The sequence below is a fragment of the Buteo buteo genome, chromosome Z, assembly GCF_964188355.1.
Source record: "Buteo buteo chromosome Z, bButBut1.hap1.1, whole genome shotgun sequence".
NCBI lineage: Eukaryota > Metazoa > Chordata > Aves > Accipitriformes > Accipitridae > Buteo > Buteo buteo.
The window spans coordinates 76533566-76649336 of NC_134204.1; the positions used below are offsets into that span (position 1 = coordinate 76533566).

General features: G+C 41.8%; 1 protein-coding gene and 1 long non-coding RNA gene across 11 annotated transcripts; one reads left to right on the top strand and one right to left on the bottom strand.

Annotated features, from left to right (window-relative positions):
* The first annotated feature begins 35452 nt into the window (after positions 1 to 35452).
* On the top strand, positions 35453 to 41048 carry LOC142027103 (uncharacterized). 2 transcript variants are annotated; one of them, XR_012649018.1, is made up of 4 exons: positions 35453 to 35880; positions 36897 to 37138; positions 40045 to 40187; positions 40935 to 41048. It is a non-coding gene; the product is annotated as an uncharacterized LOC142027103 (long non-coding RNA). The 2 variants fall into 2 exon arrangements; XR_012649017.1 differs by lacking the exon at positions 40935 to 41048 and having other exon boundaries at positions 40045 to 40906.
* SUSD1 (sushi domain containing 1) lies at positions 40906 to 102312 on the bottom strand. 9 transcript variants are annotated; one of them, XR_012649015.1, is made up of 17 exons: positions 101904 to 102310; positions 99925 to 100056; positions 98526 to 98681; positions 97715 to 97867; positions 96215 to 96391; positions 93538 to 93717; positions 91336 to 91515; positions 77034 to 77179; positions 75299 to 75488; positions 74201 to 74295; positions 72901 to 73087; positions 60491 to 60584; positions 59147 to 59402; positions 54596 to 54635; positions 51642 to 51735; positions 48592 to 48795; positions 40906 to 48491 (listed from the first exon to the last, which is right to left on the bottom strand). XR_012649015.1 is itself a non-coding variant. In XM_075020758.1 (16 exons), the coding sequence occupies exons 1-16, from the start codon at positions 101983 to 101985 to the stop codon at positions 48657 to 48659; spliced, it is 2172 nt and encodes a 723-aa protein (XP_074876859.1). In that variant the 5' UTR covers positions 101986 to 102311; the 3' UTR covers positions 40906 to 48656. The 9 variants fall into 9 exon arrangements, 7 of the variants coding, with proteins under 7 accessions (XP_074876859.1, XP_074876857.1, XP_074876858.1 ...); XR_012649016.1 differs by lacking the exon at positions 40906 to 48491 and adding an exon at positions 58467 to 58550 and having other exon boundaries at positions 48775 to 48795; positions 101904 to 102311; XM_075020758.1 differs by lacking the exon at positions 72901 to 73087 and adding an exon at positions 61601 to 61658 and having other exon boundaries at positions 40906 to 48795; positions 101904 to 102311.
* Between the last annotated feature and the right edge of the window lie 13459 nt (positions 102313 to 115771).

Below are 115771 nucleotides of genomic sequence, written 5' to 3' on the forward strand. Positions count from 1 at the left end.
TCTCGGTTGAAGGAAGGGTTACGACAGCAGCTGTGCCGCAGTCACAGTGTTCAGTAGTTTCATGTTACCATTTACAGCTGCCAGACTCCATCCCATCTGGCCAGAATAGGGGCCAGGTTAAGAGCTTACTGCAGAGCCCCCGTTATCCTCAGCACAGGGCTGCCCCTGTGCCACAGTATCGCGAGCTCAGGTGTGCAGGGGCCAAAATCAGAGGACAGCAATCGAAAATACAGAAACACATGGAAAGAGCATAGAAACACATGGAATGAGCACAAAACCACAGAATAGCTATGCAACTTCTGGTGCCCAGAAGACATAGCAAGGTAATTTGTAATACTCTCCATCTGAATTATTTTTCATTTGGGTTAAGCAAAAGGAAGCAAATGAAAAAACAAAGAAGGTAGCAACTATCTCTCTGGCAAAAGCATAGAATACATTTTATTTCCCCAGTTTTAGTTAGTTAATCTTCCCTCAGAAATGGCTACAGTTAGCAGCCCCTTGAAATGGCATTGTGCACAGACAGTAAACCCCAAGCATTTCCCTAGCTACTACAGAGCAAAACACAACATTTCTTTGCAAAAGAAAAGGCATGACAGAACCTGAATGTCTATGTGCATTTGTACATTTATTTTGGGTAAAAACACTGGTTTAATATGTGCACACTGGCAAAAATGTGAATATTTATGTGCTTGTACATTAAGTTTTCTTTTCTAGGTATACTGTTGCTCTTGAGAACATTTGCAATTCAGCACCCTGTTGGTTGTGTATTGGACCAGGCTCTTGCAAAAGGAAACCATTTTCTAAATTGCATTAAAGAAACACTGACAATATAAGGAGTTAACTCCTTTCAGTTTCTGATGTACGTGCTTTCCATTCTTGATGTATGTTAGAAAGATCTTCACAGCTGGAACAGCAATTTAACAAAAAGAAACTTGCAAACAGTGCACAGAGGTGCATGGGAGTGATTAACAATCAAAATGAAGGTGGACTGATTTAGATCTATTAGGCCGGATCTACAGTAAGTAACGCCAGGATTGATTGGTGCACTATCCTTTCCTCTCTGGAAGCCAGAACCTCTTGAAGACCTCTATCTGAAGGCAAAACTGGGTGTCTTCTGCTGAGGATCTGAAGTCTGGGTCCTCAGGCTAGGTAGCTCAACGAGTTATTTACCAACTTCCTTATGCAGACTAGGAAAAAGTCCAGCCCAGTGGGAATCATCATTATCATATATGTTTAGTTACAGTCAGGGGTTAAGCAAAAACAGGATTTTGTTAAAATGTAAATGGATCTCAACCTGTACATATAATTTTTGAATATGAAACACACCAATCTGAATATATAAAATTATTTTTTGATGCATTAGCTCTGTGCCCTAAGGTAATTTTTAGTTTGGCTGGTTTTCACTTTATGGAAGGCCTGTCTTGCTCAGGTCCAGTGCAGATTCAGTGCTGCTGTTCCCAGTGCCTGCATTTACAGCAACACGCAAATGAAAAAAGAGGTTTCACCAGCATCTGGCAACCTAAGGATAAAGAAGCGTGGGTAGGCATGGGATGTATGGGCACAGATGGGCACTAGGTACTAAGACCAGGACAAGCAGAGGTCTTCTGGAGCACACCTGGAAGAAGCAGTCCAGCATCCACCTCCAAGGCTTTCTCATTTGCTCACACACCCACTCCCCACCCAAGGTGGTTTATGCCCAACCTCCCAGGCACAGTCACACAGTCACATCTTCCATCTCTGGTTTCCTGCCCTGGTTTGGTTCCTGCTCCCTCTGAGACCTTCTGTGAAATGCATGCTAGAAATGGATTTACTGCTGTCTTCAAAGAAGGAATGCCCCAAGAGAGGATACTGCATAATCTAGCATAGGGATGCATTAAAGCCAGCATAACAGCTTGTTTTAAGAGCATGCAATGCAAGGTGACAATGTGTCATCTACACTGGTCTGACCTCCAGAGCAGTTCTGCTGGCTTTGATGGGATATACTAACATGCTGGCAACCAGGATTAAGCTGCAGCATGTCTTGGGTTTGGGTTTGCAGCATGGATGAGGAATGTCTCTGAACTGATAAATAAAAAGGGCTTGAGAAATCCTCATTTTTCCTGGCCCTCTGTTCCAGGATGTGCTTTTTTCTCAAAGCTGCAGATGTTTTCTGCTGTGTGCTGCAAGATGTCTACTGTTTGCAGCATCCTTTCAGGAAAAAACAAGTCCTTACCTAGACTGACACTTAGGGGGATCATTTTCAGCCTGTTGTCAAAGAGACCAGCAGATTTCTGCAGTGGTGATTAGAGCTTCCCAAGACATGGGGAAAGCTCTGCTGTGCAAGGGGCTGCACAGCTGTGCAAATGCACACAAGGACTGGGACCATCCCTCTCAGATGCTGAAGGCAGAGCCCCACTGCACTGCACAGAGAAGGAAAATGCCTGCAGGCAACCGTTCCTCAAATGCTCCCTCACCCTGGGCAAGGCCCTTCTGCCTTTTTTTTTGTCCAAGCAAAATGCCTGTGATTAGGCACCAGGCTTCATAAGGATGCCCTCCTTCCATATTCAGCTAGGGCCCATGCAATCGTAGGAATATACGGCTGGAAAGGACTTATAGTAAATAAAACCATCAGCATTGAGCAGAAATGCAACAGCCCTAGACCACGTTAGACAGAAGTTGGTCTAAACACACCCAAAAGCTGTCAGGGAAGAAGAGTCCTCTGGTTTGGGCAGCTCTAGGCAATATTTTTTTTGCCCTTGCCCTTGCAGAAAGCATTTCTCCACTTGCCATCGCAGCTCACAGTTGCAGCAAATTGGGCTGATTACTTGTCTGACTTCTAATAGGCCCTGGAAAGAAAGGCTTTGTGTCGTCACACATGATTGAAAACCAAGTGAAGATGGTGCTCATCTTCTTTTCCCTTCGTAAATGAGGACTTCTTTCAGCTTTTCCCCAGTTACCTGTATGTTTCTAAGGCTACTGTATAGTGGTTTTTGCTTCCAGCTAGCTTTCTCCGAGTGCCACATGTCTCACATATGCATGTCACTGCAGCTGAGACCTACCCAGTGCTAAAATGAAAATTACCTTCCTTAGCTGGGGCATACTTCTATCATCCATCCCACAACACTCTGCCTTTTTGCAGCAGCATTATCCTCCCAATACATCTGGTGTCTGTTGCTTTCCTTCCACTCACTGCTCCTATTCTGCTATCTGAATACTCTTTGCACAGTCCCCATAGGTGTTTTTGATTTCTCTTCCAGATGCCGTGCCTTTTTGCTTCTCTTGCTTTTCCTCCTGCTGACTGTGGCTGTGGCCCAAGCATAACTGTCGGCGCAGACGGTTTGTCTGCTGAGATGAAGACAAGTTTGTCAATAAGACATTGACTGACTGATTGTGTTGGCCTTTCACAGCCTGTGCCCTTTTTATCCATTTCCAAGTCCCTGCAAGCCTCTCCAATTTTTTTTCTCCTCAGCCACCTTAGATTAATGGCTGGCATCTTCAGCAGGGTTTAAATAGTTTGAGGGAAACAGCTTTCTCCTTGTCTCTCCTCATGAGTTTAGAGGTTAGGAAATAACTTGCAGGGCTCAAGCAGGGTCAGCAACTAAATGCACTGGCTCTACAATGTTGTTGAACCATGCTGTGGTGATAGCTAGAGCCTCTACACAAGAAATAAAGCTGTGTAGCACCAAGCAGTGGTCAGCACCACCCAAGAGAGGCCACCAGCTCCCATACATGATGGGAGACAAGCAGAGCTGGGGGAAGGTTGGGGAAAGCAGAAACAGCAACCATTTGTTCAACATTCTCCTGCAGCGTTGGAAAGCAGTGTTCGTGGGATGAGAGAGGCTGGCTGCTGCTAGCCATGAGGCATTCCCATCGCTGTCCTGGGCACGTTGCCTCGAATGGTACATCCCAAAGGAGATGCTGAAGAAACCCAGCTGCAAACAGACTGAGGTCAGTGGCCTCCTGGGAAGCTCCAGGAGAGGGTGCTTAGCTCTCTGCCATGCCTAAGGCACAGTCCTCCTGTGGAGAAGAAACAGCTTCCAGAAAACTGGTCCTCTGTTCCCCAAACTCAGCTATTTATAGACCTGTGTTTTCACTCTGAATTCAGAGTTTCTCTTTTTGCTTCTGTAGCTGCTGGGAAAAAAAATAAAATTAGGTCAGCAGCCAAACACTGTTTACCATGGCATGGAGCAAATGGTTTGTTTGGAGGTGCACTTTCTTTGTTAAGTAATTACCAGTGAAGCAGAGAGGAAAGCGGAGGAGACTCCTGTGTGGGTAATTGACAGGCAAAGGCGGTCAGTATCACTGAAGGAGCAGTTGGACCATCCGTCCCCCACATTGCGCTCTGATGCCTGCCACAGTTTTGTGGTTTGCCAGGAGACACCAGTGGGAGCTACAGAAGCTCTGTAAAACCAGGCAGATGGCACAGAGCCCTTGGCAGGGATGGGGCTCAGGAAAGGGCTCTGGCACAGAGTGCCTTTTGGTACAAATTGTCTTTCAACCCTGCCTGCGTTGGAAACACAACTGATTTGTCGAAGGTGCCAGGAGGAGGAGGGTCTGCAGAGCAACAGCTTTCAGATCATTGCCCCAGGGTCATTATTTCTCCATGATTTAAACCTGTTTACTTTGTTCTGAAGGACCTTCTTTGTCTGTTTTCCTAGCAGGCTCTTGAATCCCAGAGCTTATTCCAGTCTGCCTTTTGGTTTGTGTGTGTTTCAAAACCCAGGAAAACCCCCAAAAAGGAGAAAGCATGCATTTTCTAAGAAAGCCTGATAGTCACCTACAAAAAAGGATTACCCAACCGGCTGGTAATTGCAGAACAGTCTTTTGCAAGCGTATCATCCTGACACCTTTGTTTCAGCAACTCATTAGAGGAGAGCCTGCTGTTACTTTGCTCTGCATCCACCCTCTCTGCAGTCGCAGCATTTGCAGAAGTATACAGAGCATGTGCTGCTGAACCTGCTTTACACAAACATGACCTGGCCACAAATGGGAACCAAACCCACCTCCTGACCAGCATTTCCCTTCCTGTCTGGTACGGGCTTGGGAAGGGACTCCCAAGAATTCAAATGTAGTTAATGTTACAGATATGCTGTGGATAAAAACATGCCAGAGGGACAGTCCCACTTCCCCTCTGCAAGTAGAACAAGGCAAACTTGTGCAGAAAATCCCACCTGAATGCCCCGGGGCAGGGGGGTTGCTAATGGCTCTAGGCACAGCTAGAGGCTCACATCAGGGAGTAAAACTGCAAATAAGACCATGAAAAGGAAAATAGTTCTATTAGCTCCCCATGTGCAGAAGGGGGAGGAAAAGGAGGATAGTTTTCATTTTACTGTCTACCATTGGATGAACATAATAGCAAAGATCCATTGATGTTTTCCCTTCTTGAACACATTTTGTCAGTGTTGACTGCATTTGACCAAGGGGCTGAGGTCCCAAGCAGTTCTTACCCTTTTCATGAAAATAAACACTTTAATAGGGTCCTTCTCCACACATTCCCCACTCAACAATGCGTTCAACCTATATTAGCCGTCATGGCATTCAGAGAGTAGCTCAACCACTAGACAGATTAACGAGGAAAACCAGGCTTCATTGATTCAACTTGCTAATTACTGTGAAGCCAGGGAGACATCTGTCCTGCTGCCGCCTGGGATCTGTTACTTGGGCCTTTTAGAAATCAAGTACAGGAAGCAGGGCAAAATTACAACCTAATTATAAATTGTCCCAGGCTGCTAATTAAGTTATAGCAGGGCTGTCCAAACACAATGCATGCTGTTGCAGTGGGCAAGACGATGGGTTCAAGGACAGTTACAGCAGAAGTCAGCAGCCATTGTTCAGCATCCGTCATTGACACAAGCTGACACTGAGACTCTCCAGTAAAGGAGGAGAGGTGAAAGATCCCAGAGGACACTGGAAGTGCATGTTGGCACCCCAGTGTGTTACCATCACAGCGAGCATATTCCCAGGGGTTGTCCTTCAATCTGCATCTCTTTGACCTTGCTTGTCCCAGAGAGAAGCATGTGCAGGGGACTCACTGTGCATGCATCACTCTTGTGTGTAACCTACAAAGAATCTATTCCCAAACCACATCATTCACTGTCCTATGGCTATTTTCCAAGTGTCCAATATGGGAGAAGGGGAACCCCAGGCCATTCCACCTTCCCTGAAAGCAACAGATCTAAACTTCATGTCAGCCATGGGGTTGGGCACCTCCCAAAATAAACAGAGACTCGAAGAACATATGCTTCCCATGACTCAAAACTGTTTTGTTCAAAAAGCAAGGGAGTAGTTAAGATGACCAGAATAAAAGTGAGAAAGCAGTTGTCTAAACAAATAAAAGCTTTAAGCTTCTGCCTGTTTCTAAAAAGGCATCCCTCCCACAGAGCTGGTCTTGTCAGGGAAGCTGTTTGATTTCTGCTTGCTGAGTACTCCTGAGGGACACAAAGCCAGAGGTGGGTAGTTTTCTGCAGTGTTACCAAGGCAAATGGGCTCTGGGCACGGGTGCTGGCACAGGGAGGTAGCGGGATCCCTGGGTTGGAAGTGTGGAGGGGAGGTGTCTGCCTAAAGCCCCTGCTTTCAGCTGCAGCCTGGAAGCAGCTGAGGGGTGTCGTGCAACTGAAGCCAGGCATTAGGGACAGGCAAGCTCCTCTTGAGTGGAAAATTCTTACCCCATTCTCCAACAGCCTTTGAGCCCTTACGCTGTTTATATGGACCTCGGCAGCTGGATTGCTGTCCATTGGTCATAATGTTAGTTAGACATCCCTTTGAACAGCATCTTCACCCCTGCTGCAAAATCCCTTTCCAGACACTGGGGTTTTTGCTCTCTGTTCTCTCACTGCAGTGTCTTCCTTGCTGCTGGTCCTGTTACTGGTGTGTTTTCTCACCTAGGCAGGTCCCAGCTTCTCATGCACAGCAATCCTTCCAGGGAAAAGTTTCTTGGCCCTCTTTGAATCTGTCCGCATTGCAATGTACCTGATCCAGTACCTATGTAGACACAGCACATACACCAGGCCTTCTACAGCTCAGCCCTGGGAAGTGGCTAACTCCCTGGGTGAAAAAGGAGCAAACAGCCTTCCAGCAGGGCCAGAGATGGGCTGGAAGAGAAAGGAAGGTTGTGTGTAATGGCTTTCAGAATCTGAGCTTTTGTGGTTGCCAACAGCAAGAAATACCTTTCAGCTCCACTGCAATTACCCAAGCGCAGAGGTGTTTGTGTGTGCCCCGGGAGCTGGAGGAGCTGAGCAGTCTGCAACTGCCCTGGTAGGGACAGGGAGAAAGGAGTGTGGAGCAGGTGAGAAGGGACCTTGGTGAACAGCTAGCAATCCCCCAGGAGATCCTTTTTAAACTTTGTTAGGTAAACAAAGCAAACGCTCCCCACCCCTCAAAAAAAGAAGAAACACAGCTCTTCTGTGTAGGGGTTTTAGTGCAACTTACAAGCACAAACCTCTGTGAAATGGGAGAATAATTATGCCATAGGATGAGGTTAAATGCTTCCCACTTCACCATAATTTTTAGTGTGGTGGTGTGAGACCACAGCTAGGGACAGAGAGCAGGAGTGAGTTGCAATGCCATGAAGCAAGCAACACCATTTCCTTTCAGGAGCATCAATGAGGCTTTGAACCTTCCCTGCCCACAGCATCATTTTCTCAGAGATTTCTTTCCGGTTCACACTGGGGCATTGCTGCACCACTGAACTGCAGTATTGGTGTCACCTCCGTAACTCAGTGGTACAGTAAGATCTGGTACTCTGAGCAAGGAAAAATAAATCTCTGAGGAGCTGAAACTGATTAAGCTGCGAAAATCAAGTTACCTATAGTCTTTTGCTCTTTCAGAATAATTTTCTTGTGTAAAGGAGTAGAGAAAACAAACAGGTGGTTATGAGAAAGGATGGTGGAAAGGGGATACTGACCAGCATTTGGGTAGTGGAATTGCATTAATACAGCAAGCAGAAGTCTGTTTATTCTCTTACTTGCTGTCAAAGGGGAAAAAAAAAAAAGAAAAAAAAAAAAGAAAAAAAAAAAAAGAGAGAGAGAAAAAGATGAAGAGAGAATATGTTCCTGACCCACTTAACAAGAACAATGTGGAAGTTAGTAAAAAGCTTTGATGTTTAAGAAGTGAGGTTTGTGGTAAGACTGGAAAATACCCAGAACGTAACCCCTTTCTTTTTGCCACAGAGTCCAAAAAAGGGTTTTGGTCCTAACATGGCAGTGAAAGCAGAATGAACCGCAGATATGATTTTGGTCCTCACCTGCCTGCTTTTAAGATTCAGTGATCCTACTCACATCTGAGCCAAAGGCAAGGTCTACCTTAGCTTCAAGAAGACCTGATTTTCATGGCTGGTTCTGATTGCCCACTGTCATATCTTGTATTACTGTTTTTATTACCTATTTATTAAGACCAGGCCTTTCCACACCAAACAGTGCCTCTGTGTTATGCCCCACTCTTTCTTCTTCCCAGCTCCAAAGGTACACGCACTGTCCCCAGCTCAGTGTCACCTCACCAGAGCCTGCCCTCGGGGACGCTGAGAGCAGAGAGGTGCAGATAGGCACAACCAAATCTGCAGCCTGCTTTGGATCTGCCTCAAAATTGGTCAGAACTGGGTGGTGTCCTTTACATCTTGGGCCAGCATTTCTGTTCTCCAATACATTTCCTGCTGCTGAGGCATCAACTGCAAGTGGCTAGGAAAATGATCTGGCTGTGACACATGGGTTCAGATGTCCCTGGGCATGCCACTTTGCTCCTTCCTCTCTACCAGCCCGGCTCTTTTGAGCAGGGGTCGTATGTACAGTAACTCGCCCAGGGTGGAGGCTGGGAAACAGTGCATCTCCAGTTTGCACTGGAGCTTGACCACTCCACTGTATAATACACCTGTAATGACTTACAAACAAAACATTTTACTGCGGCACGGCTGATAATTGCATTTTTGAAGGGAACATGCCTGAGGCAAAATCTGTTCAGAGGCCAAAGCACTCAAACAGCAAGAGACATTTCTTTTGCAGTTTTCCACATCTGGACCTCCCACTAGGAGATAGTTCAATATCTGAGAAGCTTTGAGCAACAGAAGGAAAGAAATAATACGTATTATTTAACGTGTTAAAAATAGAAACAAAGTAAGACTTGAATATTGCTTTGCATACATATTCTTTTTAAGGAGGTTTAATTCTCCATAAAACGGATCATATAAGCCTTAAAAAAATAACTCATATGCCTAGCACAGTTAGCATAGTGGGAAAATTGATCAAACTTGATAAAAGTATACACAGTTCTCATCCAGTGATTGCCTGATTGGTACCAAGGGTGACGTTGTGCAGCAAGCATGAACGATGTCCATCTGCCAACAAGTACTGTAATTTTCCTGGGGACATAACATCAAACATAGAAGACTTTTCCATTAAAGATAAGCACTGTCACTGATCTGTAAGCAGCACGTTTCTTTTTGTTAGCTAGGTCCCAGCACCAAGGGTTGGTATGACCATGTGCAAAACACCGATGGATCCCTTTGAAAAACAAGGTAGGGATAGAGCTGGGTGTCATTCCATAAAAGCTTTCAGAGGGCCAAACATCCTTACTGGTTACAAGGGAAAGTGCTGCAGTTCAACTGACAGATGTTTGGCAAGAAAGAGTGATGAAGGAAAAGAGAAAGATGAAGAGACGAGTGAAAAAAAAAGTTCCTCCTTATTTTCCAAATAACATAGCAAAGAAAGCAGTCGAACACAAAGGACAGCATGAACAGATGGAGCTGACAGCTAACAAGAATGCTGAAGAGTATGTATGGGACCTCCTGTGAATCCATTTTTGCAGGTGAAACATCAATATATCTAAAGGAAAACCACAGCAGGCACTGCCATTTGAACAAAAAATCAGGGAGCAGAAACACACTCATTTGCAACCACTTTCCAGTGAGGTGTTTGGTATGTTGCCTTTAGGAAGAACAGTCACCTACCTTGCGGGAAGCAAAACGTGCCGTGAATTGACACTTGAGGTGTCTTTGCCTCGAGTCTAATCTAATATGCCTTTACATTCACCCAGGTGTTGTGATCTGTGGGTACTTGTTCTGCATCCACATATTTTAATCCTGGCAGTCACTCAATGAGCTCCCAGCAAAGCGATCAGGGCCAGGGCTGCTCAGAAGACTGGAACATGCTGTCCCCTCTGGGGATGCACCCAAATGATACTAGTTTCCCTGCCCAACAGAACTACACAGAAATCTGCCCCACCTCCAGCCATCATAGCATTAGGAGTTTGCATTCATCTAGCTGTGCTTCTGGTAAGGTTTGCTTGGGGTGGGTGCCTGGTTTTCATTATGAAATCCTAAGGAAATAGTAGCCAAGGTCAAGTTCATCCCCAGTGACGTAAATTCTCCTAACTGAGAGGCATTGCCTTACTACTGAGACTGGCCCCACATTCCTCCACAGCCACGTTCACTTTGGTGTAGGTTCATAGCCAAGTTATATGGTGCAATAAGCAGAACACCCTCCCCCCAACCCAAACCTTCAAAGAGTTGTGTCTTTAAGGGAGTAAAAATAAGAAAATAGCCTCTGGGAAGGGTAGGTTTGTTTACAAGCATTAGTAAACACTTTTGGGAAAGACGGGATTTTTTTAGTACAGGCTTTTTATCGTAAAGATAAAAATAGGGATATTTTTTTGGAAGAGAATACCCTACAGACACAATGTGCATTTGGATCTCCCTCCAGAGATGTTCCTGGTCACACAGGTCATCCCATGAAGCTGAAACCAACCTCCAAAGCTTTGCACCAGCAACATAAATGGAAGCAGGGCAAATCTTTGCTGCCTGAGGCAGTTTTCAGCCCCACATATCTCATGGGTAAAGACATGCCTGTTTACCCTCACCTGGAACCTCAGCTAGTTGCGCTCCTGCACAGTGTGACCACTAGCCAATGGTTAATATCCATGGGGTTTCAAAGCCTTGTATGCAAACTGGGGCTAACACCAGTTCCTCATCTGTATAGCAATCTAGCAATTCACTGTGACAGGTCAGGAGCAAGACAGAAGTATCAACTGAGCTAAGGACCACTGCTTTCCAGAGCACCACATCCTACTGCCCTTGAAATAGGACAATTTCACCTGTAGCACCATGACAGCGGGTAGCTCCTTTAGTAATCCCCTCAGAAAACCTTTGGAAAACAGCTGTTCATCACAAGTGTGCACTTTCAGGAGATCTGTATGTCTGTGCGGGTGGTACCAGAGCAGTAAATTGGATGGTGTAGTGGCTGGGGTTTGTAAACTGGTAACCTGAGTTCTGTTCCCCAGTTATTCCAGTTGATCTGTGGCCTTGTTCAAACCGCACAGTTTCTGTATTTCCGTTTTTCCATCTGGCAAAGCTTACCCTCCTCTAGGAAGAAGCTACCCCAGGCTACCCATTGAAGTTAGAGGCAGCCAGGTCCAAAGCCAAGCAGGGGAGGTGGCTTCTCATAGGGTGGGTGAAAGCTTCCCCACAGGCTGTCACGGACACAACCAGTGCAAGGGAAATCCACGACCACTGCATGGCTTCTTCCTTTCTCTCACTGGTGCCTTCACCCGAGGGCCACCACCATGTCGGTGCAAGAGCCCTGCATGCCACAGGTAGCTGTAATGGCAACAGCTGCACAACAAGGTGATGGCTGCAGTGCCATGATTAGCTCATAAATTGAAATCACAGCTGGCTAAGGACAAATATACATGGATAAGGTATGTAACCAGGTGAACCAAAGTACCTGAAAATGAAAGAAAATAAGAACACCTTTATCAACCTAACACCACCTTCCTTGATGACATTGCATGTTTGAAAGTGGACCACTGTGGCAGAGACTTTGGCTAGTCCTCAGCAAAGCATACCAGCCTTATTTGTCACACATCTGTTGCAGAGCTGGTGGAGCTGAGCTGCTGTAATGTTTCCTCAAAAGACCCAACAAAAATCATACTAAAATACTGGGAGACTGGTCAAGACCAGAAAATAAATTCTTTCGCGGTTACAAAAGAGTCAGAAATCACATCCATTACAGGAAATGCCTCAAGCTAAGAAGTGTGACCCTGGGAGAAAACTCAGGGGAGATGCAGCATAACCTATTGCAATAAAACTGCTGCTGGTTCCTGGACATCCATTTATGGCCCCAGATGGAGACAGGATACTATGCTAGTGGGACACGTGGTCCACACTAATGCTTTTGGACAGCTTCAAGCCTTAAACTGCCAAGTACCATCATGAGAGTGACATTATTGCCTTTCCATCGCTGACTCTAATGCAGAAGATGGAGAGGGATGAATCTATGTGTGTGAAGCCTCTGCAGAGCCATTTGCTTGTGTGAAGGTGTGAGTCACCCAGCTGTGGAGGAAAGAGCAGCTTTCTGGTGTTTGATCTTAAAGCCATGTGTATGGCTCCTTTTTGGCATCTCTTAGCAAAAGCACAGGCTCCATGTCTACCCTATATGCCAGAAAGTCATATCTGAGAGGGGGACAGCCTCTTTTAAAGCTGGTGGTTTGGGATGGTGGAGTTTTCCTGCTGGAAGCAAGCTGAAAAGCAGCCAGCTAAGCCAGTGCTTGTGCTGTTCCTGCTATGGCAAATGGTTGGGAAACCCTCTGCATACCCTTGTCCTATTCCAGTTTGGACATGTAGAGGTTGTTCAGTGCTCCTCCTGTGACCTTGAGGAAAAAGGGGCTCTTCCTTTTGCTCTGCTGAACCTGTGGGCTGCTCAGGACCTTCAGGCTTAGGTCACAGCAGTAGCTACACAGCAAAAACTGGAATGGCAAAAGCTGCCATGAGTACAGGATACCTTTATGCCTGAACAAAGTACAAGCTACTCTTGAAAGTAGCTTTGCCAGGGAACAATATGCAATGTGTATTGCTGCATAAAAATACAAATCCTCAACAACCTACTGAAGTATGCTTCATGGTACCTGAGGAGTGCATAAATTCTGTGCCAGATTGTCAACAGCCAACTTTGTGACACAGGACCACTACCCCACTGCAGGGCATCCTGCTTCCTCAGCTGGATGAGAACTGGCTTTCTCTGGAGGTGTGAGCACTCACAGCTGTGCTGATACCAACTGGGTATCATTTGTGTATGTAACATGGTTCCTAGGGCATGTGCAAGGGCACAGAGCCTCTCTGCCTGCATCATTGCCCATGTTTTCACAGTGCAAGCTAACAGTCTCCAGTTGTTTTTCTCTGACTTGCTACATCTGCGTGCTGCTGCTGCTGGCAGGACCAGAATGGCTGAGGCACTGAGCAGGGCCAAACCCTGCTGCCTCCAGCTCCAGCTCTGCATGTGGTGAAATCGCACCTTTCAACAGGAGAGAGGAGTACTTCAGCACCTGAATTCCAGCTTTTGCTGCAACCCTCGCCTCTCCTCTCTCTGCTCTGGCGGTAGATGTCTCCAATGAGCAGCACACCATTGGTGACGTCTTATTTTAAAATCAGTCTGAGGGCTTTCCATGAACCAGGGATCAGGCATCATTGGAGCAGCGTAGTATCAAAGGTTGGGGTACCTTGACAGCACTGCAGCAGTCACCGTGCACAGGAAGATCTCCAGAGCACCAAGAGGTTCACTCTCATGGGGATCTGGGGTCCCCGGGTGGCACCAGAGCTATGCTGCACAGCAAGAAGAGCCAGAACAGGACACAGGTGGGAACAGGGCTAGCACACATGGCTTTGCTATTTAGGAGGAATGAACTGAAATGAGGCTGCATCTTCACCTAAGTAGCCTGATGCTCACATCCAGCAGCCTTGCCAACCCAGCCTTTTGCTTACCTGTTAAACATCTGCTGAGTGGAAAGAAGAGATTGTCCCACCATGCCACCATCCCTTCAGACCTCAGAGGTCTCTTGGAAGAAGTGTTGGTCACTCTTCCCACTCTGTACTGCAAAGAAGCAGCAAAGGGCCCAGCACGCTACCAAACGCTTTCCAAAACTGCATGCAAAACAGAGCTCTGCTGCCTGTAACAGGAACTCAGAGGAGTCACTGCCACCCATCTGGGCTGTGTGGAAGAGCTCGACCAGGTAATAACTTGAGACCCAACTCTAAATTTTCCACCAGCTCATCAGAGACATCACTTCAGAATCACACCAGCCTTCTTCTTTTTTTCCAGTTCATTAAACCAGCATGATCTCAGAAACCCTTCACAAGCCTGCACTGTGGCACATGTGCATGAAAACAGTCTGCTCCATTGCACCAAGTTGGGAGGTACTGAGGGCTAATCCTCAAGTGCCTGCCAGAGAAGCAAAGCCTTTGAGCACATTTAGACTGGAGGGACTGGTCTTTCTCTGTGTGCAAACAGCCTCCCCTGAGATGCCTGCCAACCTCTGAACACACCAAGATCTAAATGCTAAGGTCTAAAAGGAAAGCAACTCCTTCCAGCTGCTTTCCCAGAAAAGAAAATATTTCAGAGGGAAAAGAAGTGCAGAGAGCTGGCAGAGAGAAAAGGAGATAAACTGAAATAACTGGTCCTAAAAGAATTTTCTTTTAATTATTTTTGTTAAAAGGGAATAATATCATAGAATGGAGAAAAGTTTGCAGTTGTAGCAGGTGCAGAAGTCCAAGCCAGCTAATCATTTGACTGTGCTTGAGCATCACCTTCACTTCCAGCAACAGCCTCCAGCACTGCAGTAGAAAGGCTCACCCCAGAAAAAGTGAAAAAATGAACCAACCAAAAGAAAATGGGGAAAAAAGGGTAGGAAAACTTGGTGAAGAGCTACTTGAGAGAGAGCGGAAGCAGTCTGAGAGCCTCTTAAAACTTGAGAGGTTGTGTTTAGGTTATAGCACTACATGCCTTCTGCTGAGTGCTCAGATAGCAGAATCCATTTGGTGGTTGGCAAGGTTTGCTTGTGCAGATATTGGGGTAGTGCAAAGGTTGGGTAAGAGCTGGGGGCATGGCATGTGGTGGGAGGGGTTGGTAAGAAAGGAACAAGTAGAGAAAGAGGTTGCTCTGCTACATCCATCCAGCACCACCAAGCCTTGATACCCAGCGTGAGTTTTACAGTCTGAAAATGTGTGAAGGTTATGTTGGAAGGGTGAAAGCCTCCCAGCTGCCACCTCAGAGGAAGCCTGTGACTTTAGGAGAAGGATTTAGATTTATTTTTAAAGTTTATATTGAAACAGTTTTATTTTCTCCGTTAACTAGTTGGAGAAAACAAGTTTTTCTTGTTTTATTCATGTTTGCAAGTGGGGAAAACTACCTCTGCAAACATCAGAAAGTTTATATTAAACATCACAGATTTTGGGATAGGTGTTCAAGCTCAGGGTTTTTGCAGTGAGCCCTATGTATACCAAGGCAGTCACTAAACCCACACAGTCATCTCCACATCAGTGGGAAACAGAAGGAGATGGCAGCTGAGGACAAAGGGAGAGGAACCATGAATCAGTTCCCCAAAGAAACAGCAAATATTTTTTCCAGTTTTATCATTCTTTATAGAAGCTTTTTCAAATCTGTTTCAGTCTTGTCAATTCATATTGCCATCCTGCTGCAGTCAAGCCAGGCAATCAGATGTCTGATGCTCCTGTGCAAAATATCAATATAGTCTAAAAAAGCAATAGCAAAGCCAGGTAAATACACAGTTTTTGTCTGGTGCTCTGAAATCACTGAAATCTTTGAAAAACATTGAAACAACCACTTGCATAAGAACAATGTTTTTAGGAGTGTTGCTCCCTGCCCTCCACTTTTACCCTGGTTGTAGTGGGAAGATGTAAATACTCAGTCAGATCAGGATGACACTTCCATTATATATATTTTTTTATCACAAACCTAGGAGAACAATGAATTATAACCATGCCCAGTGGCTTCATATTCTTTCAGTGTGACCAAATGCATTCAGAGGTTATCTGTGCTCTGAAAAGAAAAACACAAGCTTTCTGTTTTCATTGTTTCTTCCTTTAGAGTTCAAGGTCCTTCTTCTCCAAAGTTGTTGCGACCAAGTTACGGCAAGCAATGCCAGGCTTGATTTTGCACTGGCATAATATCAGCTACTTTAAAAGTGGATGTGTCCATTCCCATGGGTGCCAGTAAGAAATGTGCTCAAGCCTCATGCTTCTTTTCAAAGTTGTCAGCTGAATATGAAGGTCTCCTTAAGCCATAGAGGCTTTCCTTGAGACTTTACAGGAATGTGTGCTGAAGGACATCTTAAAATGGAGACTGTCTTCCCGGTTGGTATCAGTCAGCCCAGTCATAGTGACTTCAAATACAGATAACTCAATTACTATTAGCTGGGCTATTGCAGACTGTGTGGGGCTCCCCTTTTACCCAAACTTAATGCTCCTTGAATTACAGGCAGTGGAGAACTTGAGCTAAACTGGCACTGTAGAAACTGCTTGGCTTAACCCTCTGTACGTAGCTATGTACATTGCAGTTTTAAATAACAACAATGGCAAAAAATAAAGCCCAAGGGTGTGGCTTTGCATGTGGGGAGGCAAAACGGCTTTGTTTTCCTTCTATATCTAGATTGGTTTGGATAATGGTGATTGCAAACTGAAACTTAAGAATGACCATTGCAAGCTCCAACTAGTGCAAGTCACAGTTTTTCCTGTCTTGTTTCAAGTGAGTTAATAACTGTTTAATTTTTGGTCCCTCCATTTTTACAAGTTTATGAAGTTCATTCCTGCAAGCAAGTCAGTTTGGAAGCATAAGGGCAAGGTTGTTTCTTCTATTTCCCCTAAAGCTTAAAGAAATTATTCTCTGATCCATAAAGCAAAACAAAGCCCCTTTTGGAACCTCTGACACAAACTAACATGTGATCAGCCCAGCAATAATCTTATCAGGCTGCCATTGTAGTTTGCACAAGCTCCAGCAAAGAGGGGCAGCTGGCATTTATTTTTAAACTTAAAAACGATCATGAGAGATGGAAGTGCTTTGGGAGGAATTAGTCATGATTCACAATAATAATCTTTGTTAATGAAGCTCCAAGCAGGCTTCTATCCAGAAGCGGCAAATAATGAGGTTCAGAAATGTTTACAAGCCCATAGAGAATTCATTAATGAAGATCCCTAGTAAAAGAGCTGAAGGAATCTGCAGGATTTGAAGAGCAATATTTATACCAGGGACAATGTTAAAATGCCAGGCTGCGAGTACACACGCAGACAGAAGCTCAGCTTGTTAGGGGATTGCTGTCTATGCTTGTAAGAGTCTTGCATTCCGCCAAGGGCCCTCCTTCTCTGCCTGTTGAGGAAGAAGTAAGGCAAGCTTGTGGTCAAAGTTACCTATGATTTGGAAATCTCTGCAATTTCCACTGTGACTATCACTTGTGGTCTCCACGGGCATCCCCCAGTGCCAACACAAATGCACAAATTTACATGCAATTGCAAGCCTGCGGTGCAAGGTTTCTCCCTGAGAGCTGCCTCCTGCCACCCCCATTGCTCAGTCACCCTGAAATCAAACCATCCGTGAGACCCCAGCGGCCACCACAGAGAAGTTATGGAGAAGTGCCATCTGCAAGCAGATTGCCACCCGGGTCAACTGATCACAGCTGTGTGTCAGTGGTTGTTTCTGAATAGCAGAGGGCTACCCACCTTACACAGGCATCACAGAGGCCAAGTGGATGTTCATACCTGGAAGGTTAAAGCTATAAAAAAGCGCTATTTGATCTCATGCCCTGGGCTAACAATGACAGACGGGAGATCTTCCCAGAGGGCTCATGGCATGTGAGGGATGGCACATTGCAGAAGCAAGACATAGTAGATCTTGGACACCCAGTTGCTGCTAAATCACATAGCTACAGACTGCCAAGCTTGCCACAACTATGAAGGATCACGGAAACAGAGATCCGTTGATGTTGCCTCTGTGTGCGGCTTTGAGGAAAACTCAAAAGCTGTGTGAAATGCAAGGGAATGCAAGGATTTCTGTGCTTCTTGCTACTCAAAAATTGGAGGTACTGAGCCTTGTTTCGCTGGCACAGACACACAGCACTAACACATGCCCCGTGCTGCATTCCTTCCCCAGGAACAAACCCTTCTTGAAGACTAAAGGAGTTTTGTCCAAGGGCCAGCCATATGACTGAACCCTAACTTCCAGTAATTGCAAAGTGCTGTGGCCAGTTCTCAAACCCACTCTAGCAGGAGCAGAGTGACTTAAGAAGCCAGTCATAGCTCTGCCCTGTGCAGGTGTGGGATGCTGGGCAGGGGAGGTAGGGGATCATTGGATTCTCTGCAGCTCCTGGCCAAGGAAATGCCTCACAAGCAACATTCGTCCTTCCTCTCTCACTCTTGCAAAGGATCTGCCAGCACCTGAGCTGAGGTGAGACTGCCAAGGGTTTGAGGTTTTATTCCTCCTGTTCTCTGTGAAGCCTCTCTCATTTTCTGGTCAGGAATGATTACTATACGCAGGTGACTGCTTGGTCTTGCAGTGTGGGTACAGGGCCAGCAGCGTCATCCCCTGCCATGCCCTGGCACCTGCAGCTCTCCCTGCTCGGAGGGATGCTCACTCTCATGCACGGTGTGATGCTGACACAGGAGATCAAGGAGGTGTGATCTGCCCTTGCTCACAGCAAGGAACAGCATTCAGCATTGCTTTGACATATGAGCACTTTCCCTACTCTCTGAAGGGATGGTACTAAGCAAGGGTGTAGACAGGCTAGAAGCCAAGGTTGCATAACGTTGCTATCTGGATTTTCAGCTGAGTTTTCCCTTTAATATCTTCAACAGTTTTATGACTGCATGAGCGCTGTACAGGCAGGAACACAGCCAGAGGGTCAAGGGCGGTGATTGCTGCCTTCTCTGCTAAGCCTAAGGAAGGATTATCAAGGAGATGGAGCCATACTCTTTTCAGCAGTGCACAGCAAAGGCAACTGTAAAAAGTTGCAGTAAAGGAAATTCTGGCTACACACAAAGGAAAAATAATTTGCCATGAGGATGGTGAAGCAGTGGAGCACAATGCCAAGAGAGGCAGTGCAATTTCTCTCCTTAGGCGCTTTCAAAACTGGGCTGAATAAAGCCCTGATCAACCTGACCTGCCATTGAAGGTAACCTAGCCTTGTATAGGAGGCTGGATGCGATGTGTCTAGTGATCCCTTTCTGCCAAGACTAGTCTGCATTTTTTGTCCCTCCTGAAATTCTGAGTAGCTGGAATAATTCCTTTCATGAGATCTCTTGGACTGGGAGAGAGGCTTGCTAGGAATGTTGATTTTAAACGAGAAATGCCAGCTTGCAGCAGATTTGCTTGTTTGGGAGAAGGAAGAAAATTTCCAAAATCTCACAAAATTCTTCGGGCCATTTCCAAAGCATATACAAATTCAACATAGCCCAGCTGCCTTTAGTTTACTGTGGGTAGAGGTCTGGTCCCCCACATTTTTTTGCATGATTGCTTGCCTACATTCTGTCTAAAACACACAAGGTTTCAGAAGTCCACCACCACAGTTGTCGATAGGCAACTGGTCCTGAATGAAGTATTTCAGAGTGTTATTTGCTTTGCCTTCTTTTTTTTCTTATTTCCTTTTTCTTCTTTCCTTTCAGATTTCCAAAGAAGTTTCTTAGGCTTGATTGTATTTCAAGAAACACTTCAAAAAACCCCCCAAAACCTGTCCTTGCAAATATTGGATAATTGCAGATGACACCAAATGGGAATGGACCAGTCAATATGCACAAGGGCAGGGCTGCCGTACGGAGGGTCTGGGACAGGGCGAGGAAGGGGCCAGTGGGGCCCCATGCACTTGTGCAGGAGCGCAGGGCAGCCCTGCCTCAGGCAGGCAGACCCCCCCGCAGCGATGCCAGTGGGGCCAGGGACAGCTCTGTGCCCTGGCACGCAGCAAGCTGAGCTGGGACGGAGAGGCTGGAGGTAAGTGAAAGCTTTTTCCCCTACACGGACAGCACAGGGAGGTGATACCACCTCTGTCCTTTGAGATTTCCAAACCTTAGCCGGATAAAGCCCTGAGCAACCTCATCTGATCTCACATCTGGTCCTGCTTGGAGCAGGAGGTTGGTCTAAAGATGTCCCAAGGTCCCTTCCCCTCCCTGCTACTTTTGTTTTATTTTGTTCGGTCTCTTCTTTGCAAGTGTCTGGAGAGTATCATTACATAGATACAGAAGATATGTAAGCCTTATCTTCAGGCTGGGGTGGACGTTTATCTTTTCCAAAGACCTTGCTCCTCCAATGCTTTGTCAGATGCTCACAAAGAACAATAAATTGAGAAAAGAAGCCTCCAAACTGTGGTGTCCTTTCCCATTGAGGTCTGGTTTGCTTTTGAATATTATTGTATTCCAGTACTCCTAGTTCACCCAACATCTGGAAGCTGATAGAAGCAATGGGCTACACAGATTGAATTCTACCCTTTTTCCAGAAATATGCAAAAAGTTCCACATATAAGAAAAAAAAATCCATTTGCTTCTTTGTACAGAAGATCTTTAAAAGCTGCATCTGGACTTCTGTAGCATTTATGAATAGTTCTTTTCTCCAAGAGAATACTGTTACCTTCACCTTTCTATTTAAAATTAAAATTCCCTTTGCATTGTCTCCCCTAGGATTTTCTGCCTCCCTGTAAGTGTTCAAGGCCAGGTTGGATGAGGCTTTGAGCAACCTGGTCTAGTGGAAGGTGTCCCTGCCCATGGCAGGGGAGTTGGAACAAGATGATCTTTAAGGTCCCTTCCAACCCAATCCATGATGCTATGATGATTTTATGCAGAAAATCTATCTTGCTGTAAACCCACTCCTATACACAAAATTTTTTGCACAACTGCTAAAGACACAGCAGCAAGTTACTGGAGTTCTGCAAGTATTGTAAGATTATTTTCAGGACGTGATCACATTATTATCATGGCTTCTGTCAGAGGGGTCTTTGGGGGGGTTTCAGAGCTTTATTCAAAGAGGGAGAATATCCCAACCTTCTGTTACCCTGGCAGCTGCTCTTCCCATCTGAAAAGTAATAAGTAGTTCTTTTTCTGTTCTGATTTGGTTTGGTTGGGGTTTTTTCGTTCGTTTGTTTTTGTTTTAAGGAGTTTGTTTTGCATAGCTCAGAGGCTGAATCAGAGAAGAGTAAAAGACCAGGGTGTGTTTCTGTCTGGCCCTGAGGAGTATCTCCAGTGCTACATCAGTTTCCAAGTGTATCTTTCTCCTGCCTGGATGGCAGGGACAAAGACATGGTTATCTTCCAGGAACGTAGATACTTTGCAGTCACCAAGACACAGTGACTTTGATCCTGACCTGGGTGCTCAGAGCTGCCAGTGCTCTCTCTAGAAATATTTAGCAACATTACCATGAGTGCACTCACCAGTGCGCTGCCCGGGTTCAGTCCTCCTTAGTAGCTTCTACAAGTCACAGCATTTACTCCTGAGATGAGTGCATGCCAGTCCCCAAACAGCAAAACGTGATCAAGCTAAAAATGTATATGCAGTTTGTGTGAGAAGGAGGGAAAAATTGAAGTGACAGACCAAAGCTAGAAATCTGGAAAAAATCAGCTGGGAACTAGCTGAGTTAGCCAACATCTTCTGTGCTGCCAGGCACTGGAAATAACACTGCTGAAATAAATCCATCCATTGGATCAGCTGGTGTAAGATGGAAACAGACAACGACTACAATAACAGGATGCACCACTGGCAGGCAAGCTGTTGAGCCAACACTTTTCAAAGGTGCAGCAATCGCAATCTTGTCTTCGTGTCAGGAAATTAAAAAGAAAAGGCCCTTTAAAGTCAAAGCATCAAAAATGCTGAGCCAGCTCACTCCCCTGCCTGCAGGAAGCAACAGCAGCAGTGCTGAGACGCTGGTGGAACACAGGAATGTAGGAAGTCACGGGAAAGCCAGAGAGAGGCAAAACCAAAATCCTCTCTCCAAACCTAGGCTCTTCCTAGGTTAACAGCTCTCATGCCGTGACTGCACACTGCTGCTGAACTGGCACTGAATAGTTATTATATTAAATATATGCTTTGGGACACCATCCTGCCAGCAACACGGGAGTATCTGTAGCCAACGAGCTGGGTGTTGACGGCACACAGCTGTTGTTCAAGGGCTGCTAAGCCACTGCCAACATTGCTGCCTGGCCATACGTACAACTCATTTTGTTCTTACACAGTGTAATACTAAGAAATGAAGGTTAAACAGCAGATCTGCTGACTCTCCCCTTCAGCCAGTTCAACAAAATAGGAAACCACGGATGTTTCTCAGCTATTTACAAAGCTGAAATCTCACAGTCTTCATAGATGCTCTACAAGGTAAATTAGACACATCACATATTTTATGCTAATGCGTGGTCTGCTGACAGCTATCAAGTGATAATTTGTTAGCCTTTTAATACAAACAGCACTGAAAAGCCATCACAAGGAGTATTACAACTACCTCAGCAATTATTTGTGCTTTAAATCTCCATTATTTCTGCAGAGGGGAAGGGGTTTTTTAACCTTGATTACTCAGTGGGTGCTTTAAGTTTTGCCTGATCTCCCTATTAATCCCAATTCTTGTAAAAGAAGATTAAGATTTTTTTATTCTAAATCTAATGTAGGGACAGCAGCTCTGAGGGTTGGAGCAGCTTGTTTGATTTTTGCTGGGAGTTCTGATTCTCTACATGAGATACACGAGTTCAGGTGCTAACACTCTGGTTTAAGGCAAAAATTTATTATGGGACTCTTAACAGCTTGTTCTAGCATAAGCAGTTACTTTCTGGTTAGCAGCCACAGACTTCAAGATGTCCTGAACCTAAGCAACTTTCTCAGTGTATTTCTCTCTTTATCCTCACAAGACATGTGGTTGAATCACTTGACTGTCTGCAGAAAGCAAAGGCTGTCCAAAATACTGTATGATGCATTGCAAGGATGCCCCTCCTGGGAGCAAACTGCTGATCCTTAGTTTGTTCTATGCTGGATGTTGTTTGGAAACCTGCCAGCAAAGGCAGGCCAGTTTTGGAGCAGGGACTGCTGCCTCTTACATGACCAGTGGATTGTATAGCTCATGAATTTATAAGCACTGCAATGCCTAGCTTGAGCCTGAGCTCAAGCTATGCTGTGTGACCCAGAGCTGCCTGGAAATCTGCTGGGTTTTGATTGAGGCTACTCCCTAAACTGACACTGAGCAAATTTTGCCCAGTGTTTTCTAGAATTTACGTCCACAGAGAGTGTAAATCAAGATGTTGGTTTATTTTATGCTGATTATCATTAAATTATTTAGCAAATAGTTGGATATTAAATACAGAAACATTTTTCTTGAGCTATTATTTCTACTCCTGAATTTATGAGATTTTCTATTTTGTTAATATCTCCTTGTTGATCAGGAAATTTGTGCTTTTCAGTTTTACATGATATACACATTCTTGAGCTGCACCACCAGCAAGAGTTCCAGTTCTGCATGGCGTTTTTCCAATGTCCTCTTCACTTGCCTTTCATTTCTGCATTTTCTGTCAAAAGAAAATATCTGAATAACCTTGGGACTGAACAAAACAAATCCATCTTGACATCCTTACAATAAGGAAAAATATCCATGGTCTAGCAAATGTGAATTTAGAATCACAGGAAAACTTTAACATCATTTATTAAAACTCCAGAAAAGGGAGTGAAAATGAAAGCTGGTTTGTTTGTTAGGTCTTGCAAATATTTATTTATTTCTAGGCACGGGTGACATATGCCTTCATTTGGCAAATCTTGTATTTAACTCAAGGCCTAGATACAGGCTTTTAGAAATGGAAATGGGATTTGGTGCAGGTTTCATATCTCTCTGTACTTAGTAATCAAAAATAATAAAATTGTAAATAAACACTATCTAATGTATAAAAGGGATTATATTTTTTCTGACACAATTGTCTAAGAAATCATTTAAAGCTATGCTTTTTTCTACGAGTTCCATGTCTTCCTGTAAGAGTAACAGAGGCAAGGCTTGGTCCTTTCTAATATGACATCTTAATAACTAATATTTAGCTTCAGTAAGAAGCAATGCAAAATAACATTTTCTATTACCATTCCAGGAACTAATCAAGTTTGTACTTGGGCTGCACGTATTTCCTTACAATTAAGCCCTTTCACTCCAAGCAGGAATATGTTTAACAGAAGATGTAGGAAAATTACAATACTGATCTTCCAAGGAACACTAATCCACTGTTACTATTTGCCTGGTGAATAAAGTAAAATTCTTTCTCTTTTAAAGTCTCTAGCAAATCTCCCTTATAAATCTCTCCAGAAAGAGTAGTAGCCATAGCATTAGACCAGCTAATAATTGATATCCCACCTGCAGACTTTCTACCCCTCTGCTTCAATTAGTCCATCATGTGGTTGATGTACAGCTGGAATATTTATTCCTCCCCTGACAAATGTTCTCAGGGTTTTTTTAACTTCAATATTTTTGAAGTCTTCAAAGGACTAGTGAAGTCATGTTTAGCACAGGTTTGGACTTCATCAACTGTCTTATGTTGAATGAGAAAATCTAAAAGATGATTTCCAGAGGATCAAAGCTCCTTTAGATGTTCCTCTGGCTAGCACAGGCAGAGGTTACAGCACACTGTTAAATAGAAGCATTTTTTGGGTATCGCTATGGATGACTTGTGCAATAAACGTAATTACTTTTTTTCAGGTGGGCATATAAAATTTATTGGCAGCATTACACAATTTGTCCACAGTTTTACAGAAGAAGTTAACTCAGGCTGTGCAGTGGCTTTATCAGACAAACAGTTTTCCAAGTCCTGTCCCTTTCAATGCTTTTCAAATAATGATTTAGCTTTCTGAACGCCTCTGGTCTTTCAGGTACCAGACTTCTTAGAGATGGATAATTACCATTGAAAGATATCAACCATTTCCAGCCCACCGGTGGTCAAAATACTCTAGCCCCAAATGAACAACATGATCCAGAAGCAGCAGCTGAAGTCCAGTAAGGACCTCAAAACTAATTAACCCTAGGACTCAGCCTGCAGACAGGAGGTCCCAGTTCTCACCACTGTTTGTTTAAACCTTTTTTAAGGATCTAATTTGTTCTTTTTACTGTACCAGACCTTTGACAACAGGAAAGTATAGCTTTTCTTCAGTGGCTGGTAATTGTGTGTGAGCTGTAAAGACCTCTCTGCCAAAGGATGATCTTCCATCAGAGATAATTTTAAGGTCAAAGTGCCCCTTCACTATAAGTGAACTCTAGCAATGACTTCTGCAGCAATACTTTTCAAAAATAAAAGTTTCAGTCTATTTTTCAAGACTGTCAAGTACTGGTTCCCTTGGCTGGTTTTGGAAGTGACTCCAGAGACTTGATCTGAACTTCAGCATGAAACTGGAAATGCTTTGGGTTTCAAGGGTGCATTACACTTGGTTACTGCAGCATTATTTTATACACAAATCCCTGGTGACACTGGTTTACATTTAATTTTGTAATCAGCAGCTATCCTGCTATTTTCAGTAGTGGTTAAACTTGGGATTCACACTGTTGGACATTCCTGCAATTTATTGCTTATTGGAGGCTTTCCTATGATTTTTGCACTTGTCTTTTTCTTGGAAGTTCTGCTTCAGTATTGCCTTTTCCCCAGGTTTTTCAACACTTTTGGTATAACAAGCTCTCTGTTCTGTAGTTTAATGAGAGTGACAGGAACTGGGTTAGCTTTTGATATGGTCTGATTGCAATCTATACAAAAACTGTCTGGTTTCTCCAAACATCATGACAGACTGTATTTTGCCCTGTGATTGATTGTCTGTGTTTTGGTGGGTTTTTCTTCCCCACTTTGAATTAAAAATTATTCTCATTTACTGTTATCTCCTCCCATTTTTTAAAAACAGCCTAAGACAATTTTTAGCCAGTGTGATAGAAAGTATTTGCACATTTTATCACTATACAACCAGAGGAGGTGAAACTAATAAATATTACTGATTAGGCAGAAATGTAACGAGTGCTTTGCAAATCCAATTAAAAAGTGAAAATGGTACTGCTGTGTTTTGACATTTCACTGCATTGTTACAATACCCATGGATCAACTCAACATACAGAGGTGACTGCAACTTATATTATTTAAAATAGCAGTAGGTGCTCAACTTTCTAAATATATTTAATGTGCATATGATGCTTCAAATATTTTATTTCAGTGTTGTAATAACTCATGTTAACAACAGAAAATGTTTTAACATGGATGAAGATCCCTGAGTGGTGGGTAGGACAAAAAGAGTTTTTTTATTTTGGTAGATTAGTACTACTGGCGCCACGCTGGAGAGGGCGTGTATAGAAGTGTCCTTGGAAACAAAGATGTTTTAGGCTGGCTTCATTTGTCCATATATTAAAGATGCCATCCAGGAACACAATATGGTGCTGGACCCAATACATCTTTAACATTGCTTAAAAGTACGTATTTGATTGGACAACATTGAGTGTGTTAAATTAATTATTTAAAGAGATTAGACAAAACCAGCATGAAAGACCCATAAAAGAACAACTGTAACACTGCCATGTGTTAGCTCTGCACCAAACCAGAGCTGGAGGATTTAGCAAAACTCTGAAGGATCCTTCCTATTTCCATAGCACAGCAGACAGGAAACTAAACCTGGAGACTGGGGACACTGAGTGAATTCGTAACTAGATTGCTACTTCTAAAAGCATTTTCTAGTGCTAAGGCACTGCAGGTCTCAGCTTTAGGGTCTAATGATTTCTAGAAATCTGGAATGGCAGCTGCAGTCAGATCAAGGACACTACCACAGGGACTGACAAGTGACACCAACCCTTCATCTCCCATGAAACACTTTTGGTCCAGCAAAACAGTACCCATAAGGGGCAACCTATACCTTTCCATACTTTCATTGCTGAAACAGTAATCCAGTTGTTTAGCTCTAAGTCCTTTGAGAACCAGTGTATAGTTTTGGATATGCTGGCTATCTCACCATAAGCTATATATGTATTTTACCACACCTATGTATAAGTAGCAAAATAATTTTCATTTCCTAGTTGTGTAACAGCTCAATGATGTATTAAACATATCCCGAGCAATTTGGTATCTCCGCAGCTCCCCTCTGACCCTCTCTGGAATGGTAAGAATGATCACAAAATCCTTCAAAGACACTTTCCAAACTATTTTCTGGTAAACTCTAGGATCACTTTGAACTTACAGAGAAATACCACTATCTCATGTACTTTGATGTCCTGGTGAAAGTCGGGTGTGTTTATAAACTGCGTCTTCTCAAATACATACAACTTCATATAGCTGAATTACCACTTCTTCACGGTAAAGGTTTTTATCTTAGATCTACAGTCATGAAGCAATTTTTCATCTCGCAACACAGATCACAAAAGCAGAAGGTGTGGCCCCACTGGCTCTAAAAAACTAAAATCAGCCTCCTAAATATGTGCATTATTAGTTTACCATCTTTGCCCAATTTAACATAAGCTAACGTATTATGTGATGAGAGGCAGCTGGTGACACTGTGGCATTTGCTTAATTCCTGATGCAGGGAGAAAGCACATTGCTGTCCCAGCCAGGCACTGTGCTCACGGAACACAGGAACCACATACTGGTCTTTCTTCCAGTGGTTTCATCTCCATGTGCTCATCAGGTAATATCATCTGCCTTTCAGCCCCTGCAGTGACAGAGCAAACTGGAGCAGATGGAAGGCTGTAAACTGGAGGAAACGAGGGGAAGAAAAATGCAGAAGCAATAACAGTGTGAGAATTAAGTGAAAAGTGCTCCTGAGCTAGGGCTTGAACTTCGTAGCTTGGTCAAACCATGTGAGATGTCACTAGTGCCAGCATAATAATAGAAATGAAGAACAGGATCTGAAAGTCAAAAGGCGTGTGACTTGTTTGTGAGATGCCATGGTAGCTGTCCCCACCTAGGGCCACGTTGCTTTATCCCCTAAAGGGACATTTTATGTTTTCTGATTGCACAGTATCTTTAGGATCAACCTCCCACCTTTTATGAGGATGGCTCCACGCCCTTGTTTTTTGATAATCTTCTAGAGAGCGTAACTCTGAGGTGAAAATTGCATAATTTCTATTTATATCTTTTTGCTATCCTTGAAAGAAGCCTATATTATTCTAGAGGGAAAAAAAAGTGCACGCTTCACTTTGCTAGCAGCATCCATGGTACAGGTTTCCTAACATTAAGGCAAATTTCATTGGCAGAAAAAGGCTAAGTATTTTGAAGAAAATTGCTAGAAGAGTCTTAAGACTTTGACTTTTAGTTGAATCTTCTTGCTTTCAGAAATATTCTAGTGTATCTAAACATTCAAGATTTGACTCCAGTGCCTATTACATATTTTAATTTCAGAAGTGTTAAGGGTCTTTTATAACTGTTTAAATGGGAAGTTAATTTGTCTATAACTGCTTCTAAACTTTCCCCATAGTTCCTGTATACAGCTTAACTGGCAGTTAAAATGGTAACTCTTGGATATTGTTTTTTGCAAGGACATGATGTCACAGCTATCAAATGTAAAGCATTACTTCTTTTTCTAATGCATAAAGATGCTGGCATAAACTTGCAATGTTTATAAAATCTAGGTTTTAGTATTAGCCACAAGGACCTGATAAGAAGTTTTTCTTCCAGCAGTGCTGAGCTATATACTAGCAATTGCTGTTCAGATTAAATCTATGAAATCATGCAAGTCTGGGAATGGTGGGATTGGTGCACATACCAAATTGGCTATTGTCACCCTTTGGGGTTTTTTTATTTGATATTTGAGCATCTGGGGACTGGGAAAGTTTCCTCTCTGCAGTTAGAAGGCACAAGGTCTACTGTAGCAATTAACTGTGAAGTATTACTAACCTCCTTTCTATAGACAAGACTGCTTTCTTTAAGAAATTGGGATGGGGAGGGGAGACAGCCAGGAATTTAATTTGCCTGATTTAACTGGGACTGGTTAAGAAATCAAGGAAGCAGAAATGGTTCTTTCTTTTCTACAGTATTTCTTCTCCTGAGCTGAAAATGTGACCCACACTTCTAATGAATCTCAATCTCGTTGGATCTCCTGAGGTCTGGCCACCTGCCCCGCAGCAGCAGGAACGAGGCAAATCCTTGCAGAAACGGGCTGGCTGGTACCTCCCGCACGGTGGCCTCTGACCCCCAGTACTTCCCACCCCCACACGGCACCCAGTGTCCGGGGCAATATGGTGGGTCAGGGCTACTTGCATTAACTCCTTTCTGCACTGTTAGAGACCTGTGCAGGTCTCAGTGGAAAAGCAATTAACTGGGAACAGCCACTCACAGGGACCTCACGTAAGTCTTCATGTACCAGAGGCAAAAAGGAGGAAGTTTTTTTCTCTTGATTTGAAATAGGATTTTAAGAAATCTAACATTTTTTTGTCCTTGGAAAACACATAATTGTTTTGCTGTTCTCTTTCATTTAATGTTTTAATTGCTTCCAAAGTCAAGCGCCTTGACACAGCTGGAGCCTGGTCTGCTCACCCTATTTACCTGAATAGCTTCAGGACAAAGAAAGTCTACCACTGCAGCACACTCCTGATCTTCTGTCACTACACTCTGGCATAAATGAGGACTGATCATGGTCACGAACTAAGCATAACACAGTGTTTTATGGGCTGGAACTTGCTCAATCTCTCCATGGCATTCAAAGTTGTAATATTAACCTTTCTAAAACATTCATTGAGTTTCAACTCAGAAGTGTTAAGACATTTTAAAATGAGCCTTATCTAAAATTTGTGTACAAGCAGGGAGTGTAGAAAGTGACTTGAATTAGAGGAAAGAATTCCATCCCATAGCAAGTATACTATTCTAGACCCCGTCACTTCCGTGGTGGTACGTGAAAAACGTACTGATGCCGGGGGTTGCCCTGACCCACGAGCAGGACCTTGCCCTTGGCCTTGTTGCACCTCATGAGGTTCATGTGGTCCCACTTCTCCTGCTTGTCCAGGTCCCTCTGGATGGCCCCCCATCCCTCAGGCGTGCCAACCACACCGCTCAGCTTGGGGTCGTCAAGCTGGTGACCTACATCCAATCGTTTACTAAAGCTAAGTTGCTTACAGTTACACTTTCTGTTTTGCTAAGCTGCCGATAGTGCTGTCTTGCATAGTTTTTAATGTTACCTGTGTAATACAGCAAGGCTTATTAAAGCAGTTGAGAATGATAATACGTCTAAACAACACGTGTCCCCCCCTCCTTTGTGAGGAAGCGGGGAACCACGTTCTGTTTACACTCCGCCGTGCTCTAAAACCTGATATTCGCTCAGGAAGCTTTGGGATTTGTTGTTTCTCAGCTCAGAGGAGCAGAGACGGGATTTGACTCCTCGGCAGGGAAGGAGCAGACCAGCTGGGCAGTTGTGGCAATTCCCATGTCGCTAGACCATACCAGCCTGCTTGCCTCCATGTCCTGCCCACCCCATTGTGGAGCAGCGCACCGTGGTTTTTCCCTCCAGCAGCTTAGTCCCAGGTGCGCCCCTGGCTCCTTGCCCCAGGGTCGCTGTGCTGAGAGCTCCAGGTCTTGCGGCTCGTGCTGTGTGAAAATGCCAGTGCCAGCGAGTGCCTCTCTGTCAGCGTGAAAGCTGCAACCACCAAACTCTTCCAGGGCCTGCCACTGCAAGGGCTTAAATTGATTTCCTGCTTACTGCTACTGCTTACTTTGGGTGGATGTTGCACACAAGAGGAGAAAGAAAAAGAGAAGAAAAAGCGGTGTATTTCCTCGTGCCTCTTAGTTGGAAAAGTACCTTGCTGACTATTCCCTGACCAAAGTTTCCTCCTCTCCCCTGGCCGGGTACTGTGTCGGTGCCTTCATCTCGGTGCCTACGCACAGCTGCTAGTCCTCTGTGCCACGCGTCCCGTCGGGGAGCACAGGCAGGGGACGTAGGAAGCGGCTGCCCTTGCAAGGCTGGGTGCTCACCCTGCAACTCCAGCACAGTGCTGCATCCCTCTGCCTAGCCAGGCGAGGTCCTAGCATCGGCTTAGGAAGTGGGACGGGAGCAGTGGTGGCTGGTTGCAGGATCCCAGCACAGACCTCTTCAGCTGAGGTTAGGATGCTGTCACAGCAGGTCCTCCACGCTTGTGGCAACACCAGGCGTGCCCCTAAGCCGGACACCCTGGGCAAACAGCACCCAGCTCCCATTCTGCTGGCAGACCCTGGCACCTCTTGCTGCGTCTGCAGAACGGCAGGAATGAAAACGCAAGTCTTTCGTAGGCGGTCTCTTAAATGTGAGACTTTTGTTCCTAGAGATCGCAAGGGAGAGGTGCCCGAGGAAGAACCAGACGAGAAGACAGCAGGTGACAAGGCATCGAAGTGTTCAGGTAGAGATGAGCCAGGAGCTGTGGCTCAAGCCAGCTGGATTAAAAAATCGGGGGGAGAGTGAACGGAAAGGGCATGACAAACCAGCCACGCGCCTGCTTTCCAGTCCTGCGCTGGGGCTGCTCTGCCCCGTGCCTCTCTGCCAGGGACCCGGGGTTTCCGCCTGCTGGGCAGGGCACTCTGCGTTTTCCTTTTTTTTCTGTTTTGCAGCTGAGTATCAAAAACACGAGCAAGACTTCTTCCTGCCTGGCCATCTGTTAGTGTGTCTTATGGTCTCGGGGCAGTCGACGGCCGGTGCAGGCTGGCTCTGATCTCGCTCTGCTTTTCCTCGGCTTGCTGCGAGCTCCTTCCTCGCGGGTCAGCCCAGGGGCTCTGCCCTCGGAAACCTCAGAGCATGGCTCTGCCTGCTCCTCTGCCTCAGGGGCAATGCGGGACCGTAACGCAACCTAGAAATGGCCCGTACAAGAAAAAGCAAGATGTGGGCGGATTTACTTTTCAGGGGGGAGTCTCCGTCAGCCTAGGCAATGCTGGCGGGCTCCAGAGAGAGCTGTTCAAATTCTGACACGTCTGCAGTGGTACGGTGGCAGCTGAACGCTCTCTGGCTCATCTTCCTTCATGTGCTAGGCACGAGCTTTCAAGGCTTGCCGCAAGACAGGCCCTCAGCCTCGGTGCAGGACTTGGCTCAGACGAGGCACCCACGCGCTCAGCCGCGATCCTGTCCCGGACCCCGCATCTCGCCTAGCTGCCCCCTAAACATGCCCACCGTTTGAAACTTTCCCGCGGCTCCCCCATCAGAGAGTTGCCCGAAAAAAAATCCCTGTGTGGCCGGGGGGGCTCTTCCCCTCGAGGGAGGCTCTTGTTTTCAGTTTCCCTCTTTGGCAGTCCTGGGTGACCTCGCCCGGGCTGGTTGTGGTCCAGGACCTTGCTGCTGCGTGGTGTCAGCCCCCTGGGGAAAGCCTGGGAAGGCTCAGCAAGTCACACCACTTTTGAAAGAAACGGCTAAGGAAGTCTGGATTTATGTAATTACTGTGACATGAACAATTCAGCAGTTCCTTTATCTTCTCTGCCTTCTAATTTTTTCTCAGGAGCTCCTATGTTCTCCCTATTGAGTACTGTCAACTCTTCCTCTCACCGGAAAACTCATTAGCTTGCTGCCTGCTAGCAGCCACCGAGTATGTAGCTAAGGACCCAGAGACCTGGGGTTTAAAAGGCTCCCAGACAATGCCCGTTTAAAGGCTTGCTCCTGAGAGATGCTGACTGGCTCCATCTCTGAGCAAGTTTAGGCTACTCTTAACCTCCCGGGAGACAACGTCCGTCAGCCCGTGACCACCTGTGTTCATAGACCCCAAGTGATACGCACGATTTGGCAGGGCACTGATGCTGCCCCGGGATTTCCCTGGGACACAGCTGACCTGTAGCCATGCACCCGGAGAGGCTCCGTTCTGCTTTGCCTTACGAGAGCCACGCGTGGAAAGCTTGTCGGCACAGCTCCAGAAAACGGGACCTTTGGCAAATACCGCACAGCATCGCTGTGACAGGATTTCCAAGGAAAGTCCTCGCAGAGCCGATCCGAGTTGCTAAAGGGCAGAGAGTGAAAACGGAGCTGCTGGAGGGTGCTCAGATGGAAAGCAGCTGCGTGAAACTGAGGTGCCTGCAGGACGCTTTTGCTGTGGCTTATTTTTCTGCTTTGGAAGGTTTCTCGGTCCTCGCGGTCTGAGCAAGGGAGACAGTGCAGCCCTGAAATGAACCTCCTGTTTGTCTTACCCGTGACATTACACAGGAATCTCCACCCCTTGTCAGCCTCACTGCAGCCCCCGGGGCTTTGCAGAGGAAGGAGCCCGCAAAGCCGTTCTCGGAGCTCTTCCCTGTCCAGTATCCTTTCTTGTTTCTCGTTGGTGACCAGATGTGGTCTGCAGCTCGAGTCGGTACCGTTTCAGACCCTTGCTCTGACACAGAAAACACGCAATGGTGCACGAGCTGGCTCCGCGTCCGTTGCGTGGCTGTGATTTGCGCTAACTTGTGGGCATGGGGGCAGGTCACTCGGCGGTATGTTAAAGACTGAGAGTTCCCAGCCGAGATCCCCTAAACCACGTCTCCCTGCTTTCGTCTCTCCTTCCTTCCCTAGGACCGTTTTACTTCAAAGACGTCCTGGCCCGCGGAGTATTCCCCCTAAGAGAAGGGACTTTGTAAAGCAGAGTTCAGTCCCTCACAGCGCAGGAGCCAAACCTGCAGGAGGCAAAGCACACCGCTGCACGAAGAGCTGCGCCTGGCTGGTGGCACGGCGCCGGGCGCTAGTTCCCGTTCCATTTTTACTGCCTGCCTCATCGAATTCATACCTTTCCTGTGATGAACGGGATGGTGTGACATTCAGCCACAGATCAGGAGAACAAAGGCCGCAGTCAGCAGAGGGAATCACATGAGTGGGATTTCCAGAGATGACCAGTTCTGTTGCCAGATACAACTGAATGTGGGCTGAGCTCTAAATAAATTAAATAAAAAGGCCCAAACAAACCAAACCCATACTGAGTTTTGTTTTCAGATCAGTGAAAAAGAGTTAGCAACTTCCATGTGATGCTGGGCGAACTGACGAAGATACAGCAAGTGTGCTCTTAGCCTTGATGCAGTAGAAAGTCTGGCTGCAGTTTGAAGAGGACCAAGCCTCCTCCTCTCCTGATGGCTTTAGCTAAAACCCTTTCTCACCCACACTCAGGATTAAGCAGTCTGGCTTTCTGCGGAACTGTCAGATATGCTCAGATATGCAGTGGTATTTCCTGAACCAAATTAAATCAGACTTATCATAACAATTTAAAAAAAAAAAGGCAGGCAGAATAGAAATCTCAAAGACAGGGATTTTTAAGTTTATGGAAAAGTTGGTGCTGGCATAAAACTAAGGGCACTCTAAGGGAGAATGGGAATTCAGGTTCATATGGCTTCTAAAGAGCTTGGAATACATGTGCACGTTTGTTGGAAAACTGTTTCTGCTGGACCAAACCATAAAGACGTGCCTGGTCCCTGGTAGTTCAGGGGGAGCAGCTGGAGGGAGCAGGGAGACCTGGTACGAGACATAAAGTGTCGTGTGGAAGAACTGACCCTCTTCCAGCAGAGCTACTTTGCAGCAGAACTGAATGGGGTGATCAGGCTCTACTGGCCTTTGCAAGTATTTCCAGGCATTCTTACCATGTCAAGAAAATGTAAGACTCTCCTGTAAGTCTGCTGGGATGCATTTTTTGGACCTGAGCTTTCACTGGGGCAGCGCCTCTCAAGGAAAAATACAATTTCTGGCCATGGGGCCTGGGCAAGGATGTGTCTTAGAAGAAATGCTTCAGGAGTCCTAATATCTGCACAACATAGCTTGTGGCTACTAACAGAGTTTTCCTAAAAAATGTTCTCATTGCTGGATGCAGAAAATTCAATGACCTGTGTTTCTAAATAGCAAAACAGGTGCCTATGTGATGAGCCTGCGTGTCCTAATCCAGAGGGTCCGCAGTGCTGCTTTTGACAGAGTTTTGTGGCACGTACCCTACCTCAAGCCTGCTTCCTATTTTAGAGTTTGTCCATTGCAGCCAGTGGGCTCATCAGCCTGTTTGTATTGTTGCCAGACCTGCAGCACTGAAACAATAAAAATGATGTTAATGTTCCCAAGCTAGTATTTACTCTGTGAAGAAACCACATATATGGGAATGCCTTAACCCTGTGAGGGTCTCAGTGGAAGAACACTCATAATCACCCCTATTGCACAGAGGGGGAATGAAGACAGTGAGCATACAACACTTACCCTAAAGAGGTGAAAGCTGAAGGCTTATGGAACAGTTCTATAGTGACTGCTCTGCTGGCATAGGACTCACAAGTACCTCTTTCTATTATGTGCTTTAACAATACCTGTCCTCTTTAGTTCACCTTTTTTAGAAGTTACTTGTAAGACAACGGCTAAAAGTATCTCAGCAACTAAGCTGCCTGTATTCACTCTACCATCCTCCCTTTAGTAAGAGAGCATTATTAAATGTAGTTCCAATTGCAATTAAAAATAAACTACAGGTGCTGTGCAATCAAACACATGGCAAAGGAAGCCATATAAATACATTACATGCAAAGCTAGTGCAGGACACAGGTCTGCGGTTGTATTCACCATTCACCCCTTCTCATGTAGATGTATGTATATTAAAGGGACAATGGAAGGCTAATAATCAAGACATGAATTTAAAAAAAATTGCCCCTAAGCAAACATTTCTGCGGTTTGGGCCTCATTCCATCAGAGCTGAAGGGAATTGCTCTTTTTATGGATGTGCTTTGGCTCGCACACTCTGGGCTGTTCTTTGTTTGCTTGACCCTCTCCTGCTGGAGAGTAAGTAATAAGTCATTCTTCACTTGTAATGCCAAAACTTTCTAGACCTTTAATTTTCTGGCTTGGGTGCAGTAGCTGTAGCAGTTACTGTTGTTTTCAGTTCCTGTAAAACTTTCTCTTGTTTGTAGATACCATTGCAACTTTCAGTATTTCATCAAGAAAAGCAAAGATGGCAAAGTGTTCCAGAGATGATCACAGAAAAGCTGTGCCATGGCAAACTAGAGTGGAAAGATCTCATGTTTCTCGGCAAATGCTGTATCAAACAAGAGGCAGGCTTTGAATTTGCAGGGGGCACCTTCAGGGATTTTCTGGCAAGACACAAAGTTTCCCCTTGACAGTCCTGAGGGGCAGAACAAAACACGAACATCTCCCACCTCCCTGAGAAGTCTGCATGAAAAGACATCAGATCAGTTCATTTGGCAATGACCTGGAGGCACACTGGAACCTGGAGCTCTCCCAGCTACAAATGCACCTCGGCGGTGGCACAGGTAGGCATCCAGCCCTCTCAATGGGCTTTTGGCATTGCTATATTCTTAGTGGTGTGGTGATGTGCTGGTAAAAAACACTGATGGAGGAGTTAGAAAGCCAAATTGCCCCTTCTGCTACAATTTAGATGACTCTAGGGGTTGAAACTAATTTCATGTAGTCAAAAGCCTGTTTATGTAATGGGAAAAACTTTTGTCAGAGGCAAGGAAATGCAGCATCAATATACATACAAATGTATATTTATATAAGCAACTCAGACACTAGCAACACCCATTCTCTCCATGCTTGTGGCTATAAAGGATTACTCATCTGCCAGCACAAACACACATTAAACAAATATTCCTCAAGCACTTCCCTGCATCTCAGAGTTCGATGCTGGTGAAATCTGAGCTCTTGGTTGGTTTGGTCCAGCTTTTCACCAGCTTCACTTTCTAGGGAGAGCAATACTGGAGTGTCACTCCAGTCCAGAAGTGCCTCTCCAATTACTGTCATGTTCATCTTTACTGGTGGTGGGCTAGGAGACTTCTCCACAGCCCTGTGGGGCTCCAGCAGAGGCCCACTGATGCCATCGTGCTGTTTCCCGTCAGAACCACCACAGCTCACAGTAAGCAGGAGCAGCTATTGCCCTTGCCTTTCCTGTTCATCCAGAACAGCTCCAGACATCTCCATCCTCAGGAAAACTAATTTGTAAGGGTGTAGGTACTCAGTTAGATGTTTATGTGCATTTGCCTGCCCTTCCGGAGAAGAACTGCTAGTACCTAAATGCCTTAGAGAGTATCTCACAGATAAAAAGCCCAACAGAGCAGCTCAGGCTGAGGGCTTGCGAGCACAGAGGTGGAAAGGGTACTATGACATTCTAAAGGGATACTTTCCTCTCTCCAGCTGTTCCCTTACATGGGCAACACTGTGAGAAAATGTGATTTTAAATCACTGGACTTTCATAGAGTTAGTACTTGACAAAATGTCTCTTTATTTAATTATTTCAGCAACCTTTCTATAAAACTCTGTTCCCCCATAGGAAAAAGAATACTTTTGTTACAAAATTGTCATTGCACTAGACAAAAAAATCCGAAGCCAGCAGAAGCCCTTGGGTATGTAACTACCAACAACCACTTAAAAGCTGGGAAAAATAACATAAGTCTGCGAAACCCTGCTGTATCAGATTTTAATCATCTACATTTCTCACTTATGTCAGCGCTTGGATAAATCAAAGTCACAGTCTCACGGAGACCCTACGTGGTGCGAGCAAGGCTGCTACAGGTTAGTAGTGCCAAAGCAGGAGCTATTTTTTCAGTTCACTGGCATCTCTCAAACAAAACAAAACAAAAAAATGAAACAAAAGAGATAATTTATTTCAATTTACAATGTTTTAAAACTCTATTTTACTAAAAAATGTGAGTTGTGAAAGGGGAGGGCGCCTACAGTGCCAGACACAAAATGGATGAGGGATGGTGGAGTTCCACAGGGGGAACACAACAAGATACAGGTCCCATGAGCGTCAGAGGCTGAAGCTGGTCTTCCCGTGCTACGTAGCACAGACTCGACCCCGCAGCTGGTGTGCAATCCCTGCCCAAGTTCAGATCACGGCTCTGTTTATACCTGCAGATTGCTGAGGCACAAGCACTGGCTGTGTGCTTGGGTATAAAAATGGTACAAACATGCTACTTGTTTGAAAAAAAAAAAAAAAATACCAAACCCCCCAAAAAACCCAAAGCAGCAGAAAGTCTTGTTTCCTTAAAGGGACTGCAGGGAGCTTGGCACAGAAAGCATTGGAACATGATCTGCTAGGTGGATGGGGGTGCACTTACTACAGTTGCTATGGAAGTGTATAGGATTCAGGGCCTTCTGCAAGGGGAAAGATTCAAGTTGAAGCTCCTGCTCTCAATGGGACAAAGAGAAGATCTGACTTTTGATGGATACCCAAACAACTAGGCTAGAAAGGTGTCTGCTGGTGCCTGCTTCCCCATGAACTTTGCAAAATTTAAGTCAGGGGTAAACTTTCCATATTTCTGGGAGGCAGAAGAAAATCCCAATGTTTTCATGCAAAACCATGATCTGACCTCTAACCCAAAGGCTGCTTCAGCTGTCCCCACTCCTCCCACTGCATCATTTTTTTGTAGGTAAACGTTTTGCTGGGAAAATACATTTTCTCCTGCTCCCCTCACCAGCACACTCAGAGTGACCACGATGCTACAATTGCTCCACACATGCTGCTGACTTGCAAATGACCTGTCTGGCTACCCCCTCAAATTGACAACTAAACACGTCTGGCTGTGACGGACCACAACAAAGGTGGATATTACAAAAAACAGCACAAAAAGCCGAAGTGGTGCATTCATCTGTTCCCAGATTCTTTCTTTTCCTTTATCTCTTGTGCAAGTCACTCCCCTCCTTACTCATGTTCTTGTGATATAGTTTCTTTTCCCTGGCCTCTCTCCAAAGTTCCCTTCACCAGTAATTGACCCTTCCCCTAGAAAATGTCTATATTTTCCACCACTCACTTCACTGTGGACCAAAAAGATTACTCTCAACCACAGCTTAGCACTGTTTTGCACTTGTCTATGAGGTGTTTCTCAAAAAGCAGGAGAAAGGAAAAATTAAGTTTCACTAAATTTGGCTGCATTTATTGTCCTTACTCCTCCTCGGGCCCGAAGGAGTTTCAGACATTTGTCATGCAGTAGCCACAGTATTCAGATCACAACCGTACGCTCAAAGCCTAAGGCCCTGCTAGTAGATGCTTCTGACATTTCTAGTCTCTGCATCCGTTAGCTTGTACCACACGCTAGCAGACAGAGTATCAGTGAGAGCAGGTAACTCCACTGAAGTCCCACAGCAAGTACTGCCCTGTTCTGCCTTCCACTACCATTTTGGAGTTGTGGAAACCAGGGTAATGTGAGTTTAGCTGGTATCCAATTTAAAGCATCAGAAACTGCAAAGACCACGTCACGGCTGAGGGGAACTTACCAGCACTGCCTTGCTGCAAATCCTAATTTACTTCAGCAACATCTTAATATCTTGTCTACCTTATTGTTTTCCTTCTTAATCAAGTTTCCTGATTTTTTCAAGGGAAGTGAGGAGGGAAGGTTACAGACTTTCAAAAATAAATCTAAAGAAGTTAGGAGACAAAGACTCTCCCTGAGCCAGTCACAGCACTTTCAGAAACTGCAGCTTCAAAATAACAGCAGACCTCCAATCTTCTCTCAGAAGGAGACCTGCTTAGACAGAAATACCCAGTCTTGACATGAACACTGTTTTTTTTAAAAGGCTCAACATCTACTCAAAAGAACTCTAATGGGTGTCAGGCGACTTCCTCTTTATTCAGTTGGATCTCTAATTCTAACTGTGGTAATGCTTCCCTACTGACACAGAAGTTGCAGTCTGCAAAGCAGCCTATGGCAGCCTGAAATTGGAGTGAATAGGGTGGTTCTGCCATTTGCTCCATATTTCATTTGCTGATCCGTTGATTAAAAATCTATTGGTAAAGATTATCTCAAAAGCAAGTATCTGACAACTTTTTCTGCCAAACACACTAGAAAGATCAACAGCCATGAATACTGGTCGTGAGTCATAGACAGTCTGTTAAGAGTGCCACGGAGAAATGCAAAGGCTAGATAAGCAGTGGATCCCGTGATTCCAAAAAATACATTCTTAAATGCGATGGCAAGCATCCTAACAGTCTGCAGAGAACCATGATAAAGGCAGATCCAATGACTGGCAGCAGAGGAAGCAATTCCTTTGCAAAATTCCAACCACAAAGGAAGCAATTGGTTTTGGGATGGTGTTCCCAAGCAGCTTGGGACGGCTTGCCTCTTCACTGTACTTTTAAAATATGAACTCTCCCTAGGACTTTTTCTTAGATCAATCATTTATCATGAAGAATAAGCAAAGTTTTGTTGATGTCAGATTGCAAAAGAACGATTGAAATTATATTAACAGGCAGTTTTTTTCTCTCTCTCTGGTTTTCCTGCTGCTGGACAGAAAGTTCCAAATTTAAAGTGTATCCATTCACCTTTTCGGCCTTGATTTGGAATCTGAGACGAACAGTGCAAAAGAGCAAATGTTACAGCAAGCACATTTGAAATCCTCATCTCTACCTCAGGCTGTACCTTTGAGATACAGTGTATTTCCTAGGGGTTTAACTGAAGAATTTTTTTTTTTCCCAACAGAAACGAGCCATCACTCCCACTCCCTACAAAGAGGAAAAAAATGTGATCATATGCTCCCACAGGATGTTGACTCCATTGGGAAAAAGACAAAAGGAAGTAAATGTAACTTATAATGTAGGAGAAAATGAATACAAGATAAAAAGGTAACAAAGTGAAACTCAAAGAATGGTATGTTTATTTAAGGATGTCAAAGGCAGGAAGAGAAAGATTTGTAACGGTTTTGAAAGCTGCTTGTTTGCTTGGAAAAACAAGGACTGATTATAGTGATTTGCACTCGGGGATGGCTGAAAAGAAACCTGCAGCTTCTGCAGTTTCAAGACTTGCATCTGTAGCCTGTGATTTCCCAGCAGCTGGTAGCCAGATTTCAACAGCTGTGAGAAAGGTTAAGACTGAAGTGGAGAATTCTCCCAGCTTACTCATTTCTCATTAAAAAGCTGGAAATCTTTGCTAGGGCCAGGCAACAGCAAAATTAGCATATAAACCATAAGCTGCAAAAACAATAATAAATTGCAGCTAACACACACAAGGACCTGTAATCAGCAGCCTCTAATACGGAGCCTTAGAGATGTAGGTACCTGCAGACTCAGCACATTTCTTGGAAAGAACATAAATGTGTAAGAGCATGAATGTAGTGTGAAGAGAATGGTTTTAGAAGTCACCCTTAAAAGCTCACTGTAGAAGTCTGAGACTCAAAGGCTTTTGTTAACTTAATCTAATAATCATCTTGCTTCATATTTAAAATCTTCTACACTGCTCAGTTCATTACAGCATACCTGCATAAACCTATCTGCTTCTTCTATTCATATGAACACCAAGATTTGTCTTGTAATCCTTCTCCTATATACTGCATGTTCCCTGGCTATTGTTTGTGCTGTGTCTATCTTTTGCAGAACACCAGAGCACTAGGAAAACATGTTCCTTGAGGAAGCCTGAGTCTGCCTGTAATCTCCTGTTTACACGTCATCATTCTGGACCAGCAGCTATCAGATAAAACCTACTTGAGGGAAGTTTGCACTTGCATTGATTTTTTTTTCTTCAATTCAGAGAGATGAGTTCAGAGAATGTCACTGCTCTTTTCTAGTGAAAAACACTTCCGTGATTCTCTATGACAGCTGCCTTCAGCTGCACTGATTTTCTGATGCTCCTAACAGGTTTTAAGAATTAACAGACCGCAAATGAGTATTGAAAAAAACCATTGCTCTATAATTGTTTAAATCTGTCTGCAGAGAACAGCCTGCAGGCATACTGAGAGAGTTTAGATAACAAGCAGATCTGTGAACACTGGGCTCAACCAAGCCTGCTTTTTCTTGGATTTATATCTTGTGATTGATTTGAATTTCTAACACAACTTGAGCATTGTTGTTAAATGAGCTCAGCTCTTAGCAGGCACAGGAGACTAATCACATAATAAGCAGCTCAAGATTTTCATTGCTGTTTGCATGCAAGAGACTGAGAGAATTGACTGTGCAATGGATTATTCTTGTACTGCATGTTTCCTAAAGCATGGACAGAGCATTTGTAACATTATTTACTTGTGCAGTGGATTCTCTGGTGCCTGACAAGAAGAGAGGCTAGATTCTAGTCCCTCTCAACTGCCTGCTTTCACCAAACTCACAACACAACTGTTGCTCTTGAATGTGCCTATGGGCAAAGACATTGTTATGGGGAATTAAGAGAGATTTTGTAACAGGCTTGTTTCTTTAGAAAACAGTAAAACTGTGAAACAGTTACTTACAGTAAGTAAGGCAGAAGGAACATTCAACTAACACAAATGAACTTGGACAAACTGATCCCAAGCACACAAATGAGGGCAGCAAGGGGCAGTGGAGGGGCAGGTGCTGATGTCTCTCTGGTTACTAGCAATAGGACACAAGGAAATGGAATGAAGCTGCATCAGGGGAAGTTCAATTGGACATTAGGAAAAGATTCTTCACTGAGAGGGTGGTCAGTCATTGGAACAGACTTCCCAGGGAAGGCATCAAGCCTGTCAGAGTTTAAGGAGTATCTGGACATCTGCTTTTAGTCGTATGGCTTAGTTTTAGGTAGTCCTGCAAGGAGCAGGGAGTTGGACTCAATGATTCTTATGGGTCCCTTCCAACCTAAGCTGTCCTATGATTCTAAATCTTGATTTATATGCCACTCACAGTAAAGCATACCTTAACAATGGAAAGGGATATAAAAGTGAAGTTCAGGTTAAGTGCTCCAGGATCTTAGAGACTGCACACCTAAGATTTTCAAAAGGGACTGGAAATCTTAAAAAAAAAAAGAAAGAAAAAAAAAGCACATGATATCTAGAGAGCAAGGGGCCAGTGTTGTGAAATAATGTCTCTTTTAGGTATTGCAGTGTCTACCACTGTACCAAAGTACTTAAAACAATTTTCACCAGGCCATTATTCCTACAGAGAAGCATATCCTGACTGCAGAGACTTTACCCATACAGAAAGAGCATTTTAGGATGTGACTGAACACAGGAAGCAATTATTCAATACCCAAGGCAGACTTATGTGGAAAACACCTGAGAAGGGAAATTCCAGGTACCAGATGAAAAGCCCGGAGGAAAATGTATTTCACTATCATACTGATTTGCTATCATCTGCTGGGACATGTTTATGGATAAATGCAAAACAGAGTGACATACTATTAAGGTAGTATTCTTGCTTGCTGATTTTCATCACTCCTGTGATTACAAAATCACTGTCATTTAAGCCTTACTTTGTCACTCTAAATGCAATCCCTTTCCAATGCATGAACTCTGCCTTTTGTTTTGGAGGGTGAACCTGGGCAAAGCCAGAACTGGTGCTTGCATAAGTCATGTTATTGGATACAAAATACTTGCTATACCTTGTCAAAGATGGCATGGCTTTTCATTGCAAAACACCCAAAGCCAATACATGAAAATGCGTTCAAACAGTCTGGTCTGTTTGAAAAATATGAATCAGTAATTATCAGGATGCGGGATGAAAAAACAAACTCCCAGGAGTCCCAGCAGAAAGCAGAACAGATCAACAGCAACCTAAACTAACTCAAACAATCCTACTTAATCTCAAATGCTGTCAGACTGACCAACAGAAAAATCTTTTAAGAAGCAAAAAATAAATATGATGAAATTGCATCTTTGAACAAGAAAGAGAATTGCCACAAAGGCAATGTGCAGCTGGAAATTCCCATCTACCTTGCTTCACACTGACATCCTGTGTAGACAAACAGTGCTTAAATAATAGTACTGCTGAAGAGTCTTTGGATACTGCTGTGGCCATACTAGGAAACATCCTTAGAGCTACTGCTTTCAATCTCCTCACGAAAATGCACAATGTATTTATCTCTCTGTTCTCCTCTTTCTCTCGAGTTAAAACATAAGAGCAGATTCTAAACCAATATAAATATATACCACTGCACTAAATTTAGAAAGAACAATGTTAAGTGGCATGGGGTGCGAACCTGCATAATTCCCTAATTTCAAGGGAATTTCATGAAAATCTGGGGCAGAAAGTTGAATTCCTCAGAATATCTGGATGCACACCCAATTTTGAGCCTGTTTCATTGTAATAAAAATGAACATCTGGCAGATTAAAGCCAAGAAGAATAAAGGGAGTAAGGTAGTATTTAACAGAACTGGAAGGAGCCAGATTTCATTTAGCCACAAAACACTCAAATCACCATTCTGAAACATGCTGCAAAATCACATAATAATAATTTTATTCATCTGCCAGTAAGAGACTGGTATACTGCAAAAATGCAGAACTGCTGTTGAAACACTATTTCCCCGCCTCTCAGCAGATACTTACAATTGCTACTCATTTGACATTCCGCATTCACCTGGCTCTGTTTTTGTGTGCCTCAGTGAATACTCCAGGTTATAGAAAAGGACTGGCCAATTGTACTCATGGAAATAAAATTTCTAGAATGGGTCAGAATTCACAGAAATGCAAAACAAAGTGGAACTTCCTAACATCTTCATTAGCCAAGAGCCAAACTGAGTAGGTAATTTTACACAGCTAAAAGGGAAAGCTGAGAACTGGCTTATTCCAACCCTAACGTTCTGGTTATGTTAGGCTTTATCCAATGTATTGGCATGGCCGATTTGTGCCCATTAACCTGAAACATCTTCACCGGACTACTCCAATCCATTTTGCTTCCTTTTCACTTCTTCCAAGATGGCTGCAGGAGAGACTTTTATATGAACTGTCGTCAAAGTCAAGCTAAAACACTCCAGGCTAAAAGCTGCTCACTAAAATCTGGGCCTTTGGAAATTACTTTCCATTAAGAACTGACTTTTTTTCTAGAATCCTTTCTCTGTTGCTCCCCAGTCTATTAATACTTTTTACACTCCTTGGGGCAGACACAGAACTTTCCCACCCTTGCTGTGAAATTCTGACTATATATCTTCAGTTACATCTTAAGTGAAATGGAAGAAACAGAACAAACTACATATATATATACACATATATATTATAAATACATATGTATACAGTTTTTCACAACGTGGTGATCCAACAAGCACACGAGGGAATATAGAACATGAACTGCAACTGAAATAGATCAATTGTCCTGCCTCAAGGTGGGAAAACACCAATAAAAGGTCACTCCTCCTTATTCAGCTGTGAGACTGCAGGAACAAAACCAGTATTTCTGGAAAAAATACACACAAACATTTGGGGAAGCTGGGGAGGAGGAAAAACAGAACTTCAGAGCAAGTCCCCCTTTTTTGTGACCATAAAGGTGCCATTTTTGTTAATCTCAAAACAGAAATAGTTCTGTAATAGCTGTACCACAAATACTGTCATCGCCCTCTGCCTCGTCAGACCTCACATCCCTCAGAGCCAAAAGGAACAAGTGTCTGTGCTGTCCACAGAGTCATTTCTCCCGCTGCCAGCAACTGCAGTTGTGGAGGTGCTTTTGCAACGCTGACACTTGTTCCTTTCCACTAGAGAGAGCTCAGCACTGAGCTCACCAACTAAATTCAGAGTCTCTGCAGAATGTCATCCAAAGACAGCAGCTCTGTCCTTCAAAGCAATGCAACAGTTAGATTTTTCAGAGACTTTCCTAACTTCCTAGTAATGCTGTCACTAGGAACAGAAATACTTCCATCTGAGCTACAGATCATGGATCTGCCAGCTCACGCTGGACTCTTGGTTGAATTCTGCTCAGTATGAAATGGCACTGCAAAACAGTGCCAGACCTGGGAAAGAGGGGTGACTGAGAACAGTTAAATCTGAGACCACACATAGAAACAAGGAGCATACTGGCCCACATGTCTGGCCCTCTACGTACAATTGATTGAGACTGAAACAAACAAACAAGCCTGGATGGCTTCTGGCTGTCTCTATCATGCCCAGAACAAAGAAATCTCACCAAAAGATTTAAAGGACCCATCAGTGACATGCAGTAGAAAGTGTATTTTACAATAAAGTTTTTCATTTGACGCACCATCACAATTAAGTGCATAAATGTTAGATTTTTATAGTAACCTGCATGTTGTCTCATTATTACAGAATAAAAGAGAAAAAATACTTTAACTTAAGCTTACACAGAATTGTTTATCCAGGGCTAAAGCTTTCCCTTTTCCTCTGCAGATGAGAACACTTCAGAGATAATACAGACATTGGCATGTATCTAAACCAGTTTCTCAATATAGCACATCTCAATATAGCACCATGAATGGGTATAGATCAGCAGTAAAAGCAGAGCAGCTTCAGTTGGCTTTACCTTACTTGGCCTGGGTGTGGAACACATATCCAAGGATGCAGAGCAAAAAACATTGGAAGAAAAAGGAGAATTTCAGTGTTAACTGAAGGAACAGCAGTGAAAGATCATTAGAAATGTCTCTAGAATTTCTTGAACCACGAGGCTGTGATTATGTCAGTGTTGCAATTAGTGTGGCAGGATGCTACATCTAAAATACAGAGCCGCTAGACCACTCCATGAACTTGAGTGTAAGGATCATAAATCTGAGTAACAAAAGTACCCCTACAGACACACACTTCTAAATCCAAAGCCCCATTCAAAGTGGCACCTGCTAGGACTAGCTTCTCCTAAGAAGTATCTTTGTAAATCAGTTATCTGATCTGAAGTCTAAAAGTTCGTATTTTCAGTGAAACTCCTTCTAGCATAATGGCATATTTCTTTCAGTGAAATGTCAGAGAACTGGCACTCATTAGCAGTACTCTTAAACCAGATTAATTTCACTATACAAACTTGTTTCTGTAACAGACAAAAGTAAGTACAGCCACTATAATTTCACATTGTTCTTTTTGTCCAGTCCTGTAATAGTTGTTCTCACTAGAACTTTTAAGAACCTTCTTCTATTCTAGCTACTTCTTAATTTCCTACTGTTTAAACCTTTTGATTTGCCCTAAAAAATAATTTAAAAAATATAATTGTAAAGCTTGGGAGCAATAGAGCAATGTTTCAGAAAGAGAGAGGCTCTAACGAATGAACTATTAACATTGCACAATTATCTGAGGAGGGCAAGGCTAAATTATTTCTCTGTGCTTCCCACATTACACTGAAACAGATGGAGATGGAAGATATATACATGACAGATGAAGACAGGCTTACAGCCAGAGGTAGGTCTGACAAGAGTGACAAAAAAAGCAGAGGGAAAGAGGAGAACTTGCAGGACTGTAGCTGTTTTGGAGAACTTAAGATGGCAGGGAGTGCTGCCTTATCGCTTCTCCCTTACTGGTCCATTCCTGGGTATTAAAATGCTGCAGCGCTCTGCTGTGCCTTGCTCTGAAAACTTTACATTATGAAAAGACAAGCTAGGTAAACAAGAGGCACACAGAAAAGAAATTACTTGTTGAAGTGTACATGAAGACCTCCAACTTTCCAACTATACCCACTGACAAGACAGACTTTATGTTCCTAGTCCTGCATAATGTACTGGAACACTGCTGGTCTCAGTAAAAGGTGAAAGAAGTTTTCTTTCACAGAGGATGGCATGTCTGTCTCTCTAAATCACTTCCTGCCTCTCCAGCTCTCCCTTATTCAGGAACAGCTGCTCATGAACTCTCTCACAGGACCAGAGCAGCAGGAAAATGAACCAGAATAAAGTGGTGCAGTTTGCACCGCTATGTCAAACCTTGGCAACCTATTCCATTGAGAAAGGGAATTATGAGCAGAATGTGTGAAAAAGAATTTCACAGGAGAAACTGAAAAATAAGTAACAGTAGTCCAGTATGAACAGTTAAGTCATTCTTTCTCAATCAGTAAAGCAAAATGTTATCAACTCTTAATGACTAATGTAGACAAAGGTGTTCTTACTCAGCTACTAACTACTGAAAACTTACTAACTTGAAGGGCAGATTTAGTAAGCAGTGGAAATGCTGGATAACAGAAATTTTATCTGCCCAGATCTGAAAAAAGTATGCTCAGTTAGATGCAGTTAAAAGCTCTCTCATGTAACTTTGATTGTAATTCCTCCTTGCTACCAACTATGAAGTCTGCTGTTACACTTTGAAATACCCTTTTTAAACACCAAAAAAGGAATTACACTACCTAGAGAGACAGAACATCTAAAATTATAGAGCCAGTAGGAATCAGAAACATTTAGAATTCCAAACCCAAGTATCATATATTCAAAGTGGTAAAACACAAAATATAACTTGGAAAAAAATGACAAAACTTGAGTAAAAACCAAAATTCTTGCTTTTTTATTTCACCAGTTAACAGAATGATTTTGCTAATATATCTCAAAGCAACTTCTGAACAGGAGCGGAAGTAATCACAAGCACTTGATTCTTTCTTACAGAAGAAAAAAATATTAACTGGGTGTATGCCATAGGAAATTGGTTAATTGTACTTTATTAAGTAACTCTAACCAGATGGTACACACCAGCTCATTAATCAGATAATGATTTAATGGCTTTACTCAGCTGTAATTATAGATCAGAGATTAACAAAACTGCATTGAACACAGGTAGCTCCTTATTTGAATTAGTTTCACATGCCATTAAAGCTACTCAGCTTTTTGGCAAACTGCAGTTTTTATAGATTATTATTTGCAATTATTGCTAATTGCTATGAGAAATGACTGCAGTACCTCTGGAACACCTCTGTTGCTGACACTATTAAATGTGACAACTTTATGGCTAACAACTCTGTACTTGTTATTGAAGTACCATTACCCATAAGTGACCGATGAAAGTCTTCTACCTTTATACTTGGAAATACAATAGGCATTTTATCTGATATAAGGGTTGATCTATATTTCCTCTCATAATGGGCCAGTTTGTGTCCTAAGGTATCCAAAATAGCAGTTGATCCTCAGACAGTCTCAACAGCATCTGGGGATTATTCATGCAATAAAGTACAATGCAGACACTCATTATCAGGCATTCATGTGGCTGGAATAGCTGAAAGCCTGTGGCCAACACATGGGATGCATGCTAATGTCTCTGACACAAACCTGTTTGTGAGGGAAGGTTCTCCTTTACATATACCACCATCTGGAAACAAGGGGAGACAATAAGCATCTCACTTCCAGTAACAAACACGTTTCAACTGCCCATGCTATAGTACATACATGCTGTGCATGTATGTCCATACCCGACAGATGCTGGCTTTGGTAAGAAGAGTGCATTTTCTCTATGCTGACTTTAGGGGGTAACACATCAGAGAAGAGAGACATTTTCAGTCTCTAGGAATGATGATGTAATCCCTGTTTGTGCCACATCCACTGGAGCAGATAAATGTACAGCCTCGCAGGCTAAAGCAGCAGGCGGGGAGTGCACTGTGCTGTGGAGAGAAGAGCTGGGGAAACAGAAAAAATCCAGTTAAAAAAAAGATATTTGAAAACCATTCAAGACTCAAGCATAGGCCTGACAGAGAACTTGCATCACTCATATTCATGGGAAAAATGACAATTTCTGAAGTGTTTTGAAGACCTAAGGTGCTGGTATAAATTCTGAACATTACAGCCAGTGTGAGATCGGTAGGAAGCACTCCCATAGGGTCTGATGACTACCTGACCTACGTTTACCTTGGCACCGACAACACTCATGCCCAATGCAGGTCTTCAGAAAGCTGAAGTTTTGGCACTGTCCTTATGCATCTGAATGGGCATCTCATAAAAAAGGAAGCAAAGGATTAGGAGGAATGAAGCAAGGTAAATGTGTGACAAGGCACCTTAATAACAACTACAGGCTAGTACATTTTTTAAATGAAAAAAAAAAATAATATCTAAGGACATCAGCAGTCAGGCTGTGTGCTTTGTGAATCCAGTGTCGGACTTTTATACTCACTGAGGAACAGTTAAAACTGCTGTCAGCAACCATGTTAGTGGGAATTCACAATCTGTCCCACTGCAGTAATATAATCCCTGAGGGAGCAGACATGTGGCAAGCTGGTGAGCACTTGAATACAGTGGTTCTTTGTGACAGAAGCTGCAGAACAGAAAAGCTTACAGGGAACCCAAGAAATAATCCAAGACCATTCACCTGATACCATGGCAAGATCAGCTGTAGCTGTGTCATTCCTGACAAATGTTTGTTTAACCTCTCTTGCAGACCACTCAGAAGCCATGGTTCCACAGCATTCACAGTGGTCTGTTCCCGTGCATCCCTCTCCTACCATTCAGAAGCACATAAGTATACTGCCCATGAATAGTACATGCACCATGGGCACTATGGACACAGGGAAGTTGGTCCTTCTCTAATGGCTGTTTGTGTATTTGTGTATCATGATGTTTCTTGGCAGTCTCTCGTCTGCCAGGCTAAGCAACCTACTAGTAGATTTCCCTTCTCACAGCTGGATCAGATAGATCTCATGTCTCTCTTGTCAAGTTCCTCTGTCTCATCCTCCTGATGGGCCACATCCTTCTTGGAGTACAGTGCCTAAAACAGGACCGTGGCTTTACAACTGGACAGGGCAGAAGGCTGACTTCACATGTTTTTTCAAATTGCATTCTCCCTCAGCAATGCATTAAATTGATGCTAATTTAAAATTAAAAGAGTATTTAAGAACATTACAGCTATTTCTTGTGAGCACTGTGAAGGGTCTTATCACAACCGACAACTGCGTTTTCCCTTCTCTGCCTCCTAGTGGGATGGGACAGCTTTTAATTTCTGCCAAGGATTCTGTTTGATGTACTCTAAAACAGAAGAATGGATTCAAGAATTTTTCTGTACATGGGATCAAGGGCCTAAAACATAATTATTGAATTATCAAGTCCTAGCCCCCAACGTTACACCACATTACAGCATGACCCCTGTCAAATGCACTCAATGTACTCAGCTCCCTAAGGATGTCACCTGAGGTTTTTTTGCTCTCACTCCTTTTAAAAGAAGACTGAAATGGAAGTTCAGGACCTAATCTTCTCTACACTTATTCATAACTCGTTCATACTCATACATGATTCTTCCAGTACTATCTATTATCTTAAATAGCTCTCCTGTCACTGTGATGCTAATTGATTTGACATAGTATTTATAACTCTCTGTCACATTTTCACCAGAGAAACTGAAATAACTCAGGAGCCTTTCACACCACAGCAGCTCAGGGACACCTTTCCTCCTGCAGTAAGCCCTCTGACAGGAGTGCTAGTTTAGACACCAAGACAGTTACAGCCCGTTCTACCTTAAATGTCAAAGCTGACTCCAACTATGTTTTTCAAAAAACCCCAAAACAATCAAGACTGCAAGCTCAAGTTTACGACTGCATCCAATTGCCAAGGGAATGCTGAGATCCATTCCTTTACTTACTTAAAGAAAGACACCGTGGAACCTTTATTTTGGAATTTAGATGGTAAGAACTGATTTGAAATTTAGATAACTATAAATAATCCAATTAATCCTACTTTCTCCAGCCCTGTATAAGACTAGCTTCTTCTATTTCTGAATGCCAAATAAGCAGGTTAACCAATCAATGCTCTATACTTCACAGCCCCCAGGCTGGAGGCTCCTGACCTTTCAAGAGAAAGAAGTCAGAAGACTATTAGAGATAAACATATTAAAACAACATCAGAGACATATTTTTTAGTCAAGAGATTTTACACATATGTAGACATTCACAATTACTTAAAGGCACATATTTGTTTTACCTTTGAAAGTAAGACAGTTATAAAGTTACTGCCCCTGCATGAAGGATCACGAAACAGAAAAAAATCAGTTTCTTAAAAATTTCGAATGTGTTTTTATTGTGGCCTTTAGCTAAAGATCAACTGCTACTGAAAAAAATCCTTTTAGGCCTTTTGAACAAAGTTGGGAAGACTGGAAATTGGCATCTTACATAAGAAAAGTACATCAACATTTCTATCAGTATGACTTCACTTTTCGAGTAGCACAGCATATAAACTTCATTTATTTAGTTAACATTAAATCAAAACACCTCTGAACTAAATTCCTGGTGCTACTCACTGTCTGGATTCTTCCTTTATTAAGATGAGCTCCGTATTTTTCAGATGTTTCGCCAGTGATTGCAAAGATACAGAGGGTGTCAGTTCAAGCAATGGACAACTTCAGTGGCCACTGAAGGAACTCTTTGTAATAGTTTCTAACCACCCAAGAGACCTAAACCAAGCAGGTTGGCAAGAAAAACTATCTGAACATGTAAGCCTTGTGCAGGAGGACTACAAAACTGGAGTTCATAACAATACATACCGTGCTGCTGAGAATGACAGGAACAGTATAAGGCAGACAGCAGCAACCGACGCTAATCCAACAGCAGTCATGTATTGCAGAGTGGGTGATAAATCTGAAAGAAAATATCAAACAATTCAAATGAAGAAATACCAAATAGTGTAGCTTCAGTCTGGTGACTGACCAAGTCTGCTCAAAGCTAACGTACTGTAATAAAACTCAGATGCTGGACTTACTGCTCAGTCAAGTAGTAATGGAGCTGACTAGTAGTTACAATCCAGTTGAGGAAGTAAGATTGAATGCTGTATTTCTCAAAAGTGATTATACTTCTCCATCGCTCAGTTTCCTGCCTTTTTCTTTTTTTTTTTTTTTAATTTAGATACTCAGTGTCAACATCACCTCTCATCACTGGCAATTTCAGTCTAAATCATATGCCAAGGTGGTCTCTGGTGCCAGAAAATCCTAGCACTTTATTAAATGGCTCAATGCATCTCCTTCAAAATTGTTACAATCTGGGCATGATTTCTCTTCCCCATTCTTTTATTGTTTTTTTTCCAAGTGACAGAATACAAATAAACCTGGCAATCACAGCCTTACCCAAGCCCATAATACCAGAAGTCATCCAGGGACAGAACAGAAGGCTTACAGTGATTTGCTGTCAAAACCAGAATTATTAAGAACTACTGGTGAAGGTAACCTGGGAAAATCGAAACTCAATCCCTTCCAGCCACTTCTATCCCATTTTCAGCATTAATCAAAGGTTACCTATTTCTTACTGGATTTCCCAGAGACACCTAGGACGCTGGATCTTATTCCTGCAAGATTCCACACCTCTATTTGCTGTTAAATCTTGCAAGCATGCGGATGTAATGTTTTAGCAAAAATTTAAATTCTTGCAAAAATAGCATTTATTCAGTGAAATTACTGTATATGTCCACAATGAGAATCCAAGTGCCTGAACATCAGAAAAGCAGCTTCTGTTACTTAAATTGAACTTTTTTGGGGCTCCTCTGAATGTACAGGCACAAAACTGGCTGGGCATTCACCCAAACACCCTCTGAAGCACAAAAAGTCATACAGAACCATAAGGAGAACCTGACCAGTTTACCGTCTTTGCCTAACACTGCTCAGTGAAGCAAGGCTTGTATCCGTGCAGCACCCTGTGAGTCTGGCAGAATAAAGAATTTCAGACTGGGACCCTAAAAGGAAAATCTGTTCAACCTACAAGCATGTTCAGTTTTGGTAAAAATTATGCCTGTCCTTGTATCACTATAACACCAGTTTCCATAAGAAAGTTATGCATCTCTAGAGCAGATGTCAGCTCTCCATAAAAGTGACAGAACTGTCTTCCTTACACATTGTGGAGCATATTTGGTGAAAAACCCTCAAAATTCCTTTTACTTATTTGTGACAGAAGGAAGTGTGCTTTTAACAGCTTTCTACCACTTTTTATTACAATGATTTATCATACAATGTGTAACTTTGTCTAGACAGCATCTGAAACAGTCCCATTTGGTTTAAATTTAATTTATAAATTTGCCTTCCATACAAGTTGAATTAAGAAATACTCCTCAAAGGATTCAGTGAGCCAAAAATACTCTCAGCCTCTCCAGCTGCAGAAGTACATTAGACCAAGGACACCATTTGGCTAGAAGTCCATGCAATATAAAGGCAAATGGATTTACAACAGAAAGCCAAAGGCCTGACCTGTCCTACTCCCATCTTCCAATGTCCATTCTTTTCACCCTAAATACGTAAAATAGCCCCTGATGATGCTTTATAAACCGATAAATGACAAATTTAGAAAAGGACAGTTCTCTGTCTTTCCAGAGTTATTTTACAGCTCTTGCCTATACAGCTCTAGCAATAGAGCCCTCAAACCTAGGGAATTGTTGATGTTAGCCAAGTCTCCATGACCACAAACTGCCTAAATTATATTCTAAGTGTGGCAGTAAATGAACTAGGTCATGAGAGTAAACAACAAAAGGCAACCTAAGAATAAACACACAGCTGACACCAGAAGATCAGTAATAGCAATAGTCAGACGTGGGTTTTGTAAGCAGTGGAGGAAATGCACCTAAAGCACTGCATGCACCACATGATTTATTATCATTACAAAGTACTGTCTCACTCTCCACTGTCACTGCATTTCCTAACTCCACTTCATGAGTCTTTCAACTCAAAAGCAGAATTTAGTTTGTAGGGGACTCCAGTGGTGCCAGTTTCTTTGTCAGGAGAGGCGAATGTTTGCTTTTTGCAAAATGTGATGAAGTGGGTGAAAAGAGTACTTTCCACCATGGTGGAAAGGAGGCAAACTTGATGTCTAGTGGATTCAAAACTCCTCTGAGGTAAACTCATTCACTGGAAACATTTTATACACAAATAGTAAAACAAAGATAAAACCACAATGAGAAATTCACTGGCTTTTAAAGTTATGCCATTACATTTTTAAGACACTGTACTTACAAGTGCAAAAATTTGCCAGATTTTTCATGTTTGCATGGTCTTTTTTTTTCCTAAGTTCATAAAAGGATTCAACTCTCCAAGGACCACCTGAACATACAAAATAATGTGGCTTCTGAAAGCTAGAAAATGTTTTGTTTTGTTTTGTTTTTTAAATATTTAAGCCAATATAGAACTGTTATCTTAAAACAGGTTTCAAAAATTTCACATCTTCTGTGCTTCAAATCCTTTGTGCACAAAAATTGCTGTAAAGATTTCGATGTGATGCATAGAAAGAGTAATCCTGAAAAACCAGGGAGAAACCAGGGAATCCATTTTAGGATGGACTACTGAATCCATTAGAATGGAATACTGAAGTGCAAGGCAAATTTTCTGCTTCTAACCCTTCCAATCCTCAAAGTCACCCAACCATTAATGGCAAATGAAGAAACAGGCACAGCAATTATTAGTTTATGCTGCCAAGCAAAGCCATGACAACTTCTGTTTTCTCACTGAAGGAAAAATTGACTTACTTTTAATTTGTGCCCAAACAGCACAGGACTGTGTTCTCACCTGAAAATGAAAACATAAAAATCACTGTTTTTCATGAGAGAAATTTATTATCACTAACACCCTCTGCAAGAGCAGCCATCCACAACATACTGTATTTTATTACTATTGAGAATGGAGTTTGTTACTCCCCTGGTAGAAGCCCCTAGCTTGTCTGAAAAGACTATAAACTATAAAGTTAAGATTAGAGAGAGAACTTTGATGAAAGGCTGGCTCTAGTCTTTTAGATCATCACTCTTCCTTTCTTTCTACAACCTAGGCATGCAAATAACATAGAAGGATCTTTGAAGCTGCATGGATAAGAATTCAGAATTTATTAAATGCTAAGATAAGGCTGAATATGCTGTATTACTCCATCCCCACGTAGAATATATATGTTAAAATATGGTACTTAATGCCATGTTTTTCAAATACTAGATGTAAGGTTTTTTCCAGTTATGACAACTTGCTTGGTAATTTTTAACAATTTTTATAGAATACTTATAGTAGTTAACGTTCACAGTGGTTGAATAAATGTTTATCAGGTGTCTGCTTTTGTAAACTTGTTTAACAACTTTCATTTTTTTACAGCAAGCTTTGGTCCCTGTAGAGCTTTTTTCCACCAGAACACACTCATACATACACAAGAAGTTCTATTCTGAGTTCTATTGTCTACTGCATAATTACTGTGAAGCCTATTTTTGTCGTGCTTCTATATGTACTTTCCTGCTAAATGACTTTCACAGAATACATACACATATTTTTCATGTCTTGGCAAAATGTTTATTATGTTGCTCTGGATAACAGTATGTTTCTATGAAATTGAAGGCTACATTTTGAAGCATTTGCACAAAAGGACAAAGGCACATTTGTATGCTTAGTCTTACTTTTGTGTGTCTGCATGCAGAATTGTAGAATCACAGTGTTTCTTAAACTCATTTTTATAAGGAATTTTCTGGTTATTTAAAAAGACAAAACACTGACAAGGAAAATCCTCTTAGCAGGGGAAGAATAAAGAACAAGGGGTGGATTTAAAAACTCGACCAAATGCCAGATTCTGGGGGCACTGGTGTGACTAGCATCATGAAATAGCTACCTCTGTGACATACTCTAGTTTGCAGCAGATCAGTCATCTCTTGCCTATCAGAGAAGTTACAGAACTCCCAGGAATCTGAGCAGTGAAGTTCACTGATCCACACTTCATACTAAATCAAATTATAAACCCCTTCCTCTTATGAATTAGCACCTTTCCAGAAAGTTATCAGTGAAATTACTCCTCCAAATACCATGAATCCAAAAGTCCATAGTTCAACCTGGATATTCACAGGTAGCTAAACTAGAGATAGAAACCCCTTCCACAGCTGCACACTTAAAAAGAGTTCTGGACAAAAGAGAAAACATTTTGCCATGCATATACATTTTTCTCAGATGATTTTTTATTAGGCTAGTTTTAACAGACTTTTCTCACAGTAGGGGCCATTTTGATTCTGACTTTCCAGAAAGCTCATAGCTTTTTTTCCTGAAAAGACTGTGTGCCGTCCTCACCTTTCACAGTCCTGCTCCTACTTCTGTTACATGCACAAACTGTTTGATCCAAAAAAGCTGATGCTGTCACTGAACAAAAGCTATGCTAAAGATATTAATCTCAAGTAAGTTTAAACTCCAAACACCTTTTTTAGTTCTTGCCCTTCACTATGAGCCTTGGCTCTCTGCACAGCATGGAATCCATAAAGTAATCACTGGAGATTAAAATCAGTACCAGATGGGTTTCAGTTATTTAATTAGCAGTATCCCTCATGTAGAAGGACACTTCCAAGGGTGGACAATTCATTCCACTTAAGTAAGGTTTTCATGATAATGACAGCAAATTCTTGTTTGTTCCCAGATCCTCCCTTTGTCTCCATCATCCCTATATTCCAATTCCCAAATTCATCAATATGAAAAATGGTAATTTCCATTATCTCCGACTTTATAACTGCTTTCCTCGTAGATCCCCAGTGATCACCTCAGATCATCTGACCAGCCTTTTAACACATCTGAATGTCCTGCACAAATGAAATATGCTTTTTAAACCTCCACCTTGAAAAATAAACAGAAACTAAAAACCACACAGCAGACACCTTTCTCAGGACCTCCAAATCTGAGCAAGGCATAAATGAACGTCGACTCAATAAAACGGAACAGCTTACTTGTCTTAACTGTGTCCACACAATTTTATTTGAACTGATTTTCCCATCATTACCACAAAGAAAATATGTCAGGTATATTGAGGAATAACAGCAATAAAAAGTCACAACCAAGCCATGATTTTGCAGCATGTATGATATGTATTATACCCTTCTCATCATGAAGGGTTCTGGAGCCAGAAGGGACTCTGGAAGATGCCAGAACATAAAAGTACAATAATGAGAACATTAGTTAGGAGTCTATGACATGTATTTCTAATGTGTCTGTATTCAAATGGAAATGTGTTCACAACTAACAGACACTACAGAAATGCTGATTTCACATGTATTAATAATTGAGGGCCAATTAAAGAGCAGATTGTTTAAAAAGCAGGCTTTTAAATACTAACTCTTGAATCCCAATTCAGTTACTTAAGTAATCAGATTTTTAGAAATTCTCAAAACCCAACGACCCTCAATTTATAGTAATTGGTAACTGAAGATAAACGAGTACTTTTGAGCCACAGGTCTAAGTTCCATCTCAAAGAAGCAGAGCTGGGAACCAAACCTGTTTGGCATTTGCAATCTTAATAATGATTTATAAATATTGTATGTAACTTTGTGTACTTCATCAATTAACAAAAGCCATAGAGGAAAGTGTATATTAAGGAGCTGATGCATTCTAAATGGAAGGAAGCAAAGAGTGACTTCTACAAATAACAGTAATAATATTCCATTAAATCAGCGGCCTATAAAATACAACTGGCAATGCTAGAGATGAAACATCAGAAAATAATCTGTATGAAAGAGAAAGAATGTAACTTAGAAGCAGTTTAGCAAACAGCTGGCAGAGATGCATAAGCAATCTGCACTGTTCTGTGCAAGAAAAACCTCAACACGAGTAACAATAGGAAATGTTCTTCAGTATCAGAAAATACTGAAGGGAAAGAGCTAGGGAAACCAATGTATGAAACCCATGGACACATAAATTGAGCTCAAGGGTGTATTTAGGAGTGCTTAAAGAGGCTGAACTTGTATACATTTGACTCATTAACAATCCTGCTCCACAGAGTAAATTTTTCTAAAAAATACAGTTCGTTGTCCAAATTCCAAGATATTTTGGGCTAACTTAACATTATTTATGAACTGAATGCCTTCAGATGTCATCTCCCTACTTATTCCCTCATATAATTAATTAAAAATTTATGAACAACAGACTTGTATCAGGACCAGAAACCACTTTATCTATGCTATAAAAACTTCTTAGACTATTGTTAAAGTAGATGCCACACAATATTTATGTTGCACAGATTACTAGATACCAGTAACAGCTATTACATGTATTTGTTTTATTTCACTTGCTTTGGACTGAGGCAGAGTTGCATTTCTTAATAGAAGCTGTTTCAATTTACTGAGATTTGGGTGCAGGCTTCCAAAATTGTAGAGAATTATTTACAAGTGACTCACAGATCAGTTTTTGCATGCCTCCTTGCTTCATGCTGTATACACAAAGCCCTAAAACTCTATTTTATTTTTTGGGGGGTGGCAGGGTGAGGCACCGTTCAGGTGTTTTTTACTTCAGCAGGGGTTGCTTTGCTCTGTTTTTACATTTAACATTCAGGAACTGTATGCACATGAAAAGTCTATCACCTGGCCCATATGAGAAAAAATTCCTACTTCTGAGACTTACATTATGAAAAAATTACAAGCTGTTGACCCCTGAGATAGATGACTGGAAAACTAGTGGCATAATGACATCATGGCAGGCAAGACACTGGAGAATGAAACAGATGAGATGTACATTTTAGAAACTTCTTGGTTTTAATTAAAATACATATTTACCTTAAAATGACAAAAAAAATAATACTAGTAACATACTTTTTTCCACAAGGCTTTCCTAAGGGAGCTGGAGTTGACATTCATTGCTACATGGAAGGTAACACACATGATAAAATGTATTTTTCCTTGTCATTTGGAGAACTGGAATACTTTGCTATAAAACATTCAATTAAAAATTAAAATGGGTGAATTTTTCATTGCTAAGGTGTAATTTTCAGATACTCATACTAATTTCTTTCACTAAATTCTGGCCCAATAAAGACACCCTCAACTACTGAGGGCAGTGACAGCACTTCATTTTTAGTTTCTTCCATTGTTTGCCTTTTGCCATCCAGAGTTGCTCCAACATTACAAAGACATAAATATCTGTAAGGAATTAAAAGAGTTATTCAAAGAGCTTCAGATCGAATCTAAATCTGTCAGCTAACAGACCTTTGCAACACCATAACAAAAAGCTAATATTTTCCTCTTTTTTCCCCAGCAACATTTCATTCAACAGGTGTAAAGAAAAGGTTTTAAAACATCCATTACCTTATTCCACTCACTTATTACTCTCAAAAAAACACAATACTCTTCTCCCAGGTTTAAAGGAGCATTATAAAACTTCCCGTAGTAATGTCTGTCTCCAAGAGCAATTGACATGTTATCAGCAACATCCATCGCCCGAAATTCAGCTGCCACATATCCTTTAATGTCAGCGGTGTTACTAAAGAAAGTTGCAGCAGCAAAGGAGTCACAAAGAAAAGTGCTTTGCAAACCCAGAGGAAGCACAATCACTTGATAAAGACTGGAGTGAAACAAAAAAAGTAAATGTTAGGCCTCACTTCAATGTACTAAGCATCAGACATTCATTAATTCACATTGTCTTTTCTACCTTTAGCCTCTTAACTGCTTTTTATTATCAATATCCAATATGAACAGTTCTTACACTAAAATATTTCTGTCTCTGTGTGTTCCATTGTGTTCTGAACCAAAAGCACTGCACGCACAACTTAGAGGTGGTTCTCCTCATCACATGCACATTAACTTTATATGTTTATTCATGTTCAGAAGAGCATCAGACTGAGTAGGCTATCTCTTGCTCCCCTCATCTAACACATAAGTTCACCTATGAAACAATACATCATTGGCCTCTAAAAATGATTCATAATATCCCAGAAACATAACTTCTTCTGTTTAAAGAAGGAGAGGACAGATATCATTTGTAAAAAAAATTAATCAAATCTGTCTTCAGACCTCTCAAAACAATGTTTAGTCTATGGTATTCAACCATAGGAAGACTATTAGGGCTGTTACACCAGTCATCTCCTGAAATATTATTAGCATTCAAATATTTTCTGCTTTAGTGTCATGTTGAGTTACAATTACCTTTTCCATCACAAACAGCACTTAGCAAGGTGTAAATCCTTTTTTCTCTAGAAATATATTTTGGTAGTAATACACTAATACAAAAACACTACTTCAGAATACGCATAAATACAGATATTGTTCACCATTTCCTCTGGCTCCTAGGAAAAAAAAAAAGTACTGGCTGTATGAGTTTGTTGGAAAAGAAAAATCACACGGGTAGAACTGTGCTTGAATCCATCAATAAAAATCTACTGTGACTTCACTGTGGATAAAGGAAAAAAAAACCCAAACCCAAACCAACAGTGAAAACTCGGGATTATCAAAAACAGAATTTTGTTCCAGAAAGCAGGGAAGAGTCTGAAGCCAAATACTACTCCGCTAAGGGAGGAGAAACTGGGCGTTACAGCTTAAGTTTTCTCCCATTGCTAACTAAAATAATCTAGCCCCCACAAAAACTTCCAGTATGTAAGCAACATAAATCTGCAGAATGTTTTTTGAAAGGGTGAAGAGTGCACAGAGACAAACCTGATCGGTCCATTTCGATCTTCTGCTTTCCGGAGTCTGAGCAAAGGTGCAGAACCTTTTACTGAAACAAATTCTACATCTGGGAAAGGGGGATCTAAAAAGTAAACAAATACCAGTGATTCAGAGAGGTTTTAGAAATATTTCAGGCATGAGAGTTCCTAGCTATTTTTTCCCCAAAACTTCCTCTGTTAACTGAGCCTCAACCCCCTGATGGCTAAAGTCTGCAGGCAACATAAACAGTCTGGTCAAGAAAAAGACAGAGCAAATATGAGCATGATGGCATGGCAGCCTCAGCTCAAACCCCTGTATTAAATTATTTCTGCTAGCTGGGAAAAACAAAGATGCCAAAAAATGATGGTAGACTACAGAGAAATGAGACAGGAAAGATTTGTTGGAAGCAGAAATATTATTTATTAGACTAACTGAAATGGCCAAGGAGAAGAAAAAGATGAAACTCTGGGCACACAGCCTACTACAAGAAATAAAATGGTATGAATAAAGGAGAATGTATTAGCACGAAAAGCACTTTCAAGCAGGCAACTTCCTTAGTTACTGCTCACAGTCAGCTAGCAATATCCAGCCCCTTAAATTGGATTTCAATATGGGTACAGAGCTCGAATTTGTTTTAGTGGGAATTTGCATCAAGGCCAAAACTGAACAAACACTTCTGCTTCTAATTTCAACAGCAATGATGACAGCTGCACACTGACAGACACTGGTGCTATGATAATGGAAATTACCACTATCACCCTGGAAGCAAAAATGAAAAGAGCTTCAGTGTGCACAACCAAGGGGGCAGAGTGTGAAGCATCGATACTATCTACCCCAGATGTCTGAAAGAACAAGCACAGATATTTACAGGTATGGCTAAGCTGTTTGAAAACTGGTCTATCAAGCTGCTGATGTGGTATCTTACTAAAGAGTAACAAAAGCAGTGCATATATACATAAAATCAAGGCTTTAGAGCACCATTAGAAAGAATAAGAAATGTCACAGAGACAAACAAAAGAAAACCAATGCATATTTGCCAAAGTTAAATCACATCAGGCAAAAATCTTGCTGAGATGCATGGATTTTTCAAACAGCTGGAATACAGATAGCTGCACATACCTGTTGAAACATACAAAATCATTAACTCAGCAGTAGAAAATGAGGCTTGGTAAAAAACCTGTAAAGTGGATAAATAACTAGTAAACAGGGAGCTAGCAAAATACAAGATGTTGGAAGCAGAAGTACTGGGTGCAGGAAGGTTATTAGAGGAGTTCCTCCAAGATTAAACAAAGTAAGTACTAAGTCTGGCATTTTCTCAACAACCATCGTGCAAAACCCAGGTGCATACAGATTAATTTTGCTGCTCAAACAATGTTAGACACTGTAAATCTAAAGCAGTATGGAGACATTATGCCAGAAGAACTGAATCACCTTTACAGCTATTGTTTTGCAGAAATGAGATGAAATTCACCAGTATAAAGTAAAAGGTGATACACTTGGGGCTACTAACAAGAATTTTTTGCTATATATTCTAAGTTCCTTTGAGTGTAGGAAGAGCATATTAGTACATCTCAGAATGAGTGTTAGTCACCAAAATGGTAATAGGAGAAAAAAAAAAAAGAAAAAGGCTGCTCTAAAAAGCATAAGAAACTATAACACTAGAAAAGTACCACCAGAGATACAGAGGCCCAGGTGTGCTCATTTCACCGTGTCTGAAGTTCCAATCATCAATCCAACAGAGCTAAGTGAAACTAGTGCAGAGGATGACTACAAATAAAGGGCAAGTTGTCTTACATGAGGGAACCAAAAACTTGTCTTTGTAGCCTATGAAAAAGAAATTTGAAAGCCTATGTGATCTCTGCTTTAGACAGATGAAACATGGGAAAGGAACAACTTAAGCACAGTTTGCCCAAAATAAAGACAACAGGCCACATAGGCATCCCTAGCAATAAAAACTACCTTGCCCCTGGCAAAAATCATCCTCAAGAGAACCTCCTGAAACCTTACCTAGCCAAAGAATTGCTCTGGTAGTTCCCTTTATCAGGTCCTTTTCAAAACCAGGTTATGGGTGAACTACCAGTGAAGAAACCAACTATGAATGTTTAGGATCGAAATGAGACTAAGATTTACATCTAGCAAAGCCTTAATGTTCCACAGCGGCTTCCCTCTAGCAGAGACAGGGCAGAAAACCTTTTCAGATAGTTTTCTGAGTTAATGAAGTGTATTGCTGCCTGCAAGAACAAGAAATGGTCTTTACTTCAGAGGGTCTTTTCAATACTTCTGCATCTGCAGATATTGTAAAATGTATAGACAGTATTTCTATCTGAACAAAATAAATTAACAAATAATATTTGACAGCCAACCTTTATGTCCTTTGCACCTTGCAAACCTAAACAAACAGAACTTAAGAACTGTAAACCCTTCCTTAACTTCAATGGTTCCTCAGCACAGACTTTGCTAGTGGACAGTGACAGGAAAATATATCTGTCAAGGTAGATGCATCTGGTGCATTTCTCCTATCCTCCTTTCCTTTAGCAACCAATACCACCAGGACACACTATTATTAATTTCTCTTGAGAGTTTTCCAATTTCCAAGAAAAACTTGGGTATTTCTTCTTTAGTGCCAGCCAGAATGAGCATTGAATGCAACAGTTTTGCACCTTTTTTCCAGAGAAGCAGTGCAAGAGGTAACAAGGGGACAAAAAGACTGCTGACTAAGTTCATAGCAATTAATTTTTGTTTTCTATAATTTGACAGGAAAAATGCAAAACATGAAAATAAATAGCCATCCAGCACTGACAGCCCTAGTAAGTGGGCAAAAGAGAGCAAAATCTGAAAAAACACACAGGGCTTTTAAAACTTGGAGTCTTTTGATATTTTTAGTTGCTGGTAAGAAATACTAATTACTACAAATATCAAGCACATCGAAGACAATCTGCCTGTTTTAATAAGAAAAGTGAACAATTTGCAACAATGCAAATTAAAAACAACAACAACAACAACAATAATAATAATGAAAGGAATGGATTTCATTTTTGCTTCAGTGACCAGAAAGGAAACTCTGAAGGAGTTAGTCCATATGCAATATTTGGCGACTAAGAACTTTTATTAAAAGAAGGATCTTTCCAGAAATTTAACATTAAAAAAAAAACCCCTCTGCTGTGAGGACATCATAATTTCCAGATTTAAAAAGCCACATGGTAAAAATACTGACTTAACACTGTCTAGAACAGGTGGAGGAAAAGGGGGAATGCTATGGAGAGATGAGGACTTGCACTCAGTGGGCTGTGAGAAGAAAGCAAGATCCTCCAGTCTGTTCAGGTGCTGTTAGCACCTTGCCTTTGTTAAAGGCTTTGGGGGCTTTTTAACTCTTCACCAGCAGAACAAACAAACATACCTGTAGCAGCACCAGGAAAATGCAGAAGAACATAGCAAGAAATGCAAGTATATCCAGAAAGAGTCTCACTCTAAGCACTTCCTTGTCATAGCATTGCTACATTACTAACGCTTGGACATTTCATATATATACAGGCTCATTTTCTACAATGTGAACACATCCGCTGAGCCTCCCTCTGAACATGAAGACAGGCTACAGGAAAGAAGTACACGCCAGGAAGCGTGTACCGTTGCAACAGCACGGGGAAACAGCACATGCCTCAACGCTGAAGCAAAAGCCTGCTTGGTGTTACGCTGTAATCACGCTCTTCAGAAAAAGCTAGCATTAGCATGTTGGAAGCAGTTCCCTATCAGTTATCATGAAAGCATTTCACAATGGAACAGCTACATTTCTTTCTTTAATCCTGGAAATGAGCTGTTTAGTTCTTGTTTTAAAGCCCTGGTTATTGCCAAGACTGTTTACAGCTGCAGACCAAGGGCTTCACAGCCAAACAGCCGCAATACAAAGAACATGTGCACTTTTACGACATTCTCCAGTAGTGGTAACAGGAATGTTTAATGCCTTTCCTGTCATCTGACCTTTTGTACAGCTCTGAAGCTGTAACTCTGGGACAACACTGTGCTACTCACCTTTGCATATATAATGCAGGCAAGAAAAGTTGTAAGTTTCCTATACACAGACATGTCAAAAATAAATCAGCAAATCAATTTCTATGCCACCCTATATATGGATATGCAAAAACCTGTTAAACTGAATGATTTGCACCTTATTAAAAAAACCTTTGTTTGGTGCAAGCATCGCCCTCTTTACAGCATCTCTTCATCATTTTGTGCTAATGATAAAGCTTTAAAAATAGCAATGGAAATGAACCACAAAGCCCAAAAACAGATGGCAACTCTTCCCAAGTTCAGGGAAGTCAAATCAAAGATTCCTCTATAAAGCCACGTTCTAACTGACACAACCCTTTGCTGAAATACCACCATTTGTGTAATCTTTATTTCCTGGGCTGCATTTGAGGGCTTTCGTCCAAAACATTTTTTACTGATTTTAAAAACAAGGAAGACAGAAACACTGCTGTAAAATTTTAAAAAAAGTAGAGATGTTGATACAAAAGAAAAGGTTTTCTACTGCTTGTATCACTGTCTGAAGAGTAATTAAGTTTACTGTACGTATTACAGTATAGTTACTTTATCAAAGAGCGAGATTTTTAACTTGGAGAAAGTCATTACTTAAAGAAGGGAGGGAAGGAAGGAGGTTGAATAAATCAACACCGCATCAACAGAAAAAGATCATTTAAATCTTCTTTAAAGAACTGGTCATCTCTGGAAATCCCACTCATGTGATTCCCTCTGCTGACTGCGGCCTTTGTTCTCCTGATCTGTGGCTGAATGTCACACCATCCCGTTCATCACAGGAAAGGTATGAATTCGATGAGGCAGGCAGTAAAAATGGAACGGGAACTAGCGCCCGGCGCCGTGCCACCAGCCAGGCGCAGCTCTTCGTGCAGCGGTGTGCTTTGCCTCCTGCAGGTTTGGCTCCTGCGCTGTGAGGGACTGAACTCTGCTTTACAAAGTCCCTTCTCTTAGGGGGAATACTCCGCGGGCCAGGACGTCTTTGAAGTAAAACGGTCCTAGGGAAGGAAGGAGAGACGAAAGCAGGGAGACGTGGTTTAGGGGATCTCGGCTGGGAACTCTCAGTCTTTAACATACCGCCGAGTGACCTGCCCCCATGCCCACAAGTTAGCGCAAATCACAGCCACGCAACGGACGCGGAGCCAGCTCGTGCACCATTGCGTGTTTTCTGTGTCAGAGCAAGGGTCTGAAACGGTACCGACTCGAGCTGCAGACCACATCTGGTCACCAACGAGAAACAAGAAAGGATACTGGACAGGGAAGAGCTCCGAGAACGGCTTTGCGGGCTCCTTCCTCTGCAAAGCCCCGGGGGCTGCAGTGAGGCTGACAAGGGGTGGAGATTCCTGTGTAATGTCACGGGTAAGACAAACAGGAGGTTCATTTCAGGGCTGCACTGTCTCCCTTGCTCAGACCGCGAGGACCGAGAAACCTTCCAAAGCAGAAAAATAAGCCACAGCAAAAGCGTCCTGCAGGCACCTCAGTTTCACGCAGCTGCTTTCCATCTGAGCACCCTCCAGCAGCTCCGTTTTCACTCTCTGCCCTTTAGCAACTCGGATCGGCTCTGCGAGGACTTTCCTTGGAAATCCTGTCACAGCGATGCTGTGCGGTATTTGCCAAAGGTCCCGTTTTCTGGAGCTGTGCCGACAAGCTTTCCACGCGTGGCTCTCGTAAGGCAAAGCAGAACGGAGCCTCTCCGGGTGCATGGCTACAGGTCAGCTGTGTCCCAGGGAAATCCCGGGGCAGCATCAGTGCCCTGCCAAATCGTGCGTATCACTTGCGGTCTATGAACACAGGTGGTCACGGGCTGACGGACGTTGTCTCCCGGGAGGTTAAGAGTAGCCTAAACTTGCTCAGAGATGGAGCCAGTCAGCATCTCTCAGGAGCAAGCCTTTAAACGGGCATTGTCTGGGAGCCTTTTAAACCCCAGGTCTCTGGGTCCTTAGCTACATACTCGGTGGCTGCTAGCAGGCAGCAAGCTAATGAGTTTTCCGGTGAGAGGAAGAGTTGACAGTACTCAATAGGGAGAACATAGGAGCTCCTGAGAAAAAATTAGAAGGCAGAGAAGATAAAGGAACTGCTGAATTGTTCATGTCACAGTAATTACATAAATCCAGACTTCCTTAGCCGTTTCTTTCAAAAGTGGTGTGACTTGCTGAGCCTTCCCAGGCTTTCCCCAGGGGGCTGACACCACGCAGCAGCAAGGTCCTGGACCACAACCAGCCCGGGCGAGGTCACCCAGGACTGCCAAAGAGGGAAACTGAAAACAAGAGCCTCCCTCGAGGGGAAGAGCCCCCCCGGCCACACAGGGATTTTTTTTCGGGCAACTCTCTGATGGGGGAGCCGCGGGAAAGTTTCAAACGGTGGGCATGTTTAGGGGGCAGCTAGGCGAGATGCGGGGTCCGGGACAGGATCGCGGCTGAGCGCGTGGGTGCCTCGTCTGAGCCAAGTCCTGCACCGAGGCTGAGGGCCTGTCTTGCGGCAAGCCTTGAAAGCTCGTGCCTAGCACATGAAGGAAGATGAGCCAGAGAGCGTTCAGCTGCCACCGTACCACTGCAGACGTGTCAGAATTTGAACAGCTCTCTCTGGAGCCCGCCAGCATTGCCTAGGCTGACGGAGACTCCCCCCTGAAAAGTAAATCCGCCCACATCTTGCTTTTTCTTGTACGGGCCATTTCTAGGTTGCGTTACGGTCCCGCATTGCCCCTGAGGCAGAGGAGCAGGCAGAGCCATGCTCTGAGGTTTCCGAGGGCAGAGCCCCTGGGCTGACCCGCGAGGAAGGAGCTCGCAGCAAGCCGAGGAAAAGCAGAGCGAGATCAGAGCCAGCCTGCACCGGCCGTCGACTGCCCCGAGACCATAAGACACACTAACAGATGGCCAGGCAGGAAGAAGTCTTGCTCGTGTTTTTGATACTCAGCTGCAAAACAGAAAAAAAAGGAAAACGCAGAGTGCCCTGCCCAGCAGGCGGAAACCCCGGGTCCCTGGCAGAGAGGCACGGGGCAGAGCAGCCCCAGCGCAGGACTGGAAAGCAGGCGCGTGGCTGGTTTGTCATGCCCTTTCCGTTCACTCTCCCCCCGATTTTTTAATCCAGCTGGCTTGAGCCACAGCTCCTGGCTCATCTCTACCTGAACACTTCGATGCCTTGTCACCTGCTGTCTTCTCGTCTGGTTCTTCCTCGGGCACCTCTCCCTTGCGATCTCTAGGAACAAAAGTCTCACATTTAAGAGACCGCCTACGAAAGACTTGCGTTTTCATTCCTGCCGTTCTGCAGACGCAGCAAGAGGTGCCAGGGTCTGCCAGCAGAATGGGAGCTGGGTGCTGTTTGCCCAGGGTGTCCGGCTTAGGGGCACGCCTGGTGTTGCCACAAGCGTGGAGGACCTGCTGTGACAGCATCCTAACCTCAGCTGAAGAGGTCTGTGCTGGGATCCTGCAACCAGCCACCACTGCTCCCGTCCCACTTCCTAAGCCGATGCTAGGACCTCGCCTGGCTAGGCAGAGGGATGCAGCACTGTGCTGGAGTTGCAGGGTGAGCACCCAGCCTTGCAAGGGCAGCCGCTTCCTACGTCCCCTGCCTGTGCTCCCCGACGGGACGCGTGGCACAGAGGACTAGCAGCTGTGCGTAGGCACCGAGATGAAGGCACCGACACAGTACCCGGCCAGGGGAGAGGAGGAAACTTTGGTCAGGGAATAGTCAGCAAGGGACTTTTCCAACTAAGAGGCACGAGGAAATACACCGCTTTTTCTTCTCTTTTTCTTTCTCCTCTTGTGTGCAACATCCACCCAAAGTAAGCAGTAGCAGTAAGCAGGAAATCAATTTAAGCCCTTGCAGTGGCAGGCCCTGGAAGAGTTTGGTGGTTGCAGCTTTCACGCTGACAGAGAGGCACTCGCTGGCACTGGCATTTTCACACAGCACGAGCCGCAAGACCTGGAGCTCTCAGCACAGCGACCCTGGGGCAAGGAGCCAGGGGCGCACCTGGGACTAAGCTGCTGGAGGGAAAAACCACGGTGCGCTGCTCCACAATGGGGTGGGCAGGACATGGAGGCAAGCAGGCTGGTATGGTCTAGCGACATGGGAATTGCCACAACTGCCCAGCTGGTCTGCTCCTTCCCTGCCGAGGAGTCAAATCCCGTCTCTGCTCCTCTGAGCTGAGAAACAACAAATCCCAAAGCTTCCTGAGCGAATATCAGGTTTTAGAGCACGGCGGAGTGTAAACAGAACGTGGTTCCCCGCTTCCTCACAAAGGAGGGGGGGACACGTGTTGTTTAGACGTATTATCATTCTCAACTGCTTTAATAAGCCTTGCTGTATTACACAGGTAACATTAAAAACTATGCAAGACAGCACTATCGGCAGCTTAGCAAAACAGAAAGTGTAACTGTAAGCAACTTAGCTTTAGTAAACGATTGGATGTAGGTCACCAGCTTGACGACCCCAAGCTGAGCGGTGTGGTTGGCACGCCTGAGGGATGGGGGGCCATCCAGAGGGACCTGGACAAGCAGGAGAAGTGGGACCACATGAACCTCATGAGGTGCAACAAGGCCAAGGGCAAGGTCCTGCTCGTGGGTCAGGGCAACCCCCGGCATCAGTACGTTTTTCACGTACCACCACGGAAGTGACGGGGTCTAGAATAGTATACTTGCTATGGGATGGAATTCTTTCCTCTAATTCAAGTCACTTTCTACACTCCCTGCTTGTGAGTCTACTTTCTGTCTTAGGTGTTCATATGAAGAGAGAGATGATACACACACAAGAGTATGTGACCTGCAGGTATATCCCGGACTAAAACAAAAAGAACAGCAGCTGAGAAACATAGGAACTACCACAACTGTCTGAGGGACACAGGCTCGAGGTCAAACCTACCCTAACCCACTGTAAAGTGAATGTACAAGTATGTAAGAAATGGCAGCATCTGTGAACAGTAAGCACAGAACACTCAAAATACACCTTGATTCTAAGCAAAAAATGGAGAGGAGAAAGATCAATGAGAAATCATCATTGCATCTAATGTGAATTATTTTACAAGAAGGAAATGAAATCCAGTAATTCAGGCACAAGAGATCTATTTCTAGTGTCCAGAAAATTTTCTGTCTTATGTCGTCTTAGGTCACAGTCATCTGCTCTGAATTAAAAAAAGCTAACCAGACACTGTAAATAAGTAAATACTCATGAACTTCCCAAAGACCACAATTTTGTCACATCCATTATAAAGAATCTATCCCAAAGCAAAGCTTGCAGATTCAAATATCAGTAGTATTATAATGCTGCCCAACTGAAGAAGTTACTCTTATTAGAATATTAGAAGCAAAACTGAAAGCATTAGCTCTTTCTCTATTATTCTGTTTTTCAAACACTTGAAAGTGGTTACAAAATTCGGTCATCTTAAATTCCTGTGTGAAAACAGACAATCAAATTAAGAACAATGCCTTGTCTCAGCATGCCTTAATAAATGATCTTCAAAAAGGAAAGGGAACACAGCCATGTGTAAGTAGCATAATCCCAACAGAAATAATGAATGAGAACGTACACCCACAAGACACTCCCCTCCTTCCTTGGAAACAGACACAAACTCCCTTCTCGCTTAAAAGACAATCTTGCTACCATCATTTTATAACTACAATATAATTACCGCCTAATCATTTTTCACAATTGACCCCATTTCCCATCTCAAGTAGACAGGTGCTGAGAGCCTTTCTAAAATAAGCTAAGAAGGCACAGAAGACTGTGCAAGATGCCTATTACTGGAAATATGAAAGGAGCAGAATTTCAATGATCCATGAAGCATTTGCTAGACTATATTTACCATCCACAAGATGATGGGCAAAACCAACTTTGTGCTCAGCACAGAACTATTTTTAAAGGATGCTACTTCCCCGGGAGAAAAGCAGGCTTTTAAGTCCCAAGTTCTTGTTTTTTTCCTTTAGAAATACTATGGATATAATATATCCTCGTTCAGGACATATATAGATATAAATATACAGACATTCAGGATATAGAATTAGCTTTCTTAACATGCATTTACAAATCTTGCTTTTTGAAAAAACACGCAAACTTATTGCAAGCATTTACATGCTTATTGTATTCTGCAACAGTCTTTAAGAATTTACACAGGTGACTATCCTTGTCAGGAAATTAAGTCCGTTAGGCAGTGTTCATTCAATCATCCAGGACATGTCTCTTCACACTAGTTGAAACTCCACAGTTAAGATTTCCTGAACTCTCAAAATGTGGGAGGTATGTGGAAGTCAAGGAGATACAACATTGGGATTCGCCCCCAGCTGAGGAAACAGACCAACTTGACTCTGCATTTGTTAAAGGATGCCATATGAAACCTTAGACAACAAATGAGGCCACCTCTGGTACATTAACAGTAAAACACTTTTGTAAGTCTCACCTGCCTTAGAGCCTCTGTGCTTAAGTCATATCTTGCATTTATACAGTACCATTTAGCCAGAAAACCACCAGAGCCAAAAAAAACTTTTCAGACTTAAGTGGGCAGATAAACTGAGATCATCCCACCCACCACGGAAACACAATCGTCTGGTTTAACAATGTACATAATTACAAAATAACAGGGCAAATGAAGCAGCAAATTACTCACCTACCATAAATTTATAAATAGTTTTTATATAAATTAAGTTGCTTGTGCAGATAATGCAATTCCCAAAACATAAGGCACAGAAGTCAAAGGAACACTGCTAGAAGAGTTATTTTAACTGTACCGTTTTCATCTTAGATAAGCTGAAATAGCAACAGATTTAACATCTTATTTAAATCTCATTATTTGGTGAGCTTTGCAGCATGATTGCTGTTGGCTTTTTAATTTTCACTTAATTTCAACTGCAAAAAGACCTACTTTTATTTTTTGGCTTCTATTAAAAAAAGCATAATATGGAGTATTTGCATGGTAAGTTTTGGATGAAGATTCCTAATGACAGAGCAACACCTACCTTTTACTGCTCACTGAAAAAACTAAATACCAGATACAAAATCGCTTGTGTAGCAGGATCTTCTTTCAAAACGGAAATGACCTAACTTTAATGCAAAGACCTTTTCTGGGGCTATGGATGTACATTTGTTAAGCACTAACTCAGCAGAGAGGAAAACATGCCAGCTGCCAAGGCACAAATACAACTCCACACAGCACCTGCTGCAAAGTGTTCTCCAGAGCTCTGCTGAGTAAGTGACCTGATGCAATCTCGCAGAGTTCAGGAAATATCACAGAGTGACAAAGTAAAGAGCTATGCCTTTACTCTGAGTATATATATGCAAAAATTACCTCAGTCAACCAAATTCTGAGACAGCTTGTTAGTTTTTACAAAGCGACATGTACTCATGAACTCATGGATGCTACTTTTGACGGACAGCTAGGAAACGTCTGAAAATGAATTATCAAATCATTACTGTAATTTCATTAAAACAACAAAATCCAGGTCATCGTTTATCCTAAGCAGTAGCTTTAAGAAACAGATATTTGGCCTTTTGTGAAGCTTAAAAACCTTAGATTTACTATTAAAAATACTGTAATATTATCAATTTCAAATCCACCACAAATCCCGTTCTTCCTAAGCAGTCAGAAGAGAATTGGTTCCATCTAGTGGCTGAACAAAGTTACAGACGCTCAAACAGCTTTCATGTCTCTTACTTATTCCAATTTGTGGCCACAACGGGAAGAATGATAGCAGCACCAAACACTGCACTTCACAGTGTAACAGTAATAACCTAACACAGAAAGTCTGACAGGATACGGATGGTGCAAAACTGTTCTAAATGAAAAATGAGCTGAAAAATGAGCTAAAAAAATGACAGATGTTTTTCATCACAGCATTTTAGTGCCATACAAGTATCTTGCTAAATAGTGAAGCTGAGACTCTCCCTACCTTATTTGCTCAAATGTCTTTTATGTTCTGTACTCTACCAATTAAAGATGAAGGTATCTGCCTGAGGTACTTGCAGGACTCTGTGCTTTGGATCCTTGCAGACTTCAGGGATACCTGTTGTCACAAACACCCATACAAAGTGCAGTTGTGCTATTATCTCCACTTCACAGTGGAGAGGACTCGTACTGAAAAACTGACTTTGCCTCTAATAGGGCAGGGAACTTAACCAAGCTCACCCAGATACCAATATTGTGTCTAAACCACCAAACTATCTTTTCCCTGCTGTGCCAAAATGACACTTCAAAACACCACAACCCCATTTCTCTCCCCCTTTTGCTGCTGGACTGTCAACCCTATGAAATCTGTGAAAACAAACAACAATGACAATTTTGAGCATGGAAAGAGCACTTTGACAACCCACCATACAACATTTGAGATCAACAAAGCTGTTTCACTTGAGCCTCTTGCACCCAAGAGGTGCTTTTGTAAATACACAAAATAAACAGCAGGACCTACCTGTGATTTGTGTTGTCATGGTAACGAGCAGTGAAAAATTCAAAGCTACCATGGAAATATTAATAGAGTAATTGGTGCCTGGCTGCAAATCAAAACAAACTTCTGGAGCCTGCTTGTGTGTGGTAAGGTTGAAGGTCATTTCATGAAAGAACTCCTTCTGATACCAACGATGGCCTTGCACGTGAAACTGTAACCAAACAATCACGGCATGGAAATTGCAATGTTTTAATATATCACTTGCATTCAGTCATGTCATGCTCTAAATTAGAAGAAATAGCAGAAAAACACATCACTGCATACAGAGCACCAAAAATGTTGGCACTGACAGTTACTCAAATTCAAATGCTTCCAAAATTTGACAGAAATTGCAGTCCCTCTTGATCAGCTCTGACATTGTCCTAGTTCTTTCACTTCTCTTCCTCCTAGTCATTTCACTTCTCCTCCTCCTAGTCTATCATCTCTTTTAGTAGTACTCTAATTTCCCCAAGTCTTGATTTCCTACTAACATACAGGCTTCCAGTAATAGTGCACTCCCACTGTAGTATACCCTCATGGTGCAAAATGATGACATATAAAAGTAAGCTCACATGAACACCTCTTGTTTGACCCCGAGGATCAAGTCAAAATCAAGTCATTTTCATGTATGTCAAAATGCCAAATACCCTCCAGGATCTGCCTACAGACAGCTATGTTTCCAGGCAAATTTAAAGACCCATGGGGTTGGTTTTTTTTTCAGTTGGATTTTTTGTGTGTTTGTTTTGTCATTGATGTCCCAAATGGTCATGAAGTCACTAACTTAAGGCCTCTCCTGATCATTTCCCTATTAATGAAAACTAAAATGCTTGCTGCATTTTAATCACATGCTAATTTTCCTTTAAACAGATCCTATGCCTTTAGATAATCTTTGAGCACCTCTTAGCACACAGAGATTTGAGACAACAGCAGGTGGTCAAGAGTGCTGGCAGAGACAGTTCAAGCAGAAATGCCCTGCTGGGGCAAGGGAAGATTGAAGCCGTATCACAAAGCAGAGTAGACTGAGTCCATGGAGTTGGAACAGAGTTGTCTGAGGCCTGAACATGACGAAGTTGAAAGTACAGATAGGGAAGGCAAAACAGACAGGAGACTACAGAAGAGCATGGTGGTTTCTTTCTTTTTTGAGCTTATTCCCTGGGTTTTTATGAGAGAAGTTATTGGAATGAGGAACACTGCTAGCAGTGAGTGTTTGAAAAATTACAGGTTTTTTCACATAGATGATTGATATAAATTGTTTTCTAGATTCAAAATACAGGTTGTCACTTACTGAGTATCTGTCTTCCACACCGGTTCCCCTGAAATTTCTCCGCCATTTCAAGCAGGTATCATTAAAAATTAATACATTATTGAAAGCTTCCTTTACTGTAGAGACAATAAAAAAAGGGAACAAATTATTACAAAAACTTTACCTTCAAACTTAATTGAATATCAGTAGCTGAAAATAAAAAAAAGGGGTTTTATTTTAATTCTCCTCTGAGAAGGAGGTAGAATCTAATTTCTTTTTGAATGAACACGTACAGTAACTAAAGCATGAACATTTCCCAGAGACAATGGCTTTCAGAAAAACCCAAGCATGCTACTCAGGAAATCAAGATAGGATTTACTTGTCCAGACTTAAGGTTATAATGACAGAAAGATCCAGGGGTTCAGACCTTCTGATGGAAATAAAGTTATCATAGAACAATTTGTCACAGTTGATGCCCTTTAGGAAAAAGCATGTGAGAAAAAGCATTTTTGTGGATTCAAAAGCAATTATTTCTCAAGGTCTGTCTCATCAGAATTTGTATGTCAGAAGGCAAGCCTACAGTTTCCATGACCATAATACTACAGAAGCCTGCTGGTGGAACATGCCTTCTCTACAATTACTGAAAAACTGCCAGAACACTGCTCATCACTGCTAAACATAGGAACATTATCGATAATGCTCACATCACTTAGATTAGTATCACACAGCCCAGCATAGGGAATTCTCCCACAGGCAGAGAATCAGTTTTCAAGGCAAGGAATGGAAACCAGTAAGCACTGTACCATGGACTGAAACTCCGGCATGTAGCCAAGAATGCCACTGCACCAATCCGGCCTCAGCCAGAAGAAAAATCCTGAAGAAACAAGTTTGCCAAATCTTTCTGAAGGGCACTTACTGCCACTCTTGTGTTTGCTCATAGATTCAATGGCCACAGTGAGCAGAAAGAAAAAAGTCTTGCAGAAAAAGAGGATGCTGATGGTGGCTATGTGTGTGTAGTCACCGTAAAGAATGATACAGTCTAGGAGACTGCCTGTTATTCTGTCTGCTAGACTCAAAACTGTCAACTCTGCAGCACAGTAAGTTCTTCTACAAGCACGGAGAATACAAAACACAACTTACCCTTTGTTTGAACTGCTACTGTCACTGAGATAGTGATGTTTGTGGAAGAGATGGTAGTAATATTCACCACGTAGTTACTGCCAGAGTTGAGATCTAAACACACCTTTGGATTATCTTCACTTGTAGTGATGTTAAATATTGCATCTTCTGAGAATGTCTTCTCATCCCATCTTTGGCCCAGTATGTGAAACTATTGAAGGATTAACAAAAACAATGGTGCAATTGGTTGTGGCTCTCCCAAAATTCAGAATACTAGTTCAATTAAGCCTTGAGAACCTAGGATTACATCTGCTTTGGAATATCAGCTCAATCAAAAAAATAGGCTTGCGACTAAATGTTTTGGTGCAACAAGATGGTTTAATATATTAGATCTTTAATTTCTTCTGGCTGTTAAAATTATGAGTATTTTTCATATATTTCTACAACAAATAGAAGGAATCTGTAACATGGACCCTACAAACACCTCCAACACAAATAGTAAGATGTAAGTAAATATTCTTTCTTGTTTACAGCACACAGATGGGAACTACATATGCTTGCTACTTTCTTTTTTCTAGTTTTTCCCCCTTGCCCTGCAGAAGCAGTAGTAAGACTGAATGCCAAACAGTAAAAGACAAGCTTCCCTAAGATCGTCCCAGTGCAGTGAAAAAGAAACCTGTTGTTTGTACAAGATGAAGGGACAGACAAAATTTATCTAGTTAAGCTCAAGGCAGTCCAGACTGTGTTCTGAACTTTACTGCGTGCACCCTGTGCCTACATAGTCCTCAATTTTGACTATTCTGAAGTGTGTTGCAGATAGCTGAATTCAGGCAAAAACATGTGCACAGAGCACATTACACCAGAGATCCACAGCTTACCAGTTACCACTGGGTACATGAAAAGTACTCATTTTAAACTGTTAGGGTAGTTGGGAACTTGTTTTTTCCATCTCGGCAGTGCTCAACAAAAGCACTCAAACTAAAAATACATTGGTTTATAACACAGGAGGAGAAAGACAGGTTGTCTTCCAAAATTATCACCCAACCTTGAAACGTATTTTCCACATTAACCTGCCCACCCTGGAGATCCTAAATAATTCCCTTTTTTTCCCTATTTGTACATGCTCAGAAGAACAACCTTTCTTGGGATGTTGTCATTCGCAAAACATGGGAATTCTTATAATGTTGTTTTGGCTTTCAATAACGCTGACTGAACTATTTGTTTCTGAGAATTTACATCTTAACTTTCATTCTTAGGTTTATAGATGGGGGGGAAAAAAAAAGTAGTTACCAAGGTTGCTTTCAATTTCCATGAAAGACAGTTCTAAAATGTTCAAATATAAAATGATTTAATCTCTTGAGCAAGGCACAGTATTTCAATATACCTTGCATTTCTAAAACAAGTTACATCCAGGATCTGCAAGTGATACACTGTTCACTTGACACGTTTGCATCACATAGGGACAGAGCCCAAGTTTTGCAACGTTTTCTATGTCAAGGTGACCTTGAGCTCTGCAATGGAATTTCACTAGAACATAAATTTGTGCTGAAATGCTTCTTATAGTTTCAAGCAGATGTTTAGGTGATTTACTGGAATGGGAACCCCAACAACTTTTGAGTGTTTCACCTTACTTGAGGACAGGGATTTGTTTCTTTCCTAACCCAGCCTACCTTTAGGTTTCTAGGCAGTTCACTGGGAAAGAGTCAAATTACCATACAAACAAAACACAGAAGGCAAATCTCCACTGCTGACTCACCAGAATTAACCAGGACAAGCTACTCCCAATCTCAAATGCTGCCTCACTTACTGTATACGTTTCCCTCATTCCCAGTCTTCCAGTTTTCCTTTGCCACTTCACACACGTTTCATTGAATATGGACAGATTACTGAATAATTCCTCCTCTGTGAGCAAAAACACGGACACAGAATGAAAACAGTTATTATTTCTCATGCAAATCTTAATCTGTTTGGAGCGATTTTTTATTTTTTCCTTTTTTTTTTTTTCAAACAGGAAAAATACAACAAGGTAGGCAGAAGGAAGCTAGTAGTTTCCCTTAACTGTGTTGGCTCCTAAAATTAAAATAGAAGCTAACTGAAGAAGCATGTTCTAAGCCAATGACTGTGCACAGCCAGCATTATGTAAACTACCGTGACTAATGAAAACAAAATACTTTGCTAGGCCTGCGTTTTAATGTAGAACAATTTCAATTCTAATGACTTTATAGATCTTGAAGAGGACATTAAAACTACATTACAGCTTCCTGACAGCAAATGAACAAGCTCATTAATTCCATCAAACTGCTGATATGTCCTTATATATAAAAACATACATATACAACAGCATTGTTTCTTACACAAGGATCTTCAGTATACACTGTACTAAAGACTAGAATCTTTCATACTGGGTGACCAATCCAGGCAAAACAGCCAATAAGAAAAGACATTTTGCTCTGTTTTGGATGCTCCTCCAGGTCATAATACATTACATTTGTACCATGCATAGGTATTCCTGTATTCGTGGTCAAAGTCTTTCATTAAAGTGTGCTTATGACAATATTACACCACCAAAAATGAAGAGCAATAAACAGTGCCCCAGTTCCACTACTTTTGACATCATTCTACACTCTCCTTGATCTTGGGTGCCAGCATCTGGATCTTGTGACATGCAACGGTCTGTCTTCTAAACAATGAGCCACTCACAAATCACCTTGAAGAATTTGTAGACCATCGGATCTCATTGATTAGAAGTCTCATTAAACTGCAAATAAAGAAGTCAAGGAGATTTAAAAGAGCTGTCTGTAAGAAAAAGAGGCTACCAATAAGCCAACAACCTTAGGAAAAAATGCTCTTCTGAATACAACAGCCTGCATGAAAGCATTTTAGGAAAGCTTCTGTGTTAGATTGGAAAAGAACTTTTTCATAGCTGAATGTTTTGGTTATTTGTTTGGGTTGCTTTTTAAAAGGTGTCAACATTTTTTCTTTGTTTTATAGAAAATAAAATTAAGTAACACAGCCACAGTAAAACACTTTCCAGAACAAACCCTAGACTAAAAGAATGAAGCCTATGGAACTAAGCATGTAGGGAGTACAGTTGTAGCAACCAGCAATACATCCCTCAACATACCTGTGTTAATTTACACACTCTTAAAAGTTGGCTTATGCCTCAGAAAAAACACAGCCAAGAAGATCAACTCATCCGTTCTTTTTTTAGGCAGTTCTCTCACTGCTGTCATCAGACACAGAGCAGTTGCCTTGACATGACAAGATAATCAAGATCCTCCCAGAGCTAAGAACAAAGCTCCTTCTGGTCACAACTCAGATTGACAGGGAACATATTTTCTCTTCTTCTTTCCTTCACCAGCCTTCAAATAGTCATTCCTTTGTCCTACTACCATATTTTCTTATTACATTCACTACATGACCAAGGTCATACAAATCCAAGCTCATATAGATAATTAAGCTGAAAAGCCCTTAGTAACTGTTGAAAAACTGAAGGGGATTTATAGGACAGCTTTGGTAGATATTTCAGATATATTCACACAATAGTTGGTGTAATGCCCTGCTGTAAAAGCAAGCATAGCTCAGAGCACTCCTCGTCCGTATGTAAACTTCATTACCATTTCACAGGGGCCCCCTTGTAGCACACTGACATGAAGCTGTTGCTGAAATAAATGAATACATCGATAGTCTCTAAAATTCCTATATATAGGCAATTATTTAGAACTAAAGTGTAACTGTTTATGTATTTTGCAGCACTTTATTTTTCCTTTTCTTTTTTTGATTATTAAAACAGTCATAGAACTGTTTTCTAATGGCATCTCCCTCTCCACATATTAAACATAGATGCCTCTCACTAGACCAGTTTATCTCCCAAATAATCTTAATTCTCCCATTCCAAACTGTCGTTAAACATGAAAATGCTATTGAAAGCTTCTTCTACACAACAGAACGAGATTAATCTGCATGTCCTCTAAAACAAATTTCCTTACAATTGGCTGTGTGATTAATTGTATTTAAGTGCTGCTTATTATTATGTTTCACAGTAATGCCTAGAAACTCCTCAGTATTTAGACTTCGGTACCAACACAGAGCAAAAGAGTATGTTCAGCTGTTGTATTCTTTAAATCAGGTACATTTTTATTAAAAGACCAGACGGCAAATATGACTCATTAGAGCACAGCCAAAGGGAAGATGTTTGCATATCCATGAGATCTGAATTAAAATGCGTTAACAAGAAAAAAAAAAGAAAAAACAAGTAATGGCTGAGATTGCTCAGCAAGAAAATCAGGCACTTGATTCCTAAGTTTATAAATCCACAGTAAAAAAATATAGCAAAATAAAGCAGCAAACAACAAAAAAGTGATTATGCCACGTATTCAGTCAAGGAAAGAAATCTTACACAGTGGCCTCCTTGGAAGGAAGAAGGCAGAACTACTAGCAATTTTTTCTGTAACTAGATCAATTTTTCTGTCATGCTTTCCGAACTTTCAGAAGGACAAGGCCACCATGCAATTACCATACATCCACAGAATACTTGGCGGACTTTTTCTCAAAAGTTTCCATGCTAAATGGGTAGGAGTGAAAGAAGATGAAAAGCTGTAACATGCACGGAGTGAACACCACAACAAAGTCCTGGGCTTTCTGAGGAGACTGCTTTTCCTCCCTTACTTACTGATCACATGATCTTTGTTTGGATAACCAAATGTACAGTAAGTGCTTGGTTTAACCCTAATCCCAGTAGCCTAAACACAGTATCCAGTATCAGCACAAAGGTATCTCTGAAAAAACTATTCTCACACCTAGAGAGAAACAGGATCCCTGACAGATTAGTTCTCCTGTAAAATCTAACAGTGCCAGTGACTTCCAGACCTTGGGAACTCCCAACATGAAACACACTATATGTGCCTCAGTGTGATGTCTTAGCAGACAGTGACATCGAGGTCGCCAACATCTGATTTTGATCAACAGCTTTCACTCAGACTCACAAATGAGATGGGAGAAGTGAAGACCCTCAACCTCCACATCCTTAAGCACTAGAAATTTCAACTTGTGATTAACCAAGAAGGCCACTGGACGCCACTGCTGCTCCACTGACCTCCAGGTTACCCTTCCCATCTCCTTCCCATCCCAAGGTAAAGGGTCCTACAAATGACATGCATATGCCTGGAGACCCAAACAGAAGGGTGGAAAAAGATCCTGGAGGAGTCAAATACTGAAAGGTAATTCTGGGAAAGGGTAGAGATATGCAAATAGCACCTGGCTATTAGCAGCCAGGAAAGACAGGTGCTGGTAAACAGAACACAAATGGGAGAATGCAAAAAGTGAGCAACAAAGTGATTCAACAGTGCCAGTGAGCAATGGACGGGGAGAAATCATGCAAAGAAAGCCAAAGAAACTAATTCTAAGAAGGAAAACAAGGAGTGAGGGTCACAGTCGCCTTTACTCCACTTTTAAAAACTCTGCTAGGAAAGAGGGCCTCTCTCTGTGCTTGAGTGTCTGGGAAAATCTTCACAGTAATTACAGCCAGTGCACAGCAGTGTGCCCAGGTGGCCAAGAAGGCCAACAGCATCCTGGCCTGTATCAGAAATAGTGTGGCCAGCAGGAACAGGGAGGTGGTTGTTCCCCTGTACTGGGCACTGGTGAGGCCGCACCTCGAGTGCTGTGTTCAGTTTTGGGCCCCTCACTACAGGAAAGACATTGAGGTGCTGGAGCGTGTCCAGAGAAGGGCAACTGAGATGGTGAGGGGCCTGGAGCACAAGTCTTATGGGGAGCGGCTGAGGGAACTGGGGTTGTTCAGTCTGGAGAGAAGGAGGCTGAGGGGAGACCTTATCGCTCTCTACAGCAACCTGAAAGGGGGTTGTAGTGAGGTGGGTGCTGGTCTCTTCTGTCAGGTGGCTGGAGATAGGACGAGATTTAGGTTAGATATTAGGAAAAATTTCTTTACTGAGAGGGTTGTCAGACATTGGAATGGGCTGCCCAGGGAAGTGGTTGAGTCACCATCCCTGGAAGTATTCAAAAAGCGAGTGGACAGGGTACTTCAGGACATGGTTTAGTGGGCATGGTTGATGGTTGGACTCGATGATCTTGAAGGTCTTTTCCAACCTAAATGATTCTATGATTCTATAAGTGCTTGTATTGTCATGCTCTTCTGCCTTAACCATGTGCTGGGAAGAGCAACCTTAATCCTTCACTTATCAGCCTCTGCAAGTTCAGGTCCCAGTACTCAGTGTTATTATTTGCTGATCTGAAAAAAAAACAAACACACAGACAACTTGTATGTCTAAACAGTCACTAAAACCACGTGACTTCTACACACACAATTGACTAGTTCTCCGTTGAAAGAGCACTTGACTACCACTGACCTCAGCTCGAGATACATCTTATCAGTGAAGTATTTTTGAACTTCCATGAAAACAGTTTTTACCAGAAAGCAGATAGAACCGGCTCCAATCTAACATGTCATCTTCTGCAAGTAGCTACAGGAGCATCCACATGTGCAAATTCACTTAGAGTTCTTCCCACCAATCCCCACACATACATGCAATTTAGGGGAAAGAAAAAAATCCAAACATTAGCTTTTTTTGTATGTTTCGCCTGTTCACTTCTGTGAAAAGTGTGAATGATGCTGCAAATGCCATCTGCTGCTAACATGCACCACACATATGTTCAGACACAGAAATTAAACAGCAAACAACATTTCAAAGAGAACTTCTGCTCAACCTGTTTCAAGGCACCTGTTCCATAGTGTACAGGCAAACTCCTCTTGCACAGTAGCTTTCACAAGTATATATGGAATTTATTTTACAAAGATGTATTATAACTTTTAGGGTAGCATGGTAAGTTTTTATGAGTTTTTCACATTTTGAGTAACATACTTGCTTCCAGTTTAACTAGAATTGCAAAATTTCAGCAGGTTTTCACCTTCAGCCCCAAACTTTCCACAGAGGGAATTCACAAAGAAACAGCAAAGCTGTAGGCACGGTCATGCAGGAAGGAGCAGGCAGATAGCTAATGATTTACTACTTCCTTTGGTCTAAAAATGTTACCGGGAGACAATCAGGAGCAGAGTAATTCATGTATTGAACCAGACTGACAAGAACACAAGAGACCCAATAGTGAGCATACTTACAAAACAAAAATGTATCAATCAAGGGTGTCAGACTAGACAGGATTGGATGGGCTGGGATTAGAAATGCACATGATCTACTCCCCAGCTGAAAGAGGTTCCTGAGACTGGAGCCTGGTATTTGCCATCATGCACTGGGTGATTACTAATTCAGTTTCAAACAAAGAAAGAAAAGCCTAAACAACCCTCCAAAAAGTGACACTTTTAATTGTCACTGGGTTGCATCGCTTCGATCTAAGAAGTAGCACCTCCCATAACACAGACTCCACCTGTGTTTCTCCAGATAATTAAAGAAATTACCAGATTACCAGATGTCTGAATTTAACATATCAAATTAGGCCTTTAGAAGAACTCAGGCCAATCAGATCCTTTTCATTGATGACTGTAATTATCCTATTTGTTTGATGGGGTTCTTATTCCTACAGAACCATGGGTTTTAAATCAATGCCCACAGATGTGAGTGACACCTTTTCTATCAAGCTCATAACTGTTGACATGAATTATTTACACATGGCTGGGAATACCAATTAGGAGAGTGACAGTTAACGCATTCATTGTTGTGTGGAAATCGCTCATGCTGCCACGACAGAAACATTCCATCTGCCTTTCTGTATCATCTCTTACTGTACAGGTGGAGATGTAAAAACTGAGGTCGCAGAGAATTCTAGCTAGAGGGGAAATCAGTCATTGGTAGCAGGGATAAAGCATAGGAGAAGAAGGGAAAGTGAAAGCAAAGGGATTAAAAAGAGTATAACCAGAGCCTCTCAGTTGCATGGAAATTATCTTTGCTATAGTTCTACAGTTAAATGATGCCTGCAGGATGATCCTGCTCTCTTTATTCCAGATTGGATTCAGATTTTGCTTTTGATTTGTTTCAGGTTTTTTCTGCGTTATTGAAGTATTCTTTTCCTCTTCTGCAGCGTTTTAAAGTGCAGTGCAGACAGTCTGCTATGCCTTCTTTGGACTGATTCACCAAACTGCTCTTCCCTGTAAACCTTCAAATCTCTGAAGCATATATTTAGCAAGTATCCTCCATCCTCTTCAGCGGTTAGGATTTTCAGTGTTGGCGTACAACACCCATTTTCTGGGAAATGACTCAAAACCAACTAACACATTACTGTCTTGATGCTTTGAAAGTACTCCTCACTACCATAATACCCAAGTTCCATATGATTATCTCAAAATCTCCAGAGGTCAAGACGTGCAGCTAAACTCCATTTGTGGATGGGAACTCACAACACAGAAAAAATGAAGCATTCTTAAACAGAAAATTAACCTTTAGTGAAAGATGGATGGTCCACATTGCATTTAGTAAGAGGTAACGTGAAAAAGAGCATGCACACAAAAGGTTATGACACAGAAGCTCCAAGCTCAGGATCAGATGGAATGTACACTGGTGTAAAGGCTGATTCTTTCCCTATTTGAGTTCCAGGTTCACAACACATTTGGACTGGATCATCTTTTCCTCTATACACCATACATGCAAAGCCTACAATCCGCTGACAGCCATTACTGCCTAACACTACTTTGGAAGGCTCTCACAACTGACCAGTAAGGCTGTCAGACTCAGCATTAAAGGGAAACAGAGGCCAATTTTCCCTTTTGGCTACAACAGCTATTTCCCACTGCCTGGGTTTTGGAATGCTTTACCAATAATGCACATTACCTTTCCATGCAGGTCAGATTCACTCCCTCCTCCAGCCTTTTTACATATCAACGGACTTTTTCCACCCATGTGCAGCAGCTGCTTCTTTTGCAAGGACAGTATTTCACTTAATACATCAAAAAACACTTTAATAAATGCATTTCTGATAATGTAGCGAACAGTGGTACTGGAGACTTATTTAAATACTGAGGAGTTAGTCTTTAATGCAGACTTGTATTTTCTTTTCCTTGGATAAAAAATAAGGAAATTGGACAAACTGTTTGTCTGTCTTAAGACACCATATTGTTGCTACCCACACCAACAGATGCTAAACACACTGAATGCTAACAATCTCCAAAGAAAGCAGACATGGAGAAGTTTTCTAGAGAAGGAATTTTCCAGGATTGGAATAACGAGCAGCAGCCAACCCAGCCTACATGCTTATAGCTGGGGCTAGAGACAATTGTTACAGAAAGGATAGATCAGATACTGTGAAAAAGCTCTCTGTGACAAGGATACGTCTAGGACTCAGGACTGAGAAATTGGAAAAAGCTTGATGAATGGTACAAGGCAGGACTCTGCAAACAGGATGAAGAGAACTGCAGTAAGTAAAGGGACTATCTCCCTCCAAAATATCCCTAACAATTGTCCAATCAACATAGAAAACTGCATCACACACTGCCCCTTTCATGCATGAACTGACCCCTTCATAACTGTGAACATCTGAAAAAGTACCAAAAAAATTCTTAGAGATGCACATGGTATTAAGAGCAAGGCAACCCCATAAGCACTCTATTCACCGTAACTTATCTTAACTTTCCCTGAATGCCCAAGAAACAAGTACTCAAAAGTTAACCGCTGTGTGTGTGTATGTGTGTACATGCATGCACATACACAATCTACACATATTGTACGGGGAAAAGATTTTAATTCAGCGTATATGTTAGCCCTTCCTGACCTTTTACTATTAAACATTTGTATCCAAGCTCAGCGAAAGATAAAACCAACTCATTTACAGATTTTCATTTCAGATACCCCCCAGTTCCTTTCCCTTCCCTTCATGGACTCATTGAAGGCACATCACACACACTGCATGCTGTGCGATTTGCAAGCGCAGATTTAGGAACAAGCATCTCGGACAGATAGCCAAGGCACAAATCACCTTTTTTCTGGCCTTCTTATGGTCAGAATAAATAAACCGCCTTACTTGTGCGATCCACTCAAAAAGAAAAACATGAGTGGGCAGGCTTCATTTTATAATTTTCACTTTAATAAAAAAATGCAACTATAATTCTTATGAATTCTTAAGATCACATACATCTGAAAGGCATCATTACTGAAACAGAAATTTCATTTCCTTTGAAAGTCATTTGTTACCTCTAATAAGTGTGAAAAATGTAGAAGTTAAGAAGCTGAAAACCTTTATACTAATTTCCTTTTTTTTTTTTCTTTTTTTTTTTTCTCTCTCCAAAGGAGCCTGGACTAGTTAGGCCATTTTTTAAAGGTTTTTTTTCCATTCTACATGACCATAACTCTAACTTTTTTGGCCCTCTGTTCCAACAGCTAGAGATAGCATCTGCATTTCTGCCTCTGGCAAAGCTTTTGCTGAAATCCATGGTAATCCCATGAGTGTAGTCTGCAGGTTCAGGCCCTTCAAAGCTTCAGAGTGCTCAAGACAGAACTCTCAGCATTGCAAAGACTGACACACCTGATCAACTTAGCCACTCTACACAATGCTGGCTTCAAAACCAATTCAGAAAGTACAGCTATACAAATTGCCTAAATGAAATATGAATTATGACTTCAAATAACAGCAGTTCCATTTTTATTAGGGCACTATAAGAAGTGAGAGAACTGCTTTTCTGCATGCTTATTTTATTTGATGTCACGTTTTATATTCACAGTGAATGCTCAAGACATCAAGAGAGGCAAGAGAGGCATCAAGTGGCAACTCTTTGTGTAAAGGCTTGGTCCATGAAGTGGTAGCAGCCAAAGACACACTTCTGATCCTTTGAAAAACATGTGGATGTTACAGAGCTAGAGGAACATTACCATCTGCAAAAGACAGCATTGCAACTTAAGAACAAGAGACAGACAGTCGTAGAGCTATCTTGTGACACCTCTTTCTAAGGACACAGAAGAACACTAAGGAGCACAACAGCCACAGTCCAAAACATCTGCTATGTTTTAGCTATTATTAAAATGTCAGTACATTTGGTCTCCAAGCCCACAGTATGACACCATCTTCGTTACAGATCTCCCTCCTCAGGACTCATCCTTTTATAAGAAAATCCTTCTGGACTGAAATTCAGACAACTAGATTGTAACAGTCTTTCAGGATAGGAGAGATGGTGTGTGGTGTTGGATTGTTGCATGCTGCCTCTGGAGCTTGCGGCTGGTATATTTGGTGTAACCCAGGCCCTTGGTCTGCAGGCTGAAGATGTTGGTCTTGAAGAAATCGCTGGGTGTCAGTTCAAGTTCCATCACTGCTGCACTTGGCTCAGTTTCAAAGTCCATCCTTCAGTCATTTGGGTAATTCTTACTGTAATACCCTTGATATGGCATATAGCCACTACAGAAGTAACGACATACATTGGCAGGTTATTTAGCAGTTAAATATCATACAGCCTCATTCACTGGCTATTCTCTCCCAAAATCAAATCTCCTTGAGGTACACATCGAACTTCCCCATCCTTCTGCATCACCCACCAAGTGCAGCCAGGTCCTCGAGCAAAAGCAATCCCTTGGATGGATTTGTCTCTGCTTGAGGCAGGACTAACCCAGACTGCCTTCCCTAACATACTCTTCATGCGTGCTACAGGGACTTTATCTCCTTCTACAGTATGTGGAAGTCTTGGTTGGGTGGGGCCAGCCCGATTGGCAGATCCTCTAGTATTAACTAACCAGGTGGCTTTTGCTAAATGTGTATCCCAATGTTTGAAAGTTCCACCCCCCATTGCTCTCAGTGTAGTTTTCAGCAATCCATTGTATCATTTGATTTTTCCAGAGGCATGATAGGGGATGTGATATACCCACTCAATGCCATGCTCTTTGGCCCAGGTGTCTATGAGGTTGTTTCAGAAGTGAGTCCTGTTGTCCGACTCGATTCTTTCTGGGGTGCCATGTCACCATAAAACTTGTTCTTCAAGGCCCAGGATAGTGTTCTGGGCCGTGGCATGGGGCACAGGATGTGTTTCCAGCCAAACAGTGGTTGCTTCCACCATTGTAAGCACATGCTGCTTACCTTGGCGGGTTTGTGGGAGTGCGATACAGTCAATCTGCCAGGCCTCTCCATATTTATATTTCAGCCATCACCCTCCATACGACAGGGGTTTTAGCCACTTGGCTTGCTTAATTGCAGCACGTTTCACATTCATGGATAACCTGTGTGACAATGTCCATGGTCAAGTCCACCCCTTGATCACGAGCCCATGTATATGTTGCATCTCTTCCCTGATGACCTGAGGTATCATGGGCTCACAGAGACATAAATAGCCCACTTATGTTGCCAGTCCAGATCCACCTGAGACACTTGAATCCTGGTGGCCTGATCCACCTGTTGATTATTTTGATGCTCTTCAGCGGCCCGACTCGGGTACATGAGCATCTACGTGACGTACTTTTACCACTAGCTTCTCTAGCTGAACAGCGATATCTTGCCACAGTGTGGCAGCCCAGATGGGTTTACCTCTGCACTGCCAGTTGCTCTTCTTCCATTGCTGTAGCCACCCCCACAGGGCATTTACCATCATTCATGAGTCAGTATAGAGATAGAGCACTGGCCACTTCTCTCATTCAGGAATGTCTAACGCTAGCTGGATGGCTTTCACTTCTGCACTTCACTTCTGACTTGATTCACCTTCTCCTTCAGCAGTTTCTGCGACTTGTCGTATAGGACTCCATAGGTTGGTGCGATATTGCCGCCGGTGCACCGTTGTGGTAGCAACTGGCACCTGTTGTTCTTCAACCCTCAGCAACCCCACAACTGAAGGGTTCTCACAGACGCTGGGTGAGGTGGACAGCTGTTCAATTTCCTCTATCTCCAGTGCAGCTATACCAAAGGCCCAACAGTACCTCTTTGGCTCCTTGAAATACCCTCTCCTGAGGCAGTCTATGCCAAGGATGCACGGGGCCTCTGGGCCAGTGACGATGGGGTGTTCATGCCACTCATTCCCAGTTAGACTCACTTCAGCTTCCAATACAGTTAGCTCTTGGGATCCCCCTGTCACACCAGAGATACAGATGGGTTCTACCCCTTTATAACTTGATGGCATTAGGGTGCATTGTGCACCAGTGTCCACTAAAGCCTTATATTCCTGTGGGTCTGATGTGCCAGGCCATCGAATCCACACCGTCCAGTAGACCCGGTTGCCCCTTTCCTCCACCTGGCTGGAGGCAGGGCCCCTCTAATCCTGCTCAGAGTATCTGTTACTCACTTTTTGCAAACGTGAATCAGAAGTCCCTTCAAGAGGATCAAAAATGAGATCAGCCCTTCTACTCTTTCTGGGGGACTGCTCGTGGGAAACTGGAGTGGCATTTTTCCAAGAAGAATCCTCTTTTGATTGCTTTTCCTCACAACTCACATACCCATGCATCTAGGATTGAGGTAGGTTCTCCATCCCACTTCCTCATGTCCTCTCCATGGTCACGCAGGTAAAACCACAGGTTAGCCCATAATGTGTACTTTCTATCTCCTCTCTCTTGGGCAGAGGAATGCTTACTCCTAATAGCTGCGATGCGGGCCTGTACAGGTGGGGAGGAGGACATATCCACTTTGAATTGCTGGAACTCCCAGGACAATTCCTCTACAGCCGAGACACAAGCCGATAGGGAGGAAGAGAGATTTCCTTCGTATTGCCGGAGTTGGACACCCAGTTCGTCCACAGCCTTCTTTCCAGGACATTACTGCCAATGAGTTGGCATAGGCTGGTGGTGCACTTCATAGAAACTTCTGCCACATGGGTTGTGTGCATTGGACTTCATCTGGATCTGTAGGTGACTGCCCATTTTCTGGATCATTATAAATCACCTCCAGCATGGCTAATTCCCTCAGGTACTGGATACCTCTCTCCATGGTGGTCCACTTGCCTTGGTGACATGTAACATCATCCTTGAAGGGGTATCTTTCCTTCACAACTGACAGAAATTGCCTCCAGAGGCTGAGGACTTGTGTTTTTCTCCAATCGCCTTGTCAATGCCTCCTTCCCTAGATAGGGATCCCAGTTGATTGGCTTCCCTACCCTCTAATTCCAAACTACTGGCCCCATTATCCCAGCATCGGAGCAGTCAGGTAAAAATGTGCTCACCTGGGTGCCAGCCAAAATCTTCTTGCAAGTCGTGCAACTCACTCAGGGATAGAGATTGGGTGATTATTTCAGGTTCTGCCTCTTCCTCCTGCTCTTGTGATGACCCTGGCTCACTTTCATCCCTCACTAAGTGAACTGATTTCTTTGGGTGTTTCTTCTTCTGTATAGGGGCGACTGACACTGGCACAGTTTGGTTCTCTGGTTCAGCTGCAGTACCTGTCGCCAGGGTTGGGGTAGCCGCAGTGCCTGTTGCTCTGTTTTCCCTCTGTTCCCCCTGAGGGTGCTGCCTAATATCAAGCAGTGTTTGGTAGATACTGGCCAGGGCCCAGCACAGGGCGGTAAGTTGTGCGTCTCTGGAATAGCCACAGCATTTTCCTTTCAAATATCCTACCACTTCATGAGGGTTCTGTGGTTGTTCAGGAGTGAACTTGCAAGCCACTGGAGATGAGAAGTTCTCTAGATACCTGCCCATATCCTCCCACATGCCATGCCACCCATGAATATCCAGCCTGGGGGCAGATCTCTGGGTGGTATTCTTAAAGAACTTTTTTGTAGCCCTAAACAAGACTTGAAACATATTCAGGAGACATAGCACCAACACCACGCTGGCTTGCACATCCCAAGAATATTCAAAATTCTCAAAAGCTGTTGTAATTAGCCGGAAGGAGAAAAGGGAGGTGAACGAATGGGGGGAAGTATCCCCCCCGACTTCCCCATAGTTGGGAGTGATTATCAATAAATTCTGATAGAAGGCACCCAAAGTATGGAAATGATATCACTGCTGCATACAGATACCAGCTTAACCTCATGACCAGTGATGTAATCATTTCATAAGTTGACATTACCCAGTATAGCAAAATGATAATCCTGATCCCTTTCCCAGAGGTGATATTGCAGGGAATACACAGAGCATATAAGAACTTACACAAGGCCACCATGTAAACAAATGAACCAACATTGTGACTAGTGACTATTTAACTAACATAAGAAATGAATATAACAAATTTGTTTTAACACGCTCTGGCCAGATCTGTCGTTATCTCAACCCTTCGTGCCCCACGTTGGGTGCCAAAAAGGACTGTCGTGGTTTCAGCCCAGCCGGTAACAAAGCACCACACAGCCGCTCGCTCACTCTTCCCCAGGAGAATCAGAGAGGACAAAAGAAAAAAAAAAAAAAACACAACAAAAAACCAGAACCTCGTGGGTTGAGATAAGGACAATTTACAGGGACAACACAAAAAGAAAAGTTACAACAACAGTCCTAATAAAAGAATATACAAAACAAGTGATGCACAGTGCAACTTCTTACCACCCAGAACCTGACTCCGCCACTTCCCCCACCGAAAGCCAAGAGCTCCTCTCAAGCCCGCTCCCCAGTTATATACTGAGCATGATGTCACATGGTATGGAATAGCTCCTTGGCTAGTTCAGGTCAGCTGTCCTGGCTGTCCCCCTCCCAGGTCCTGTCAAAATTAACTCTATCCCAGCTGAACCCAGGACATGGATCTAGGCTGGAAAGTCAACCATGAACAAATTTTACTTTGGGCATTATGAGAGAACAAAAAAAAAAAGGAAAAGGAGTTTTGAATTCCATTGCCCCTACTTTCAACGCAGTGCACTTTACAGTATTAGGCCCACAATGAAGTGTCATTAAATGCCTTCTTATCTGGTGATGTCCTCCTGGCTTTTAAAGCTGAAGGTTCTCAGTGTAGTAATGAAACTTCAGTTGCATTAGTCCCTCTCTGTCTGAAATAAAATGCAAGACAGCTATAGAAAGATCTGTAACATCCACTAGAAATTCTTGCATGGTTAATATTCTCTTCCATGACTTTTCAATCCAAAAATACCACCATGTTCCCTACACTGTAAATTAGAAAGGGATTTCTTGCCTTCATCCTTCCTCCTGTTCCTACCTTCAGAACAGGAATGAGAAACTATTTAAATAACACGCTCCACAGCAACTGCCTACAGTAATATTTACCTTTGCATATGTATGTAATATTCTCCCACGACTGATCCATTGTGCATTCTGAAAAATTCCTGTCTCCATTAAAATAATATCCTTCTTTACACTGATAGTACACTCTGCTCCATAGAGTGGTAGAGTTGTCCCAGATCATTTCTGTGTGTGGAATCAGCAAAGGTTTGCCACAGTCTATTTCTGGAACAACAAAAATGAGTAACAAAACCTGAAAACAAAAATAGGCAAGGCATATCAAAGTGTTTAAGTAAGAGAGATGAATTGTCCCAGTAAGTAACTCTTCACTTTTTTTTCATTTCCTAGTGGTTTCTAGAAGTCAGGCCAGCCCTTTAGAACCCAGAATTTTGTGACTGGAGACTTTCTAGCAGGGTGGGGCATTTGTCCTTCAAGATGAACCATAAAATAAAACAGTGTCCTGTTTAGATATGGAGAACAAGGATCTCTAAGCAATTTTTTTACAAATGGATCTATCTTCCCACAACACTCTTATCCCCCACATGCTATTCATTCCTTTATTTTACCTATCATTAGCAACAATAGATCTGAAAAATGACACATGGTCCAAGGAGTGACATGGAAAAACAGCATCAAGAAGGTTATGTTCCTTTGCCAGTGGATTTAATTCAAGCTTTGAAAAAAAAAAAAAGGAGAAGCTGCTACAGACAAGCAGAAAGAGCACTTCTGTGGGAAAATGTGATGGATTATTCAGACCACTTCAGAGATAATTAGAAATTAATTCATTTGCTCAGTTGTTTTCAGGGGCTTCATAATAAAATTAGGGAACAAAAAAGAATAAAGAGCGAAGGTCAAATCAATGGAAGAATATTATTTAGGGTTAAAATGTCCTTTCAAATCCACAACAACATTCCACCTCAATAAAAGATTCTGCATCACTTCACTTATAAAAAGTAAGCAATGTAAGAATTAAAATCTTACCTTCACTAAAGCTTATATGCAGAAAACAAGTGCTTTTAAAACTCTTTAATAAATAACCTTAAGCGATTCTGAAATTCTACTAAAAAAAATGAAAACTAAGTAAAAAACCCAAAGTTTATAGAATCATGATCTGTACAACCTTTAAAGGAAAAGTTAAACATATGTATTGCAATGGGCAATACCTTCACCACCATGACTACATTCCTTTTCATATCCCAATGTGTACGAATGTATTTATCTATTATAAATCATCAGAACAAGCTTTAGAATAACTAATGCACATGCAAAGAATATGCTTAACTTATAGAAGGACAGTATGTGATGAGATACAAAAATTACTGCTACTTAACTCCAGCTATCTGCCCACAGCCATCCTGTAATCAGACTGAAAAGCAGAAATGCAAAATTATGTTTCTGTGTAACACTGCAAACCTTCTATTTAGCCTGGTGACCCAGAATAAGAATATGAAAGAAGATTCTAAAAGTAGAAAGTGGTTGTAACATACACATTGCACATTCAAAAAAATTACTATGTTTGATGGCAATGAACAGAAGAATCAACCCTCCTGGATCAAGCTGAAAAGATACTAATCATTCAGTGAATGGAAAACTGAAGTTGTGCTAATGTAAAAACCAACTGAAACTGTAATTATCCTGAGGTCACATTAATTAATAATATGTGCTCAGAGTAAAAATACACTAGAAATTTTGTTGGGCAAAATACTTTTTTTTTTTTTTTAAACATACCTTTGTGTTTCTTCTTATCAAGAAACTTGTTAGGCTACATTCTTCCAAATCATAGTAACATAGGGGATTTACAACTCATGTCAAACAACAATAGCATGCTTGAGCAATCATAGTTTGCAACTGGAAACTGTCTGAATATGGGAATTTTAAGGGGATGCTACTGGCTAATAGCGGTTCAATTCCTGAGCAGTGGCTTTAACCACAGAGTAGATACTGAGCTAGAAAAATGGCAGCAATTTAGGCTGCGTTTTCATCTCATGGTAATCCCAATGCCTGACATGCACTGGGATTTTGTCCTTAGGATGTTAAACTTTCAGCAATTTACTGCAACTTCATTAGCAACACAGATTAAAAAAACCTGTTTAATATATGGCTTTTGTTTTGTGACTGAACTTCATAAGCCAGAAGCCTGTATAAACTGAACGCCCAAAGAGGTTGTCCCTAACTGATGACTGCTATTTATTATGGTTGCTGAAATAGTATCTACGCTAAATAAATCTGAAGGCAGATTACATTTACCTTTGCACACCAAGTCAGTACCCTCCCACTGTCCTCTGGCATTGCAGACTGCAGTCGGATTGCCGCTTGCAATAAAGTAACCATGGACACAATTGTAAGTAACTTCACTTCCATATGTGGTCCCACTTACAGATGCTGGATGTGCATTTAAAACAGAAGGTGGAACCCCACAATCCACACCTAGGGAGAAGAATAAAGAGGAAGATAAACTTGTTAGTCAAGCAGCAGAAGTAATGATGGTTGCACTCCTGTGAGTATTTCTTTCATTGTTACCAACGAACCCTCTTCTCTTGTGGTAATCCAACATTCCCTCATGTCCTCGGCAACATCCCCACCACAACTGAGAGTGCTGTAACTACTTCAGAGCTGCTTCCAATTAAAATTACTTCTCTCAACCTTTCTCTCAGAATGGCATGCTAAATCTGTGACTCCTTTCTCAGCCTAGCTGCTAGTATACAGAAAATGTCCTGGGGGTTTTTTTTAAACCTTTAAGACTCTCCTGCTTTTACAAACGTGATTATAGGTGGCAAGCTGGTTCTGTACCATTTGCAGTGAGCAACAGCCAGAGGGAGGCAGATGAGCAGAAACTGCCTTTAGGAAGCTAAATTTTAAAAGTGCACAAGGACCAAAGTAATGCAAAACCACAGAAAAGGTTATGACATACAATACAAAAGTTTGCTGTTAAAGCAAGAGTCTACATGGCTTACAAAATGCATGGTAGTAGTTGCTCTATTCACAAACATGCCAAGCTGTCATTTACAAATGCATAAAACAAAGAAGTCCAGTAGCACAAAAAAGCAATTTGTTTGATATCATGTCCACTTTCGAAGGTAAGCAACCATCTAAAAGGTTTTCATGTTAGCATGACACCACACTCACATTCAACAATTTAACTACACCCCTTCATATACATCACATCTTCCCATTAAACTAGCCGACTTTTTATCTCAACACAATTATTTTATTAATATTCAAGGGAAGCTACAATCTTCAAAGACACATTACATCCATATACATACATTTAAATAAAAAAGGGGGATCTGCTCCACTTACAGTACCCTGATGTTAGGTCACCCATCTTACCAAGTTTGATCTACCTTCAATGGCCAGTTTCATCATGACTATATAAAATAAACTCCTAAATTACCATAGAAGGAAGACAAAAGACAACCTTACCTGATTCTTCTGAAAAAGACGACACTACACCTGGCCAGGAGAAATTCTTAAACTAGCAATAAAGACTTACCAGGGAAACTCTCAAGAGTTTAAAGAATTATTTAAAGGTGCCTTTACTATTATTTAAAAAAAAAAAAAAAAAATCAGACTTGTTGGTTTTACAAAAAAGAGAAGTCCTAACTGAAATCTAGGAAAAGAGCTTGCAATACAAAGCGGAAATAAGTTTGTCATTTCAGACTCATGGGCTGTTTCTTGGTGTTTGACATATTTTATTTCAATTAAACATGAGAGATGTGCTCAGAAACTCTGACCTGACCTACTGTTTTGACTGTAGAAATTAAAAAGAAATCACATGAAAAAACAATCACTGAAAAATATTAATAAAAACCAAATGTACCAACAACTCACAAGGATTGCATTCTACGAGCTTTCTGTAGGGACCTCTTGAGAATTTGGGCACGTCCTTTTTGTTTTCAAGTTCACTGTCCTTTATTTATTTTAGGGGGAAGATGTTATTTCAATAATTTTATTTTTTTTATGGCAGTAATTTAGTATCAAATTGTTTTATCTTTCCTTTCTTATGAATTTTCTAGTGATACTTAATATTTCACTTTTCCCAGACACACTGATTTAGCTTCCTTATTCTAATTTTTTCACTTCCCATAGACACACATACAAACATTACATTTCTATCCACTCTCAAAGAAAAAAATAGAGAAAAAAAGAAACCAGGAAAGAATTAGTAACTGAGAGGGCTTTTCTATTTTCAGAGAAAGAACTCTCCTCACTAAGTGGTAATTCTCAGGATGACAATTCTCCCCTGTAGAACTGTTATACACAGCGTAGTTTCTGTTAGATAGTACTTCAAGTGTCATTAAACTAATACATAGACTTTCTAACTACTCACAGGAACACAAAATCCTGCACCTGTAAGCAGTAATATTTCAATACAATGGGCGATAAGAACACCCAAGCAAGTGGGAGTTTTAAAGATGCTCACAGGAAACTTAACATTTCAGAGACGTGAAAGTGTTTGCTCATGCATAAATGCTCTTAAAATCACAAAGGTTATCCAGAGATGAGGGGTGGTATGCCTCTCTTTGGCATCTACAGTCAACCCTTGGAAAAAACTCCAGAAGCTGTCAGAAGAATGGTTCTTTTCATGAGACATCACTGATGCCTTCCAACTGCCGAGTTGGAAGTTCCCATGAAATGCTACAGAAGTCTAGGTGTTTTCTAGGCCTTGGTTCACAGGCAGAAGGACACATTGCAGTGTCTGTAAAAACGCAAGGACCAGCATCAAAAATGTCACTACACGAACAAGAAGAGGTGGCACAGTTTTATAACCTGTCCTTTTCTTTTCTTGTTTTTTGCAAACAGCCAGATCTTGAAAAATTATCCTTCGGATTGAGAAAACAGTCTACAGTCTTTCACAAACACACTTCCCCATGCATAAACTCCCTTAATGAAGAATTTAAGAAAGATTTAAGACTCTCTTCACCTTTGCAGCTTAAAGTGGCAGGTTCCCAAGTTTCATTTGCAGTGCAATATGAGAACTTTCCCTCGTTGCTGTAAAACCCTTCTTCACACTCATAATGAACCGCACTTCCTGCTAGCAAGCTGTAGTTCCCCACAATGTAGCCATGCTTCACTTCAGGAGGGGAACCACATCCAATTTCTGCAAAAAGACTGGGTTAAAAGATCACAGAGTACAAAAATCACAACACGCGATCACTTTAAAATGAGCTGAACTGGATGGTCACATCACAAAATACACCCAATCTGATAAATCTGGGGGCTCGCCAAAGGTGTAGAAGATTAGAGTTGAAGAGTTATACTGGCCACAATCAGAGGAAAACAGTGACCCAAGTATTGAGCTACATCTTTACTCACATACAGCTGGAGCCATTCATAACACCAAAGAGGAGACACTGCAATGTGATGGTGCTTTGCATGTGCCAGTCTTGTTACATGAATGGCTGAATGATCCTTTAACACCAGAATAAAATTTCAGGCCCCAATGTACAGCTTTATTTCCCTGCACATGGGAAAGGTGAAGCACAGCAGACAGGCTGAGATTAAATGGTCTGCCCCTCAATTCCTCCATCTCACTGAACGAGCCTGCATACAAAAGCTACATTGCTTCAGCACAGCTGCTCGACTGGGCTCTCTTGTCTGACTCCACAGGTGACACAGACACACTACTTTACCACAGCACGGGGAGGGGGAAGTCAGTGAGATAAGCAGGGTTATCAGTAATTCTGGCAAAAGGAAGCAGAACACTCCAGTTGGAAAAACTGGACAAACTACAGGTAGTGACCTTTACTGACAGCTCTTGCAATAATTCAGAAATGAGAGCTGGATATAATCGACGCAGTACCTTTCACCTGGGATGCCTGGGTTCACTACATACACTGACAGCTACAGCTTACACTGCTAGCACTTTGCATCTGTGAAAACCTACACTAGAGAGGAAAGGAGGAACGGTTTCAGATTGAATTTTTTTATCTTGCCATAACAACAACAGAACAGAGCAGTTTTTTATCCAGGTGGCACAATATGTAACGAATAGCTAAACTATTATTTTATTATTCCTCTCCCCTAGGCTCATTTCATTCATCTGACCTCTCTTACCAGCTATTTATCCTCTCTTCTCTTCCCCTTCATGCAGTGTGATTATGTAAGCAAGTGGATTATGCCACACTTCCTTCCTATTCAGAAACTAACTACATCACCTTCATGGCATTATTAAGCTTCTCTGACCCTGCACACCTGAACCACTGCTGAGAGCCTGTAGAAATCATATCTGGCATCAACTCTACCATCCAGACACCACTGGAGCAAACTGAAAGCAAGAAGAAAAAAAATCATACAGCAGGCAAAGTCCACAGAGGGCAGCTTCTGCCCTGCCGACTTAAAAGCACAGGTCAGAGCAGACACTACTATATCATGTAAGATCTGTTTTTATGTGCTAGCAAAAACAGCATCCAAAGACTCTCACCTTTGCATGAAACTATGTTCCCATCTGGATGAAAAGAATGCTCTCCATTTTCTAATTTATAACCATCATTGCAGTAACATTTGTAGCTTCCTTCAGTATTCACGCATCTTGCATTTTGACCACACAACCCAGACTCCTCACATTCATCGATATCTAAAAATTCAGAGAAAAATATATGCACTTCGTAACAGGGTTTTTTTAATTAGTTAATGTAGGATCCAAGCTTAAAACAAAGACAGCATTCCGTGAAGGGTTCTATGTAGCTTCTGATGGGTCTTCTGGGAAATAAAGGAGCTTATCATTGCCTGGTGTTCAAGCATCTGGAAGGAGGACACTCAATTTTCTAGATAGCGATCTTCTGAATTGTTTCCATTTTACCTGACAAATAGTCTCCAATGTTATCTCCTGCTACAACAATCCCAGAAAAAGCCCTATCTGCAAATATCTTTATCCGTTACAACTGTTCATTGCTGTAACAAGGAACTGGCTAATATTCTAAACTAAACACAAACATGACATTTTGGGGGAAAGGTAAGTATCACCTTATTTTCTTTAATCTAGCTTCTTCTTCTGGAAAGATTACTGCTTGAATGTGACTGTGAAGCAATGATTTGTAACATAGCAAAGAATGCAAAATGGAACTAATTCGTAGCTGTTAGAACCTAGATGTCAAGTAAATGTTTGCACCCACAGCAGAAAGTGCTCTGATATACTTTTAGAAAGTAAGTTCTAATGTGACAGGAAAAAAGATCTGTGCAGTAGAAAACTAAGTTCTGGATTCCTGCTGCTCAAGATTCTTTGTGATGTCTACCTGTACAGTTTGTGCCATCATTGGGAATAAACGTCTTGTTGTTGTTGGAGGCTCGGTATCCGTCAAGGCAAACACAGTAAAAACTTCCGTGGGTATTATGACACAATGTATGATTTCCACAAATCTTGTTGGCTCCAATCTGACATTCATCTTTATCTGTCAGCACATTTAAAACACATCAGAGAGAGATTAGGAAAAGCAGATTATCCTCCCCTCCTCGCTCATTCTTGCGTAACCAGACTTCCCCTTACTGTTCTTCTTTCTAAGTTATTTGGGATGTAAACGCTGCTAGTAAGATGGAGTATTTAGACCAACAGAGGTTATCGTCCCTGGATGAAACTGTGAATAAAGGTTCATGACATAGCTTGAGCTGATCTAAGAGCTGTTGAAACCAGAGGGCTCTCTCTCCGCTTCTGCTCTTCCTTACAGCATGCATTGGCTGCAGCATTTGATGGAGCTTGTGCTGATCTTATCCAACTCATTCAATTGGCAGAGAATTAACATGGCAAAATAGGCAGCTTGTCTTCTCCCATAATAATAAGATAATTGAACTTTGTGCAGGGCCCAGCGGGTACCAGTGCTCGTGAAGGAAGGGGAAGAGATGGAGTGGAAGAGATCAGAGGTGGAGGACCTTCCCCTTTAAGTGATGGTAAGCTATTACATACACTCAGACACAGCATTTCACATCATCCTTTGATTCACATATTGATTTGTCGTGTATGAGATAGTATTAAAAGGACACTATCAGCTACAGTAACAAAACAATGCTTAACAACACTTTTCATGTAACAGACATCTGCGCTTAAGAAATCTGTATATATGCACACTGTTATTAAGAACAGACCTTCAACTTATGAAATTAGTTTTTAGTTATCCAGTAATCTGAGATAACTGAAAAAATCAGCAAAAATGCACTAATTTTAATTGTTAGTTTTATTGTCTAGTTTTCAGTTCAACGACACATAGGTTGAAAGGAATAATAAAGTAAAGCCCAGCATATTTAATTATTTTTTTTGCTGAGGCTAGGATAAAAAAAAATTAAACGAACAATTCTAATACATTATATTTTAAAAGTAAATGTTTGACAAAACCCTCCATTTTCTAAGACAAAATTAATTTAAATCTGCCACTATATAGCAGAAACTGAATAAAATGGTTAAGTAACTAAGTGCAACACAATATTTAGATCAAGCACAAGTAAAGTACAGCTCATGGCTAGCCCTTAGGACGAAAAAAAAAAAAGAAAGAAAAACTAGCCACACGTATTCTATGTTTTGGAAATTCTGTCAGGAAATGACAAAGCTCCTACTGTATTTTGAAGAATTCAGTAATATTACTCGAGAAAGAACATTTTAGGAATGTACACAGTTTCTTACCATTTTACAAACAAGCAGCCTACCTTGACAATGGGTTCTTCCATTGCCTACAAATCCATAGTTGCAGATGCAGATGCTTTTTCCTTCAATTTGATGACATGTGGCATGAATGTGGCAAGTTGCACAGACATCTGGAACTGATCTGTTCACAATTGCTTGAAGAACAAAAAGACACAATTACTTTTTTTTGGTTCTTTTAAAGGACCATAAAGGTGGTCTGGTATGGGTAACTGGCACAAAATTTAAAGTGGATATAAAATCCAGATTAAAACACATAGAATAAAATCCCATCTCCTCCCACCTCATTTTCAAACTTGCAGGAAAACCACAGCCATAATATTCAGAGACCAAAGATAAAAAAATAAAGAGAAAGGATTAAACAAAATAACTACACTGAACAGTTTTCTCCATCTATCTATTCTTTGACAACAAGCAAAACAGTTTTTCAGCAGTTAGTACGGCTTGCAAGACATATAATAAATAGCTCTATCCAATATTATTAATCTGTCCTCCATATTAATTTTCTTTCCCTTTTGTCTTGATTTCTGTTTCCTCATTTATTCTACTATTTTGTTTCTACTATTTACACATAGACATTTGGGTTATTTATCAATCTGTTTGTACCTTCTATCATCAACATGTATATGGTATAAATGCCATTCATAACAATGATGTTGAGAATGCTGCCAGGAGGAAAATGACTTATGGTAAAGTCATTTTAGAAATTAATTTATATTAGAAGTAGTTTAGCAGCATATGACACATGACCTCATTTACTGTAATTTGATAGGGCTATAAATATACATGAAACTACAATACAATATGAACTTATTTCCTTATCTGTATTCATACTTTTAGTGCATTATGTACATTTCTCTCCATTTTTTGTAAGCTCTTTTTGTTATCTTCACACATGCACTGGCTTTCCAAATGATAAACCTCAGAATGGATGGCTTGAAAGCAGACAAAGCAGGTATACACTTGCACCCCTTTTAAAGGAATAACTAATACTGCACAAGCTGATGTTGTCTCATGATGCTGGACAGAGCAGTATGGAATTTTTTACTTTTCTAAGACAGCTAAGATTGGCCAGGATGGTGTGGTTCTCACAGAACACAAGTCTTACTGCGTGTATCGCAGCTCTGGCAAAATTTTGCCTTCCTTAACACAGTGTCTACATACGTAACCATAACTGGAAGGAGAAGGCAGCTGAACACTCTAGCCAGCTTTTTTTTTTTTTTTTTAACGCACCAAATTTATCAGTGTGATAAAACTGCCCTTCCACATGCACAGTGTTTCAGTTTTACTGACAGTGCATTTCTCAGTGCCTTAGGACTCATGGGAAGCATCACAGATTCCTACTCCTAATTCTCAATGCTTTTACGTACTTTTGTGCGTGCACGTGTTCCTAATAACGACCGAAAACAAAAACTGTCAGCATGCAATGGTAGCCAATGTAGGTCAGAAAATTAAATTTAAAAACAGCCAGGGTAATAACTTTCTCATGATACCTCAATCTTCTGATAAAACATGGGAGTGTCCGCCTCAGATTGCTGCTCCGGCAGATAAAAAACGGTTCCCCACCACCACCACCTACTACGGATGACACTGTACGACTTGTTTCTCCCCGGTGACAGACCGTCTTTCACTCCGACACTGAAGTCCCCTCACGGTTTCAGTCCCACCCAGGCGCTCCCTCAGGCGCGGCTCCCGCCCAGCCCGCTGCGAAACGTGGCTGCCGGTGGGCCGCCTGCCTCCGCCGCCACCGGCCCTTCGACGGCCCGCTGGGGCGGGCGCCCAGCGCCAGAGCCGCAGCCCTGCCGCCGCCGCCGCCGCTCCCGCTCCCCTCGCCCCACGGCCTCCCCCGCCTTCGCGCCTTCCCCGCCTTCGGGCCTTCGCCGCCCTCACGGCCCCGCCGCCCTCACGGCCCCGCCGCCGCCGCCCGGGGCGAGCGGAGCGGAGCGGGGCCGGGCCGAGGGACCCGGGGAGGGACGGCACTTACCCCGCCGCCGCCCCGCGCACTGCAGCAGCGCCGGCAGCAACAGCAGGAGCGGCCCCAGCGCCCGGCCGCCCTCCGGGATCATGTCCCCGCCGCCGCCTCCGCGACCCCGGGTGCTGCGCGGCCCCGCTGCCTCCGCATCCTCCCCGCGGGGTGCAGGGTGGGAGGGGAGGCCGAGGGGAGGGCGAAAGGCCGCGGCCGCCGGGCCGAGGGCGTCGCGCTGCCCCTAGCGCCTGCCTCCCGGCGGGGCGGGGGCACCCGCGGGCGGCCCTTATCGCCGCTGACGCCCTCGCCCCCCCGCGGCTTTCCCCTCAGCGAGGCCCCTTTCCTCCCTCGGCCGAGGAGCCCTTGCCCGCAAAACCCTCTCTCTTTTCTTCCTTTTTTTTTTTTTTCTCCCTTCCCTGGCACAACGCCTTTCCTTCCCCAGGACACCGCCTCGGCCCCGGCCAGGCGGGTGGCAGAGCTGATAAGGGCTGTTGCTGCCGGTAGCGGCCGGCCCTCACCCCGGCGCGGGGGAGGGGCAGGAATGGAGGGAAGGGTTGTTTATGATTCCTGGGAAAGGCGACTGGAGTGTTACACCTAGTTGTACACGGCGGCTGCCCGGCCTCCTGGCCCGGCAGCGGTCGTTGGGTCTGAGGGGCACCTGCTGGTTAATGGCGCTGGGTCTGAGGGGTGCCTGCTGGCTGAGGGCGCTGGGTCTGAGGGGCACCTCCTGGTTAATGGCGCTGGGTCTGAGGGGCACCTGCTGGTTAATGGCGCTGGGTCTGAGGGGCACCTGCTGGTTAATGGCGCTGGGTCTGAGGGGCACCTGCTGGTTAATGGCGCTGGGTCTGAGGGGCACCTCCTGGCCGAGGGCGTTGAGGGAAGGTGGCCACCAGCAGGTCCTCGGGCCCGCTGGGGCAACACCGCAGCCCCGCGCCTGGAAGGGGCCCATGTCCCCTTGCGCACAAGAGGGAGCTGGGCGACGGCTCTGCTGGCCCCGACCAAGCTTACCTGAAGTGGGCACATCAGTTCTACAAGCGTATGAAAATTGTAATGGTATGCCACCAGCCCTTGGTACTTGAAATAAAGCAACGCTTTCTCATTGTAGGCCTTTGCCACAGTACAGGTGAATCCCAAAATTTTGGTTTTAATCGGTACCAGGAGCGCTGTCCGAAGAGTTTTCTGCTGCAGAAGAATGGTAATACTCCTAAAGCTCACGGTCCTCATTCAGGTCTGCGAGTCTGAATTTCAGAAAGCTGCATAAACTTGTATTTATCTAGAAATGCAGTTGCCGCAACTACAGTAGAGGACTGCCAAGGAGATGACTGGGGGAAGCCTAACACAAAGGTGGGTTTGGACATCTTTGATGGGCTCCAATGAACTTCCTGAAGAAGTTTTGCTCTTGTGCTATGTTGGCTTTACATTAATGCCCTTTTCATGCTAACACAGCAAGTCCTCCACCACGACTACATTTAAGTGACATAACCTGATCTTTTTCTGCTGTGCTGTAACAACAAAGACCGAACAACCTGTGTCTGATTTTAATGGAAACAAAACTTGGTTTCATAAGACTATTAGCTTTATTGATTTACTTTTATTTATGTAAGTCGATCTGTTCCAGTGTTTTTTAATTACCGTTCTGCCTACTTAACCATGTATACATTTTTAACTGGCTTCTGCTACCTGCATTCATCTTGACCGGGTCACAAAGCGACCTGGGTCTTCAACAGTGGCCAGTTACATCACGGGTGACCCTGCTTTTGCAATAACACACTGCAGATGTCAGTACTGCATATTTCTATCTTAAATTACTGGAATTGGAAGCATGCATTCTCAATGGTGGTAAGTAGTTTGTCACTATAAGGAATGATTCAGAGAGGAATTGTGCTGCACAACATATTAAAAATTATTCAGAAATCACATCTTTTCTCTCCCTTAGTAGCCCACCAAGTTGCACCACTGCGATTTCTACTGTTCCTTTCATAAAAAGCTGTTTATAAACACCTCACACAGCAAACAGGAAAGTATTTTTGGCAGCAAGCCTGAAGAAATAAATAATTATATTTATAAAGAGAACAAGTTAAAAAAATGTAATATAAACATGCTTTAAAGAAAGTAACAAGGAAGTGTATCAGTTGAAGAAAATACAGGACTTGGACTGGAACAAACCTCCTTGTTTTGTTCCAGACTAGTATGTCTTAAACAGCCGATTAGCTACTGTTTAAGACATACTTCAATACTGAGTAATTAAGCTACACACAAAGGCTACTTCAAACTGCATATGTGTTGTTTGCACATCTAAATTCAAAGCACAGCCATAGGAAAGTGTCAAAATTATGTTGAGAGGTCATCTATTCTGTTTTTCTGCTCTACATCTAGATTGACTACGTAAATGATTCCTGACATACTTGTCTAACCTGCTCTTTATAGTGACAGTGATGTAGAATTCACAGCATTCCCAGGCAGTCTGTTTCAATACTTCACCCTCTTTGTAATCTGAAAATGGTACTCTGAGGTTCAACCTAACTTCTAGTTGAATTGTTAAAGTCTTTTTTTCAGTTCACAAGAGACTCTCAACAGCCTTCATGATCTGGAACCAGGTTTGAATCAGCCACTGAAATGAGTCACAGATCACCTGCCTCTGAGGTCACCTGCCCAAGTCCTGAGCTAATTTATGCAGAAAGACAAAGATTCAGGAGGGTAGCACAGATCAGTCTCCCAACATGCTGATCCTTACGGCTTAGGCAAATTTAGCTTATTTCCTACAAAAATCTGTCTAATGAAAATACAGGATAATATCCACATAGATTTTCTGTTGTGGATAGGATAAGGTTTTTAATCTTTTCACTGTCAAAGGACCTAGTTTGTAATTACAATGTTTTCTTTGGCCCTAGTAGCATTAAATCTTGTTACCCAGAACGCATCTGTACTAGTATTTGCTTCCATTTCTCTTCTTTGTAATAAGAAAACAGTTGTGATGGTCAAAGTAATTGAACTCATCCAGAGATACTTGGAAGTTTCCTGTGCAGTTTTTTCTTGCAGCTGTCTAAATGGAGATAATTGACAATCAGAAAGGCAAGCAGGATTAAACATCTCTTCAGTCATCTGTATTTGTTTTGTCTCCTTTGCAGACAGTGAATGTTACTATGTCATCTAAATCACATTCTTTTTGTAAGGATGTTTGGCATAGATTACACTACTTATTCTGACATACAAAGACAAAATATTTGATACTAATGGCTCTTTCAGCAAACAGATTTTTAAAAACACAGCAAACATCTTCAGCCAGACTGAATAAATGTAATTCATCCTTGTTAACAGATCACACAGCTATTGATAATGCAGTTGCATTCTCGAACAGCTTGCTATCAAGCACTTCTTTCCAGCTAGCAATGAAAAGAGTAACTGTAACTGGATGGAAGGTTCCTTCCATCTGAATTCTGCCTCTCTTGCCTATTTAAAATGAATCAGACTAATAACTGGTTTCTGGTTATCCACTTAATTTCCAGAAAAAGCAACAGCAATTGTTGAAGCAGAAATAACTGAAAAATTGGCTGACCCTCTTCAGCTTCTACTGAAAATGCTTCAGTAAATATTATGCAGAAGAAAAGCATTTTCTTGTACTGAATTTTGCTACAAAGGAAATATTACCACTCAAGTTGTTTGCAGCATTTCTGTCTGTAACCTCAGGTGCCCCTATGCCACTGCCTCAACTCCTGACAAGTGAAGTCAAGATGAAAAAAAGAAATGGGAATTCTGCAAAAGCATTAGAGACACCTGAGTTTAAACCTTAAATATTGAATGCTTCTCTACAATTTCCCTGCAGGATAGGCCTTGGATGAAACAGACATCAGAGCATGCCAGAGCATGGTAGGTGATAAAGCCTGCTGACAGTTGCTGCTAATCAGAAAAGCAGTTCTACAGAGTAAAAGGGCTGCTATCTGTGGGGTTTAGCATAGAAGTAGGAGCCCAAACTGAGCTTTGCCATAAACTCACTGTGACCTTCGATAAGATAACCCCTCTCTGCCTCTCTTCGCTTCTCCCTCCCACTTAGTTATGAAACAGGGATAATATTCCTACATAGGTGTGTTGAGGCTTAATACCATAAAAGCGGGTCTGAGATGATGCATGTAAACTTCTCTGATAGAAGCTTTGATGTCACTACAACCTGCCTCAGTTTTCAAACCACAAGGAAGTAGTGTCAATCAGTTTATGGGGCAGCGTCCTAATGTTTCTGGATCTTGGAATGTCATGCAAGAAGACTGATGAGTAGTCACTGCTTCTGGTTGTTCCATGCTGTTATATGTAACCTGTGACATTGAGGGCTATGCTGAGTGAAGGCAATAGTTAAGAGGAGAGAGGCAGAGAGTCACAAAGGAAAAGTGAAGAAAAAAAAGAATAACAGCACACCCTTCATAGATTATTAAAAAAAAAAAAAAAAAGTGTTGTGATTTTCTGAACTCCCAATAGATGAACAGACATCTTTTCCTTTCTAATCCTAGAATACCTGCTAAAATCAGCAGAGAAAGAGCTCAGCAATGAGCTTAATGCTTCCTTCTCTGCCAGGCTCCCTGAGCTCATCCACAGGGATGCTGGCCTTACTATCGCAGCTGCACAAAACATAATAACTTATAGCTAAGGCAACAGTTAATGATAATTTCTTTGATAGGTACAGGAAGAAAACCAAATCCCACTGACTGTATTATCCTTCTCTCACCATTAGCTTTACATATTTGGGGGAAAGATCAGTCTAGAAGTGCTATCATTAAATGGGAAATATGGCAACTTTTCAAACTATATTATCTATGAAAATAAAAAATTCCATACACGTCTTGTGAGAAGGGAAAACCAAATATTGACTACAGACTATAAACTGAACAGTTCTCCTCAAGCTGTTCAGGCAGCTGGGGATTCTTTTCCCTATGGCTTCTTCCCTACAGACCAACCATATTTTGTCACCTAGCAATCTCATATTTGCATCAACACTTTGTAGTGAGAAAGAAGAGGGGAAGAATCTAATAACCAAACCTATCATAGTAAATACCTTTACCTTCACTCCCTGGGTTGTTTTGTATGCAATTCAGCTTTCACATGCTGTTTATCCAGTTTGAGGAAACCATTTTTACCTCAATTAGAAAGCACCTCAAGTTACTGTATTTTTAGACTCTGGGAACACAAAGCTAGAAGGATGAGTTGTATTTCAGATTTCTATCATCATGCTTTCATTTTTGGTATATATAGAGAGAGTGCTTTTGTTTTATTACAAAAACAGCATGAGCTCTGCTCTTTAGCCTGTAAAAATTCAGTTAGATATAACTCTATTATTTCTACATTTACTGGCAATCAGAAGAGAAAGAGACCCTGGGTGATGACATTCATATGTTGTCATAAATTGTGGTGAAGATATAAGATGGACATTTCTAGGGAAATAAAAGGTCATCTAGTCTTTTTTTTTTTTTTTTTTTTGTATTAATTGCAAAGCTGACAGCCCTCTTTATCTTCAAATAGTTTACAATATTCCCACAAGACTCTTCAAGACTGTCTGTAATGCAGCTATCCAGAAACTGATTGGCAATAAGAGACCACTTGCCACAGTAATTAAAGGTTGAATTCTGTCTAGTACTGAACATTTGTTATTGCACCGCAAAAATACAGTAGCTAAATGACAAAGTCATTGATCTTTACTGTGATTTTGTCTATTACCTGCTTCTTCCCACCAGGAACAGAGTATGTGTTAGTCAATAGGACCTAAATAAAAATTAGGGATCAGAGATGCTTAAAGATGATGGAAACTTCTCTATAAAAGCAAAAGAAAGTATTTTGGGGATAGGTGTTCACATTCTAAAGGGTCCTAAAAATTTGGAGGAAAAGACACAATTAGACTAGTCAATTGTTCCATTTTATATACACCCAAAATTAGGAAGGTTACTGTACATCTCTGATAAAGGGTCTGTGCATGAAAATGCATTTTTGTATGTACTGGCTTCGGGACACTGCTTGTCAAACCATAAAAACACAGATATTTGATACAAATATTTGTTGGCTTCTGGAGAGTTTTTTTTAAGCACTGTCTAGGATAAAAATATTTCCAAATATTAAAAAATTTCCAAATTAAGATATTTCCAAAATGAAACTGTTCTTTAAATTTAATCATCCCTGCTTTAATCTGAAAATTTAGGCAGAGAAGTGTCACTGTAGATAGCACAACAGCTAGGAAACAGGGAAAATTAAGCTGTTGCTTAATTATGATCACTGTTGAGGTGAAATGCTTGAAAAAACAAAGCACGGCTGGCAGAAAAACACTCAGAGACGTCTCTGTATTAGAAGTGTAGAAACATCTATAGGCATTATTAACTTACCTTGTGCCTAAGGAAAAAATAGCTACATCTTGGAAATCATGAAATTTAGAAATAACCTGCTCTGCTTTTATAGTTCTTTTTTTTCCACTTTGCATACAAAAAAAGACCCCTTAATGAACACCTGAGTGTTTCACTGCAGGGTATTGTGAAATTAAAATATAGTGCATATTAACTGTGCCTTTCTAATGGTGGTCTCTGAATGACAGATTTGTCCAGCACAGCCTTTCTCAAACAGCAACTTTTCCAAATCTTGGGAACCCAGATTTCTGAGCATATTTTTTGCTCAATAACAAAATAATTTTTACTCAAAACAGTTCAACTTTGACTTATACTTAGTGATCCTTCTACAGCTATGATTCTAAAGACAGTTATGCACAAAGTGAACACTTGGGTCTATATAAAATATTTAAGACCCAGAATCAAAATTTTGGGCATGTTTTAAATTTGTTGTAGCTTATCTTCCTGAGGAATGCATGGCCAACTTGCATTCTAGAATATTGCCCCAAAATTAACCTGGACAAGGCAGTCAATAAGCACATGATGCATCAGTAACTGCTTTTCTTGGACTACTTTTCTGACCTTGTAATTAAAATACACTTTAGAGTTGCAGAAGAGGCATTGCAATTGTTTTCGGTCATGTGCAATATTCCTCTCAAAACTCCTGTGATAGTATTACAAAGATGGAAACCGAGACAAATGATATTTGTCTAAACCCACAAAATACCCATAGATTAATCTGAGCAAGAAATTGAAGTTGGTTTTACAAATCGCTGTCAGCTGTAACCTTTAAATCTCTAGGCAAATAAAGTCCATATAAAAACAGAAACTTTACCTAGAAAAATATATAGAAAACAAATAAACAGATAAAAAACCTGTCTCTCTCTCCCCACACAAACCTTGATGTGGGTAACGTGTGGCTACTATGCCTCTCTAATGAGTAGTTAATGAGCTACTCCCACAATCAATCCTCTTTTTGCCTTCTTGGAGAACTTTCTATACACCAGAAGAACTTGATATTCAAATAATGTAAGTCTGTGGGAACTAAATGACAATTGCCTATTTAGTCCTGCAGTAGGCTGAGTATTTTTTTTCTTGCTATGTACTACATCAACTCACTGTCTAATTACAATTACAGAATTTTTTATTTTAGTTGAAGTACAACTATTTAATCTGTGACATTCTACAGCTACATAAATCAAATATCCTAATTTACAACTGTCTTAATAATATAACACTGTGCATTAACATAGCATTAAGATCCAGGTAAGTGCTTTTACACTTCCTTCCAGTCTTTGAAACACCAGGGGTGTTTTAAAGTTAGGCTCCCATCATTGGGAGAGTAAGTGAAAAGACACATACATGTAAGCTTAGCAGGACAGTTGTTTAGATTGGATCCCAGACTTTGAAAGGGAAAAAAAAAATCAAGATCAGTCAGCAGGATTTCTCAACTTGCATTCAGCATCTTAATCAAGACTATTGCTTCTATGCAATTGATCTGCAAAGTTATCAGCAATTTTCCTGTTAGATTACATGAGACAGTAAGTGACTGAGATATCCCAGGCAAGGCAGGATGTTGTTGCTAACATCTTATGGTTATGTGAGACCCTTCAGAAGTAATTTCTTCCTTATCTATTTTCCTGCTGATGAGTGGCAATAATGACTCTGAAAGTATTTTTTCAAGGGCCTTGATTAAAATCTGATGCATCAAAATAAAAACTAAGTGAAAAGTGTAATCTTCCTGTATTACAAAGTTGGGAGAATCTAAACCCCACAGAATAAGCAGCTTGTGCAACAGCTAAAGATAAAGATACACAGTAACTGAACACCTTCCTCAAAGAAAAACAATTTACACAAGCAGCAGTCATAGTCCTGCACTGAGTGCTGAATAAAGGGCTCCATAAAGATTTCCAGGAAGTTCTTCAGGAATCTTACAAGCATACGTAGCGTGCCTTGAAGGTGAAGTTAGCCCAGGCCATCTTGTGACAGGCAGGCTGTAACCAACAGTGCCAACCCAGGGCAGAAAGAGAGAAAAAGATGTTTATGCCCTAAGAAGTCTTGGCATCAAGAAGCATGGTGTTGTGTATTAACTTTTATATCCCTGTGATTGAATGATCTTATCCTGGGAGATGCTGAAACTTAAGAACTCAAATAGCATAACTGCATTGTCGTTTACTGTTGAAACAGAAGGCACACAACAATTGGGGCAAATCTCCTATCAAAATTTCAACCAGTTCAGTATCTGATAGACCAATGAACGCTCTGAGAAAGAGAGTAAGCTTCTTGAAACACATACAGGAACAGCGTGAACCCTTTATGCTTTTGACAAGATAATTAAAGCCTCAGCAAGAGGGAATTTGAAGCTATCCAGTCACTCTGAGAACATACCCACAAAAAGGAAAAGAGTATGTAACACAACCAAACTTCATATATGAAGGAAGGGGTAGAAACAACTCTCAGCTAATAGACATGACAGAAGAGAGTACTTAGGTACCAAACCCTTTTCAGAAACTTACTGTGCTCTTAAATAGAAAAACTATTTTCACAGCTTTGTAAAATGATGAACCTTAGTCACACAATTCTCAAGGTATTTCCAAATCTGTTGAGCAGATGAGTCAAATTCTGCATATACATGAATGACATTTTGCTGAATGCAAATTAATTATTAAATCTCATACTGCTTTGGGGCAATTTGGCCACAAGAGAGAACTGGATATAAGAGGGGAGGGAAGGAAAGAACAGATTAGAAATGCTGAAAAATCAGTAAGTCACATTGCCATGTTCTTTGGCAAGAACTAAACTTGATAATTTCAATTTTTTGTCCATTCTTAACTGAAAGTTTTTAATTAGAAAAGAATCCACAACCCTCCCTCTAAGCACCCACCCACACTGCTGTGATTAAAATAGTTTATGGAGCTACAGGCTGTTCTTCCCAGACCATCAGCAGAATTCATAGTACTGAACAGAATAATTATCCTAATTTCTTCAGCATTTGAAATAGCCTTAAGTGTCTTTTTTTAAGATCATATTTTTTTAAAAAAACTTCATTTTAATTTTTATAGGCAGTGGTACTTATACCAAACAGCGTTCGCAAATACATTCTCTAGGTGTGTGCTACATACCATCATAGCAGGGTAGAAATAGAAACTATATATCCAACCACAGAGCTCCAAACCTGCAGCATTATGCAGTATTCTTCAATCAGTCCTCTTTTTAAAAGTTTCCAAGCATGGAATAATGTGGCTTTTCCAACTGATACGGGCTCTGGATGGTAAAAAACTCCACACAAAATCATCAATAAAAACTATTCTATACCCTTCATCATACAAGCAATATGCACACACAAGAGAACATGTTAAACCATAGCTGGAAAAACACTTTACACAGTTCATTTAATGCAGGTACTAGAGAAGGCATGCCTTTGCTTTTCAACCAAATGATTTCTAATGCTTGCATTAAAACCTAAGGTTCTCTCAGAGGGACACTGACTAGCTGTACTTGAAGCAGACTGGAAATAAAAAACAGGACCTAAAAACATTACCCTGATAAACTGACATAGCCTACGCAGCAAATATTAAGAGGTGAGGATGATCACTAACTTGAGACTGAAGTATCTCCTTATAAAAGCTCTTTTGGAGTCAGGCAACTCAAGTTGCTCCCCTACACTACCCTTAAGAGGTTCGTTCTCATTTTTAATGGACAATTTCTCTCGTTTTTTGCAGCACCTGAGCTGAGTTTCTGGTTGACAGCAAAGGCATTGGTCTGGAAATGGTCTGTGGGAAGATTCACTTATCTGATGTCTCTTTGCCCCTCTGCCTCTACCTCCTATGCTTCTTCTCACCTACGTGTTCTACCACATGACTTCCACTTTCATATCTTTTGTTTAGACATACCTGTACTCACCAGCTACACTCTGAAGAACTCAAGTCTAAGTGTCCAAGCGCACTTAAGAAATTGCAAGAGGGGATTTTTATTTTATTTTTAAAACATACACTACCTTGTTTCCAGCTCTGTAGATGGGTGAGTCCTGGGCCTGTAGAGTAATCTTTTAGGACTGATCCAAACCATATGAGATCTTATCTGTTGGCAAATTCACCAGTTACTGCCCTTTCTGTTTCAGCTTGCAAGTAACAGAACAAATTCTGGTATCAAAAATTTTATATCCATGCTATTTAAAAGTGATTTTTCATTTTCTGAGATGGACACTTACATTAATTACTTAGGGAAAAATAATTACTTGTGATTATTTTACAGCAGTACAACAACAGCAGATAAGAATTTGAGATAGGATTTATTTTTTGGTTAAGGAGGGAGAAAACAGGTAGGAATTCCACTCTCCAACCATCCTACTGAAAATGAGAATTTCTACACTTGTCAGGGGAAAGTTTAGGTGCTGCTGTTGTTGAAGATCTGCATTAGTCCTCTTAAAATATTTTTTATATAAAAAGCTTTTGCTTAGATGGCCATGTATACTAAAGAAAAAAAACAACAACAGAAAATAAGACACTATTAGCTGCATAATTGTAAGACAAGAAAAAACCCAAAGCAATAGACAAGAACACAGGAAAATTTGATAGAATACAGCTGTAATCACATTTATTAAAATGCATGTTACAACAACTAGAGTTAAGAAGAGTTAGGTATAGATACCAAGTAATCATCAAATATACTAACTTAAAAGAAAGAGAATATATTGAAGCATAAACAAAATCAAATTAACTGTGCACTACAAAGTCAGAAAATAGGTTTCCTTACAACTGAAAAGAAGACATAATATTAAGTCACCTCAACAGACATGGAATCCTTTTTCTGCAATGCCACGAGATGTTTACAAATGAAAGCGGTTGCTTACTAAAATATACAAGACAATTGGGTTTTTACATAAAAAAAAGTTACACTTCCATTTGTTCCCCAAAACACTTTTTGCCAGGTTTAAAAAACCCAAAACATGATGTTACACATATATTTACAGCATTTTCTTGTGATAGATGAACATTTTTTATAAACTGAAGGGGAACTTTTTTGAACAGATTGTGTAAAATGAGGCAATGTCAGCAATTCTTAGCTATGCGTTGTGTGTCTTGAATACAGCACTAAAAGTAGTCCATTAACCTTTTGCATTATCTTGCACCATTTGGTTCACATTACGATCTCATTTTCCACTGTGTTTCATCCACCAACAGTGGTCTCAATTAAAGGCCACTTTGCATTGGGTCTTCCCATCAGAAAGGAGCATGAGAGAAAACAGGTTTTCCACAAAATGCCTCAGTAAAACCAGAACAGTCAGTCTTTGGTCAGAGAGTGAGGTGACGTTCTGATGCAAGAATCGGCTTGGTTAGCAACCTTTGTCTTGTGTTGCTGCAGTTCGAGGATGAACATTTGCAGAAATTGGATAACATCAAAAAGAATTGGAAAGTGCTTTAAATTAACTAAGTACAAGGTTGGTAGCTTCCTACTCATAAATAATGCACAGTTTCCAAGAACTGAAGAACTGCTTACAGTGATGACATTAGTGTGCTAAGATAAAAGCTTTCTAGATCTATCAACAGACCTTCAACTACGTCAGCATTTTTTTTCTTTGGGACTGCTCCAGGCACAACATGTTATTACTATTCAAAGTTAGAAATATGCAGGTTATGCTTGGATTCCTGCATATTGCAGTACAAAAGAAAAAAGCTGCAATGGTAAAAGCAGAGAAATAATTAAATCTGTATTGAAACAGCTGTAATTCACTTCTTGTATAGTCAGTGGACAACATTCATTCTTAACAATATAAATATACAATATCCAGGGGAAAAATTTATTTATTATACTTAAGACAGCAACAGATATGAAAAAACCCTACATGTAAAACTACTGAAGGCACATAAACTTTGGTCCAATTTTGTTCCTGCCCCCCATCCTCCCCTCAATAAAACCCTGAAGTTAAATACCTCCACATTTTTCCATTCTTTTTTGAAATAATTCACAATTCCTCACTGTTAGAATTTGATTTGAAAAGACCAGGCAAACAGCCTTGTATATAGCAAATAAATTGTCAGAAGACAGTTAAAAGATAATCTGAAGAAAAAATTCCGTGCAATCTGACCAGTACACAATCCTTTCAGCACAATGGTAACAACAGTCTGGTAGTTCTGCTCTAGTTAACAACATACCAGGGCGAAAGGTAAAGGTAATCCAATGCTTTTTGTAAGCAAGTGACCTCAAATTTGAAAAACAACGCCAAGTAGTAGGTCCACATCCCTTATAAAAAAAAAAAAACAAACACCAAAACTCATGACTCTCCTACTGACATGAATTGGAGGAGGGCAAGATATTTGATCACACAAACCACGCTGGCAGTATTATAAAGAGAGGCAAATAGTTTTCTCAGCATACAAACACAGGTTTGCCATCTGTAATCAGAAAATGTCATATAAAGGCAATCTCAGGTATGTGGAATATCTCAGGCATAAAAAGGACCTCAATCTATAAGTGCACAAAAAAAGTGCAATTGACAGGACCAGCTGACAAGGCAACCAAGTCAAATTATGAATCAAAGTTTCATAAATTTGTTCTCATGTTCAAAGACATTTGAAGAAATTCAAAGCAAAAGTTTTACTATTATGCATCAAATCACAGGTCATTTGAAAAGGCACTAAGCTGCTCCTGGGTTGTTAAAAAGGCCTTGGTACACTTTGAACCAAGTATGCATCCACCCCCAAAAAAACAGAGCTACAGGTAATCCACAGCTATTTTGTGGACTTGACATACACATAGGCAGAGAACTCTACCCTCAACCATTTCCAGCACCTGTAGTCAGGGTATAACCACTAGTGTTTTAGAATATAAGTTACACTGTGCACATTACCAGGTACTTCACAAATAATTTAAACAGAATTAAGAATCTATATTAAAGATATTATGAACTTGTGAAATCTCCATTCTTAGAAATACTGAAAACTTAACTGGACAATTCTCTGAGCAACTGCTCAAAGTTGGCCCTAATCTGAGTGGGAGGTAGGATTAAGGCCTCCAAAGGCTGCTTTCCAGCTTGTATGACTGTAAGAATCTGTAGAATAATCCTATTCTTTCCCAAATCCTGCTCTTTTCACAGATATCAAGGGGTCTGCTCATATATGCTTTAGAGAATCAAGAGCTGAGATGCAACTGTGCTTTGGCACTAACTAACAAATCAAGCACAAAGTATAAGAATTATTCATTTTGTCCTGATCCTTCACTGACAATGCTTTATGATAAAAAAGGGACTATGGTTTTGCTTTTAATTATTCAAGGCAGAATACTGAATGAGATAAACTAGCCTTAACTAGGGCCTTCATTCTGCTAAGCAAACATTAAGATGTACTGTTAGTTTTAAAGCTTGTCTGCACTTCCTGTAAAAGCAGTTCTCCCTAAGAGGCAGCATCTTTAAGATATACAAAAATTTAAAAGTAAGTTGACAAGGATAATTCAACTGCAGAAACAGAACAACAACAATGGAGAATTATAAAAAGATAAATGATAAATGTACATACAAAACCAAAAAGCAAACAT

Excerpts from the sequence above, each read along its gene's own strand:
- SUSD1 (XM_075020756.1), bottom strand. The coding sequence starts at position 101,985 with ATGATCCCGGAGGGCGGCCGGGCGCTGGGGCCGCTCCTGCTGTTGCTG. Across the intron at positions 91,516-93,537 it reads TACTGACTTGGTGTGCAAAG|AAATAGACTGTGGCAAACCT; the intron begins GTAAATGTAATC and ends TTGTTGTTCCAG. Across the intron at positions 60,585-72,900 it reads CATGACAACACAAATCACAG|ATCCCCCTTTCCCAGATGTA; the intron begins GTAGGTCCTGCT and ends TTTACTTTTTAG.